General features: G+C 49.1%; 5 protein-coding genes and 1 long non-coding RNA gene across 21 annotated transcripts; 2 read left to right on the forward strand and 4 right to left on the reverse strand.

The window, feature by feature from the left end:
- Positions 1–6,790: 6,790 nt before the first annotated feature.
- Positions 6,791–10,744, forward strand: BRF2 (BRF2 RNA polymerase III transcription initiation factor subunit). Its single transcript, XM_038560103.1, has 4 exons — positions 6,791–7,041; positions 7,729–7,788; positions 8,258–8,579; positions 9,406–10,744. The coding sequence occupies exons 1-4, from the start codon at positions 6,888–6,890 to the stop codon at positions 10,133–10,135; spliced, it is 1,266 nt and encodes a 421-aa protein (XP_038416031.1). The 5' UTR covers positions 6,791–6,887; the 3' UTR covers positions 10,136–10,744.
- Positions 10,641–46,140, reverse strand: ADGRA2 (adhesion G protein-coupled receptor A2). 2 transcript variants are annotated; one of them, XM_038560101.1, is made up of 19 exons: positions 45,878–46,140; positions 32,717–32,788; positions 23,158–23,229; positions 22,814–22,885; positions 22,584–22,655; positions 22,165–22,328; positions 21,502–21,715; positions 20,792–20,956; positions 20,004–20,202; positions 19,073–19,222; positions 18,777–18,938; positions 17,745–17,969; positions 17,357–17,573; positions 16,596–16,804; positions 15,530–15,657; positions 15,071–15,194; positions 14,447–14,592; positions 13,842–13,931; positions 10,641–13,607 (listed from the first exon to the last, which is right to left on the reverse strand). In XM_038560101.1, the coding sequence occupies exons 1-19, from the start codon at positions 46,138–46,140 to the stop codon at positions 12,347–12,349; spliced, it is 4,005 nt and encodes a 1,334-aa protein (XP_038416029.1). In that variant the 3' UTR covers positions 10,641–12,346. The 2 variants fall into 2 exon arrangements, with proteins under 2 accessions (XP_038416029.1, XP_038416030.1); XM_038560102.1 differs by lacking the exon at positions 45,878–46,140 and adding an exon at positions 39,735–40,408.
- Positions 46,141–62,047: 15,907 nt separating this feature from the next.
- Positions 62,048–80,905, reverse strand: PLPBP (pyridoxal phosphate binding protein). 3 transcript variants are annotated; one of them, XM_038560114.1, is made up of 8 exons: positions 80,748–80,905; positions 78,490–78,597; positions 78,378–78,413; positions 77,482–77,557; positions 66,994–67,128; positions 65,107–65,249; positions 64,543–64,641; positions 62,092–63,412 (listed from the first exon to the last, which is right to left on the reverse strand). In XM_038560114.1, exons 1-8 carry the CDS (start codon positions 80,844–80,846, stop codon positions 63,281–63,283), a joined length of 828 nt encoding a protein of 275 aa, XP_038416042.1. In that variant the 5' UTR covers positions 80,847–80,905; the 3' UTR covers positions 62,092–63,280. The 3 variants fall into 3 exon arrangements, with proteins under 3 accessions (XP_038416043.1, XP_038416042.1, XP_038416041.1); XM_038560113.1 differs by lacking the exon at positions 80,748–80,905 and adding an exon at positions 80,277–80,412; XM_038560115.1 differs by lacking the exons at positions 66,994–67,128; positions 80,748–80,905 and adding an exon at positions 80,277–80,428 and having other exon boundaries at positions 62,048–63,412.
- On the forward strand, positions 79,803–85,920 carry LOC102151461 (proline-rich protein 2-like). 5 transcript variants are annotated; one of them, XR_005371464.1, is made up of 3 exons: positions 81,006–81,324; positions 81,551–81,707; positions 81,927–85,250. XR_005371464.1 is itself a non-coding variant. In XM_038560116.1 (2 exons), the coding sequence occupies exons 1-2, from the start codon at positions 80,827–80,829 to the stop codon at positions 81,566–81,568; spliced, it is 516 nt and encodes a 171-aa protein (XP_038416044.1). In that variant the 5' UTR covers positions 80,447–80,826; the 3' UTR covers positions 81,569–81,912. The 5 variants fall into 5 exon arrangements, 1 of the variants encoding a protein (XP_038416044.1); XR_005371465.1 differs by having other exon boundaries at positions 81,007–81,324; positions 81,551–82,092; positions 82,895–85,920; XR_005371463.1 differs by having other exon boundaries at positions 81,008–81,324; positions 81,551–82,419; positions 82,895–85,920.
- A 4-nt stretch (positions 85,921–85,924) lies between these two features.
- On the reverse strand, positions 85,925–102,836 carry ERLIN2 (ER lipid raft associated 2). 9 transcript variants are annotated; one of them, XM_038560108.1, is made up of 13 exons: positions 102,615–102,739; positions 101,757–101,881; positions 101,424–101,545; positions 100,080–100,161; positions 98,891–98,937; positions 96,741–96,802; positions 96,480–96,605; positions 92,588–92,661; positions 92,361–92,419; positions 91,722–91,813; positions 90,820–90,909; positions 89,049–89,128; positions 85,925–88,656 (listed from the first exon to the last, which is right to left on the reverse strand). In XM_038560108.1, exons 3-13 carry the CDS (start codon positions 101,528–101,530, stop codon positions 88,462–88,464), a joined length of 1,014 nt encoding a protein of 337 aa, XP_038416036.1. In that variant the 5' UTR covers positions 101,531–101,545; positions 101,757–101,881; positions 102,615–102,739; the 3' UTR covers positions 85,925–88,461. The 9 variants fall into 9 exon arrangements, with proteins under 9 accessions (XP_038416036.1, XP_038416037.1, XP_038416034.1 ...); XM_038560109.1 differs by lacking the exon at positions 102,615–102,739 and adding an exon at positions 102,452–102,470; XM_038560106.1 differs by lacking the exon at positions 102,615–102,739 and adding an exon at positions 102,026–102,445.
- A 26,983-nt stretch (positions 102,837–129,819) lies between these two features.
- On the reverse strand, positions 129,820–130,954 carry LOC119869590. Its single transcript, XR_005371077.1, has 3 exons — positions 130,529–130,954; positions 130,236–130,359; positions 129,820–129,976 (listed from the first exon to the last, which is right to left on the reverse strand). It is a non-coding gene; the product is annotated as an uncharacterized LOC119869590 (long non-coding RNA).
- Positions 130,955–131,540: the final 586 nt, after the last annotated feature.

Here is a 131,540-nt window from a genome sequence, read left to right on the forward strand (position 1 = left end):
CTGCTTCTCCTTCTGCCTCTGTCTGCACTCCCCCTGCTTGTGCTCTCTGTCAAATAAATAAATAAAATATTTTTTTAAAAAGAAGAAGAATGGATTTGAACTCCTCATCTGTCTGACTTGGAGATCTACACAGAGGTCAGCAAGTACGGCCAGTGTCCTGGTTTTGTACAGCCCACGAGGCAAGAATGATTTTTACTTTTCTTTTTAGCATCAAATGAATGAGTCTGGGGTTTTAATGTACAGAATGATGACCACCATCAACAACACCATACGGAATACTGGAATTTTTACATTTTAAAAAAGATTTTATTTATTTATTTGACAGCGAGAGAGAGTGAGTACAAGCAGGGGAAGGGGCAGAGGGAGAAGCAGACTCCCAATGTGGGGCTCGATCCCAGGACCCTGAGATCATGACCTGAGCCGAGGGCTGACATTTAACCAATGGAGCCACCCAGGCACCCCGAATTTTTACATTTGTTAGCAAAAAAGTCAAAATAACAATATTTTGTGACACATGAAAATCACATGAACTTCCAATGTTAGTGTCCACAACGTTTTACGTAAATATTGCCATGCTCACTCGTTTACATAATGGGCTATGGCTGTTTCCAAATTATAAAAGCAGACCTGAGGAGTTGTAACAGAGACCTTCTCATCTGCCAAAGCTAAATATTTGCTATCTGGCCCATTCCAGAAAAAGTTTGCTAACCCCTGGCCTAGGATCACTTCAGGGGTCAAGGAGATAATGTTCTGATTCTTTTGGAATCCTAGAGGATTGGAACAGGCAGAGAAAATGGTGTGACATTGATGGGGGAACAGAGGACTAGCTGAGGACAAAGCACAGTGACAAGTCCTTGAAACGGGGCGTGACATTCCTCTACAGACTCAACTGCCTGGATGTTCATACTTTGCTAAGGGCAGAAGGCAATCTTAAGCCGACCCCCCAGGATCCTGTAAGCCTACTTTAACATATAAAAATTCCTTTAGAAATTTCTCTTTATCTCTAAACCCCCAAGATTCATGTTGGCAATCATCCCCCAAGCACATGGCCCACCAATATCCATCTGAAGGGTCTCATTACTTAGGTTTCATTAGATGGTAATAAGTGACCTTTTCCCAACAATAGCTAAGCCCCCTCAAGGTCCTGGAAACCTTGCTTCCAAAATTCCTTAGAGAGTAGACTATCCTCAAACCCCTCCCAACTCCCAGGTATATAATCAGCCACCCCTCACAGGCCCAGGGCAGCTGCTCTTCCTGCCCATGGGTCCTGTGCCCAGGCTATTTATTTATTTATTTATTAAAATATGTTATTTATTTATAGAGACACAGACACAGAGAGAGGCAGAGACACAGGCAGAGGGAGAAGCAGGCTCCATCAGAGAGCCTGACGTGGACTCGATCCAGGGTCTCCAGGATCACGCCCTGGGCTGTGCCCAGGCTTTAATAAAACCACCATTTTGCACCACAGACATCTCAAGAATTCTTTCTTGGTCGTTGGCTCCGGATCTTACCTATAATTCCAAAACCTTATCAATGTGGTATGACTCAATTTCCCCTCCGGACAAGGCCAGCTGAGTCACAGCCTCTCTGAGGAGGGAAGTTCCAGGTAAGTGAGCTGACTGGAATTCCTGCTCCCAGCCTGGGCAGCGATGTGTGGCCTGTGAGCCCCTCCCTTAGAGTTACCCAATGCCTGGGTTCCTAGGAGTTCAAGAAACTGAACACATGACTCCTCAGCCCAGGAAAGGCAGAATGTGTGGCAGGGATGGAATAGACCATGCAAAAGGGGAAAGCCGATCTGAGCGAGGGCAGTTAGTGGGCACCGGGATTTAGGTCTTCCTGGCCCTATATATGCCAAGGCAGTCTCACCACGTGTGATAAAGGAGTATCGGCCAAAAAGCTGCGGAGATGAGAAGGAAATCTAGTCAGAAAGACTCCACGGCCTGAGCCTCGGCCTGGCTTTAGTGTGACAAGTAGAGCGTGTCCCCAGCACTCAGAGTGAAACTGGTTTAGAGTGACAATGTTTCTTTTCTTTTTTTTTTTTTTAAGATTTTATTTATTTATTCATAGACACAGAAAGAGGCAGAGAGAGGCAGAGACACAGGCAGAGGGAGAAGCAGGCTCCATGCAGGGAGCCCGACGTGGGACTTGATCCAGGGTCTCCAGGATCACACCCTGGGCTGAAGGCGGCGCTAAACCGCTGAACTACCAGGGGGCTTCAATCAACAGCCAGGAGGAGCTCGGTGGTGAGGCTGGATTGAGGATGGGAGGCAGCTCCAATCTCCCGGGTTACTTAATTTAAATTTGAATCAGCTTCCTTCTAGGAAATTTAGTCTATTTGTTGCTTCTGATGGGCCCACGCAGAGGGACAGGTATTCACAGAAGTTGACTGGCTTTTTCCTGAATGTCAGTCCTCACTGTAGGAAGTGCTCCCTGGACACAGGGACCAGAAAACCATATCCTTCCCACAGAGACTTGCAATCAGAGGGAGAGTCAGACAGGCAAACAACAAACTAGAATGCACACGTCTAACCCAGGGAGGACTGGTGAAAGCTTCCTTCTCATCCCACTTCGACCATAAAACTCTTCTTCCTCTTCCTCTCTGGAAAAAACTATGCCCTTGGGATGCCTGGGTGGCTCAGTGTTTGAGCATCTGCCTTTGGGTCAGGTCGTAATTCCGGGGTCTTGGGATGGAGTCCCTGATTGGGCTCCCCTCAGGGAGCCTGCTTCTCCCTCTGCCTATGTCTCTGATTCTGTGTCTCTCATAAATAAATAAGTAAAATCTGAAGAAACACACACACACACACACACAAAACAACTGTGGCCTTAAGGTCGGTATTTCACATCTGGACCATTGCTGGGGCAGCCTTTCCAACAGCCTCCCTTTCCAGGAGTTTTCTACTCAAATCCACCATATTCTGGGCACTCAGCATTCCAAAAGCCTGTGTGCCAGGCACCCTGCGGGCACCAATGATATAGAGACAAGAAACCTGACTCCAGTTTCACAGGCTGGGGATGGGGGAGGATGTAGCATGGGGCAAAGGGTTTTGAGGAGCATCTGGTAAACAGATCATCACTATCACTGAACGAAGGTAACTCTTAGGAGAGTCTGCAGCAGCAGGAAGGGCACCAAGGATGTGTCTGTGCTGATGTCCAGAGGAAGGCAAAGAAGTTTCTTAAACCAATTTCTTGCTGAGGAAGTGGAGAACCCCAGACTTACAAGTCTTTTTATTTTATTTTTGATTTAAGTACAATCTGCCTTCCAACATGGGGCCCCAACTCACAACCCCAAGATCAAAATTCACATACTCTACAGACTGAGCCAGCCAGGTGACTGGGCCAACCTGGTATTCCTCAACCTGCAAGTCTTAATAGAGTGTGCCATCTTCTGGCCTGGGTCCTGCCTACCTCCCAGTCTGTGTGTGTCTGAGGGCCAGGCTCTCTTATGATATCAGACACTTGTCACTGGAAAAGAGAACCACTCCTGTACCCCTTAGAGGTGCTGGTTGGAGGATCATAAAACCGCTCTTCTGGGCAGCCCGGGTGGCTCAGTGGTTTCGCACTGCCTTCAGCCCAGGGCATGATCCTAGAGACCCTGGATTGAGTCCCACGTCAGGCTCCCTGCATGGAGTCTGCTTCTCCCTTTGCCTCTCTCTCTCTCTCTCTCTCTCTGTGTGTCTCTCATGAATAAATAAATAAAATATTTAAAAAAACGCTCTTCTATTTGATGAGTAATGTTGGGGAAAGGTGAATTTTAAGGCTTCTCTCATGGGTAGAGGATTCTAATAAAAATCCCACTTTTTTAAAAAAGTTTTTTTTTTTTTTTTTTTTAATGATAGTCACAGAGAGAGAGAGAGAGAGAGGCAGAGACCCAGGCAGAGGGAGAAGCAGGCTCCATGCTCCGGGAGCCCGATGTGGGATTCGATCCTGGGTCTCCAGGATTGCGCCCTGGGCTAAAGGCAGGCGCCAAACCGCTGCGCCACCCAGGGATCCCTAAAAAGTTTTTTTTTAAAGATTTCATTTATTTATTCATGAGAGACACACACACTGAGGAGAGAGGCTTGCAGGCTCCAAGCAAGGAGCCTGAGTCTCCAGGATCACACTCCAGGCTGCAGGCGGCGCTAAACCACTGCGCCACCGGGGCTGCCCAAAATCCCACTTTAAAAAAAAATGCAGTTAGAGTCAAGATTTGCACAAAATTGGGGATGAGAGGAGTCTGATGCTGTTCTGTATAATGACGTGAAGAAGCACTCCCATTGCAATTATGTTGCTTTTGGAGACATATTTCCCCACCCCAATAAGGTCGTCAACTGTATGTATTGTCTAAAACTAATGAATCTTTCTAACAGGTGTGTGTGTGCACACACAAGCATGGGAGTGTGTCTCAGTATTTATCAGCTGGACAGCCAGAGCAAATACCTCACACTAGGGGGCAAGTCTAGAAGAGAGGGGACTTGGAACGCCAGGACCCACCCAAAGCTATTGTGCTGAAGCCCCTTTGTGGTGTGAGGCTAGAGTGACTAATTCAAATGTAAGGGAATAGACTGTTGGGGATTATTGCATCCCTTGGTTGAGGGAGGGGGTGAATGCTCCATCGAGATCAAGCACTGTGGTAATAGGTGGGACTTCTCTAAAAAGGAGAAGAGGTTCTATGCACTGAGAAGGCAATTTCTTGGGGATGGGGTGGTATGTTTAGGTCTGGATATCAAGGAAACTGGAAAAGAAGGGGCTGACAGCTTTTAAAGGGATTTTGGTTTGGTTTGTTTGTTTTTTTAATGCTTACCTCTTGAACCGTAAGGAGAGCCTTACGAAGTTTCCCATTTTACAAATATATTTTTCATTTCTATCACAGTCACATTAAGTTCCGCAACCCTTCAGCAGGGTGCACTCAGTCTCGTGGTGCTGGTGTGGGAAATGAGAAAATGGAAATCTGGCTGATCTGTGTTTGCACATCAACTAGACTAACAACTGTCAGTGGAACAGCATCTGGCCAGCCCACTGAGGTCCAAGATGCAGGAAATTCTGTTGTGTGGTAGTAAAGGAGAAGAGGTTTATGGTATACCTGTGAGCTGAGGGAAGGAACTTGTGAGCCAGGGGGGCTTCTGCCGAATGGACAATTCCTGTAAGGTACGGCATCTCCTTTTGAATTTATACTAAAGGTAAGTGACATATGAGGTAGAGCACGCTGATCCTTGGATTATAGATTAAATGCAATCTTTGCGTCAGAGATGCCCTTGTTCCCACTGTGGTCCAGAGAACTCATAGTCTCGTTAGGCATACAGGGAATCCCATGTACCTGACCACTGATTATAGCTTTTTCAAAAGAACCTATAGCCCTGTCTAATCAGATTCTTTACTTTTTGAGGCTCAAATCTTCTGAGGAATCTCCGGGTACATGGTCATTGTGTCACCTGTCTCTTCAGACTAATAAGCTTCATTTTTTATTTTGAAAATTTTTCAGTTCTAGAATGCAAAATTTACTAGTCTTCTAAGGAAGGCAGCTGTGACCCGTATCTTACTCCTCAAGGGAGTATCCCAATTTATGAAGGTCTAACAAAACATACTTACTTCTCAATTAATTCTGCATAGAGCTGTCCAATCATTTTCTGTTCTCAGTGGAAAATGCTGATCTTACCCTTCCAACCCCAATCCCCCGTATAAGGTTGAAATTGAGCCCATGACAGTTCTTAAAAACTGCTAATGCCAGGAGCCTACCTGAAATTCTCCACTGTCAGCCCGAGAAACAGACTCTCCACACAGATTTCGTGCACCTGCTGTGCTGACTCCCATCTGCCTTCTTGGAGTTTTAAGGAACAGACTTCTGGTGGTCCTTGCCATTTAACTCAACTTTCTTGTTTTTCAGACACAGCTGATTCTAAAACGTTCAAGCATTAAAAAATCTTTATTCTTGGCATGTCCTGGTGGCTCAGTGGTTGAGCGTCTGCCTTCAGCTCTAGGTGTGATCCTGGGATCAAGTCCTACAGGGAGTCTGCTTCTCCCTCTGCCTATGTCTCTGCCTCTCTCTGTGTGTCTGTCATGAATAAATAAATAAAATCTTTATTTGCTTAGAAAATACACTCTTCTGGTGACTTAATGTGTATTCAAACATAACATACATAATTTAAAATTTGTAAGCTTGGTTTGCATCACTGATTCTTTGACTTATACTATACCAACAAAGGAGCTTGGGAGCCAGACTCTTGGAATATCTGAAAACTCAGCTTTTAAAAACATCCAAGTCGGCTTGGAACCTCCAGTTTGCCCAAAGCCTCAGCACCTCATGTTCTTTCCCTCCCAATTCCCTCAGACATTCCTTGCCTTCTCTCTGAGAGCATGAGTTTGCCACTCTGAACTTTCTATAGTTGAGAAAAATAGACTGCAAAGAGGGGAAACAACATGTCTGGCACAATGTCCTCTCACTACAATATTCTTCCTTTTACGCATACTTTGTACTACGGTCCAAATCAACATTTGCTACCAAAGAGAAATAGATAATTTACGATTCCCCTAGAGTTTCAGAAAGGAGAGTTGTTTGGGAACGGCAACAATTTCTTGTCTGTGATGTGTGTCCCTGTAGGTAGAATTTCACCCACTCAACCCCCAGTCTGCTCCACTTCAATCGGACCACAGATACCACGGGACGCCAAGACGCGGTCCAGGCCAGGAACCTCTTTTTATAGCTCACGTTTCTACCCGAGCCGTCAGGGAAACGGACCGGAAGTGTGCGAGGCCTGCCGCCCGAACTACCTACGTATCCCGCGGTTGCTCTGGAGCCGGAAGAGGAAGGTGCACCGCGTAGAAGGCTTCCCTCCTAGTTCCGGTTTCTCCACCGTTGCTCTTGCAGGCGTGGGCCCGGGTGCCCGGGGGCTTCTGCGGCTCTGGGTTGTGAGATGCCGGGTGGAGGCCGCTGCCCCGACTGCGGGTCCGCTGAGCTCGTGGACGACTCGCACTACTCGCAGAGCCAGCTGGTGTGCTCAGACTGTGGCTGCGTGGTCACCGAGGGAGTCCTTACGACCACCTTCAGCGACGAAGGCAACCTCCGAGGTACCCAGGGCTGTGGGTGTGCGGGCCGCGGCGGTGGAGGGGCTGTCGTCAGATTCCGGCCTGCGGGAGGGCGGAGGCTGCCGTTCGTCTGCTTTTCTAGCACTTGGTGCGACATCTGCCATGTGTTAGGTATTATATATATTATATATACATGTACCTAATATATATATGTATTAGGTGTAACATGTATAAATGCTAGGTATAGTAAGCGTTGACCAAATGAAACAGAAACAAAGTACACTCGGTTTACCTAGTCTGGATATGACGGAAGGGTTATGGGTCAATTCTTTACAAATACAGACAAGACTATTATCCCGAAATAGTTTTTAGCACTAATTGGCAAAAACACCCCCCTTTTTTTTCTTTGTTTTCCGAGTGCCTGACCAGTTCAGCCCTCAAAATCATGACTCAGGAAAATTGCCCGGGATTGGATACACAGGAGGGAGGGCTGAGAATTTGGAGCACCTGAGGCCACTTTAGTGCCATGGTGACCTTCTCAGTCTCTGTATTTCTACTGCTTGTGGGCATAGAAGGCCAGATGGACTCTTAACGTGCAAAGTGGGGCACCTTCTGTGAGATAAGGAATGGAGCCTAATGATAGGAATTCTCCCCAGTTTTGTGTGGCGGGTGGCCAGGAGTTTGGTGAATAAAGGTTGAACAAGCTGTTTGTTGTCCGTTGCCTTACAGAAGTAACCTATTCCCGAAGCACAGGGGAAAACGAACAAGTCAGTCGCAGCCAGCAACGAGGTGAGAATCAACCTTTTATGATACAGAAAATTCTCTGGAAGGTCCAGCCCATCCTCTTGCTTTTCCTGTTTTCACTATTACTGTGTACAGTAGAGCCTAAAAGAATGGCAGTTGGAAATAAAGAATGGAGGTGGTTCTGAGAGAGTCTATGGTTCTGATTCTGTATACAGGTTGGGTGTGTCAGGGCTGTGTGACATGTAGACTCCAACATCCCAGATCACACTCCCGCGTGGCTCTGAATCAGACTGACCTCCAAAGAATGGTGGGTTGAAATGTAACTTCTTTGCACAGATTTCTTTGTGCCTTTAGAATGACCTCACCAAATGTCACTCTTGTCATTTTAGAAAGTTACATTATTTGTGCATCTGGTGTTGGAGGCAAGTTTAGCAGAAATTGCTAGGAGCTGCACAGTAGTGCCTTTGACTTTGACACCCCCCCTCCCCCCAACTCTTGCTGTGGGCTTTCTTAGGTCTCCGCAGAGTGAGAGACCTCTGTCGAGTTCTGCAGCTGCCATCAACCTTTGAGGACACAGCAGTTGCCTACTACCAGCAAGCGTACCGGCACTCTGGCATCCGTGCTGCCAGGCTGCAAAAGAAGGAAGTGTTGGTTGGCTGCTGTGTCTTAATTACCTGCCGACAGCATAACTGGCCCCTCACCATGGGAACCATCTGCGCCCTGCTGTATGCAGATTTGGAAGTGTTTTCTGGCACCTACATGCAGATAGTGAAGCTCCTGGGGCTGGATGTGCCATCCCTGTGCTTGGCGGACCTGGTGAAGACTTACTGTAGCAGGTAAGCTGCCCGCTGGCAAACTCTGGGACAGGCTGGCTCCTTAGAACCCAGTCCTTTGAGCTTTGCTGTCTCTTTTTCACCAAAGCCCATTTAAAGGAATTTGGGAGAAAAATGTAGTCTCCCTCTCTTGTGCCCAGTACTAATAAGGTTAATCCCATTTTACATTTCTAGACTGCTGTCATTTCCAAATCCCTTTGCCCTCACTGCAACCTAATGACATAAGCAAAGTAGGTGTCAGCCTTGGCAGAGGGCCACTGAGTTGTGGCTCTTGTGTTGTGCATAGCCCGCTTGGCTGTGTGCACCAGCCCTGCCTCAGCAGGATCATCTGTGAATGGAGGCAACAGGATGTTAGTCATGGGGCTGGAAGCAGAAACTAATGTCTTTTTTTTAAGTAGCTGTGGTGTTTTCTTTCTTCTGAAAAATACAGTATAAAGCAAAGGTTATCAGTGTTAAGTGGCTTTGGGTTTGCATGGTTACTTCTTAGCTGGATGAATATGGGCCAGTTTTTTTTAAACTATATGTATTTTTAGTGGGGTGTAGAGGAGATGACAGGAGAACATTTGTAAAGCGCTCAGAATGATGGCCGGTGGAGGTGCTGACAAACGTGAGCTTTCTTGTGCATTTTCCTGCCCTTCGCTGCACAAGTAGAAGACTCAGCCTGTCTTCTCTCTGCACCTCTATGAACTCCGTACCTGGCCAGCGAACTTGAGCATTCCAAGAGGAGAGAAGAGCTTGCCCACTGCGAGTGTACTCCTTTTCCTTGCTTTGGAAGAGCAGCCCTCTCCCCTGTAGGCATGGAGACCAGACTCTCATTTTCTTTTTTCAGCTTCAAACTGTTCCAAGCTTCCCCGTCTGTTCCAGCCAAATATGTGGAGGACAAAGAGAAGATGCTGTCGCGAACATTGCAGTTGGTGGAGCTGGCAGACGAGACATGGTTGGTGACCGGGCGGCACCCCTTGCCTGTCATCACCGCTGCTACCTTCCTGGCTTGGCAGTCACTGCAGCCTTCGGAGCGTCTGACCTGTTCACTTGCCCGATTTTGTAAATTGGCAAATGTGGACCTGCCCTGCCCTGCTTCCTCCCGCCTGCAGGAGCTGCTGGCTGTGCTGCTGCGGATGGCCGAGCAGCTGGCCTGGCTGCAGGTTCTGAGGCTTGACAAACGGTCTGTGGTGAAGCACATTGGTGACCTTCTCCAGCACCGGCACACGTTGGTTCGCAAGGCCTTTCGAGACGGAACAGCAGAGTTGGAAGCTGGGGAGAAGCAGCAGCAGGGTTGGGGCAAGAGCCCAGGGCAGGGAAAAGAGGAGGCAGCGACGAGTTCCTTAGATCGGCCCGAGGGCAAGAGACCAGCTAGTCCTGCCCTTCTTCTCCCACCTTGCATGTTGAAGCCCCCGAAGCGGATCTGTCCCCCACCCCCTATCTCCACAGTCACCGGAGATGAGGACATTTCTGATAGTGAAATAGAGCAGTATCTGCGTACTCCTCAGGAAGTTAGGGACTTTCAGAAAGCTCAGGCTGCAAGACAGGCTGCCATAGGGGTATCAAACCCTCCCTGATGTGCATCCAGGGGAGCACTCACACCATTCCTGCAGCAGCTTGACAATAGACCTATCACTTCTGGAGAAGTGAGTGTATGTGAGTCCTGAGATATTTATTTTTTCTTATTTAAAGTAACCATGGGACTCTGTGCAGTTAATTGGACCCTGGGTCCTGGAGTAGTAGCTGGGAGCAGTGCAGGGACAGTGGGTTTGGAGAGAATCCCATCTGTTGGTGCCAGGGAGGAAGGTGCAGATGTTCATACTACGAGGGATGGCTTTCCTCCTAGACAGGTTGGAGGGTGCCAGGCTTTCTCCTGGTTTGTATTGGATACACTGCTGCTCCAGGCCTGCCAGGCCCTTCCTGCTCATGTGGAGTGGTTGGTGTTTTGAAAGCTATCAGCCCTCAGAGGACAGGAATTGGGCGGCTCCTGGCCCTATGTCATTTGTAGATTGATGGGTTCTTGTGTATGGGGTTGGGGGTTTTAAAATCCTCTACCTCATAACAAAAGGACCATGGGTGGACTAAAGTTATATAGCTCAAAGGGCTTTGCAAAATTTTAATATATTAAAACAAGAGGCATCTGCTAAAAAACATTCTATTGTATAAAACCCGAGCTTTTAAAAACATGTTTTCTTTGGCACTTTTCATCCCCTCCCTCCCTTTTCCCCAGCGTATTGCAGAAAGCTCTCCAGTGCTAAGGCATGGGCAGGGTATGTAAACAGCAGCCAGCATATGTGGAAGAATAATACGAAGCTTTTTTTTTTTTTTTTTTTTTTTTGAGGGGGGGTCTAATATTGTCTGTGCAGCAAGCATAAATAACAGGATTCATCCCAAGGTGTGTGGGTTTTCTCCCCTCCCTTATGTCTTTCGCCTTGGTGATCAGATGGCGGCGACATGGACACTGGGAGGGGACCTGGACCAGGTCTGGTTTTCCCTGTTGCTCTTCACCAGGCTCGGCTTTCCCTCCACTTTTCATTGGGTCCTGTAGTAAAAGGCTGGTGGTTGCTTTGTAGGTGCTGGTGTTTAAAAGGAGTGAAGGCACAGCCCCCATGTGAGCTGCAGGGACCCTACCTGCTGCCTTGCGGGGGTGGGGTTGGGGTGGGGTTCAGCTTGGGCTTCTGTGAGGCAGGAACCTGGACTGATGTTTGGAAGGTTTGTCCCTAATACTGAGCTAGACGTCAGATTCTTGGAATGGTTCTTCCTTATGGCCTCCTGGAGGCAGGGAAGGGCCCTTCCTGGGTCCCTTGGTGTTGGAAGGCTGAGACTGGGGAGGTGGGTCTTGTAACTGAACAGGAAGTGCTTCTCCAGGACCACCTGCAGCCTTGTGATGGAGCCTCCCTTCAAAGCACTGTGTATAGGGCACCATTGCCTTCGCTCCAGATCTAAGCACTACTCTCCACTTGACTCAGATCTTTCCTGAGGTACTACCTCTAAAGCCCTGCGGTGTGGTTTGTGTACCACTCCTGTGGGACGCGCCTGTCCCTGACTGGGCACCCTTTCCACGTGCACCCCCCATTCCTTAGAACTCCAGCGCTGCCTTCCACACTGTTCCACCTTCTCTTGCATAGTTAATCTTAAAAGCAGCACCTATGGGTCCTGGTCACTTGGCTCATCTGCTAGGCTGGCCCCTAGTTGGCCAAAAGCTGGGTGGGGGAGAGGCCCTAGGATCTAGGCACAGATGGCCATGGGTGACTTTAGAGGAGGGCAGTGAGGAGAGAACAGGGTTCTCAAGCTCCCATCATCTGTGTGTTCCTGATAAGGCTGATGACCACCAGCCAGACAGGGCGGAGAGGTGGGGAGTACCTATGGAGGAGCCCACCTGGGGGATGTGCCATTGCCCGCCTCCCACGGGCCTCCCGTGGGCCTACAGGACCTTCCCCCACTACCCTGGACGGCACCGATACGACTGGCAAAACTAGCCTGGGCTGGGACGGAAATGTGTACTGCTTGCGGTCCTGGGGTGGTCCTGGGGTGGTCGCCACCCCAGAGTGACGCCTCTCTTGACAGCGGCGGGCCTTGGGCCTGTCTTCCTCCTCCCCCCAGCCCCCACCGCCGACTCCAGGACCGAAGCTGGTGTGCCAGGCGGGCGACAGCCCCCGGGGCCCCTCTACCTCCAACCTGCCGATGTACCGGTAGACGTCTCCGAAGGCCCCGGAGAAGCGCGGCGGACCGGGTCGCGGGGCCTGCGCGTCCCGCAGCGTCACCCGCCCCCGCCCCCGCCCCCCGCCCTAGACGGTGGTCTCGCTCTTCCAGAGCCCCGTCTTCATGCAGGCGCCCCCCGCCGCGTCCGCCCCGCTCACGTCGTCGTACTTGGCTCCCTTGGGCGCGCCGTTCAGACTGGCTGCGTTGAGGGGGTACGAGCGCCGCTTGCTGTCCCGCTCGGGTGCTCCGCCCCCGCCGCCCCTGAGGTTGTCGCGGCTGGCGCTGCGGCGCTGGCCCTGCCGGCTGGCCTCGGGGGGTGGCGCGGCGCTCGTGTCGCTGCCCTCGGACGGCGTGAGCATGGGCTCGCCCTCTAGCTGGAGGCCCGGGCTGTTGCGGCTGCTGCCCGGGTGGCTGTCGGACGGGCTGTTGTGCAGGCTGCCGCTCTCACTGGACGGCGGCTCGGGCGCCCCGGCTGCTGCCCCCCCGCGCAGCGCCCTGAGCCGGTTCTTGGCGCCGGCCTCCCCCGCGCGGTGCGCCTTGGCCCGACTCTTGTGCGCCCGGCGCCCGTGGTGCAAGTTGTTGGGGTGGCGGGGGGCAAGGCTGCCCCGGGAGCCCGTGGGCTCCGGCTCCCCCTCCCCGCGGGCCGCCGTCCCCCCCTCGCACACCTGACTCTGCGCCAGCTGCAGGTTGGTGAGCTTGCAGGGGCCCAGGGGCGGCGCGTGGCTGCTGCTGCCGCTCGGGGAGGACTTGAGGGACGGGGGTCCCTCTCCGAACACGGGGGAGCCGTCCTCTGGGGCGGCGGGCGCGGCCCGCGGGGAGGCGCGGGAGGCCGAGGCCTGGGGGCAGCAGGCGCGCCAGGAGGCCCTGACGTCCCGGCGCCTGGCACAGTGGTGGGTGAAGACGAAGAGTCCCAGGGCGGAGGCCGCCGCCCCGTACAGGCAGCTGCACACCACCCGGGGCAGCCAGCGCTGGGACACGGCCAGGGCCCCACAGGCCCACATGGCCAGATACAGGAAATGCGTGGTCACCAGCGCCCCCAGTTGGACTCCCGGAGAATAGAGGCCGTCACCATCCTCCGGGGGCCCGGGTGTCACCACCCCCGCGCTCCCAGTAGCCAGAAGGGAACCTGAGTCGTTCAGGAGGGGGCCGCTGCTCCTGAGCCTGCTGGAACCCCTCAGCTCCTCCCCTGGCTCCAGGGAGACCCTGCTGGTGCCCCCCTTTGGGCTCTGCACCAGTGGACTCCTTAGGCGCAGCCCTGCACACAGGAAATAGATCCAGGTGATCAGCAGAATCAAAGCCACGGGGATGTAGAAGGCTCCTAGGCTTGGGCGCCACACCAGCCAGCAGCTGAGGGGAGACACAGGCAGTGGGTGAAGGGTGGGAGGAGCACATCTGAGGTAGCTGGGTGGTGGGGGAGACAGGACATGGTGAGTGTAAAAGCAGAAACTGGCTTGGGCAGCATGCATGGGTTTGGGTGAGGTCCCTGGCTGGGTGGGCCTGGCAGGTGCCCCTAAGAGTGCAGTTGAAGGCATCCAGTGTCAGGGCGGGTGGGTTTGGGTGGGCAGGCAGGCAGCGGCTCACTAGGGGCTGTGATCCCGGTAGTTGTGGATGTTGACAGCAGCTGTGATGCCACAAATAATGAGTGGGATCCCTCCGGCAATCAGATAGAACCTGGAGAGGAGTGGGGTTCGGGGGTCAGGGAGTTGGGGAACTAAGGGAGTTGGAACCAGATGCTCAAAGACCTTGACTCCGGGTCTCTGTCCCATCCTCTTTCCCATTTAAATTCTGTCAGAAATTTTTGTCAGGAATGCAAGGCCCCTACAGGGCAGGCTCAGTAGGTTCCTAGGGGACTTGGCCACAACTGTCCTAGGGGACAGAGGCCAGAATTGCTCTCTCACCTGAAACGGTACAGAAGTCAGGGTACCACTCAGGTTCCCAGGATCCCTGCCCAAAGCCACTGGAGTCACTTCCTTCCCTGGGCTTGTCATCCCTGAAGAGCCCTAAGGATGGTTCCATGGCCTTGGGCAACCTGGAGCTACCTGGGGCCTTGCCTCTTCTCTCTTTGGATAGTTCTCTGCCAGGACCTTGGACCCGGCCTGCCTCCACCCTGGGAGAACAGATTTTGGTGTCCTACACCCGCCTCCGAGCCCTTCACCCTTGCAAAGCTGACAGTGAGAAGCACGTACCGGAGCATGGGTCGGGGTGCGGGCGGGGCAGAGTCCCCTTCTTGTGGAGGGGGTGCTCTCCAGGTGAGCTCCTTGTGGAGGACGCGGGCCTTCACACCCATCCAGAGCAGTGTGGACAAGGAAGAGTAGTGCAGAGTGATGCCCACCTGCGGGGTCAAGCCACGGGGTGGGGGATTGGGGGCGAGGGGGAGACCACGCTGCTACTAGAACTCCCTCAGGGCCTCAGTCTAAATATTTTCCCACTCCTCCTATGGACCCACCCCCAGGTCTAACCAGATCCCCCTCAAGGTTCTGGCCCTGCTGTCACCCTCTTCCTTCCACACCCTGCTTCTCTCCTGCTCTGGAGACTTCTCCCTACCCTGCCCTCGCTGTCTGGCTAGTACCTGACCTCTGCTCCATTGCAGACCCCCACTCTCCACTTTAATGGCCCATCTTTTGCTCTCTGTACTTCTTACCACCCCTACTCCCACGCCCCACCCCCAGCAGGGCTGGCCACAGCAGTGGAGATGGGGCCTTTTAGCATGAACCTCCCGTTTCCCCTTGCACCTCCTGACTCTGTACCCAGGTTTCCATCCCTCATCTTGGGGCGCCCCCCACCCTGCCCCAGCCCCTTCTCCTGCTTACTGCCTGGCAGACCATCTGGTAGTTGGTGAGCGTGATGCCTCCTGCAAAGACGGCAGAGGTCATGGCCATGTGGAAGCACAGGTTCAGCAGCATGTGCCAGCCCTTCCGGGACACGTGGATGGAGCTGCCCCAGAAACGGTCTTTAATTAATGGGCCACCCAACCCAAGGTCAGACCCACGGGGTCTCAAGGCCATTGGGCTAGCAGTTGGAGGCGGGGGTGGGGTAGGGTGGGAGACAGATATCTGTGTGCATGCACGTGTGTGGATGTGATTAGAGGGCCCAGGGCAGGACGGGCTTCGCCTCCAAAATGTGTTTTGCAGCCTTAGAACCTTCAAATAAAATGCTAGGCAAGAGACTGGGAAAGTCATGTGGACCCCTTGGGAAAGGAACCCTTGGCCAGGACTCAATGAGACCCACAGCCTTCCCTCCATGTCCTCCCTTCCTGCAGGAGCTCCCACCTGTGGTTGAGGATGTAGGTGATGATGGTGGAGAAGAGGCAGAGCAGCAGCAGGGCAGTGCAGGGGTACACCACTGGATGCAGCCCTGCCCCTGAGCCCCCCACCTCCCTGGGGAAGGCACTCAGCTCCTGGAAAGGGTAGGAAGAGGAAGTATTAGGAAGCCAGGGGGTAGGGGCCACTCCATGGAGTCCTGGCCAGTCCCCCAGACCATTTTTCCTCTTCCCAAGTCGGGTCAACTTTAGCCCCTAGTCCATCTGGGTAGGCAAAGACGTTGAGTGCTGCGACATCCGTTCTTAGAAAGTCAATCTTAGGTAGTGTTAATAATCCACCGCCATCGGCCACTTTCTCCCTCCTAGTCTCTTGCCCTTCTGGGAACACATCTGATTCTCAATGTAAAAATCAGAGATGAGGGCAGCCCCGGTGGCGCAGCGGTTTAGCGCCACCTGCAGCCTAGGGTGTAATCCTGGAGACCCAGGATTGAGTCCTACGTCAGGCTTCCTGTGTGGAGCCTGCTTCTCCCTCTGCCTGTGTCTCTGCCTCTCTCTCTGAATGGATAAATAAATAAATAAATCTTAAAAAAATAAAAAATAAAAATCAGATGAGGAAAGAAGGGGAGGTTTCTGTCTATAATCCAGTTGCCAGCCTGGTCAGGATCTGGGACAGTGGGGTGTAAAATGTGGTGAAGGAGCGGGAACTGGAGAGGAGTGAGTGAGGAGGGTGACCAGAAAGGAGAAATGTTCCTACATGTTTTTGTTTGTTTGTTTGTTTGTTTGTTTTTGCCACTTTAACAATCTGGGTCTCAGAGAGTGCAGGACGTGAGGGCCAGGCTGGATGGTTCCAGATCCATGTCTCTCGATGAGTGGAGGCAAGACTCCTCTGTCTCCTGAAAGATGAAACGTGTGGGGAAGACCAGAGGGACATTTCCCCATGAATCCTAGTTATGAGGCTTGTGAGGCTGCCACCTTTCTGTAGTTCTCGGCGGTGCCAGGTGGTCAGAACACCTGGGTCTTCCCCGCATCGCGCACACTTCCCGGTCCTCCCAACCTTCCGCCCGCCCTCCACTCACCATGAGCACCGCCACGTTGCCCAGCTGCTGGCACTGCAGGGAGCTGACATTGGGCTGGCTGGAGCGGAGCTGGCAGCCCTCGGAGCTCCACCTCCCGGGTCCCCCCGGGCCGTCCTGGCTCCACCAAGCTGCCATGGGTTCAGCCCCCTCAGCCCAATGCCGCAGTGAAATGGCCACCGGCTCGGTCAGGTTTCCCACGCCACAGCCACCTGCAGGGGAGAAGGGAGACCACCCAGGTAGAGCGGGGGCCTGGGGTGGCTGCACCCCTGGGGCAGGGCGTGTGCTGGGCTTCGGACCCAGCGGGATTCCTGCCTTCCAGGCTGTGGGTCTCCCCCAGGGAGGCTCAGGATGATCTGGGAGGTGGCCCATTCCAAATGCCAAATGAGTGGTGGCGTCAAGTACCCAAGAAGAGCCGATCTGGGGCTGGGGCCGGGAGGGCCGGGTGGGAAGGAAGGAGGGTAGAAGGTAATACTGGGAAGAGGAAGGTGAGGGAGGACTCGGAGTGTGTCTGTAACCTTTTTGAAATTCGACAAGTCCAGGATGTAAATCCCAATGTCCTCCAGAGCCTTGTCTCCAGCAATCCCTTCCTTTATGGGATGTCTCCGTCCCTTATCCCTGCCCCAAATGGCGAGGGGCCCTTTCCTCAGCCACCTCCCCCAGGGCGTGAGGGGCGCTGTGGGTGTGGGAAGGGCAGGTCGAAGGGGCGAAGGGGCACGGGGCAGACACTGGGGAGCGCTGCGCGCGGGACGTTGGGCCCTTACTGGTTCCCGCGAAGATGACAGGGGTGGCCACACCGCGCCGCTTGCTGGGCCCCGCGCCTCCGGGGCGGGAGGTGTTGCCGTGGCTGCGAAAGAGGCGGCCGTTTCGGAAGATGAGCAGTTGCAGGGTGCAGTCTGGGGGAACAGGGGGAGCCAGGGCAGCCGGAAGGGACGAGAACAGACTGGACGGCAGCTGGATGGAGGCCAGGGCCACGCTGTTCTGGGGGGGACATCGGAGTTCCTCAGAGACATCCGGGAACCCTTCGGACTCTGGGGCCTTCCAGTCCCCTCCTCCCGCCTCCCCTGAACCCCCTTTCTGGATCTGCTTCCACACACACCACTCACCCTCCCTAGGCACCTGCATCTGGCACATCCCTCCCCTGGTGCCCACCTTGATGTGGAAAGACGACAGAGAAATGCTGGGTCTCCCCGTGGTGCAGCGGAAGCGGAGCTGCTGATCAGCCAGGGGCTCTGGCTCCGGTGAGGGGTTCTGGCCAGGGCCCCCAGGCCGCACACCCGGCACTCCTGCCTCCCTTCTCTGGAAGGCTGTGCAGGTCAGCCCCACATAGCTGTGTGGCTTGATGAGGTAGGCCTCCAATGCCACGTTCCTTGAGTTCTGGGGATATGGAACCTGTCACCCTCCATCTGAGATATAGTGGCTCTCTCTTGGCCTCCTGCCTGACGCTGCCCAGTCCCTCTCTGCAGATTTGTCCCCCTACACACTCCTTACTGTCTTCTCAAGGCCTGGCAGTTTTACATCTGCCGCAGCGTCTCCCCAACCCCTGGCCATAGCACCTTCTCCTAAGACCCTTCATCCCACTCTCACCCTACCTCAGACCTTGCTCACCTCTGAACAGTACTAGTTCTGCTGCCCCAACCAAGCCTCAGAGCAGGGCCCACGTCCCACCTCCTTATACCTCCTCAAGTGACTAGCACAGTATCTTCCACGTTAAAGGTGCTCTGCTGTGGTGGTTCATTGGGTCACAACCCACCATTGGCAATGTCACCCTCTCCTTAGGGAACAGGAGTCTCCATTACTCCTCATTCCATCACAGCACTGTCATCCTGCTTCCAAACCTCCTCTTATTCCTTTGACTCCTTTTACCCTTCTTTCTGTTCACTTCCATTGGGCTAGCATTATAACTCGGTTTCCCACCATGAAGTCTTGAATAACTCGGCCCTGTCACCGGACCCTCCCTCTCCTTTGTGCTGTCCCTGACAACTTGGAATTGGATTCCACACAAGTGAGTCACACTCGGGGTTCTTGCTAGCTGAGCGCATGGCAGGTGCATACTTGGAGGACTTGCTGCCCAAAGACAGGAGTGTTTGCCTCCTGGCAGGCAAGGGCTGGCCCCAGTTGACTGTAAGGTCCCTCCCAGGGCTAGGCTCCCCAAGGAGCTCCCTCCCAGCTGATCCATATTACCACAGAGATGTGCTGGGCGTGGGGGCTGAGGGCAGCCCCCCCGATGCGCTCCAGAGCACCCACGATGCCACTGCAGGCCTTGTCCTCACGCTGGGCCAGCCACAGCAGGTGCTCGTCCACCAGCATCAGGTTGCTGGCCATGTCCACCATCACCTCCACCAGCTGGCAGGGGGCCAGGGGCAGGGAGTCACTGAGGGCAGGAGTGGGGTTTGGGGCCCAGGGACTGGGGCACAAGAGGCTTGAGCAAATGGTGGGGGTTGGTTTCCAGGGACCCCAGAGGCTGGGTTGAATCTCACCTCTTTGATCTGGTCGACATAACCCAAAAATTTCTGGATCATCTGAGCCACATAGACAACATCCATCATGTCTGAGAAGCTGGCAGCCTCTGCTGTGTACACTCGCAGCTGGTGGGCCAGGGTCAGTGCATTGGAGGCATTGATGGGCATCTGGGAGAATTGAAGGAAGAAAGGAGCTGGTCCATTTGGAGGCTCCCTCATCCCCGAGAGCCACCCCTAGGGGGCCCCCTGGTCTGTGCTGCTGCTGGGGCGACAGTGCCCTGGGAGAGGGGGCTGGCCCACAAGCTGGGTCTAATCAGGACAGAAGGCACATGTAAGGAATGAACTCAACAGGACTCCAGGCTGCCCACTTCTAACACCACTTCTAACGCCCTAAGGATAATGGGATGGCCTCACACAGTCCTCATTTGTGTGGCTCAGCGGTTGAGCATCTGCCTTTGGCTCAGGGCATGATCCTAGGGTTCAGGATCCAGTCCTACATCAGGCTCCTTGTGGGGGGCCTGCTTCTCCCTCTGCCTATGTCTCTGCCACTCTCTGTGTCTCTCATGAATAAATAAATAAAATCTTGAAAGAAAGAAAAGAAAGAAAGAAAAGAAAGAAAGAAAGAAAAGAAAGAAAGAAAGAAGAAAGAAAGAAAGAAAGAAAGAAAGAAAGAAAGAAAGAAAGAAAGAAAGAAAGAAAGAAAGGATGAATGCTTGGGGTGGCCCTGGGGGGAGGTATCTGAACACCCTAGAAGGAGAAAAGCTAGATGAGAAGAGCAAGAGGCCCTCGGGATGCACACCACCCCCCCAGAACAGAGGGGCAGCAGAGCCCGCAGCCCAGCCATGAGGGGGGGTCCTAGGCCCCATGGGGCAATCTGGCTTCTCCCCTTCCCACTCCCCAGACCAGAGCTGATGAGATGCCCCCTCCCCCCCTCCTCTCCTGGCCTCACCAGCACGAACGTGTAGAGCACCCGGGTGATATCATTGGTGTACAGACAGTGGGAGTAGTCCCCCGGCTCCCAGCGGCCAGCTCGGTCACACCGGCGGGAGGCTCGGGTGCCTGGGGCGCCCCCACTCAGGGGCACGGAGGTGAAGGGGTACTGTAGACAGGACTGGTATGCTGTGATGCCCGCCAGAGTTCGAGGCCACCTGGGGGCAGAGATGGGAGGCCTCTGACGCCCTAGGCTCTGCAGAGCAAGGGTCCCTCCTCTGCCCTTGGCCCTGTGATGCAGAGCCCCATGGGACCTCAGGGAGGGATTCAGAGACAGTGGCTCCCGAGCTCCACCTTCTTTCTAACTTCGTGTTTGTTCAGACCGGGAGCCTTGAGTAAGTCCCTTGCCCGCTCTGGGCCTGAGTGTTCCCAGCTGTACATGGGGAGGATGATCCCGGCCTTTCCTAACCAAGACGTCCACTGGGATATTAAAATCTGATACTCGTGGTGGGAGAGTTTTGTCAACTATTAATGCAAGGAAACAAGACAAACAAAATCCCACCCAAACTTTTTGTTCTGCACCGCACATATCAGATGGGGGGTTTATACGAAAAGATAAGGTCTCTGTAAATACAACTGCGGGACAGTGGGACGCGGGGCTGGGCGACAGAAGCGCTTTCTCCATCTCCTGCTTTCTCCGCAGGTGCGGAGCCCTGGGGCCGTTTGTTCCCGACGCCGGAGCTGGGGTGGGGGTGGGGGGTGGGACCCGGCGGTGATGCGCCCCTGGGGCGGCAGAGGGCGCCCTACCTGAAGTCCCCGCGATTGTTGGCGACTCGCTCAGCGGGGCAGTAGGAGGCGGAGGTCTCCAGCACCACGATCTCCACCTTCTTGCTGGCGTTGCCCTGGGCGGTGGACACGGAGCACTCCCACTCCCCTGACGCCCAGACGCCGATGTGAGACAGGGTCAGCTCGCTGCGGGGCGGGCGGCGGGGGGCTGCTGGGTGAGGCAGTCTGCACGGCCGGCCCCCCAGCGCCCCAGCGCCCCAGCGCGCCCACCCGCAGCCCCTGGCCTAGGGCCTGCGGGGCAGGAGCTTCAGGGCTTTCTTTAACTGAGCGAAGGACACAAGTACATTCTCCTTTCATATCCATTGGCCTTATGATACTGTTTGGCTGAGCTTCAATCTCCCCCTTCATCATGGAGCTAATAACACCTCCCTTGCAAGTCTATTGCAGAGATTCAGTCCCAGCACATAGGTGAGAGTCACTATATACATTGTAAAAGTGCTAAAGAAATGTCAGAATCAGTTTTTTCTTCCTATCTGGCATTGACTTTCTATCCCCTAGCCAGACCCTTTATGACTTAGTCCTGGGTTTCCAGAAACACACGTGCACGCTTACACAGAGGAGCATACCCTCAGGAACATGTCTGAGCCCGACTCATTTGGGGGGCAGATGATGGGTACCGTGGCCTCCCCCACCCCACGCCTCCGGCTGAGAAGAGGCAGCAGGGCCTGTACCTGGTGATGAACGTGCAGTCGTGGATGAGGCTCTCAGCCAGGAGGATGCCCGCTTGCTCGTCGCCCTCCAGGGGAGCTCGGTTGTGGTACCAGCGAATGCGGGTGTCATTGCCCAGGTAGCTGGCGGAGCACTGGAAGGGCAGGCGGTCGCCCTGGAACACCACTTGGCGTAGGGATGGGATGAGGTGGTGCGTGTGCAGCTCCAGGGCCCCTTCTGTGGGAGGAGACATGGGCAGTGAGGCCATCGTGCACCAGTGTGGAAGATGTCAGTAGGGGCACGGCCAGGCCCTGTCTGACTGGAGCCCCCTCTAGCTGGGTAAACAGGGCATAGGAGAAAGCCTCTGGAGAGGAGAGCACAAGAGAGGAACAGGTGGGTTTGGGACGAGCAAATAAAAGTGCTCCTTTCCATGGCACACTTATCACCCCAAGAAGGGGACCAGGTGAAAACATAAAGCAGTGGCCCCAAAGAAAGTGAGGAAATGCTGATGGCTGGAGAAGGACCCCCAGTGGGATCTGAGGAGGATGCCCTGGAGAACATGCCCACTACTCAATAACACAAGGCGGAGGGAGCCTTGAGCCAGCCGGGACCCTTCAGGAGCGCATCTGCACCAGGGGGTAGGCAGAGGAGCCCCTGGCAGGTGTGTGGGCTGAGGATGTGCTCACCGCAACGCAGCTGGGCCTCCTGGAGGCCACCCAGGGCCTGGGCATGCAGGGCAGCGGGGTAGGCACAGACCGTGTGCTCAGACAGCTGCAGGGAGCGATTCCGGGCCCAGGGCAGCAGCCAGCGCAGGTGGCAGTCGCATGTCAGGTATTCAGTACCCAGATCCCTGCAGAAATGGGGAGAGTAGGGCAGAGGGAGTGTGGGCTCCTGGGGGGTGGGGATGGAGCCCTGGGAGAGACTGAGGCTGGAAGGCCCGAGCACCGCCAGCCTGGCGAGAGTGGGAAGGCAATGGTGGTTTGGGCCACTGCCTGACTTGCCCACCGAGAAGGCCGGCCGCGGTGGTCATGATATTTATGTGTGTCCTCCCTGGGCAGAGAAAGGAAGCTGGGCTCTGGGTCCTTGGGTGGGAAGAGATACTCACACAACCTTAAGGGCTGGCAGCTCATCAAAGACCCCAGGTTGTAGACTGGAGAAGATGTTTCCAGATATGTTTCTGCAGGGGGCAGGGAACAGTGAGCCGGGATCTTAGGGTCTCCCTGGGCCAGAGGAGGGAGAGTGAGTGAAGGGGGAGGGCAGGGGTGTGCTATGAGGGTCTGCTGCTGCTCCTCCTTGGAGAAGAGCCTCCCCTCCCCGCTAACTGCCCCCACTCACAGTCGGAGAAGCCTGGGGAGGCCTTGGAAGGTGTCAGAGGTGAGACAGCCAATCCGGTTGTTGGAGAGATCTCTAGAGGGACACACACAGCCTCAGTAAGCGGGCCACATGGTAGCACATGGATCCACTCGGGCGGGTCACATGTGTGTGTGGCGGGGGCTTGTGTGGGGAGCAGGATGGGATGAACAAGGAGATGGGCCTCAAGTGCCTCCCCTGCCTGCCCCTCCCCCACAGTACGATGAGTGTCGGGACAAGAAGGGATGGTGGGGTGAGGGATCCAGGGGACCATCTCCAGGGATAGGGGGAGGGCTGGGAGGGCTGGGGGAGCAGGACATGCCACTCACAAGCGCTTCAGCTCCCCCAGGCCCAGGAAGGCCCCAGGCTGCACCGTGCTGATGACATTATTCCTCAGGTCCCTGTGGGAGGCAAGTGGGAGCCCTCACACCTCTCCCAGTCTGGGGGCCGCATGCTCCCCTGGGGTGGGGAAGCCTCATTTCGACCACAAGTGTTGGGAACTGGATTCTCCTCAGCCCTGGTGGGGAGGCTGGATGAAGGACTCCACCCCTCAGCTAGGTCTCCTTGCCCCTCCCGGCCTCGGCTACCATCAAGGGGTGCTGGTCAGAAAGATGTCAAGAAGAACACAGAGGCCAAGAGATGGGATGGGGGCCCCATGGATGAGGAAGCAGAACCCAGTAGAAATAAGGAGCAGAGCCAGCACTTGCCCCTGTTGCTCCCATCCGAGCTGCCAGGGAATCTCACAGGGGCTGCTGTGAGGACCACTTGATAATGGGTGTGAGAGTCTTTTGTAAATTGCTCTAGAAAGGTAAGATCTTCTGGAGCCCAGCAGTGGGGGAGGTATTTCCATAGCTGTTCTGTCCAGATTGATCTCTCCATGTGACAGGTGAGGAAGCAGGCCATGCAGCTGATGACCCCCCGGGTGCTGACCAGGGGCCCTGACACCAGGGCAGAACTATAACCCCTCCTGGGGACCCCTCATTCTTCAGATGAAAAAAGGCAACGCTGATGGGGAGGTATCCTAGGAGCCCATGATGCTGAAGCACGTACAAAGGAAATGCCATCTCTGGGCCCCGTTCCAGCTGGTTGACACAGAAGAAGATGATGCCCCCGCAGGGCTCCATGGGGTCAAGGGCCATCCACCAGAGGAGTGAAGGGCAAGTGAGTCATCAGGGCAGCTTCTGCACCAGGGTCTGGTTGCTCAAACTCATCCACGCAGCCACTGCAACCCTCTCTCCCTTTCATCCCCTCTCCCAAGGAGTGGCAAGGGGTGTAAGGACCCACTTGGGACCCACGGGTGCCTACCGGGCCCCATTGCAAAACCAGACTGGCAGCTCCCTGGGACCACTAAGGACCAAGGTATAGTGCTGGCCCACGGGCTACCCTCCCATCCTTTGCTTCCGGAGCACAGCTGTGGGGAGAGGTGCTAGACCACCACCTGGCCACTCACCCAACTACTCAATGACCACCTGAGTCTTTCCTGAGCACAACCAGCACGCTTGCAGCCCCGCAGAGCAGTTGACCAGGGCCTCACTGCTCAGCCAGCCTGCCTCCCCTCCTGGGGCCCCGGGCTGGGGGCTGCAGCCTTCCTGCATGCTCCCTTCACTCCAGCCAGCCCTCTGCTCCAACCCAAGCACCCAGGAGAGTATGAGGCAGAGGGCTGGGGTGGGGGGGATTCCTGGAATGACCAGCGTGTTGGAAGGAGGCTGTGCAGGAAGTAGGAGATGGACAGAAATATCTGGGGTCAACCTGTTTTCCAAGGCCCTGTGACCCACCAGCTCAGGCTGACACATGGGGGCACGTGGCTCTGCCGGCCATTAAAGTCTCAGAGACATCTCTGGATTACGGGCAGGAGGGGGTTAACTGGCCACTCCCTGCTCTGGGAGAGGAAATGGGTGTCCAGGATGGGGAGGTGCCATCCCACCAGGGGGCCTGTTTTCGCACAGCCAGTCCCAGCTGGGAACAAAAACACCCAGAGAGAGAGAAATGAAACACCCTCATACCAAGGACTTGGCCTCCAGAACCCCAAGTCTCTTGAGAAGGAGGGGAAAGCCACCAGAAGGGGACAGCTTCCTAGAGAAGGGAGGGCTTCCATACCCAGGCTGGTGGTGTCCCAGCAGGGAATGTGCAAGAACGCAGACCCTAGATGCCCATACAGCATGGAGACTGGAGATGGGTGGGGGAGCGGGGTGTGGGGGGTAGCCCCCTGTGTTGCCCTTCCTGCCAGCACCCCCCATTCAGTTCCCTGCTCTCACAGCACCCGGTCTGGTGCTGTTCAGCATGTGCCCCCTGGCCCCGGTTGGGGTCTGGCCATTCTCCGGGCTCTGCCTCCCACCCCCACGCGGGGGATGCGGGGGACGGGCAGAGGGAAACACATTCCTCATTGTGTCACTTCCCTTCATGGGCTGCCAAGGGGCTGAGGCCGCAGCCCCCCGCCCCTTCCCTCTCCGCTCACTGTGTTTATTCTCATTTCCTCCCCGGCCCCCCTTGAGAACCCCCACCCCGCCTGCCCCACTGATGCTCTGCAGATGGGAGCAAGGCGGCCACTTGGGCCCCAGCCCCTTCCTGCCCTGGATTTCCTGCAGCCCAGAGCCACGTGGGGGCCCTCTGAGAGGGGAGCTTCCACCGAACGTTGGCATTCCTTCCCCCTTGTCTCATGCCCACAGAATGGCATCAGGGGTGACCAAGGCAGCCCCTCAACCGACCAGACAGGCCAGTTCTGGGTCTTCTCCTGAGGGGCACAGGCCTGGGGCTGCTCATTGGGCTGAGCTTTGAGAGTGGAATGGGATCCTGGTCCCTAACATAGAGGAAGCAGGTCTGGGGCTGTACCCTTCCTAGCAGCAGGAGAAAATGTTATCATAGAACTTGGATTTTTTTTTTTTTTTTTTTTGGGCCAGCAAGGTCCCTATAGGTTGGTGTTCCTTGCTTAGCACATCCTTTTAAAAGTTTGATGACAGCTATGGACTCCTGCCTCAGAAAAGTACACTATACCCAACACTGTGTACATGATTTCAGGCGGCTTGTGGAACCCAGGTGATGAACCCCTGCCCTGGATTGTCTAATCTGATCCCTTCATTTCTTTCTTTCTTTCTTTCTAAAGATTTTTAAATATTTTAAGAAATTTCTACACCTAGTGTGGGGCTCGAACAACCCCAAGATCAAGAGTTTGACACTCCACCGACTGAGCCATTCAGGCACCCAAAATCCCTTCATTTCTTAGGTGAAATCATGAGGGTAAACAGATGTTTCTATGAAGTGGAATCTCTCATCTTCTCCCTGCTTCCATAGAGCCCAGGACTTGGAAGCTGGGAAAAGTGTGGTGTGTAGATGGAACTTTCCCTCCCCACCGTCCATTGTGCAACCCAGAGCGAGGCTACCCTGATTCAAGGCATACTCCTCTCCATGTATCTATGCCAGTATGGAGGAGAAGGACTCTATGGCAGAAGGTGTGTGGGGGTGGGGGGGTCCTGAGAGCAAATCATATTCTTCTTGGGAAAGCTGGAGCTCAGAAGCTGAGTGTAACATGAGTATGTGAGCATAAGCAATAAAAGAACAGATTAATAAAGCAGCCTTAATAAAAACTTAAAACTTCTGCTCTCTAAAGGACACCAAGAAAGTGAAAGGCAACCCAAGGGAATGAGAGAAAATATTTGCAAATCACATATCTAATAAGGGACTTCTATCTAGAATATACAAAGAACTCTTCCAACTCAGTAATAGACAAACCAGCTGAAAAGAATGGGCAAAGGATTTGCATAGACATTTCTTCACAAAGAGCAGATACAAATAACCAAATAATGCATGAAAAGATGGTGGGCACCATTGGCCATTAGGGAAATGCAAAGCAAAACCACAGTGAGATACCACCTCATACATGCTAAGATGGATAATAGAAAAACAGGCAATAGAAAGAGTTGATGAGGCTGTGGAAGACTGGAACCCTTACATATTACTGGTAGCAGTGTAAAGTGGTGCAGCCACTGTGAAAACCAGTTTGGCAAGGGACCCAGAGACTGCACTCCCATGTGCACGTCCAAGAGAAACGGGTGTACATCTGCACAAAAACCTGAACAGGAATGGTCACAGCCGCATTATTCATAAGAAGCCCCAAAGTGGAAACATCCCAAATGTCTGGCACCTGATAGTGCATTTATGCTATATTCTCACAACAGAGTATCATTCGGCCCTATTTTATGGAATGAGCTGCCAAAACATGTGACAATATGAATGAACCTTGAAAACATTTAAGCTAAGTGAAAGAAGCCCGATTATAAAAGATTCCATATATGATTCCATTTAGATGAAATGTCCAGAATAGGCAAATCTATAGAGGCAGAAGGATTAGTGGTTGCTTAGGGCTGGGGAGTAGGAGGGGGAGTGGGGAGTGGCTGCTAATGATGCACAGTTACTTTGGAGATGATGACAATGTTCTAAAATTAGATGCTGAAGGCCGCACAACTGTGTAAATACACTCTGAGCCTTCGGATGGCACACTTTAAGTGGGTGAACTTTACGGGATGTTAATTATATCTCACTAAAGCTGTTAAAGAGTGAGTGTGCAGGCCAGAGCATGCGTGTGTGGGGTGAGCGTGGACCTCGTTTGGAGAGGGTGGGGTGGCTCCCTCTGGCCCCCACAGACCTCCCTGCTTGTGGGTTTAGAAACCAAATTATAGGTTCGGAGGCCACAGAGCAGCTTTCCCTGGGCCCACCAGGACTTCCAGGGTTCTTTCGAAAGTGGGGGCTGGCTGAGAAGCGGGCCAGACTCCCTTGCAGGTACGGAGGGTGTGGGGGGAGCGGCAGGGGGAGGTCCTGGCCCAGGAAAACCGAGCTGGTCCCTCCCGGCGGCCCTCTGGTCTCTGATATCATCCAACAGGTATTTATTGAGCATGTACACTATGCCAGGCACTGGGGCTCCAAGGGCAGGCACGAGGGCTGTCCCCAAGCCCACGAGCCTCCCTCCCCAGGCCTGGGGGCTCCCAGCGCCAGCAGCCTCTCTTCTGCATTCCTCCCCAGTGGAGTGGGGATGGGAAGGGGAGGAGTGCGGCCAGGCGGCCTTGCTCGTGGCCCCGCCCACGGATTAATGGAAACCACCTGGCGGGTGAGAAGCACTCCACCCCCCCCACCCCGCACCCCCCCCCTTGCCATCATTCCCATGAGCATCTGCTTCTAATGAGTGCCCCAGCACCGCTGCATACCAGCCCCCGGGGCTCATTAATCTCATTAGGCAATGACAAATCATCCTGGGGCTGACCAGGCTCCCCTCACCAGGCCCTCTACTCCAGGCGTGCAAGCCTCCAGGGGCGTGTGTCCACACAGAGCCACTTGCTCACATGCACACCCACTCTCTCTCCCTCGGCCTCTCCTGGGGGCTGTCTGTCCTGCGGCCCACTTGGTCTGCAGTCTGGGGGCTTCTCACTGGGGCCCGGCACCCTCGGAGCCCCGGGGGAGGTCTTCTGGTGGCCGGCTCCCTGCTGGATGCCCGGGCAGTGGGGGATGTGGGCAGAGATGCCAGGGACCAGAGGGGCCGGGCCATCCGTGGGGAATTTCTGGGCACCCACGCACGCATGCACGTATCAGCCCCAGGACTGGCCGCTCAAGGCGGGGAGCGCTGGGCAAATCCATGCAATGAGGGGCTGCCGATAGCACATCTTGCAACTTCAAACTCTTCCAAGAAGAAGGGAACGGAACAAGCACTTACTGAAAAGCCTGTGCTGTCCCCATGACCTGTCTAGGGTTCCTTTTTCAGGGGAGAAACCCTGAGGCTTGGACAGGCACCCAGAAAGTAAATCACAGAGGCAGGATTCAATCCCAGGCCTCTCTTACTCCAGAGTGGAGTTCTGTGCCTTTCATCGCCCGCCCTGTCTCCACCCCAGAAGTCTTTCCCCTGGGTAGCAGACAGGGTCCTCCATCAGGAGGGCTGGTGGGATACAGAGGGGAGGGCTCAGACAGAGGGCCTCACACATCTGGAAAATTCTGTACACCTCTTGGGCTGGCCACGAACTGCTCCTCTGGCCCATTTCAGGTTTTCTTGTCCATCCTACTTGACTTATAGGATCCCACAAGGTGTGCCCTCCATCCCCACTCTCCCACTCGCCTCTCTGGGGCACCTGTTCTCCCCTGAGATCATTGCAGGCATATTCCCAAGTGGTACCCTCTGTCTCCTCCCCAACCCCAGCCTCGAGGCCCTGCCATGCATTACCAGGGACCAGGCTGATTTCCTCCCCCCATATGCTTATACTTGACCCATTTCCAAAGGCCAGAGGGGTGCTCAGCACAAGGAGGCAATGCTGGCATTCTTGTAGCCCAGATCTACCATTTCAGTCATTAGGGGAGGCCCCAACCCTCCCACGGGACTTGCCGCTCACAGACTGTGGGATGTTAAGCTGCCATAGCCTCAGCTGCCCAAGCCTGGATGTCTGAGCTTGACAGGACAGAGAGATCAGTGTTTCCTGGCACCAACTGCACGCCAGGCCACGGCGTCTCATTTGTGATGAATAGGCTCACAGTCTTGGGGTCATCTGGTCTACTGGTTCCCAACCCCAGATGAGCATGAGAAGCGTCTGCATACCTTGTAAAAAAATTCCCAGGCCCCTTCCGACTTGATGAATTAGCATCTCTGGGAGTGGGGCACAGGATCTCTCCCCATCCCTGGGATAGTGGGACAGTGGTTTTGATGACTAGTTTTGTGTGTCCACTTGGCCAGGCTATAGCACCTTGTAACTTAATCAAACACTAAGGGAGTTGTCTCTGTGAAGGTATTTTGTAGATGTGGTGGACATCTACAATCAGTTGACTTTGATAAATAAGGTTACGCTGGATAATATGGTGGGCCTCATCCCATCAGTTGAAGGGCTTAAGAACAAAAACAGGTTTCCCAGAGAAGAAATTCTGTCTTGAGACTAAAGCATCAACTGCTGCTTGACTTCCCAGTCTGCTGGCCTGCCCTACAGATTTTTGGATTTGCCAGACCCCACAATCATACAAACCATTTCCCTAAAAGAAATTTCTTTATAAAGAACAAATGTAAAATAATTCCTTTATATATTTATAGAAAGATACACACACAAACACACACATATGCATCTCCTATTGGTTCTCTTTCTCTGGAGAACCCTGACTGCTGCAGTAGTGATCAGCCAGGTTAGAGCTCCTGGGCTCCTCTAGCCCCTGCCCTGCCTTTCTATCTCTGGGAAGCATCTTTCTATCTCTGAACACAGCACACCCCTCTCCCAGAGGCCTCACCTCTTCTGGAAAGCTTGGCTGCATCCTTGGGCCCTCTGATTTTTTTTCCTTCTCAAGCGGCACTTACGGGTATCTCTCTCTCTCTCTCTCTCTCTCTCTCACACACACACACACCCAAGGATCACAGAATTTAAAATCCATAATATAGCTTACAAATCACCATGTCCCCCCTTTTTTATAGATGAGGAAACCAAGATCCCAGACCTGGCACCCACCCCAGCATCACGCTGACCTCATCTCCTACCACTTCCCATTAACAGGTGCTTCTTCTGTTCCTCAGACCCATCAGGCATACTGTGGACCCAAGGGTTCCTCCCTCCCGAAGGACTCAGACTCAGTCATCCTGTCAGGGAGGCCTTCCTTGACCTCACTGCATAAAACAGCAGCCTCCTCCTGCTGCATGGCTTTCTGTCCCCCCTCACCCTGCTTTGTTTTTCTTTGTAGACTTATCTCCTGATATATTATACATATCATATATGGGTCCTCTTGGTAGAGGGTAAGTTCCATGAGGGCAGGCACTCGGTCTGCTGTGTTCACTCCCAATGCCTAGAACACTGGCACACAAAGGGGGCTCAGCAAATAACTCTAGAATGAAGGCCTTGGATGCTTCTTAACAGAGCAGTGCTCATACTCAGGATTCTGAATTCAAATTTGTCTCCTGCCCCACACTCCTGCCACGCAATTCAGCTTTTAGCCATTATTTTTGGGCCACTCTCTCATTTTTCTCTGTTTCCCATGCTTTGAAAGCACCTGCCATGCAGTGACTCGGGTCCCCAGTGCTGGGGAGATTCAGTATGTTGACGTGAGTGAGAAGGAAAGGACCATCTTCTTTTCTTCATTAGCAAGTTTACCCTCATGAGACTAAAGGATGAGAAGCGGGGAGACCCCATGGGTCTGTAACTGATAAAGTGAGAGGGTAAAGATGGGAAGATGTCAGTGGGGCCACCAGAGGCACTGAGCAATCTCATTCATGGTAAGGAGAAGGGACACCAACTCTGGATGGTGACTGGCTCTGGTGAGGCAGGGCAAAGGGCCAGAGGCAGCTGCAGTTTGTCATCCTCCTAAAGATCCCCAGAAGGAGCATGTGGTTTCCTGCCCCTCAGCCCTCTGAGACCAAGCCTGGACTGAGTGCAGGGATCAGAGCTCAACTGCTTGTGGGAGATAAAAACTTTCCCGATCTGGTGGTACCCAAGGAGACTTTTTAACAGCAGCTTGGTGGTAGCCCCTTCTCCTCGCCTGGATCACCCTGTCTGTGAGCTGCAGAGCAGAGGGTTGAGGGACCTGGTCGTGGAGCTGTGTGCACGCACTACTGCCAACATCCTGAGGTCCCCTTCCACCCCAACATGCCCCAGATCAGAGAGAACATGCTCTGGCTTTCCACCTCAAACATGGGATTGCCCCTTCCATGCCACTAATCCAACCAGGCCATTGAGCTTTCTTCACAGTGCTGGGGAGTGTGTGAGAGAGGCTTTCCCTTCCCCTGTGAAGTGGGTGGTAACAGAGATGACCTCATAAGACTGTTGTCATGGCTGAAGACCTACACTCCAAGTCGTGGAGATACTGCATTCCAATTACCCTTGGATTTTCCAGTCTTCACTGGCTCAGTGAAGTCCCTCCTTTGGGCTTTATGGAAGCCCCAACCTACTGCACTCAAACACACATGACATTGTTGTGGTTCCACTAGACTATAATCTCTGGCTCTTTGAGAGCAGAGCTTCCACCTTATTCTTCTGTATCCTTCATCACACTGACCCAAACCTGTCAGGCAAAATGGCAGTAGAGGGGTAGGGGCTCTGTTGAAGAATTTGGGAATACTCTGCAGGATGGGAGCAGAGGTAGAAGACAGGGTAGGGGAGAAAGCAAGGATCATGCTCCAGGAGGGACAGAAGCCCAGGTCTCCTGTGGAGAAGACAGCACCCAAAGCTGTTGTACAGGCTGTGGTCTCTGGAGCAGGACCTCTGAAGGGAGAATGAGGGAGCGGCTGGTTCAATCCCCTCGCTTGGCAGGTTAAGTGACTTGCCCTCTCCTGAGTCAGGTCCCCAACTCCAGGGAAAAAGTCCCTTCTGGTCAGCAGAGCCCTTGCAGTCCTGAGCCCAACACCAGCCTGCTGGGCCTGTAGGGCAGCCCAAACCAGGGCAGTGCGGGTGGGGTGGGGGCCCTTTGGAGGTGATCCACTTTCCCCACCCTCAGCCCAGGGCACTAGCCTGTTGGGGCTTTGTTTGTTGATTTGTTTTGGGTGGGGGGGGGGGAGTAAAGAGGCCTCAATCACACTAAATCCTCCTCAGCCCTTTATGCTGGGCCCCCAGCTGGAGCGGGAGGTGGCATCTGGCCAGCTAAGGGGTTCAGCCCTCGCAGCTAATTGCTCATTAAAGAGCGTTAATGAACTTCCTGGAGCCCCATCCTTGCCTAGGTTTCCCTACTTCGCCGCTGTCACTGGTGAAGGAGCTGGTCCCTCTCTCCATACCCTCCACTCAGTGGGTCAGGTCTGGGCGGGGTTCCCATGGGTCTGACTCTGGGCCCCGCTTAGCTGGCAGGTTCTGGGGTTGAGGGGTCCCTCAGCACTTAGGGGTCCTCATCATGCCTGGACTGACTTCTTGCCCATGACGGCCATGCCCCACCTCTGCCCCGCTTCGCCGCGGCACTTACAGCTTCTCCAGCAGGGACAGTCCCAAGAAGGATCCGTTTCGGAGTCCAGTGATCTTGTTGTTGCTCAAGAGCCTGGAGGAACAGAGAGAACGCAGGCAGGAGAACGTGCTGTTACAAGCTAGAGAGTGTGGACGGAGAGGGGAGTGGTCTCCCCAGTACAACCATGTTGCTTTGCACCATAAATGGTGCCCCCTGACATTGTGTAAGGCAGTTAGCCCCACCTTCTGCTCCGGGTTATAGGGAAGAGCTAGGGAATGACTCAGGCAGACTGGTCAGCCCACTGAGCCCCAAAGCAGACATTTCACCCGCCCTGGGAGCCCCCCTCCCTACCGCCATGGCCTGGATCTGACTTAGGGCTCTGTATGCAAGTGGGCTGAACGGGTGTCAAGTGGCCATGACCCTTTACACCTTGGAACCACAGGCCTGAGCCACAGCGCTCCTGCCCTCCGGGGCCCTGTCTTTCTCAGGCCTCAGCTCCATATGCTGAGGAGAGTGGTGGGGAGAGTGGCCTGAATTGGGCCAGGGCTCTGGCAGGTGGAACCGGAGGCCCAGCAGGTGTGCAAGCAGGTGGGAGGAGCCGCCCTTCCTTCGGCCACGCTCTGGGAGCAGAGGACTTCACAGAAGGGGATTCGGGGCCCAGCCCTCGGAGACCCCCACTTCAGGGAGACAGAGTATCCTTGTCTCCCCAAGCCTGACTGCGGCCTCCACAGAAAATGGACAGGGCCCTGGGCCTGCTAGAAGCCTAGGCCGCAGCCTTTGCCTCTGCCCACTCGGAGGTTCTGTTTATTTATTTGTATTTAGACGGGGAGGAAAGAGGCCCCAAGCTACTGACTAAACCCACTCTGCCCACCCACTTAGCCTTTCTCTGCCAGACTCCCTCCCTGGGAGGGGGAAGTTCCAGACCAGCCAAAGGGCTCATCCTTTGAGTTAATTGCTTATTAAAACACTTTAATGAGCCTCTCAGCCCAAACTCTTGCCTGCTCTGGGCCAAGACAAAGGGTTTCACGTCTTTGCTCTTATTGGTGGACACTGGAAGCCCAGAGATCCGGGTCTGGAAACTTCTCTTGAGTGGGCAGCCTCTGGGATGGACAATAAAGGAAATCTCAGGTGGGGGATGGTGGGCGGTGGGGACAAGGCATGGGATCAGCTGTCCAGAGTTCTGCCCCCAAGCTTATAGGAAGTGGGTAGGTGAACATATCAAGACAGGTGGTGAGAGGACTCCAGACATCTAGTCCATCTTCAAGAGGCTCATGGAGAACAGACAATGGCCAGGATGGAGCAAGACTGGAAGGGGATTTCTTCCCTTCTCTGCTTTCCAGACAGACCCCTCCTACCTTTCTGGTCTCCACCCAACTGTCCCTTCAACGCTGACACTTCCTAGCAGGGCCTGAAGAGTGATTGTGTGAATGAGGCAGGGTGGGGGGGATGCTGGGTTTCCAAATGGTGCACTCTTCCCGCCCCCCTTCACACACACACACACACATACACAATCCTGACATTTCAAAAAGTTCACCACAGTTGTCATTATATGAATAATTAGAACTCACATGGCCCCTTTTATGCTCATTTTATGGATTAGGAAAATTTTAATTCACATTACCCATGGTGGTGGTAAATCATAATCTTGTCAGTTCTTAGGGCCTCTAATGGTTTCATTCAGGCCCTGGTGGGGCTTTGGTGACCCCCTCAGTGGTGATAGGCTCTTGATGGTATGACTCTTATTTTTATTTTTTGAAGATTTTATTTAAGAGAGAGACAGAATGAGTGGCGGGAGGGGCAGAGGGAGAAGGAGAGTCGTGGCTGAGCAGAGACCCTGATGTGGGGCTTGATCCCAGGACCCTGGGATCATGACCTGAGCCCAATGCAGACCCCCAACCAATGGAGTCACCGAGGTGCCCCTGATGGTGTGACTTTTAAATCAAAGCCCACAGGGGCACCTGGGTGGCTCTGTCAATTAAGCACTGCCTTCAGCTCAGGTCATGATCTTAGGATCCTGGGATTGAGCCCCACATAGGGCTCCCTGCTTAGTGGGGAGTCTGCTTCTCCCTCTCCCTCTGCCCCTCTTCCTACTCATTCTCTCTCTCTCAAATAAATAAAATCTTAAAAAAAATCAAAGCCTGCCTCATCTCATCTCTGCTTCATCCCCTTCATTTGCCACCAGAGTTTGTGGCTCAGAGGTTGCATTAAATGTCAGAGAGGGTGAGAGGACCTTTAAGTACCTTTAGTAATGTCAGAGAGGGGTCCTGAAGTGTTAGAAGAATGGTGGAGAAAGGGCTTGTATTTCAACCTTCTCCTCCCCCAATCCCCAAGGTCTTTCAGAGGGACTGACCCTCCCTGGGTTTATGGGGATGGGGATGCTGATGAGGCTGGGGGTACAGGGGAACAGGAGGTAGGAAAGGAGAGAGGGACAGGGCTGCAGGGTTATCGCAGCTCCATCCACAAAGTGGGGAGCCAGAGAACATTATTTCTCATTATTTGAGTGGAGATCTGTCAAAGGGAGGGAAAAAGTATCTTATGTCTTGAGAATATGTCTGAGGGTTGATTCTAGAGTGAGAAAATTGGCTTTCCAAATGAAAATCTTACACTATGAAAATACCTTCTAATAAATAATTATCTCAAAATTATCTGCAAAGGATTTTTGTTTAAAGATCATTGAAGTGAAAATAGAAAATTAAAAAGAAATCCTCTAATTCCCAACCCCTGAGATTAAAACCTGGGATCCTAATTTGAGAATCCTGTCCACACAGGTCTAGAGGGAGTGTTGGGGTACACCCCACATTCTTCAGACTCTTCAGCCTTTAACCCTTGGACACTGTTTGCATACCCCAAATTCTTAACCCAGAGCTCGTCGGTAGAGTACAACGTGAGCTACATAAGTAATTCAAATGTTCTAATAGCCACATTTAAAAAAATATTTTATTTATTTATTCATGAGAGACACAGAGACAGAGAGACAGAGAGACAGAAACACAGGCAAAGGGAGAAGCAGGCTCCATGCAGAGAGCCTGATGCGGGACTCCATCCCAGGTCTCCAGGATCAGGCTCTGGGCTGAAGGCAGCGCTAAACCGCTGAGCCACCCGGGCTGCCCTAAGTTAAAAAATTAATTCATCAGCATCCCCATCCCCACTGGGGGGGGGGTGGGGGGAAAATTAATTCTAATATGTATTTTAGTTAACCCAATGAATTAAAGTTATCACTTCAATATGTAATCAATATGCAAAATTATTGATGAGGTGTTTTTTTTTTTTTTTTTAAACTAAACTTTGGAATCTGTGTTCTAAACTGTTCCAGCTCATCTCAATTCAAACCGGCCACCTTGCAGGTGTTCAGGAGCTGCATATGGCTAGTGGCTTAAACCTTACCTAGTTTCCTTGTGGTTTGCACCTCCCCAGGAGGAAGTCTGGGGTGCTTGTGAGATAGGAGGCAACCAGGGTGTGTGTGTGTGTGTGTGTGTGTGTGTGGTGTGGGAGCAAAGGATTGGGGACCAGCCTCTGATGCAGGTGGAGATGAGCCTGTGGCCCAGAACAAGGAACAACTCATCTCTTGGTGTCCTATCCCCTCTGTCTGGCAGGTCCCTCTCCCTCTGAGGCAGCGGAGGAGTGAGGGGTCAGCTACAGCCCACGGTTCCAGCTGGACCAGCCCAGAAAGTCTTGCAATGAGATACTTTTCTGTGGCAGAAAACATGTCCCCGATTCCCCACTCTCCAGAAGCCATTCCCAAAAGCAGGGACGATGCCAGGCAAACGGTGTTTTGTCCTCCAACGGGTCCCCTTCTTGCCACATTGACAGTTCTTGGACAAACTTCAGGCAGATTATCTGTGTGATCCAAGTCCCCAAACACCCAGAATTGGATCTTTTGGCCTTTACAAGCTAGATGGGGCTGAGGAAATTTTGCTTTAGACCTAGGCTGTCCAGAGAATGGCTTCAACTGTGCCTATCGGTTCAGTGGTCCAGTTCTCGTCCAGGGGGTAGGGAAGGCAGTGATTTGGGATAGAAAGTGCTCGGCTCTGGCGTTGTTGGGAGCAGGTAGGAAGCTGGCAGCTACTGGTAAGAGACATACACAGCCTAGACGATTGGGAAGAAAAATGTTCCCACTGCACTAGGCTGTCTCATGGGATGGAAACAGGCACAGCAATCAAGTCGGGAAGGAGGGAGCCCTGGCCCCACGGTCCCGTCCAGCTTCGTAGACACAGTGCCAGCTTGGCCTCATCTTAACTGCCCTGCCACCCCTATGGGACAGCTACTTCCTCAGCCTGTACCAACCCCTCGCCCCTCAACAGCACAGGGAGGCTTCCAGGTGGATTTCCTTCCCAACCACACTGGCCCCGCCTCACAGACCTCTGGCTCACCCAACCCTGCATCTCCAGCCCCCCCGCCCCCCCCGCCAGTCTACCACTCCAACATCATCAAATTTTCACAGGAAGGGGGGCTGGTCCCTGGAGTCCCCTGTTCTCTTATCCTAGAGTCTGAAATCTGGCCAAGGAGAAGGGGCACACTGAGTCCATTCCAGAACTCTCTCCCAAGCTAGGGTCCTATTTTAGGGAAGAGAAGCAAGCAGAGTTACCACTAATGAGGCTGGAAGCCAAGGGAGCGAGTGGCTGGCGTCTACAGAGAGGCCCTGTGGCCTTTGGGCAGCCACAGGAACTCACCAGATCCCAGCCCCACATCAGAGATGACCCTGCAGGGGTCATGTGGCCACCACTCCGTGGGACATGGGGCCAATACATGCCTGAACCAAATTGTTCTCTCATGTGCTAGAAGAGTCATACATGTCAGCACCCCCCTACCCCACTGTAACACACTCAGGTACAAGGACCACATGTCTGGGCACTTGGGAATGTACGTTCTCCAGGGAGTCTGAGCCTGGAATTCAGACAGACATGTCTGGGCTCAGAAAGACCTGTCTCCAGCATCTGTTGCTGGCACCTTGGCGGTGTCTTAGGGAGACCATCAGTGAGGGGGTCCCAGGCCCACAGCCACTCTGAACCATCCAGTGCAACAGGACTCCCAGTGCCTCCTGCAGCCATAGTGCCCAAGGCCTCTGAGCATTCCTGGGCTCACAACGGTGTCTGCAACCTAAAAAAATAATCACTGCCTCTGAAATGAAATGCTATAAAATTGAAATTAACAAACACTTCACTAAATAACAACCGAGTGTCATAATACGTCGATTAGCCATGATTGTTATGTTTCATGAAGGATGTGGGTGCATTCCAGTGCACTTGATATGACAAGAGGGTCTCCAAAAGTGAAACTGCCTCCGGTCTACAGGCCCTGCCTTGACACAAATCCTCAGGCTGAAGGCTGCCGTCCTGTGGCTTCCCTTCCCTCCACAGTCTGCCTTTCTGTCCATTTATCCTGATTGCAGGGGACTTAACTGGTGGAGAGGACAGACTACACTCTGGAACCTCCCTGCCATCCCTTCCCTTGGCTGGGAGCCTGTCTACACGGCACCGGACACCTGCTTAAAAGGAGACCCAAGTAGGACCTTCCTTCCCCAGGCTGTTGGGGTTTGTGTCTAGATATGGCCTCAGACCTCAGCCTTGAGGCTGACCTGTCCAGGCAGGGCCTGAGGTCAAGGTCAGGAAAGAAAATAGTCTGTAGGGCAGCCCCGGTGGATCAACGGTTTAGCACCGCCTTCAGCCCAGGGCGTGATCCTGGGGTCCCAGGATCGAGTCCCACGTCTGGCTCCCTGTGTGGAGCCTGCTTCTCCCTCTGCCTGTGTCTCTGCCTCTCTCTCTCTCTCTCTCTCTCTCTGTGTGTGTGTCTCTCATGAATACATAAATAAAATCTTAAAAAAAAAAAGTAAGAAAATAGTCTGTCTTGCATAGGAATGCTCCTATGCATGGGGCCTTCTTGTTTTCTTTTCTCCAACCTGCCCTCTTTACAAGGGCACCGCATCTTGGTGGTGTGCAGGCAGGACCAAGAAATTGGGGCTGAAACAGGGAGGACAACCCGAGGGAATCTGCAGCCTGAGAAAAGGCGCTAGGGGGCTTTGTGGTAGCTGGGTGGTCAGTGGGCCTGGCTGGGGATCTGGGGCCCTGGCACCCTAGCCTGAGCACACAGAATCAAGCCTGCTGTAATCATTCACCCCAGGGACTCATTCAATCTTCAAGTCTACTCTCATGCCTATTGTGTGCTCAGCCCTGTGTAACACAATAGTACTACAAACATCGATGAGATGTGAGGTCTACGAGGTCTACGATCCTCCATTCATGGAAGGCGGAGGGACATGTGTCAGAGCGGAATGTTTGTGTGTGTGTGTCCACTGGATTCGAGGAAGCTGGGAAGTCACTCCCAATTCACCTTAAGTGCTTCTCCAAACATGGCCTAAACTCTCAGCCCAGGGGCAGACACGATTTTGGGCGGAGACAGTGATTTCTTTTTTTTTTTTTTTAATTTTTATTTATTTATGATAGTCACAGAGAGAGAGAGAGAGAGAGGCAGAGACACAGGCAGAGGGAGAAGCAGGCTCCATGCACCAGGAGCCCGACGTGGGACTCGATCCCGGGTCTCCAGGATCGCGCCCTGGGCCAAAGGCAGGTGCCAAACCGCTGCGCCACCCAGGGATCCCGAGAGAGTGATTTCTTTTCAAATACAAATAAAGCTGAAAGGATCAACTTGTTATCAGTCTTCTATACCCCAAGTATAAATTAGTCCCTTAGTCCTTCTACCCTAGAAGGTTTCCGAGCGAGCCCTGGGGCCCTGACCCTGTCCTGCTTTGTGCACCTGCATCCAGTCTCCGTGAGGAGACTGTCCGGCCCTGAGGTCAGACACCAGGGCTCTCACCTCCTGGCACCGGCACGGGCTGGACACAGAACAGACACTGGCCCAACTGATGGCCCGGTATCTGGGGGGGCAGAGCTCCAGGGAAGGTTGGGGTGGTCAAGGTTCATGCTGAACTCTGCTTTTCTGCAGTTTCCTCCTGCCTCCATTCCCTGCCCCCACCTCCCCGTGTGTCTGGGCAGAGCTGGGTCCTGACGGCTTGGATACAGCATCTCTCCCCCTCTGAGCTCACCTGGCTCCAGGGTACAGCCCTCCTGAGACCGTGCCCTTGGGGTGGTGTAGTCCTGAAGCTGTGCGAGTGCCATAGAGGGAGAGAAACACCAGGAGGGATGCTTTAGAGGCCACTTGCTCTGAGTCCATCTGACTTCCAGTACTCTGTGCAGTGATTTTGTACAGAGGCCACCTGAGTCCATAAGTGTTTGTTAGCTTCTCTACCCCCTTCCCTGGCTCACGTGTCCACTGGAGGAAGCAGATCACTGATCTCCCCTGCCCAGTCCCCAGGGATGAGGTCTCTGGTTGGTCACGATGGGAAGAGGCTGACCGGGACTGGAGTACAGGCTGGTCTGGCTGGGAGCTGTGATGGCAGGCAGGTCAGCCCCTCTCTGGAGGTTTCTTCTCGGTAAAGGAAGAATCTGGACTGAAGACTCCCACTCCTGGTATTTGATGGCTTTTCCCCTTTTGGATACCAGGTCTCCTGGGGCCTGAAGTCTGAAGTTTCGGCCTCACCACACAGTTCCCAGCAGGCCAAGAGCCCCCGGGGGGGTGGTGAGAAGGGGTGGGCAGCTCTCAGATTTTCCCTTCACTTTCCAGCTGGGAGACGTCTGGCCCCTCCAGTTCAGGCTGGAACTCCCTCCTCAGGCCTCTCTCCGCCCCATTCCCTGCTCCTCTGTGACAGATTGGCTCCCCTGCCCCTCACCTGGCCCCATCCATCTTGCACACCCCTTTGCTCTCCCCACTCCCAGGGCTGGGGAAGCTGGGTCCTGGGAGGTTGCCCGAGTTAGCTACACTCCACAGTTTCTCTGCTCCCCCCCACCCCCATTACCCAGTCCTAAAAGCAAAGGAATGTTCTGGAGTTTGGGAAGGATGGGGGCCCGACAGAGGAGGGAGGAAGGGGAGGAGGCAGCTTTGTCCTGTCAGTGTCTGAGCTCTAAATAGAACAGAGCGCTGGGCTGGGGGAATGAAAATAAACAGCCCCTCCGAGCAGCCCCTTCCTAGCAGTTACCGGACTTTCCTTCTAGTTCCTCAGCCCAGGGCCACTTCCCTCCTCTCCCCTCCTCTACTCTTCATAGGGTCCCAGGGAGGAGGAGTGGAGGGGGGGTTGGCCTCTATTTCAGGGTCACCAGGGAGTGAGGAGTCTGCCCTGGGCTGTGTGGTGCTGGGGAACTCACCTCCCATCTCTGGGCTTTGGTGAGGAGAGCTCCCTGAAGGAAGGACAAGGACTGACTGGAACTTTTTCTCTTTAGGAAAGGGTTCTTATCCCAATGATTCTCATGCGGCCTCAACTTGGAAACTCTCTCCCTTTAAAAACATGACCCCCCAATTTAAGGGTCAATTTATGGTCAGGTTCAAATTACACTGGTTTGCGTGTGCCTTGGGGGGAAATTCTCAGACTCACCCCCAGGGCTAGGGATTGCCCACTGCCAGCTCCCCATCAAGAAAGGGTGATTGATCCACAATAGTCAGTGGGAAGGGACCTCCGTGGGGATCAGGCGTGGCTGGGTTCATGCACATGTTCTGAAAAATTCAGGCCAAATTACCCATTCTGGGTCCTGGAACCACTGGATGTTGAATTATAGGGGTTGTCTTTGGAGTTCAGTGTGGTGGCCACTCCAGTCTCTTTGGCGCAGTGAGGACTCAACCAGTAAACCCCAGAGGACTCTGTTCTCTGCCCAGTGCTTGCCCTGAGATGGGACTTCAGACCCTGACATCCTGCACCTGAGGGAGACCTCAGGGCAAGAGTCCCCCAGGGCTCTGGGAAGGGGCTGGCTGCCTCTAGCCTCTCCTGCAGGTAGTTGGGAAGTCAGAGGGGAACATGGATTTCTTCTGGGCCCCTCCTTTCAGACAGGTGGGGTCAAGAGCGCTCAGGGCGTGCCTGCATCTAAGACCCACCCTGCACCCGGATGGGAAGGTAGTGTGCAGGCGTCTCCAGGCTTTCTCCCACCTTCTGTCCCCAGCCTCTTGCTTCTTTTCTTTCCTTCTTTCTCTCGGCTCTCTCCCCCCTCCCCCTCCTCTCCCTCACAAAAGCTCTCTGTACACAGCCACTTCCTCTGGCTGCTGTCTCTGAGCCCAGACCTTATGAGAACCATATGGGGGAAAGAGGGTGGAAGAGAGGGGGTGGGGAAGCTGGCAAGGACCCGCCCCTGCAGCCAGCATCTTTCCACTCCCCTCGGGCTATGTGTGAGGCAGCTGGCATACTTTGCCCCGAACTCCCCTAACTGGATCCTGGCAGCTGGGGTGAGGGGCATTGAGGGGAGGGACCGGTTCAGGGCTGGAGCTTCAGAGGGAGATCTGTGTTCAAGAATGACTTTGCTGAGGCTGGAGTGAGCACCAGGGCTGCGAAGGGGCCTCCCCTTCCCCTTTCCTTCCCTCTTTCTCTAAAGACCACCAAGCCCCCAGCAAAAGGATCTGCCCGTCCTTAGGCGCATCTGAATGGCAAATGCTCCGTCTCCCCTTTGTGGGTCGCTGATGTGGTGGGCAACACCCTGCCCCAGAAAGGGGAGGCAAAGTGGACAAGGGATTCTGGGAGAATCCAGGGTCACCTGATCCTTGCCTGCCCCCTCCCCACCCAGCCTTGGAATGTTCCCAGGTCAAAAGGGCCTTGGTTCTGCTGGGAAGGAACTGGGTTTTTAAAGGCAGCTTTTGTGTCCATTGGGTCCCAAGTCCAGCCAGGTGAATGGCGAATTCCTTCCCTGAGAGGAATGTGAGAGAATCCAAGCAGTCACCCAGGCGTCAGGGAGCTGTGACTGTCAGGACACCAGGCCCTCCCATTCTGGCCTCAGTTTGCTCAGCTGTAAGACTGAGATGCAGAGGCTGCCTTTGCTGCTCTGTAAGGGCCTTTTCAGTGCAGCCAGTCCAGGAATTTATGACGCTGGCTGGAATCCTCTGAGGGGCTGCTCAGATGTCCCTGAAGGTCCTTGTAGGAGATTTCCTTCTGAAGTTATCTGTCCTTTCCTAGAATTCCTTACTACCCTCCTCCCCCTCACTCTCAGAGCTGAGAAAGAGAAGGCAGGTCCACTAGCTGCTGCCCAGGGATGGGTGGGGGGTTCACATGGGTCCTCATCCCCCTCTCATAGCCAGGCTCTCCCTGAAGTTAGCCACCCCCCATGAGACCTTTCCCCACCACGGGAGAGCCATAAAGGCTCCTGCTCTGGACAGGAGCACTGGTGTCAGGACTGTGCTGAGGGGTGGGACAAATGGATCAGGAAGGAAGCCAAGAGTTCTGCTTTCCTGGAAAACTGCAAATGAAAATTCATTAGAAGAGGGGAAAGCAAAGGGTGGGAGAGGGAGAACAGAGTCTACAAAAACAGAAGGCAGGAGTTAAGATAGTAGGGTGGAGGTGGAAGGGTTTTCAGTGAGGTCAACGGGACTCAGGACTATTCACAGAATTGCCTTGGAACTGCCTGGAAGCTTTCTCTGACCAGAGATAGGAGGCTTCTTGCAGAAGGGCACCTTTTCTTTTTTTTTTTTTTTTTTAATTTTTTTTTTTTAATTTATTTATGATAGGCACACAGTGAGAGAGAGAGAGGCAGAGACACAGGCAGAGGGAGAAGCAGGCTCCATGCACCGGGAGCCCGACGTGGGATTCGATCCCGGGTCTCCAGGATCGCGCCCTGGGCCAAAGGCAGGCGCCAAACCGCTGCGCCACCCAGGGATCCCCACCTTTTCTTTGCCTGAATAGTCCCAGCACTGGCAGCTATCAGGCTTCCTATAGGTGGAATCCTGGGTCCCCTGAGGACCCAAGCGAGTAGGGTACAGGTGTGAAGGGGATTGGGACCTGGTGGCCCATTGTGGAGGTAAATAGGGGAGGAGGAGGGAGATAAGGCCATGGTGCAAAAATCTATCCAAGAGAGTCCTGTTGCTTGCACCAAGTGACAGGCAAAAAGATGGAAGGGGAAATCTATGTGGAAACAAAAAGAGTAAGGAGGAAGAGTTTGAGAGGGTGTGGAGAAGGTTTTCAAGCTCTGAGCCTCCTGTTTTGCTACTAGGATGAAGCCCCTTCCCGCACTTCTCTTCCTTCTTCCCTCAAGAGGCATGCTGGGTAAGGATGGCTGGGCTGGAGGAGCTGGGGGTAGGGGGGTGGGAAGAGAACCCCTGCCCAGCAATCAGGATCAGGTTTAGGTGGAGCCCCGAGGGAGAGCCTAAGAAATATGTCTGTGGCTGGGATTCAGCCACAGTCCAGGCTCACGGGCCAGCGGGCTCTTGGGGGCTTCTAGGGCCTGCCCTGTGGTCACTGTGGTGATGTCCAGCCAGGCCCAGAGATGTTCCTTTGGAAGGTATCTTAAGCCAGCTAGGTCAGTGGCCTGGGACAATGAAGGGGCCCTTCCTCTGGGAGTGGCTTGGGATGGGAAGGTAAGCTAGCAGTCATGTTTGCTGCCACCCTGTCACAATATATTCTCACCAAGAGCTGGCTGCGCTCACTCCTTGGAGTGGCGTCGATGGGAATTAGCTATGGCTGGAAAGCATTAGTTACCAAATCATTCTAAGATGTACTGCAAAACCACCTTTTAATGTTTCCCCCTCTTTTCTGCCTTCAGTTCGTTAGGATTCCCTAATCCCAACAAGCAGGCATACAGAGAGACAGTGTCCCACATCTGTGTGTGAGTATAGCCACAAGATGGAGTAACACACACACACACACACACACACACCCCTTTCTTGAACTGAGTTATCATTGCCCAGGGGGGGGCTCGCACAGACACCGGCCCAACCATTCCACACAGCAAGCATATTTCTCCTCCAGATCTGAGTGGGCTGGGGAATGCCCGGGCCTGTCTAGACCCTTCAACACCAGTGGACAATCAAAGAGACCAGGAATGAGCAGCCCCAGCTGCCTTCCCAGGCCATGGCCATATCCCAGAACCGCTGGGGAGACGTGGGAGAGAGCAGACACATTGCCTCCACCTCCTAATGCACGCGCGCGCGTGCGCACACATACACACACACACACACACACACACACACACACACACACACACACCAGCTGGGGAAAATGCAGGCCAGGCGGCCAACGTCAGAGGCTGACCAGTCGTGTCCTGTCAGGAAGCCGGCAGCCTCTGAACTCACCCAACCAGAGGCATTACTGTATTGTTCTGGACACAATCAGGATAGACTGGGAGCCAGCCCCAGCTCTGGGCAAGGGGCGGTGGGGAAACGGTTGCCACCGGGGGCAGGAAGACAGGAAAGGGGAAGCGCTTGCAGGTTGGGTCCCGGGCGGCAGGGCAGGGGCTGCCGCCGGCTCGGACCCTGCACCCCACGGCGCGTGGGGCTGCGAGCACGTGGCCGGAGCAGGAGGCGCGGCGGGCGGAGGTCCCTAACTGGCCTCCACCGTGGGGGCTTGGCGTCGCGTGGCCGAGGGAAGGCTGGGGGCGGGGGCCAGCCTGAGGAAGGACAGGGGATGCCAGGTTCTTTCTTCGCAGTCTTGGAGCGGAGAAGTCAATCGATTAACAGCCAAAGCTAGTGTCACCCCCAGGGAAGGCAAAGAAGAGGGCGGGGTGCAGGACCCCGGGCGCACAGCTCACTTCACAGAAGTGCGCGGAGGGACAGAGGCCCGAGAGGGACCGGGACGCCGGGGTCTCGCTCAGGCCGGGGGCGCCGCAATCCCAAGGGCAGATTTCCCAAGACCCCAGTGCCCCGCCGGCCCGTGGAGACCGGCTGGAACCGGGGCTGGCAGGCGACGGAGGTGGGGGGGGGGTGCGGGTGGGGCGCCCCCCACTGGAGGAGCCAAGCCCGCGGGGTGAACCTGGGGGACCCCTCCAGGCCGCCCACGGACGCGTCGGCGGGCGTCGGTCTTGCCTGAGCCTTCCCCCGGCCCAACCCCCTCGGCTCCCCGAAGTCTTTACCCCAGCCCAGGCTGCAGAGTCCAGGGGCGTGGGCGCCCCGCCAGCGCGCATTCCCTCCACCTGTGCAGGTGAGTGGGCGCCCGCGGTGCCTCTGTGCGGTGCGGCCGCCCCCAGGCCCCTTCCTCCCCGGCACCCCGGGACCCCTCGTCCCTCCCGCACCTCTCCAAGCCTCCCTACCGGCGCCTGGACTCGGGCCCGCCCTCGAGTCTCTGCGGTGGCCGCAGCGGCCCCGTCCCCCTTCTCCCGCCCCTCCCGTCTGGTCTCCCTCCGTCCCCTCGTCGGGGCTCGGGCCGCGCCGGCCGAGGGCGGTACTCACAGGGTGACGGTTCCGTTCGGCAGAAGGCCGGGCTCGGGGGGCTCCGGGAGGTCCCCGCCGCCGCACACCACCCTCCTGCGCGCGGGGTTGGGGGCGCCGCCGCTCAGCCCCTTGGGCCGCTCCCCCGAGCATTTGCAGCTGCGAATGGGGACGGGGCAGCCGGGCGCGCCCCGGGTCTCGGGCGCCAGGAACAGCAGCCACGGCAGCAGCGGCAGCAGCAGGCGCGCGGGCGCCCCCCGCATCCTGCGTCCCGCGGCGCCCATCAGCCCATCGCCCCGCGGGGACCCGCGGCGCCGGGGCCCGTCTGCGCGGCGGCCGGAGGGACCCGGGCGGGCGGGCGGGAGGCGTGCTCAGCGGGGCCCCGGGGCGTCCGAGGGCGGGGCGGGGGGCCCTGGGCGGAGGCGAGCCCCGGGGTCCCCGCCGCCGCGCCCCGGGGGCATGTCCGGCGAGCGCCCCGGCGGGGAGGACGCGGGCGCGGCTGTCAGCGCGGCGCTGGCGGCCCCCGGCGGCGCGGCCCGAGGCTCCGCGCGGTGCTCCCGGGCCGCCGGGGGCCGGGCCCCTCCGCGTCGCCTGCTCGCTCCGCGCCGGGCTGGGACCTAGCGGATCGCGCCGGGCTCCTGCTGCCGCCGCCGCCGCTCCGTGCCATGGATGGAGGCAGCTCGGCGCGGCGCCGCTCCCGCCGCCGCCTGCCCCCGCCCGCCCTCCCGGAGGGCGCCCTCCCCTCGCCGGCTCGCCCGTCCGCGAGGCCCTAGCGCCTCCCGATGCGCAGCCAGGCCGGGCCCTCCTCGGAGCAGAGCGCCCCGGAGCCTGCCCCGAACCCGAACCCCGACTCCTTCGCCCTCCCGCGCGCCTTCCCCGGGCCCGGACTCTTCCGCTCCACCACCCGCCTGGGCCTCGAAGCCCACCACCATCGCTTTCCGCAAAACCCTTCCTCGCTCTTGCTGGTCCAGCCCAACCCCATGTTCTGGGTCTTTCATTGACCTGCGGGTTTGGCCAGAGGTGTTTGGTGCTCCCTGTGTGGGGCTGAGACTGAACTTTGTTCGCCGCCCCGGCCCGCTCCCCCTCCCGCAGCCCTGCTCGGCCACTGCAGGATCCAACCCGAAGACTTAGGAAGGCTCAGCCGCCCCTCTGTTGCCAGTGCTGCCAGTGACCTCACCCAGCGGGGGAGGGGGGGCCTGTCACTAGGCCACGGAGGGGTCAAAGGCCAAGGTAACAGGCTAGATCTGGCTTTCTACATTTTCCATATCCGTGTGTGTGTGTGTGTGTGTGTGTGTGTGTGTGTGTTTGGAAGGCAGTGGGAATGAGGAAAATGGGAAGAGGAAAAGCAGGGATCAGTGCTGCCAGGGTGTGGAAAGAGCACTGCCCTGTAGGTTAGTAGAGTTTCATTCTAGACAGCTCTATTTGACTTGGACACAGCCTCTAACATCCTGGAGCATCTAATCTCTGGGGTCATAAGGGGGGGCTTCTAGATTATGAATGTCAGTTATGGCATTTGAGTGAACGAGAGGTGGCACTCAGTTTCCATAGGCAGAGGGCTGGTGGCTTCGAATATTGTCTGGGGATGGATCCTGAGGGTCCTAGAGGGACTGTGATGCAAGCTGGGAATGGGGCCTAATAGACCCTTTGCTGCTGAGGGGCAGGCCACCTGGGTTGGGGGATCCCAGAGCAGAACTCCTGTGTCTCATCTATCACTGTATCACCAAAGAAGGTCTCTAACTGCCACCTCCTTTCTGTGGTCTAGGCCCTACTGGTGTGTGCGGCATCTTTTCCAGCACCCTAGCCTTTGGCTGGAGTCTCCCACCCCCCTTTGCTGAGAAGCACCTTCTCTCCCTGCCCCGCCAGAGACAGACACTGGGCCCAGACACGGGCTTCTTCACTTTCCCTCTCTGGCTCCTCCAGTCTTTCCCAGCTGTAGGCTCTGGTTCCTTCAACTTCCAAAGATAAATAAATAGTGATTGCAAATGGAGTAAGAGAGAAGGGGAATGGACTCCCCAGCAGGAGCCCTCCACAGGCGGCAGGCAGGCTGAGACTGCATTCCTTTGGAAGGGTCGAGATGGAGCCAGGGCCACAGGCAGGGTCTGCCATTCAACTCTCCTATTCTCAGGCAAGGTGAACTTTTCAGAGGAGGAGAGGCCTCTGGCCTAGATCACACACACAGCTTTTTGGTCAATTATTTTTGCTACATGAAGACGCTCAAAAGTCTGGAAAGGAATTGCACTGGGACTCGTATTCTGTGAGGCTGTACAGAGGTCAAATGACATTTAATGAGGCAAAGCTTCCCCACAGGTGGGAATGAGGTGCTGCATGGAGACATTTATAAAACTCTCTCTTTTCCTGTTTGTCATCACGTTTGTCTTTTATACCCACCCAGAGAGGTGAATGGGACAGGAGCTACCTTCCCACTTTGCCATTGTGGATGAGGAAACTGAGTCATGAGCAGTCAAGAGCCAGGGGTGGGAATTTACCCTCTGATTACTTTTCAAGTGCTCTTTCCTCTGAGCCACTCAAAGCTTTTCCCACAGAAGCTTCCCAGTTTAACTGTCATCAGAAGCACAGGGTGGGATGGATGAGTGGCCTACAAGAAGATCTTTTTGTTTCGAAGTTTGTTTGAGACAGAAGAGGAACTCAAACTTAGTCCCAATCTCAAGAAATCTGGCTAGGGAGTTTTGCCAATTACATACACCCTCTTGGTGTGATAAGCTGTTTAATGGACTAAGGATAAGGTATCAAGATCACAGAGAGGAGGCTGAACTGATCCTGCTGAAGCAAGAGAGAAGTTTTAATCCAATTCAGGGCAGAAGTGCAAACCACCTGACTACTAACCCATAATTATTCCCTTAAGGGTCTGGGGCTCCCCCCCCCCAAAGTAAGCTTGTCTTTGCTAGGTTTTAGCTGCTAGCAAACCTTTCTCTGCCCCCAGCTTCCAGGCTGATCCAGTCCTCCTTGTGAAGGATGAATTGGAGCCTTTAACCTCATGGCAGACCAGTCTTCCCATTGGAAGCTGGGGTAATGGTCAGTGTCCCCTCCCTCCGAGACTGGAGCAGAGCAGAGGCTACGGCAGGAGGACCTGCACACGGGAGCTATCTCCTGAGTGCTTATTGTATGCCAGGCATTTGTTGACTACATTTCACAAGAATTAGCTCATTGAGTCCTCCCAGCAGGATAAGGATGGCTGTTTTATCAGACAGGAAACTGAGGTGTGAAGAGGCGCCTTAGTAGTCCACGGGTTCAGGCTAATAAGTAGTAGGACCAGGATTTGAACTCAGGCACTCTGGGCTCCAGGGTCCAAATTTTTAACCACCAGGCTCTGTAATTTGCTGAGAGGAGAAGATCTCTCAACAGTTCCCCCCAAATTTTACTTCTAGAGGTTTTCTCATTTTGATTCCCTGGGCCCTTCTGAGCTAAAGCTCTAGAGATGTCCACTCACAAAGCATAGCTGGGCAGGACCCCCATCCTGATTCTAACAGAATCAAGGAAGGCAGAAACTTTCCAAAAGAGCCTTGATACTCAGCTAGAAGAAAGGAAAGGGTGACTAAAGATTGTAACATGTGTGGACTCTGAACCAGCAAGAGCTGGCTAGCTAGCTAGCTCCCCCAGCTGTCTGGGGGCCCCATCCTGGGTGTTCACCTTTAAACTTAGGTTTTCTAACACCCTCTGGGTCTTCTTGCCTTTCAGAGGCAGGATCCTAACACAGACCCTAGACAATAGTACAGGAGATAATGGTCCATAATTAGGTCAATAATGCAAATAGGACATTTCTCCAGGGCTCCATGAGCTTAGACACTGTGGAGGCACAGAACCTGTGACACCTCCCCCCCAATTCTCCTTCTCCCACCTCCATCCCAGGATGACTGTGCTGGGAAGTCCTCCGGGCTCTCTGTCTCCTACCTTCCTCTGGGGACGGTGCTGAGGCTGCCTGTCCTGCTGGAACATTCACACTGGGTATTCATGGAGAGAAATGCTCCACTCAAGCAGAAGAGACAATAAGGACTGTGAGAAGCTACCCAGGTAAATCTTTGGGCCTGGGAGGCCTTCCTTTTGGTGATCAGATATGATCCTGTGTTAGGCACCTGTGTATAATTTAGGCAATCTCGCAGGAAGTGGTCATGATCTCTGTGTCTATTAAAATTGGAGTCACCCTTAAAGTGAAATCTACTCACACTCCCCCAGATGCTGGGCTGCCTCCTGAACTGAGTATTGTGGCCAAGGGCATGGACTCTGCAGCTGCATTCAAATCCTGGCTCTCTAGTTTATGGATCACATGACTTTGGGCAAATCACTTAATATACCAAAGTCTCAGTTTTCTCATCTGCACTTACTTCAGAGAATTGTACTGATGTCAATTGTATATAAATGATGCCTGTGTAGTATAGCACAAGAATACATTTGGCCTTTGTCCTGGTTCCTGACCCAGAGGTCCTCAAACCCTTGGTGTTTCCTGAGTGATAGGACTGTCTTTTTTTTTTTTTTTTCAAGATTTTATTTATTTATTCATGAAGGACACAGAGAGGCAGAGACATAGGCAGAGGGAGAAGCAGGTTCCCTGCGGGGAGCCTGATGCGGGGCTTGATTCCAGGACCCCGGATCATGCCCTGAGCCAAAGGCAGATACTCAACCACTGAGCCACCCAGGTGTCCCTAGGAGTTTTTTTTTTTTTTTTTTTTGTTAATAATCATAAGGGGCGTCTTTGATTGCACCTGACTTTATGCTAATGTTGAGGGTGAGACTCTTAGGTAGCCTGGAAATGGGGCTGGTCACCAGAAAGACCTAGTGATGAGAGGATTAGAACTTTCAGCCCCACTGGCTTCTGGGAAATGGACAGGGATGCTAGAGATTGAGGTCTCTGAAACGTCCAATGGTGAGATTTAGAGTGCTTTCAGGTTGAACATGACAAGGTGCTGGGAGGCCCACATACCTGAACAGGGCATGGAAGCTCCTTCTCCTCTCCCCATACCTGGTCCTATGCATCTCTTCCATTTGGCTGTTCCAGAGTTGAATCCTTACAAATAAACCCTCTAACGTAAGTACAGTGCTTTCCTGAGTCCTGTAAACCATACTAGCAAGTTATTGAAACTAAAGAAGAGATCATGGGAGGCTCTGATTTACAGCCAGTGAGTCAGAAGTATCGGTGGCCCCAAGACTTGCAACTGGCATCTGAATTGGGAGGACTGAGCCCTTAACTTGTGGGGTTTGCTCTACCTCTGAGTGGAATTAAATTATAGGACACTCAGTGGAGAATTAATCGGTGTCAGAGAACACTCCAGCCTGGCACACGCAAGTGCTCCGTAAATGTTAGCTAACCTCCTCACTGGAGGCTTGCTGCTGTTTTTCTTATTGGCACTGTTGAAAAAGGAACAACAGATCAAAAATGGAGTCACTTGTGCTAAGCCCCACATCAGCAAACCAAGACTTAATACCTAGCCTAATTTTAGTTTCAGCCCTCCCAGAAATCTGACCTTTAACCAGCCAATCTGGAATTACCTTGTCAGCACCAGTGAGGTAATGCCTGATAGACCCCAGCCTTTTCCCAAAGAAAGGAGACCTTGCCGGAACCAATCCACTCTTTGCTAGGAACTTCCTTTTCCCACCCCCTTCTGCCTGGAAAAGCCTTCAGTTTTGTTCAGCTTCAAGCAGCTCTGTTCTGCTCACTAGATGGGATGTTGCCTGGTTCATGAATCAGTGAATAAAGCCAACTAGATCAGCAAATTTAGTCAGTTGAATATCATTTTTTTTCCCCACAGTACCTACTTAATTGTGTCCTCTCTTATGGCTCAGTGTTTACGTATTTGACTCTTCCTTTAGCATGTAAGGTCCCAGAGGAGGGAATTCTTATCTTGATCTTTCACATTTCTGGCCTGTTTTAGTGCCCAACAAATAGAAGAGACATTTATTTAATTTTTTCAACAAAGTGCTACAGAAGTCTCAGTCATTCATTTAAGCAACATTTATGGAGCATCTACCATGTGCCAGATACTGTTTCTGGTTATGAAGATACAGCGATAAACCAAAAGAAAGTCCATGGTTTCATGACACTACTGTTACAGCAGTGGGAGAGAGAGAGAGAGAGAGAGAACATAAATAAACAAATATGCCTCTTCTAATAGGTGGGGATAATAAGATCAATGAAGCAAAATGAAGCTGCTTAAGGAAATAAAGTGTAATGAGGAAGACCTCTATGACAAGGGTGATCTTCCAGCAGAGTTCAGAAGGGAGCAGGTCACATGGCTCTGGGGGGACAGAACATTCCATGCAGAGGAAAGAGCAGTGGCAGCAAGGTGGGAGAGCACTCTTGGTTCTCAATCAAGGAAGTTGGGGACTCATGTGGTTGGGGCAGAGTGAGAGGTGTGGTCACTCTGCCCTTTGACCTCATGTGCCCATCACCTAGGGTACTGAAGACCCAGGTAAAGGCATTTAGTTTGATTCAAAATAGGAAGAAAAGACCAGATGGTTTGAGAAAGAGGCATTATCTCACCTGAATTAGACTTTTAAACCTCCTGTCTATCTGGCACATGAAGGATGACAAGTCTGGCACAGGAGGCCAGTTAGGACACCCGTCCAGGGGAGATGCCATGGCACCTTGGACAAAGGGGGTGGGGAAGGAGGCAGAAAGTGGTTGGGTCCTGGGTGTGGGTGGAATGTGAGTCCAGGATTCCCTGACATACTGAAAGTGAGCTGTGAGAAAAACTTGTCAAAAATGACTCTTAGTAGGGACATCTGGATGGCTCAGTGGTTGAGCGTCTGCCTTTGGCTCAGGTCGTGATCCCAGGGTCCTGGGATCGAGTCCTGCATCGGGCTCCCTGCAGGGAGCCTGCTACCTGTGTCTCTGCCTCTCTCTCTCTGTATCTCTCATGAATAAATAAATAAAATATTTTTTAAATGACCCCCTAGTACAGCATAACTTATAAAACTGTCCACTGTGTTATACACTTGAAACTAATATAGCATTGCGTGTCAACTATATTTCAATTAAAGAAAGAAAAAGATTGGCCCTCTAGGTATTTGGCTTCAGCTGTGAGAAGAATGGAGTTGCCATTTACTAAGCTGGAGAAGACCCAGGAAGGATAAAACCTGGGGAGAAAATAAAGAGTTTGGCCCATCACTGTGAGCTTCAGTGCTGGGTATAAAATGGTTTGAAAAAAAAAAAAAGAGCCATGATTGCTGCCCTCAGGGAGCTGATAGTCTAGTAAGAGAGGTTGTGGTTGAACAAAGAAGGGCACAAATGACTCTATGATTACAAATTGTGAGGTGGGTGATATGTGTGAAAGGAAGGGGCCATTAGAATAATGGGGGACAGAGAGCCCATAGTTTCCTCGGGGGACCAGGAAAGGCCTCTCCGAGGACGCAGTGGCTAAGCTAACCTAGAAAGATAAACAGGCATCAGCCAGGCAGAGAGGGAGACCAGGGAAAAGCTTGGAGCCTTAGACAGAGGACAGACCTGTATTGTTAGAGGGAGTGAAGCAGGGCTGGTGGTGGAGGGGTAAGGGGTCTCGGGTCTCCTCCTACCACCCTATTCCTCTCCCTGGTGGGCCCTGAGGCGCCTCTGCAGGCTCGTAGTCTCCTCAGAGCCCAGGACACAGAGTGTATCTCTCTTGCCCAAGTCTCACCAATGGATCAGGACTCAGGAAGCCTCTCAAGTCACAGCCTTATCAGGTCCAGAAGGAGGGCCTGTTCTGGTGGGCCAAGGTAGCCAAGCCCATCAGGGCCTGGTTTCCATCTGGTTTCATGGCTCCTTAGGGGCCTGTGACCTGTTTCTTCTAGGCCTCCCTGAGGAACAGCTCCATCCATTGCCTTTCCTCCCTAGAGGCAGACGAGAGGAGGAGGCCAGGCACAGGGTGTTGCCCTCTCCCTGAGCCCTGCTGGGGTCGGACTATCCCAGAAGGAGGACAAGCAACACTGGCCAGAAGAGTGTGAGCAAGTGTGTAGGGGGGTGGGGTGGGATGGGTGGAGGTGACTGTGAAGGGGAGAGCGGGTGGCAGAAGGCCAACACTTTTATGACTGTGTGTAGACGTGTGGCTTCCAGGGTGTAGAGAGAGAAGTGGAGAGGAGGAGAACAAGAGTGACATTTATCGAGGTGCTAAGGTACTGAGGGTGCTGCTGTGTGCAGACAGCTGACCCTAGAACATGGTTGGAACTCCACAGACCCAGTTCTCTGTGGGGTATTTTACAGTAAATCTAGTTTCTCTTTCTTAGGACTTTCTTTTTTAAAAGATTTCATTTATTAGAGAGAGAGAGTAAGCAAGAGAGAGAGAGAAAGAACATGAGCTGGGGTGGGGGGTGCAGAGGGAGAAGGAGAAGCAGACTCTCCACTGAGCAGGGAGCCTGATTTGGGGGCTTGATCCTGGGACTCCAGGGTCATGACCTGAGCCGAAGGCAGATGCCCAACTGATTGAGCCCCCAGGTTTCCCTTCTTACAACTTTCTTAATAACTTTTTCTTTCTTCTAACTTACTTTTATTATAAGAATATAGTATATAGGGACGCCTGGGTGGCTCAGTGGTTGAGCATTTGTCTTTGGCTCAGGGCATGATCCTGGGGTCCTGGGATGGAGTCCTGCATCGGGCTCTCTGCAGGGAGCCTGCTTCTTCCTCTGCCTGTTTCTCTGCTTCTCTCTCTGTGTCTTTCATGAGTAAATAAATAAAAATCTTTAATAAAAAAAGAATATAGTATATAATACATATAACTGTGTTCATTGACTGTTCATGTTTCAGTGAGGTTTCTGGTCAACAGTAGGCTAGTAGTGGTTAAGTGTTTGGGGGATCCAAAGTTGTACTCAGATTTTCAACTGTGCAGAGGGGTTGGTCCCATGTTCTAACCCCCCATGTTCTTCAAGGATCAACTGTATTTCATTTCATCCTAACCACTGCCCCATATGCAGCTGCTATCCTCTCTCACAGATGAGGACATTGGAACTCAGGTTAAGTGACATGCGGGTGTGCTTGTGTGTGTGTATGTGTGTGGGTGTCTATGCACATGTGTGTTGGGGCAGAGAGGGCTCAGCTGACCTCACTCTTTCTGTGCTATGACAGGATCACTCAGTGGAGCAGTTGGGTGGGGGCCTGGCTCTCCCAACACCCCTCGTACTCCACCTGCTACCTTGCACGTGATGGGCAAGTGTGGGTAGGTGTGAACCTCTGGTTTCCCAGGGCTGAGGCTCACACATCTGTGCCCCTCTCACCCCAGAGGAGACTTGACACAGTACTGAAGAAAACAGAAGAGGAGCAAAAAGCTACTTAGTGGCTTTTCATGTTATTCTGGGAAGGAGGAGAGGTCCAGACAAGCCTGGAGTGTTTGGGGTCCACTCATCCAGGGGGACTGGGCCAGCTGGGCGCTGGCAAGACTGAAGACAGGGATCTCCCTTTGCTGGGCATGTGGCAGGGAGCCCAGGTTGAGGCAGACCTCAAATTTTGTCTAGAGCTAAGCTGGCTTCCAACCCTCACCACTATTTATAAAAATTGTTTTTATCAATGTAGGACACACATATGGTTAGAAATGAAACAGCATGGGGTCGCCTGGCTGGCTCAGCGGTTGAGTGTCTGCCTTCGGCTCAGGTCGTGATCCCCGGGTCCTGGGATGGAGCCCCAAGTCGGGCTCCCCACAGAGAGCCTGCTTCTCCCTCTGCCTGTGTCTCTGCCTCTCTCCCCGTGTCTCTCATGAATAAATAAATAAAATCTTTGAAAAAGGAATGAAATAGCATGGAAGTGCCTGAAATGAAAAACAACATTCTCCCCCTGAACCAGCTGTCCAGAGGCAGCTTTCACCTGGTTTGCTTTTAGTTCTATGCTCTTTGTCATTCAGTGCAATCACTGCAGGAGTCTTATACTGGTCTGAGCTTCCGTGTCTGAGGGTGGGATTTGTAGGTGCAGATTTGGGAAGCGTGCCCCCTCCAACTCCCCACCAGGGGGGCATCCTTCAGGGGCGTGGCTCTCCATAGATCTTCAAACCGGAGTCTTTGGGTCTCCGTTGCCCTCTCCCAACACCACGGTCTGTCCCCCGAGGGCACTCTGGCCCACTAGGGGTGTGTGGAAAACCCCTCCTGTCTCCGAGAGCCTTGTTAACACACAGCTGAGGCTGATCTGCAGCCTGGCCCATTAGACTTGTAATTTGTGTGAACCCCAATTCCCTGAAGCAGCTGTCCTCTGGATGCCTAGCTGGCCGTGGGGGGTTTCTGGGCTGGCCCTTTGGCCTTTGTCTCTCTTATCTCCTTTTTACTTCTCTACTTCTTTCCCTTTCTCTCTCTTTTCTTTCTCCTCTCATCCCCTGTCTGCTTTATGTACCCTAACCAACCTCCCCCTTCCCAACCTCCCTGGAAGGTCAAGGTCAGACTTGGTGCAGGACAGGACGTTGGGCTCTATTACCTAAGCCCTGGCTGGCCGCCTTTGGACCCGGCAGGCCCGTGGTCGTGGAGAGGGAGGTTGGGAGAAATGTAGGAAGAGGAGCCCCCTCCCTGGACCTCCCTCGTGGGGACAGCACTCAGGGGTTTGGGTGTGTCATCAGCCTCTCAGGACACAGGGTATGAGAGCCAGAGTGGCTAGTTTTGGTTTCACTCTGGGCTGATTTGGCTGTTTTTATGCCCCAGTCCCTAGCGAGATCTTTAGTTTAAAGCTGCGGGGACAGGCAGGGAAGGCCTGGGCGTCCAGATCCGGGCAGCGTGTGAAGGGGAAGCTGGGCCTTTCCACCTCGCCGTGCGCTTGCTGAGATGCCTGGAAAGAGAGCTCGTCGTCGTGGGCACTCAGAGATTTGCTGCCTCCTGGACGGTCACCCTTCCTCCTAGGCCTTAGAGGATCATGTTTCATTTAAGAAGGAAGGCAAGTTTTCCCGACAGTCCTTATCTGCTGGGTCCATCAGAGCTCCACCCCGTTTCTCCATGGAGATCTGAGCAGAATGCAAAGCCCAACCAGGCTGGGTCCAGCGCTGGGGCTCTAGAGTTTTCTGAGATTTCAGGATGTGCCAGGTTCTGTGTGCATGGAGCTCTACCTGCTTTGTCACATTACAAGAGGATCTGTGTCCTCGATTTTTAAGTAATTTCTACATGCGTCGTGGGGCTGGGACTCGTGACCCTGAGACCGAGTCCTGGGCTCTCTTCGACTAAGCCAGCTGGGGGCACCCCGCTTTATCATGTTTCAACTTGGCGGCAACACCAGGAGGCCAACGCTCTTAATATGCCCCCTACTTACAGATGAGGAAACTGAGGCACCGAGATGCTTAAGTCTTGGCCCAAGGTGATCTGACTGGTGAGGAACAGAAGTGGGGAGTCAAACCGGGGCAGACTGGTACCAGAGGCTTGGAGCAAGCCTCCTGGCCGTGTGTGTGTGTGTGTGTGTGTGTGTGTGTGTCCACTGTAGCAGCTCCCCACCCCAATGTGGACCATCCACTTTTACTCCTGCAGCTCCTCTCCCTGGGAGCATGTTCCTAAGCTGACGGCATAAAGTCCTTTTGATGCCTGGGCTCCTCGAAGTGGACACAGTGAGAGCCCTGTTCCTCTATCCCCCCACCCCCCAGTCTGGGCCTCAGTTCAGAGCTCCCAGGGCACAGTGAGGCTCCAGAGTGGGGCCCGGCCCTCATAGGTGAGCAGAGCCCGCTGGGGACAGCCGACACCATGGGGTGCACACTGGCCCTGGAACAGGGCCCTGGACCCGTTGCACAGACCCATGCCCAGAAGAGGAGTGGGGCGGTGGGGGGGCTCCCAGACCTGGATCTGGAAGAGAGCCATCCCTGGGCAGAGGGGCTGCCCTCTCCACTCCGAGTGGGCCCCCAAAGTCTCTGCACCCTCGGCACAAGGATCCTGCTCCTGATGGGGCAAGTAGGACAGCAAGGCAGGGACTCCTAGAGATCTTGGCTTTGAGGTCCATCCTGTCCCTGGTGTTTGGTGAGGGGAAGGTGATGAGAGGGATTAGAGGGCAAGGTAGGTAGACATAGGATATGGGGGGAGGGGGAGGGAGAGAGGGAGATGGCTGGGCTCCCCCCACCCCCAGAGGCCCCAGATGGAGGGACACCCTCGCCCTCTGTCCACAGAGGAGTTGCCAGCAGGAGGCAGGAAGGCTGGGCTGTCCCTGCGTGGAGGTGTCCGTGGGGAGCCCTGGGGATCAGCAGCAGCTCCTCCAGCCTGAGGCCCAGCTGGTAATCCCCTCCCCAGAGGCCGGCCGACCCAGCTGAGGAGAGCTGTTGGCAGAGGCTGCCTCTGCACATCCTGGCTTTATCTTCCCCACACATTGAAACCATCAGGCCTGGCCCTGCGACTGCAGCCTGCCTGGCTCTGTCAGCTAGAGACACTGTGCTTTCATCCAAACCCGGCCTACTCTCCTCCAGGTCCCCACTCGGAAGGGAGGGGTGCGGTGAGCACAGCTCACGCCCCCCCCCCACCCCCAGCCAATTTCAGAGCTTCCTAACTCTTGTTCCCTATTTTGTTCTCCTCTCTGAAATGTTTATGAGGCCACCTTCCAGGCTGGGCCCTGGCTCCTCGAAGGGGAATTTTGGTGGAAGCTGCAGAGAGCGGGAGTTCTGGCCACCCCCACCCCCAAGCCGAGCTACTCCCTGAAAGCGGTGAGCTCTCTTCGGTGCCGGTGCCGGTGCCGCATGTTCTGGGGAAGCCAAATCAGAGGCAAACCCTGAAATTCCTCTTGCTCACGGCCAATAAAAACCTTGCTTCAGTGCCGGCTTCCTCTGCTGAAATCAGATATCCTAGTAATAAACAAGTCGGAAAGGCAGGGGAAAGCTCTTGCTTCTTTCTTCTGATTAGTTTTTCTTTCTTTAAAAAAAAAAAAAAAGTTTCTCCTCTTAACGGGACGCCTGCCCCAGAAACTTGAGCCCAGAACTGGGTCCTCTCTGGCTCTGCACCCACCCCCCACCCCCTAGTCCTCACCCTCTGGGTTCCCGAAGACCAGGGTGGGGCCGGCCTTCCCCAACGCCAGGCAGCTCAGCTCAAAGGCAGGTCAAAGGGTCTTGAGGAGAAGGGTCTTTGCCGCCTGGGGACCGGGCTGCCAGCTGCAGGGAGAGCTGGGTCTTCAGCCTTCAGCAGCTGCTGGGGAGCAGTCAGCAATGGGACAGTGAGGCAGGACACGGGACCACTGTTTTCCCCTAAAACAGTCCTTCTGAGTCCCTTGGGGTGCAACCCCAAGGCCTTTGTAAAAAGCCGGGCACTGTGGGTTTCGGGTGTTGAGTGCACAGGTGAGAAAACCAGACAAATCACATCTCTGCTGCTAGGGGGGCTTGTGGTACAGAGGACTGGGGAGCTTGGCTTCCTGGCACTGTCCTTGTCGCCCCGGGGTAAGTGCGTCTCCCCACTTGGCCCCACAGTGGAGTGCCTTTCCCTGCCCTCCCTGGTTTTTAAGTGATTTTGCTGTCAGAGATGCTTTTCTGTTTGTTTTTCCTTCTGACACTATCTCTCTGGAGAGTTTCTGGTCAAGAGAATTATGTCGAGGCTGCAGATTGCAAGAGAATTGCGCCTAATGGGGAACAGACAGACAAGACACCTTTCAAGTCCAGCCAAGTTATCCCCCCCTCTCCCAACTTCTCATCTTCCCTTCTTGGCTTCAAAGTTGGCCCTAGTTTGTGCTAGTTTCTTTGGGACAGCTGGTGGGTAAGGTCACACATTGATTTTATTTTGGAGATTGGCAGCTGGGTCAGGCTTTGCTCTGGAGCTGGAGCGCAGGGGAACTGGGCTGGGGCATGGGTGAGGCAGGCGCTGGCAGGGAGCCCGGGGAGCACCCCCCACCCCAGCCCAGCTTGGAGAAGGCCCTCAGGCCCTCAAGAGGTGGCTTCTGCTCCTTTGTGAGCTCAGAAAACTGCTTTTAAATACAAGAAAGGTGCCAAAAGACCCTTCCCCTTTGTCCCTAGCATATTCCATTTCAGCTTATCTGTGCTGGACTTTCAGGGAAAAGAGTGTTCGTTCTGGGGTCCCTTGGACACCTGAAGGGATGTTAGGGGAGGAGCTGAAGATCAGGGACCCCCAACTCTGTGGATAGCCACCCACCCACCCCCGCAGCCACCACACATGCGTGGTGATGCAGACCGTGTGTAAAGGGAACACTTTCTTTACCTAGGTGCCTCTTGAGGGGAGAGGGCAGATTAGCGAAGCTTCTTGGTGGACAGTTTGGATTCTTTTGCCCTCAGTCATCAGGCTGACGTAATAGCATTCAACTGATTTCATGGTAAAGACGGTCGCAGGTCCCAGAGCAGATCGGTTCCAATTGCACCGCTGTCAAGGCCACCTTATCAAGGCCTTCAGGAATTGGCGGGCGAGTCCTTCCCATCCAGAGCTTTGGTGGAAAGCACAGAGCCACTTCTTTTCAAAAGGACAGAGGTGTCTTGGGTGTTAAGGATGTCCTGTGTGACCTCATTTCTCCTGTGTAGCAGTGGGGAACAGAATCCTCTGCCAGCCTGGCTCTGGGGCGGGGGGGTGGGGGGGGTGGGGGGGTGGGAGGTGGTGGGGGGAAGGGCACAACTCTGCATGATCTGGGCTTCACAGCTCAGCCCATGGGGTAGTTTGAATCTGGGGGAGGGATGAGTGTGTTAGGGAACCAGGATGACAGGAGGAGAGGCTAATCCACCCAGGCTGGGTTTAATTCTCTCCTCCCTGCTCATCCCCACTGCTTGTGGTTTCAGAGTTTGTTCTGCATTAAAGATGTGTCAGTTCTCAACAATTACAATAGACTAAAAACATACAGTTCTTTTACGGTAATACGTTTCTCTTAACTTAAACCTATAAATCTAAGAATATGCCACCTACCAATTATTACAATCCCGAGACAACAGAACATACCAGTGTGGTGCAGTGAAGCTCTGGACTAGGAGTCAAGAGCCTTGAGTTTATTTCTCGCTCTGCCATGAACCCACTCTGACCTCAGAAAAGGAGCACAGAACCTTCTCTGGGACTCAGTGCCCTGTCTACAAAGGGACACCACCATGTTGCCAAAATCACCCTACCAATTTTTGTGGGGGCAAAATGAGACAACATAAGGGAGAGTGCTTAATGGGCTGGTAACGTTTAAAAAAGGCAGGGAAGGGGCAGTGTATATTTTTAGTAATTAAGAGATGCAACAGTTGGAATCTATGAGGAAATCTGCAAGGACAAAGCGTTGCCGGATCACTGGGAGCCTTTGAGCATCTGACCCTTCTAAGGGTGACAGGCTGGCACCGGGCAGGCAAGGGCCCAGGCTGCGATGGGAGGGGCCCAGAGAATGCTAGGCCACATGGTGGGTCTGCCCGAGAAAGCCGCTCCTGTGACTCAGGGAACTTGGTGTGGATGCTATCACATCTGATGAAAACGTGGGAGTATTCGGACCTGCTGCCTCTCCCATATAACAAATCAAAGTCATAATTTTGCTCGCTTTTCTCTCTGCCAAAGGCCCATACCCGCTGTGGGTATACTGGACAGACCTACTTTGGTTTCCTTTCCTTATCTGGGTTTGATTCACCCTCCCCTGGCTTGCCTCCTTCATTGTTTCCAATCTCTAGGCACAATCCAGAGAGTTCTTTATTAAAAAGCTTAGACCAGGGCAGCCCTGTGGCGCAGCGGTTTAGCGCCCCCTGCAGCCCGGGGTGTGATCCTGGAGACCGAGGATCGAGTCCCACGTCAGGCTTTCTGCATGGAGCCTGCTTCTCCCTCTGCCTCTCTGCCTCTCTCTGAATAAATAAATAAATCTTAAGAAAAAAAAAGCTAACAATCTTTAAAAGAAAAAAAAAAGCTTAGACCAGTTCACCTCTCCCAAAGTGTTCTGCAGCCACCCTCGGACCCCTGGTCCAGTTAGCAGAGAAATGAGGTATCTGGGGGAACCTAGTGTCTTTGCAAGATGCAATCCTATCACTTGGAAAAATCGTGTTCTCTTTGGCCTCCTTTCCTGCCCATTGAAGGACTGAGACTCAGGGTGAGGGACCCCTCCCAGGAAATCTGGCCCCACAGGCTAACCAATGTCGCCACCTAGGGGCCGTTTAAAAGAGGTTCTTGCAGCAAGAGGGAACCTTCCTTTTAATTGCTGAAATATGGACATTTCATTTTCTTGCCTTTAGAAGTTCAGAATTCCTCTCTCATCCACGGTGTGCCTTTGGCTACAGCTATGACCCAAGGGAAGTCTTCCTCTAAAGCTCGGGTGGCACGGTGTCAAGTGACGGGCACAGCTGCTACGTGTTGGCTCCAATGCCCTGTTCCTGTTAGACTCACTCATTACACCAGGTCTTAGAAAATAAATCTTTTAATTGCTTTATAATTGGCACAGATGGTATAATTCAAATTCACATTTTTATTTAATATACTCTGGAACATCATGTTAGAGTTCTGACTGAAACTAATCATAATGGTTTTAAGTTTTACAAAATTACATTCAGCAGCAGCAGCAGGTTCTGAAAGTTGTTTCATGAAATTAAAGACTGGGGCTTAAATAAATAAGGAAAAAGACATCTAGGAACTAAACAGACTGAAGTCATCTGTTATGAATCTGAGGATTGTGCTTTCTGGTTTTTGAATATCTTGCTACTTTATTAACAATCAAGAAGTTACAAAATTTTGGCTTATCAATGTAGCAGGGGAGGGGAGGTTATAGATGTGCCTGGGGAATGGTCGCAGGGACGGGAACCTTAAAGCCAGGCCTTGTCGAAACTGCAAACCTGAACTAGCCTTGAAGCAATCTCTGGGGAGCTAGGAGATTCACTGGTCTTTGATGAGAAATCACCATTAAAAGGATTATGGTGAAGAAATCACAGCCTTGACTTCCTGTCACTGAGAAAAAGCTCAGAGCCCTGTCTCTTCAGGAGGATGTGAGAAAGGCCCAAGCCCATTTATGTCACCCCTGTGATTTTCAGGATCAACACCACAAGGTGGCCAATGCCATAAACTCTTATCCGCAATGATTTGGGTTTGGAGGGGTACCTGTACAGTCATTCCAGAGTAGAGACAATATTTACTGGCGGGGAGGGGTGGGGGGTGGTGGAACTGGGGCCAGCAATCACTTCGCTCCACAGCAACAAAGACAATTACTCAGGAGGGGTTTGTAGGAGAAAATTTTCTATTAAGGGAGATGACAAATGCGAATCCCTCTCACTTTGGTGATTATAGGCATCAGTGGCCACATTTTAATCTGGGAAAGGCATTCATGGGTTGGTTGGTGTTCCTGGGCAGGATTCAAAACTGAACTCGATGCCTGGCTACTGATTTGGTATCTGTCCTGTGGAAATGTCAGGATTTCTCAAATCCAATCCAAAACTGCTATCTGCAGTGAGCTTGTTACACCAGATCCTAAGTACAGATGGTTCCTGTCAATACACACAGTCATCAGCATGCTCTCTCCAGGTTACAAGGAGAGTGTTGCTGTGCTGTAACACAGGGGACATCAAAATGGAATTCCAGGTGAGTGCATAGTTAGTCTTCCTGGACCAGCCCACGGGATGGGAGCCACAGCTGTTTGTGCTGGGCTCAGTGTGCCTGCGCCACTTCCACTGGGGTCTTCAGGTCTGCAGCGGACTTGTCTAAGGGAGGTTTCTTGGAGTAATCTCGTTCTCCAAAAATGGTGCTTCCTACTCGGACATTCGTAGATCCTACTTCAATCTGTGGGGAAGAAGAGAAAGCATCAAGGCCTGAGTTTAAAATAATGCAGCCAACGCTGAACCTGTGCCTCTCATTCTTCCATGAAAAACGATAACGGAGCAGAAGAGGGTCACGGGGCAGTGGTTAACCTTGGTGTCATCCTACGTCTTGGGTGTGTTTGAGAAATAAGCATTTCCTTGGCTGTCACCGTGATTAGGGAATATGAATGCCATTTAGTTGGGGCCAGGGATGTTAGATGTCACACTGCATCTTACAGCCCACACCCCTTTCTAATGTTCCAGGGTTAGGCAGTTGAAAAAACCTTCTCTTGATTGTTTGAGCACAGGATCTAATTCCATTTTACTTATAAACACAAAGTATTTTTGCACTGTTCTCATATATGTGATTTCCCAAGAGTGCAACTACTGGATACACAGAGTGAAGTTTATACTTTCTTTTAGCACTTATCAAGTTATTTACTAGTCCTGAAAAACATATATTTGAGGTGCCAAAGCAGCACGCCTTTATCAGTATATAGTTATAGCCATTGCACTCATAGTGAAGCTACCCATAAGATTAACTTCAGACTTCGTCATTATGACACTCACATATCCATGCCCAAACATTACACAGTGCATTGCCTTTTCAAAAAATTATAGTTAAGGGCCGCCTCGCTGGCCTAGTGGATAGAGCATGTGACTCTTGATCTTGGGGTCATGAGGTCAAGCTCCATGGTGGGTGTAAAGATTACTTAAAAATAGATAAACTTAAAAAATATTATAGTTTAACCCCCCCTTTCTTTTTAGGTAATCTCTACACCCACCATGGGGCTTGACGTCCCGACCCTGAGATCGAGAATCACATGCTCTACTGAGCAGGCCAGCCAGGCACCCCTTCTTATTTCTTTAGAATCCACTTATGGAATGATACTGAGTTTTAAAAAGTTATGTGTCAGGCTATAATTTCCACACATTTCATTTCAGAAAAGCAGGGGGTGGGGGATGTTGGAACAGTTGACAGCCACTGCTATTGGGGGCCCTATTGCTATGATGAGGTGTTTCAAAGGTTTTTTTTTGGTAAAACCTACTTTCTGCTGTGGCCTTTGGGACCCTCCCCTTGAGGCAAATAAAGGCACCTGGGAGGACACTTACTGCATGCTGGAAGTCCATGGACATGCCCATGCTCAGCTCCACCTGCTCAGGAGGGACACTCAGCTTTTTACACAGCTCCTCTCGGAGGGAGAGTAACACCTGACAGACAAGCATGACATTTATTTTATTCCTGCCTTCTCTAAGGATCTTTAAAGTGGCTGAATCTGAACATCTCTGCTGAAGGTTACTGATTCCTCATTGGTTTCAAGGCCTGCCAAAGTTTCCAGAAGTTATCCAAAGAGTTTTTGAGTACATGGTTCTACTTAAAAAAAAAAAAAAAAAAAATCAAAAAATGATCAGCTGATGGAAATGAAGAAAAGAACTCATTTTCTCTGAAGACTGTGTTTTAACCAGGTTCAAGTGGGGCTGAGAAAGGTCTGTAGGGTTCTGGAAATCTATTTTCTCCTTTCCTTACGAGAAGAGTTCAGAAGAGGGTTATAACCCCAGACAGGCAATATCTGGGGTGTCTCTGAAGCTTATTACAACAGCCAGTCCTGCAAAAGCATTTCGCTAAGATGCTTCCTTAGTGCATGAGCAATCCCTCCCATCCTCGGACCCCAGTACCTGGAAGTCTGGATTTGGTCCTTGACTGAGATCATGTCCAAAGCTTCCTATGGTCATCAGCCCCACAAATTCTAGGCTGGGGCACTTGGCATTTATATGTTCCACCATGGATACTGTCTCTGAAGGCAGAAGGCCATGTTTACCTTCACAAAAAGGAACAGAAGACACTTGTACCAAACTGTTTGACCTGGCCAGAGGAAGGCTTCACTTTCATCCCATCTTGATAACAGAGGAGGTGACTTTCGGGCAAGAGATACGTTTTTGGAAAAAAACATATCAAGTCCTACAGAGTAACTTTATTTTTGAAGTCTTTGTCTATGTTGCTTCCCTTCTGGTCAGGTTCTAAGTAATGATCATCTGAATCTCAGTGATCTGAGCTGAGAACAGCTGAAGCAGAGGGAAAAGAAAAAAGCATTGCTTTTTCTTGGGACCCCAAGAAGACTCATGTAGCCAAAATGCCAGATTCACTGGAGGATTCTTTTCCTAGCTCTGATTTCATTAATTTATTACAACTGTAAATGTTTTATTTTATTTTTTATTTTTTAAGATTTCATTTATTTATTCATCAGAGACATAGAGAGAGAGAGAGGCAGAGACACAGGCAGAGGGAGAAACAGGCTCTATGCAGGGAGCCTGATGTGGGTCTCGATCCTGGCACGCCAGGATCACACCCTGGGCTGAAGGTAGGCGCTAAACTGCTGAGCCACCCAGGGATCCCCACTGTAAATGTTTTAAAATGAAGCATATATCACACAGTTTTCACTATGCATTTGCAAAATGAATTGGAACTTGCTAATTAATAACTGGAGGAGGAATCTGCAGCAAATGATGTTATTGTTATGCAGTTATAAGGAATATTTATATTCTCTTTCCCTCATTTTTCAAATGGAGAGGCTATGAACATCCACTTTAATCTTTAATTATAGTAGATTACAGCTAATTATCAAGAAATGATGTCACAGACTTGACCTGGAGCCAATTTCAGATGTACCTATGCTGACAACATTATAATCTAGGTGCATGTAGAAACAATGATAATTGTTAAAATTTACAGAACACTTATATGTCAGGCACATGTGCCAAGTCCTAACAGCTTTTCACTTAATACAATAACCACGAGGTAAGTACTCTCTCCATTCTAAAGATGAGGAAACTGAGGCACAGGGAGGCTCAGTACCTTGTCCAAAGTCACACCACTAGAAACTGCACAACTGGGATTTGAACCCAGGAAGCCTGGCCTGAGGGCCTATCTGGAAAACAGTGTACACCATGTTCCTTCATGTTACAGTATGGTGAATACTGGTGCTCGGCTGGTCGCAAGCGAATGACTGACCTGTAAATACTCTTAACAAGTGCTAGCAAGTAAGCTGTGCAGGGTTCTCTGCCAACAGCTCTACCCACATTACCACTTTCAATCCTCCTGACACCCTCTAATGTAGGCACTGTTATGACTATCACTGTCTGCCAAGGAAACTGAGGTAGAGAGAGGTTAGGTAACTTGCCCAAGGTTACAATGCTGGAAAGTGCTGGAGCTCAAACCCAAGGTCTGATTTCAACACCTGAGTATTACATGTGTAACTCTGCCATCTCTTTTAGGAGTGATGGACTTTTGGGAATTTTCAGATCTAAGTCACAGTCCCCTTCCTGGCTCGTCCTATTCTGGGCCACCAAAAAATTAAGAATTAAGAAACCACGATATATGAAAGAATCATATGTGGACTGGCTTAGATGTCACTGTGCCATCTAGATTCTACAGGAAACAGTTTTCTTAAAGGCCTGTGATTTCCTTCTAGAACCTTAGCTATCACATACTCAGGCTTGTCATTCTTTCTGACCTTCAACCATCCTACGGGAAGAAAAATCTACAGTTCAGGTCTGCTCACTTACTCTGCTCTCCACTGGTGTTAACCTGGACCATAACCTTTAACCTTTCGGGAGAACCTTTTTTCTGCCACGAACTGTTCACTTTGTCTGCCAACTTCACAGAATCCACTGTTTCCAGCATGAAGAGATTGGGGACGGCTGTAATGAAAAAGAGGCAAGGTAATTCTTCACTCACCCTACTAGCAGCAAGAAATACACAACCAGTCTTTGACTTGGTGGCTGGGAGAACAATTTCCCAGAAAAAGAACAAGACAGTAAGTCTCAGTCCTGCTGAGACTTATGTGACAGTTTCACTAGATGTCAGTTCCAATGTGGGCCCGCTGCTGTCTCATCAGAAAGGACCAACTGGGGAGACAGAGGCTGACATATTGCAACCAGGCGGCACACGCACCCCCGGGCTTCAAAAGGCTGGTAATTGTGGAGATTCCTAAGAACATGCTTGATGGGACCAAATCTCAGTTCACACTGTGAGAGCCGGGGCAAGTGACAAAAAAGGAAGGATAACAGTGGAGGCCAAAGTGCTTCCCTGGCATGATAACGTCATGTTCTGAAACCGTGGAATGGGGATGCTCTTATTCAATAAGGACATTGGAATGACCCAAACACTGACAGCTATGGGAGCCGCTGATGTCAGCGAAACCATCTCCTTTTCCAAAGATGCATGTGACATGAAGTGTGTCTTGCTTGAGATACATGATAATGAAGACAGAAGCGGCAACATCAGCAGCCTGCTCTGATCACTGAGATGCCCCAGGCAATTTGCTAACCCCTGTACATATATTATTGCTTTTTTTAAAAAAAGATTTTATTTATTTATTCATAGACACAGAGAGAGAGGCAGAGACACAGGGAGAGGGAGAAGCAGGCTTCACGCAGGGAGCCCGATGCAGGACTCGATCCCAGGTCTCCAGGATCACACCCCAGGCTGCAGGCGGTGCCAAACCGCTGCGCCACCAGAGCTGCCCTATATTATTGCTTTTTAATCTTTACCATGGTTCATGAAGCACTATTTTTACCTCCATCTTACCAATGGGGAAACTGAGACTCAGGAAGGCTAAAGTTTATTCAAGTTTACAAAACTAACAGATATTAGAGCTGTGATTTAAACAATGGTAAACTGATTCCATATTTTTAAAAAGATTTTATTTATTTATTTTTGGGGGGGGGTTGGAGGGAGAGGGAAAGCAGACTTCCCATTGAGCAGGGAGTCTGACCCAGGGGCTTCATCCCAGGATCCTGAGATCATGACCTGAGCTGTTTAAATAATTGAGCCACCCACGTGTTCCATGACTCAAATTCCTAATGCTGAATTTGAGCTCAGACTACTTCACTTTAAAAAAAAAAAATGTATTTAAAAGAGACAAGAGTAGATGTGCTTGGTGTAAAAAAAAAAAAAAAAAAAAAAGCAACATGCGATAAAAACTCAAAGCTCTGACCCTAGAAACTCCCACTATTACTGTTGGGATGAGGATTTTTCCAGATGTATTTTAGTGTATTTCCACCCAATCAAATACACACACATCCCAGATATATAATTTCCTGGTAATTTTTGAAATAACATACAAATTGGATCATACTAAATTTTTTTCCCCTAAATATCTTATTAAGATCTTAGATCTACATTCAACGTGGGGCTTGAACTTTTATAACCCTGAGATCAAGAGTCGTGTGCTCCTACCGACTGAGCCAGCCCTGCTCACAGTAAATGTTTTACGGGTTGCTTGCTTCCAGTTAGCAATACATGTTGGAAATTTTTTTTTTTTACATCAATACCATAAATCCACTGGTACTTCAACAACTGCAACATTCCACAGAATAGATGATCACAATTTACTTACCATTGTTCTTATTAATAGACATTTTTTCTTTTTTACTACAAAACCAAAGCTTAGACACAGATCTCTGTGCACATATACAAGTTGCTATAGGACAGCAAGAACTGAAATGATTATAGAGGAAGTACAATTAAAACTGTGTTAGATACTAGAAATCCAAAAACGCCCTATCACTTTAGAATCTTCCTGGCAAAATGTGGAGTGCTCATTTACTCATGCTCTCAAAACACTGGATATTAGCAGCCTTTTAATTTTTTGCAAACCTGTTTGGTGAAAAGTAGAATTTATTATTATATTTTGCATTTCTTTTATTAAAGGTAAGCATTTTTCATTTGATTACTGGCTGTATATTTTATCCTTATAAATGGCCTATTCTTAGTTTTTCCCTAGGTTTTTCTTACAGATTAAAAAAATACATATGGTTCTTTATGCATTATGGACATTCTTCCCCTTTTAAAAAGTATTAACTACCAATCTATGTTTCTCTTTTGCTATGACTTATAGAAAGCTTTAATTTTTATAAGCAAATGTGCTAATTGTTTCTTTTATGGCTTCCAGATTTTATTTTATTTAGAAAGGCCTTTCATCAGTCTGAAAAAATAAACATATTTTTCTATATTTTCTTCTAATACTTTTATAGTTTTGATATTCAAGTTAATATTCTTTAATTTAGCTAGAATTTACACTGAGGAAGGGATTCTAATTTAATTATTTCTTTAATAAAAAGCTGATTGTCTTGTTGCCATTTATTAAGTATATATAGGCTTCCTACTTCCCCCATATCTGATATGAAACAGCCTTTATTTTATTTCATTTAAAAAATATTTTATCTATTTATTCATGGGAGACACACAGAGAGAGGCAGAGATGTAGGCAGAGGGAGAAGCAGGTTTCATGAAGGGAGCACAATAGGGGACTTGATCCCGGGACTCCATGATCACGCCCTGAGCCAAAGGCAGATGCTCAACCATTGAGCCACCCAGGTGTCCCTTGAAACAGCTTTTAATAATAATATAGTAGACTTCTGCTTCCCAACAAATTCAGGGGTCAGATTTACCCTACCTGAACAACCAAATGGACAAAATACATGAAACCATGGTTTACAAGAAATGGGTATGGAAGACAGTGACCTCTGAGGGATGAGAAACAAATAGAGTGAGCCCAGTTGCCCCAGGTTACTGCCTAGAGTTTTTAGAATGTGGCGCAGGGAAGGGGAGCACAGGAAGAGCGTGGACCCTGAGTTGAGGACATGACTGAGAATCTGGAAAGTAGCTAGAGTTCACAGAGCAGAATTTAGGAGAAGAGACAGCTGCACACAGAGAGATCACTGGTGATTTGTGAAGGGCTCCCCTCCAGAACGCAGCTGGGTATGGATCAGCACGTGCATGTGAGGAAATCAGCCATGGCTGAGTATAGAAATATTTGAAAGGATTAGGAGAAACAGTGCCGGGGATCCCTGGGTGGCTCAGCAGTTTAGTGCCTGCCTTTGGCCCAGGGTGTGATCCTGGAGTCCCAGGATCGAGTCCCTGTAATGGAGCCTGCTTCTTCTCCCTCTGCCTGTGTCTCTGCCTCTCTCTCTCTCTCTGTGTCTCTCATGAATAAATAAAATCTTAAAAAAAAAAAAAGAAAAGAAAAAAAGAAGAAACAGTGCCTGATGTTCATGGAGGGCATGGACTAGTGCTGATTTCCACCAGACAGGCTGGAATGCTCAAGATTCATGGGGTACTGGGGGTAGAGTATACAGAGGGTCTTGTCTCAGTAATGGGGAACTATTAACCCTAGACTGAGCTCTGCTGCAGTCACACCAACTAATCTTAAAAGCAAGACCTAAAAAGATCACACTGTTCCCAATAACTGTGTTCCAAACAAAGCTCAAAAATGTTGAGGAATAGGAATTGAAATGGAATATGAAATGGAATATGAAATGGGAATATGAAAATGACCAGCTCCCAACAAGAAAATTCACAATGTTTGGCTGTCCAAAAAAAAAAAAAAAAAAAAAAGATCAGGCAAAGAAGCAGGAAAATACGATACATAATGATGGTTAAACTACTCCAGACTGTCAAAAATAATAGAATCAGTAGATAGCACATTAAAAGTTATAACTATCCATATATTAAAAATTATTAAAAATTATAGAGAGAAATAGAGGATATAAAAAAAAGACTCAAACTAAACTTCTAAGTATGAAAACTATAACATAATAGGAGATGAAAAATCCACTGATGGGATTAATGGCAAATTAGATAATGCTAAAGAAAAGCTTAGTTACCTTGAAGAAATTACCCAAAGTTAAACACAGAGAGGGGAAAATAAATCATAAAAATTAAAAGAGCATCAGTGGGCTGTGGAATCATCTCAAGCAGATTAAATACATAACTGGAGTCCCCAAAGGAGAAGAGAAGGTGGGGGGCAGAAAATATATGTGAAGAAACAATAGTTGAAAAAATTCTAAACTTGATTAGAACTGCAAATACCAGATCCAAGAAGCTCAATGAACCCCAAGTACAAGAAACGTGGAAAAAATTATGCCAAGGCACATCATAATCAAATCACTCAAAACCAGTGATAATGAGAAAAATCTTAAGTAGCAAGAGAAAAAAAAACCCCATGATATATGCAGAGAAACAAAGATAGGATGACAGCATATTTCTCACTGGAAACAGTGTTAAGTGAAGACAGTGGAGCAATATTTTTAAAGTACTGAAAGACAAAACTGTCAAGGTAGAATTCTATAGTCAGTAAAAATATCTCTAAAAAATAAGGTGAAAGTGCAAAAAAAGTTCAATGAAAAAGAATGAAGTTGCATCTCCCTCTTCCTTAGGCTATACATAAAAATTAACTCAGACCCAAAGGTGAGATTTAATACTCTAAAACTCTTACAAAAAACAGGAGTAAATATTTGTGACCTTGGGGACATCTGGCTGGTTCAGTCAGTAGAGCATCTGACTCTTGATCTCAAGGTTGTGAGTTCAAGCCCCACACTGGGCACAGAGATTACTTAAAAAAAATTCTTTGTGACCTTGGATTTCTTAGCTATAGCACCAAAAGCATATGCCACAAAAGAATGAAGAGATAAATTGGAGTACATTAAAATGAAAAATTCCTGAGCTACAAATGATACCATGGAGAAAGTAAACAGATAACCCACAGAATGGGAGAAAATATTTGCAAATCATATACGTCATAAAGGACTGGTACCTAGGCTATATAGAGAACTTTTACAATTAAACAATAAAAAGGCTCAATTAAAAGCACACACAAAGGATTTGAATAGACATTTCTCCAAAGATGTACAAATGGCCAATAAACACATGAAAAGATGCTCAACTTCATTTGTCATTAGGGAAATGCAAATCAAACCACAATTTCACATATTTTTATTACTCCACTTTATCTTCTTTGCTGACTTATTAGCTCTAACTCCATTGTGTCATTTTTTTTTCATTGTGTCATTTTATTGGTTGCTTTATTCTATTTAATTTTTTAGTAAGCTCTATGCCCAATATAGGCCTTGAACTCATGACCCTAAGATCAAGTTGTATGCTCTACTGACTGAGCCAGCCAGGTTAGCTTATCGGTTGCTTTATTTTTTTATTTTTTTAATTTTATTTTATTGGTTGCTTTAAAGCTGAACTCATACACAGTCTACTTAAAATGGTGTCATTCTTCTTCATATGTAGCTTAAGAACCTTATAATAGCATACTTCTGTTTCTTACTTTCCATTTTGTATGCCATTGTTTCAATGCATTTTACTTTTTCATATGCTATAAATCCTATAATACATCATTATTATTTTTGTTTATAAAACATATTATACTAATAAAACAAGAGAGAACAATTAGTGAAACTAAAACTAGTTCTTTGAAAAGACTGATAAAATTGATAAACCTTCAGCCAGATGGATTAGGGAAAAAAGAGAAGAAGCAAATTATCAACATCAGGAATGAGTTGACATCACTACAGATTCTACAGATATTAAAAGGATAATAAAGGGATATTACAAACAACTGAATGCTCATAAATTCATTGCTTTAGATGAATTGGGCAAACTCCTGCAAAACATAAAGTAACAAAGCTCACCCAAGAAAAAACAGATTATGTAAATAATCTATCAATAAAATTTAAATTATAGTTAAAAACCTTCCTACAAAGCAATTCCAGGCCTCAGTGGTAAATTCTACCATGCAGTTAAGGAAGAGAATACCAATTCCACATAAATTCTTTCAAAAGGCTGAAGAGTTGGGAATACTTTCCAGTTCATTCTATGAGGCCAGCATTATTCTGTTATCAAACCTAAAAAAAAGATATTACAAGAAAGTGAAAGACCAATGTCCCTTATGAATGTAGATGCAAACATTCTAAGCAAAACTTGACAAATCAAATGCAACATTATAGTAAAAGGATACTACTGCCTGACCAAATGAGTTTATTCATAGGCAAGGTTTAACATTTGAAACTCAATAAATATAATTCAACATGTTAATAAACTGAAAAAGAAAAACTGTAGGATTATTTTAATGTATACAGCAAAAGCATTTGACTAAATCTAACACTGATTCTTGATTTATCAAACTAGGTCGATCCTCAGCAAACTAGTACAGAAGGGAAATTCCTCCTTCTGATAAAAGACACCAATAAAAACATGCATGCACACTCTTAGCAATTCTATTCAATACTGTATTGGAGGTATTAGCTAGTATAATAAGGCAAGAAAAAGAAATAAAAGGCATCCAGATTGGAAAGGAAGAAGTGAATTGTTCACAGGTAACATAATTGTCTATGTAGAAAATTATATGAAATCTGCAAAAAAAAAAACAAAAACCCTTTAAACTACTGGAATAAGTAGAACTTAAAAAACTAACAAGAAACTACTAGAATAAGTAGAACTACTAGCATGAGTTTAATAAAGTTGCAGGATAGATGAATATACAAAATATACAAAAAACAAAAATCAACTATTATATATTAGTAACAATCAGAAATTGAATTAACAGCTCAATAATAGTATCAGCAGATAGCATCAACATAAGAAAAAGTTAGATATAAATCAGACAAAAGATGAGGAAATCCTGCACAAAGAAAACTGCAAAATATTACTGTGAGAAATTAAAGAAGACCTAAATAAATACTAAACTATACCTTATTAATGCGTTGGGAGATTCAGTATTTTTACTATGCCAATGTTCTCCAAATTGATCTATAGATTCAATACAATTCTAATCAAATACCTAGCAGGATTTTTGTTTTGTTTTGGTAGAAACTGATAAATTGGTTTATATGGAAATGCAGAGGATCTAGAATAGCCAAAAAGACTTTGAAAAAGAAGAAAAAAGTTGGGGACTAACACTATTGATTTTTTTTTTAAAGATTTAATTTATTTATTCATGAGAGAGACACACACAGAGAGAGACAGAGATACAGGCAGAAGGAGAAGCAGGCTCCACGCAAGCAGCCCGATGCAGGACTCGATCCCGGGTCTCCAGGACCACTCCCTGGGCTAAAGGCGGCACTAAACCGCTGAGCCACCTGGGCTGCCCCAACACTACTGATTTTTAAGAATTATTATAAAGCTCCAGTAAATCAAAATAGCATGCTACTAGTATAAAAGATAAACAGAACAGTGGATCAAGTAAATAGTCTTGAAATAAACCCATGGATAACTGATTTTGATAAAGGTACAGAGGAATGCAATGGAGAAAGGACAGACTGTCCAACAAGTAGTATTGGAACAATGAGATATTAAAGAATAAAAACAACTTAGAATCATACCTTGAACCATATACTAAAATTAACTCAGAGTGAATAATATATGCCTAATATAAGACCAAACACTATATAAAGTTGCTAGGAGAAAATCTGTGTCACTTGAACCATAGGGAAATATGTTTTATTTTTTTATTTTTATTTTTTTTAAATTTTTTATTTATTTATGATAGTCACAGAGAGAGAAAGAGAGGCAGAGACACAGGCAGAGAGAAGCAGGCTCCATGCACCGGGAGCCCGACGTGGGAATCGATCCTGGGTCTCCAGGATCGTGCCCTAGGCCAAAGGCAGGCGCCAAACTGCTGCGCCACCCAGGGATCCCCGGGAAATATGTTTTAGACACAACATAGAAAGCATAGTCTATGAAAATCTAAATTGATAATTGGACTGCATCAAATTAAAAACTTCTGCTCTTCAAAAGCCACTGTTAAGAAAATGAAAAGACAAGCAATAGAGTGGCAGATATTGCAAAGCATGTATCTGATAAAGAACTAGTATCCAGAATATATAAAGAATTCTCTCTGAAAGGTAAAAAAATCCAATTAGAAAATGGGCAAAAGACTTTGATAGAGGCTTTACTGAAGAAGGTGAACAGATGCAAACACGTGAAAAGATGTTCCACATCATTAGTCATTAGGGAAATGCAAGGGCAGCAGCACATACCTACTAGAATGGCTAAAATTAAAAGATTGACCGTGTTAAGTGTGGACAAGGATGTGGAGAAACTTGAACACTGCTGGTGGGAATGTACAATGGCACAACCACTTTAGAGGACAGTCTGGCAGTTTCTTCAAAAGTTAAACATACATGATGGGTATAGAGCTTCAGTTCTGAGAGAGGAAGAGTTATAGAAGATATAGTAGTGATGGTTGCAAACAATGTGAATGTACTTAATGCCACTGAACTGTATACTTAAAAATAGTGAAGATGCTAAACTTTGTGTTATGTATATTTTATCAGAATTATAAAAAATGTTAAACATATATTTATCATGTGACTCAACCATTCTACTCCTAGGTATTTATTCCAAGAGGTAAGAAAGAGTCCAGAAGTGCCTGGATGTCTCAGTCGGCTAGCTCAGGTCATGATCTCACAGTCGTGAGATCAAGCCTTGCACCAGGCTCCAAGATCAATGTGGAGTCTGCTTGTCCCTCTCCCTCTGTTCTCCTGGCTTCTCCCACCCCAGCACGCATGCTCTCTCTCAAATTAATAAATTAATAAAAATCTTAAAAGAAAAAGTCCACATAAAGATGTTCATGACAATTTTTCCCCCTCACCTCCATAACAATTTTGTCATAGCCCCAAATTAGAAGCAACTCAAATGTCCATCAACAGGTGAGTGGGTAAACAAAAAGGAATGAACTACTGATACATAAATCAATATTATGAACCTTAAAATAATTATGCTGAGTGGAAGAAGTCAGACTGATAAAAGTACATATTTTATGATTCCATTTATATAAAACTCTTAAGGTAAACTAATCTATTTTTCCCCCCTATTTTAAAAAGATTTTGTTTATTTATTTGAGAGAGCGAGAGAGCAGGAGCAGGGGGAGAGGCAGGGGAGACATGAGGAGAGGCAGAAGCAGACTCCCTGCTAAGCAGGGAACCCAATATGAGGCTCGATCCCAGGACCCTGGTATCATGACCTGAGCTGAAGGCAGATGCTCAACTGACAGAGCCACTCAGGTGCCCCACAAGGTAAACTAATCTACAGTGATAGAAAGCAAGTTAAGTAGTGCTGAAGGAGGGATAGGGTGGCGGAGGGGAAGCAGGAAGGAGGGGTTACAAAGAGTATAAGGAAACTTTTGGGGGTGATGAATGTGTTTACTACTTTGCTGTGATGGTTTCACAAGTACAACCATATGTTGAAACTAATCAAATTGTGCACTTTAAGTATATATAATTTACGTTAGGTCAATTATACTTCAAAAAAGCTGCCTATAGGGGATCCCTGGGTGGCGCAGCAGTTTAGCGCCTGCCTTTGGCCCAGGGCGCGATCCTGGAGACCCGGGATCGAATCCCACGTCGGGCTCCCGGTGCATGGAGCCTGCTTCTCCCTCTGCCTGTGTCTCTGCCTCTCTCTCTCTGTGACTATCATTAAAAAAAAAAAAAAAAAAAAAAAAAAGCTGCCTATAAAAAACCAGGTTATTTTAATTTTGCACGTTGAGAGAAATAAGTATTTGGTTCCTCAAACAGACTTCCACGTGCCATTGTCATACAGTTAAGTCTTTCTGTAGTTAATATTTAATTTTACTTTGCTGTATTATATTTCACTGTATATTGTATTTTATTATGTACTGTTTTTGTTTTATTGTATATTATATTTTATTTACTATAGCCTTACATTTATTCATTTTTAAAAAACATTTATTTATTTATTTATTTATTTGAAAGAGTACTAGCAAGTGGAGTAGCAGAGGGAGAGGGAGAAGCAGACTCTCTACTGAACAGGGAGCCCAACATGGGGCTCGATCCCAGGACCTTAGATCATGACCTGAGCTGAAGGCAGATGCTTCTGAGGCACCCAGGCACTCCTATAGCTTTACATTTAAAGGGAAAAGGACAAAAATGTCTCCCTGGCCAACTGAAAAATCTTATGAGCTACAATTCCTTATAATTCATTTGAAAGACTATCATATGATACCTAGCATCTTCAAGTAGGGTAGGTTTCCAAGTATAAACAACCCAGTCAATGGTGAATTCATTCTGTTGTTGGTATGAGGCTTTTACTTTATACTAAGAATTAAAATTTATTTTCCCCCAAAACTCCAGAACACAAAAGGTGAATTAGGACTATTCTAAAACCTGTTCTCTTTTCCATAGAAAGTAGTATAAGTAATATAATGATAAAGAGATTTTGTCTTCATATTTAGAAATTTATCTTACCCATCAATTTGTTGACATTTTGTTTCTGTAGGTGTCCAATGAAGTGCCATTTGATCTCGGGACACGAAGACAGAATCTGAAGAGAAAAAGGTAACCATGTTTGACTTAGAATTTATGAAGGCCTTGCTGGCTCAAATACCTTACACACACCCTTCTGACTGTTCATGTCTATGCAGAAACCACTACCACCATCTTTAGCCAGGCTCTTAAGTGAGAAAAACCTATGGCTTCTACTCTGTTTCTCTTCCTTGTTCCCATCACTTCTCTCCATCTTTTAGATATCATCCATTAAAGATGAACTGATTATGGGGCATCTAGCTGGCTCAACTGGTAAAGCACATGACTCTCGATTTCAGGGTCGTGAGTTCAAGCCACACACTGGGTGTGGAGCCCACTTTAAAAAAAAAAAGAAAAAAAGGATGAACTGATTAAAGCGTTCAAATCTCAAAAGGATCCAGGATTACAGCAAGCTCCTAAATCACCACAACCAAAAAGCTGCAAAGGAGAAAACTACAGTCTTAGTTTTTTGTTTTTTTTTTAAGATTTTTAAAATTTTATTTATTTATTCATGACAGAGAGAGAGAGAGAGGCAGAGACACAGGCAGAAGGAGAAGCAGGCTCTATGTAGGGAGCTCGACGTGGGACTCGATCCCAGGTCTCTAGGATCGCACCCCGGGCTGAAGGCGGTGCTAAATCACTGGGCCACCAGGGCTGCCCGTCTTAGTTTTAATAGAGAAAGAAAATCTAGCTGTGCAATATTTGGAGTTCAAGGTGAATGTGGACATTTCTACCGCCAGTTCACCCTGCTGTAAAACTCAACCACCAAAGTGGGTGTGACTTTCAACTGAAGGCCTAAGATTAAGTACAAACTCAAAAGAATTCAGATATCCACTTACTTTAGGATTTGATGCTTTTTCTAGCAGTTCTTGAACCTAAAGGGTAAAAACAGAAGGAATCAGAAGTCTGGCCATCATGACTTTTCCAAAGGCAGACTGGAAAAAGGCTTACATAGTTCTCCCCAAAAGTGCGCTGGCCATGACAGTAGGCTTCAATCACCATTTCCACAGGTTTGGTTTTGCTGACTGCTACTAGCCGGGGCTGGATGGCTGGAAGATCCTGCCAAGAGGGAAAGAGCCAAATGAGTGAACATTTAGGAATATTATTCCAGTAAGTTCTATAAGATGGATCTCATAGACTCAATCAGCACAGGTCTTCACTTGACATTGGGTAAGCTCCATTATTCCAATATTGGAGAGAAACCAGTATCAAATAATGTTGATCGGATGCCTTTCAAATGCATAGCATCCAAATTTAATGTGTTAGCTACTTTAATATCTAATCTCTCTCAGGTAGGTAAGTAAAAGCAGTATTTCCTTAAAATGTGGTCTTTGACCAACTGCATCAGCATCATCTGGGTACCACTCCAGACCTACTGAATCTGAATATCTGGTGTTGGGAGTCTGAAAATCTGCTTTTTAAACAAACTCTCCAGATGATGCTCTTGCATACCATGGTTGGAGGTTTAAGAAGCACTTCATGAAGGGAAGGCACTACTCTCTGACTAGAGGGGATGCCACTTCTTGCTTCCAAAACCCCAAGGTTACGTTTTGGAAACCTATTCTGGTCCTGGCATAGTGATTAATATTGCCCCCCACTCTCAAAAGTGGTCTGTGTAGGGCAGCTATGTAATTTACTGTTCATTCTAATCAAGAACGAGTAGCAGAACTGAGGCAGGGACATCAAAAACTCTGGACTCAGAATTAGACCAATATGATGACCCCCCCCCCCCGGGGTTTACAACAATTACATAAAAAGCAGAGCTTCTCTGCATTCTGCTTCAACCTAATCCATACAGAGGCATTAAGAAATCCACCTATCCTCATGCAGCTCGGTTTTCATGTATGCCATCACCCTCTGCTATTTTTACAGAACCACTGTATTTTCTTTTCTTTTTTTCCAAAGATCTCTTTTATTGCCTGTGTATAAAATGAAGCAGAGACTCATTTTTTTGAGAGGGCAGCAATGATACACTCATGGTGATTCCGTAGACATGAATGAAGGACACCAGACACAGTGGGTCCTTCCTTCATGTGGATTACTTTACTGCTTAGAAAGACCCACAAGTAAACAGGCTTAAAACAGGCATAACTTCATGTCTCTGAACACCACATGGAAGAAACCCTGAATGCCCTTTTCTTATATGATTGTAGTGGCTAATTTTATGAGAATCACTGTATTTTCAAAGGCCCTGAGGACTCAGAGCTATTAGCAAGACGTTTCCTCTTCCTTCTCAGGGATGCATTACCAGCCTTTATGAGACCATGTCATACCACCGTGTTGATGAATTGATGATTTCCAGAGAAAACTGAACAGGCAACCCATCTGCCTGAGGAGCTTTGCTGGGAGAACCTCCCTGAGTGATGTTTGTCAGGGAAATCCCTAGCTTCTCTTGGAGAATCCCTGAGAATCATAGAACATTAAGGCCAGCAGTGAGCTTAAAGCAATCGGAGCTTATTTTACTGCCTACGGCAGATGAGACAACTCAGGGCCAGAGTCGTTAAGTGACTTAATTCAAGATAACATCTAGTTCGTAGCCAAGCAAAGACTCTACTAATAAAGGTGTTCCGCTCCAGGAAAGCATTCTGAGTTCTGACATTCCGAGTTTGACCTTTTTGTTCAGTTGTGTCTCACTCCACACCATCGAGCTTAAACCTACAGTGTGAGGAGTAAACACTGGCCCTCGGTCTAATGAAATTTCAAGAGGAGATAAGGGGAGGAAAAGCGTTCCTGCAAACCGCTTGGGATGGGATGTCAGCTCGCCCCTGCGAGGGAGCACTGCCAAACGTGCCCGTGCAGCGCCGTCTCCAGAGCGCGGCCAATCCACCTCCGCTTTCCGCCACGAGCATCCGCTAGCTGTCAGGCGCTGCCCACACGTGATCCCGGGAGACCTGGCCTCCTGCAGGTGTCCCCGTGGTGGATGGGGCACAGGGCCGCGCGGCGGCCGTCTGCTAAGGCTGCGGAGCCCGCCACGCGAGGGACGGGCAACGGTCGCGATGCCGGGGGCCGGTCACTTCCTCGGGTAGTGGATACTTTCAGCTCCAACCGAGCCAACCTCCAGAAAGCCCTGGCTAGCCTTCTGGGGGCTCCGCCACCTGCGCCGCCGTCCCCGCGGGAGACCCGCTCTGCGTCACCGTGACGACCCACTCCTACGCAGGGGCCTCCCTCCTCAAAGCGGCCGCCCAGCGTCCCCGCGCCTCCATTCTCACCCGCGGCCGCCGCGCCACCGCCTGCTGCACGCGCTCGTTCACTGCCCGCAGTGCGAACCCGACTCCCAGCTCCGCCGACATGCTGCCAGCTCTCCACATCCCCCGGGACCCACCCGCGCGGGGACCCCCGCACCCCCAGGCCGAGACCGCCTTCCGGTCCCGCCCCGCGCACGTCTCGTGGGGCCCAATCGCCGTTCACCAGCCAGTCGGCTCACCCAATCGACAGCGGGCAACGCGGGGGCGGGACGGGGCGGCAGGCCCCGCCCCGCGGCGGCGGCCATTTTGGGGAGGACGCGGGGGCCTGGGGCGTGGAGGCCCGCCTGCCGTGGTTCCCGTGCCCCCCGCGCGCCCCCCGATGGGAGCCTTCCGCGTCCAGCTGCCGGAGCCGCCCCCACCGCCGCCCCCGCGGGAGCTTCCTCCGAAAGGCCGCGGCCTATTCGGGGGTCCTCGTCTCTACAGACGTCCCGCAGGTGGGCCCGTCGGCCCCGGCGGTCAGAGCCGGGAACCGAGACGTCCGCGCGGGGACCGGGACTCGAAGCCGCTAGGGCGGGAGACACGGCTCTTAGTGGAGGAACCGGTATGAGAGAAAAGAACGCTGTTTCTCAGGAAGGCGGCGTGGTTCAAATGTGTGGTCATTGATCCCTGTGGCCCCGGAGTCCGGGGCTGCCCAGGTCGCGGTCCGCGCCGGAACACAAGGCATCCCCGACAGGGGCATAAAAAGTAAAACATTTCAATGGGTACCTTTAACCCAGTATCTCCAAAGTAAGGTCTACTTAATGAGTCTTTTTTTTTTTTTTTTTAAGGATTTTATTTTTGAGTAATCTCCACACCCAAGTGGGGCTTGAGCTTAACGGCCGAGGTCGGGCGTCGCCAGCTCTACCCGTGGAGTCCGCCGGCCCCGGGAGACCGTTTCGTGGTACTTGCTCACAGCCGCCTCGGTTCGGGACCGCGTCTCCAGAGGTCAGCGCCGCCTGCGGCCCCGCCGCCTCATCCCGGAGCTCACGCAGAGTTGGAGCCTGTCAGTTTAAGCATGTCAGGTTCACCCAGTCCTTCCTCTGTACATCTCTTCACACGATCCTGGTCACTCTAATCCCCTTTGCTCCTCCCACCACTGACTTGCCGCCCAGCACCTTTCAACTCGGGTATAAACTGACAGGCTACTTCACGTTTTTTTCTTAGAGAGCTGAGCAAGTGGGACACGCGGGGTGTTGCAGAGGGAGAGAACCTTTACCAGGCTCCATGCCCAGCACAGAGCCTGACGCAAGGCTCCACCCCAGGACCCTGAGATCAAGCATGACCGGAGCCAAAATCAAGACTTGGATGCTTAACTGACTGAGCCACACAGGTGCCCCTGTGTTTTTAAGAAAACATCTTAAAAACTATAGATACCTCATCAGATCTAAAAGATGTACCCACAATCTAGGAGATACGTTATTATGACAACAGCAGGGGTCTTCATTTAATAGATTTAATAGGTCAGTTGTCTTCTTTGACTTCTAAGGTCAACCTCCTTTCATTCCCCATATTCTAAGTGTGTGTGGCTCCCAAGAAGGCATCAGAAGAGTGACTTAAAATTTCAAGTTAGTAAGGATAGTGGTGCCAAGATTGGGCACCGGTGGCATAGAATTGACACACACTGAATCTTGGATTCCTCACTAAACTGTGATCTAGGGTAAGTTACTGAAGTTCTCAATTTTTCATTTATAAAATGGAGTCCTTCCCTTCTGAGGTGCAGTGGTGATCAATCAAGACAGCATGTGCGACACACTTAGCAGAGCGCTACCCCAAAGCAAGTGCAAAGTTTCAATCAATGTTAGTTCCTCCACCCTGCTAATCTATTCAGTCTACGTATCTACATAGAGGCGTTTCTCTGTAAAGGTAACTTGGGGAGAGACCAGCATGAGTAAGACAGGCTTTCTTTTTAATGGTGGATTCGTTTCTAAGATGCTTTTCTATAACCTTAAGAAAATGAAGTAAAGATAAAAAGATCAAGGTGACCCTAGTCTCATTTCACATTTTCCAGTGTCTTTCCCTCTCAGCTATGCTTTTGAATGAATCGGATTCCACTTTTTTCTTAGTTTTTTAGTAATCTTCTCTTCCACACTCTGGGACATCATCTAATTTAACACTTCATTCTTTCCTACTAGTCCTTGAAAAATGAAGGTCCACAATCGCTTCATCACCTGTACTATCTTCAAATTGCTCCAACAGTTTGCAAGGGCAAAGAGGGAAAGAGATTAAAAAGCCAAATACCCAGAAGAACAGATTTTATAAAGAATTTTATAAAAAAAATTATACTTTCACCATAAATGTCATCAAGCGTTTAAAACATTCACCTGTCATCTGAGGCCATGAATTATGAGAAAAACATTCATGGATTTAAAAACTGCTTCCTTCTGAGTTTACTGTGATTCTTTTGGGGGATTAAAAAAAGATAAATAGAAAATTATAGTTGCCTGATTACTTGGCTCTAAAGAGAAGCATAGAGATAATGCTCATGTCCCAGTTTAAATGAATTGAGGTAGAGAAGCCATGACAACAATCGCTCAGCAAACATACTGTCACATTTGCTTTTGGTTTTTTTTTTTTTTTTCACATTTGGCTTTTGAAATGTGAATACAGATTCTGGAATCAGAGACCTGGGGAAGACCTTTAGAGATCATTTGATCTTTCATATAGAAAGAATGACATTTAAACCATCCCAAACAACATAGAATCTCCCCAATTTCTGAAGACTATCAGAGAAGAAAATGTTATCCATGCTAATCCCTGGATTTATTTTCTATTTGCACACAACTACTGATTTCAAATTTTAGCCAATCTTAGGTGAAATTTTAAAAAATACTCTATTTTGCAAACTAATTTCCTCTTCATTGGTCTCAGAGGAGCTTGAGAAGACCTAGCCAACTCTTATGCAACTTTTATAAATGTAAAGTCATTAAATTCCCCTTCTGCCTTTTATGGGGCCAACCTATGGGCTTTATTTTTTTACTTTTTAAATTTTGGTTTTAACATGTTTTGCTAGCCTCCTCTTAAAATTTTTTCCCCCCAAATCGGAGCCCAGAACTGGGAATTCCTTTTTAAGAGGGCCACCACACCTGCTTATTTGTACATATGACATTTCCGTAGATGTATGCATTCTCCATACATATTGGCTGCCTTCCAATATTGTTCCCTTTTCCCTCTCTGCGCTGTGCAATATGAAATCTTATCATCACATTTCTTTGACTTTCTACTTAGTGGTACCCACTTAAATAACTGTGTGCTTTCTAGGCTGTTTCCCCAAATGACTGAAAACATACATGCCAGGCCCACTGCTAACCCCCTCACATGAAGGATTTCATTTAATCTATTCAACCCATTTTATAGATGAAGAAACTGAAGTTCAGAGAGGTTAAGTAATTTAAGACCATATACATAGGAGGCCACCTGGGTAGCTCAGTTGAGCCCCTGCCTTTGGCCTAAGGCGTGATCCTGGGGTCCTGGAATCAAGTCCCACATCGAGCTCCCTGCATGGAGCCTGCCTCTGTGTGTCTCTCATGAATAAATAATCTTAAAAAAAAAAAAAAAAAAAAAAGACCATATACATAGGAAGTGGTAGAGCTGGGATCTGTATCATGGCAGTTTAACCCCAGGAACTACATTCTTAGCTATTCAATTCTAAGTTCATATTATTTGTGTAGTGGCTTTCAAACCAATAGAGGAAGTTTGAGACACCATTAAAAATCTGAGAAAGGGACACCTGGGTGGTCTAGTGGTTGAGGATCTACCTTTGGCTCAGGTCATGATCCTGGGGTTTTGGGATTGAGTAACGCATCAGGCTTCCTGTGGGGAGCCTGCTTCTCCCTCCGCCTATGTCTCTGCCTCTCTGTTGTCTCTCATGAATAAGTAAGTAAAATCTTAAAAACAAAAACCCCCACAAAATCCGAGAAAGCTGGGCTAGGGTTACAACATTTGGCAGATAAATTAATACAGGATATTCAGTTAAATGTGTGGGTCATATGAAAACATAATTTTTCAGTATGTCTCATGCAGTATCTGAGACATACTAATGCTAAAAGTTGTTTCTATGAAATTCAGATTGAACCAAGCATCATGTATTTTATTTGGCAGCCTTACACTGGCCAGCTTACCAGAGCAGAGATGGACTTTTTTACTTATTTGATATAAAAATGAGTTTTGGGTCAACTGAAAGGATCTCTACCCTAGAGGGTAATTGCAGAAGTGAATGGATTCTTTAAAATAATCAATTTCCATAACACCTATCAAGAATCATGCCATGTTTACAAATTAGTAATTTATTGTTTCTACATTGATAATGGGGATATTCATCAGAATATATTTTTAGGGTCATCTTGTACTTAACTCACTGCAGAGGGATGTTTTATTTCTTTTTATCACCTATCCTAATATTAGCTATTGCTGAATTTCTCTTTAATAAAAAAGTAGATGCAAAGACTTTATTTAGCAAGACTGAAAATAAAACTAAGATATAAATTCTCACCTTTAGTATTGTCTAAAACAATTCCTGCAGCTATCAACGCACCCAAGGTAATTAGTCCAGCATATGAGAGTGATTAATAAAACATTTTGCATTTACGAAGGGGGTCAATTAAACTCTCGAGGCTTTGAAAGTAGAGTTAGTCTGACTAGTCAATCACCAGCTTACACAAAAACAGAAATAAAAAGAAATGGAAATACAAACAGAAACTGATTGGCTATTACCTCTTTTCTAAGGAAGCAATAGAGACAGTGGCTCAAACCCTACTGAATAGAACTAAAGAAGTAGCAGTTAAGTTCACAGACACAGAGCAGCCACTAGCCAACACACAGGTTTATTCTCAACTGAGGATTGAGGTTTATCTTCAAACTTAAATTGATCAGATCGCTAGTAAATACTTGATCTCACTTTCACAACTTACTCTCTGTAAATGGCAAAGTTATCAGTGCTGAAAGATACACAGGCTCATAGAAATTACAACAGACTATTTAGAAAACAACTTTTTTTTTGGGTCAACACATTGCCAAAATTCTTTAAATTATTTTTTTCCCTCCTTCAACTTGATATGACCACAGATTCCTTCAAATTTATTTTAGGCTTATAAAAATTATTAACAAACTTTGGCTTCCTTGCAAATATTCTGTCCTTATATTAAAAAAGTGATTAAAAACAGTACTGAGTATGAACCATTTCTGTAAAGTTTAATGAGAAACATTCAACCAAGGTGACTTTTCCTTGAAAAAAATCCTACAAAAACTGAATTTTATAAACAGTTACTTATTTTGATAGAAGTTCCATTTACAAATAGCAGCCATGACTTTATTGCCTACAAAAGTGTAGGCTGTCACATTTTACATGTTTAGAATTCAAATGTTTTAAGATCAGATTTTCTAGTAAGTGCTGAAGACACAAAGTCACACAGACTGGTTAGTTGTCCCATGCTAAGGAAACTGCTGACTTCCATGATTTTACTATTCAGGCAGATACAGATAACCAGTGAATTTAAACTCAGGGATACTACAACATATTTTTTGTTCAAAGAGGAAGCAACATTAGCATTGATGGGGGCAGGGGCAGCAGGATTTAATTTTATTGAGGCTCTTGTGGTTAAAGTGTATCTAGTGCAAGGGACAAGCTATCAGAGGATGTTAGTATTAGGCTTTCAAGTGAATAACCTGAGCAAACGTGCTTTACAGAAGCTGAGATATCCTTACTTTTTATTCAATTGAAGTAGTATTTTCTGAGGCCTAGGCAACAAGGCTCAGAGGAGAGGGAGCAAACAAATATGTAAATTGGGGATGCTGGACATCATGTGTCATGTTGCTCCTAACAAGTGATTAATGGCATTGAGACGCGAGGAGGGGGGAGTGTATCTTAATAATAGATACCCTATGTTGGCCTTGGGGGACTGTCTTCTGCAAGCACTTCTGAGCATGTTAAAATCCATCATTCCTATGAACAGTTGGTTGCTTGCACTAAGTGTGACCAGGACCAGTGGTTTGAGAATTCTAAGTCTCAGATATTTGAACAGAGAAGGGCAACAGTTGAACGAAGAGAAGTTAACATTTTGTTTTTACTTAAGCAGGTTGAATGCTCCCCAAACTCTTGACAGTCCTGGTGCTACTTGGGAGCAAGCTGGGCCGAATTCTGGGGCCACTCAATAAACCAGAAGTCTGGGCATGGGACCAAAAATGAGGTGGGGGATCTGTGCCAGAAAGTATCATTCATAGTATCACTGAGGGAAAAGGGGTACAGTGGTAGGTTTTTGTTGGTGGTGATGGTGTGTGTGGCGGGGGGCAGCTAATAGCAAGGCCAAATCCTAGGCCACAGTTTGTCATGGAGAATACCAATATGCTTGCAAGTTAAATGGAGATAACCCAACAATGTGGTACACAACTCACAATCTACATAAGCTGGACACCACTATCCCAGTCACTCCAATTTCAGGATATAAGAAAACCTTTCTCTCATGTTTCTCCTCCTCCATCCCAAACCTCCCAGAGTGACGTAAATTTTCCTAATTAGAAATGGGAAAAAAGAAAAACCTAAAACATTGGAACAGATTTTGATGCAGCCCTTCTAACCCAGGAACCTGGGCATGAACTCTTGACGTGTACCCTCACAGCTGTCTCTGGAGATTTGGCATTCAATCTGACGCCTGTGTGGCTGTTGGTGCCCTAGATTTTTAAAAAATGTGCTATTTAGTGGGCTCCCTTTTTATCACTGTCAGACCATCAGCATAAGCTCTGAGCATTAAGACTAGGAGATCTTTCAGGTGACCTTCCTCTGCTCCCAAAGGAGCTCTTCAACATAGAATCTCCACAATAAGATGCTAGATCTCAAGGAACATAATGTAGTTTGCCAAGCAGGTATCACGGTGTCTGAGAGATGGAAGATCTCACTTCAGCAGCTAGTAAGACACTTGGGTTATTTGTTCCTATCTTCCTAATGCTGAGTGGAATCAACGAACAGATTCAAGAGGGGGGAAACCCCCCCCAAAACCCCAAATCACAGAACAAGTGAAAAGTTTTAAGAGTTATGTGGTGGTGCCCAAACCCTGACACAGGAATGTAGTCAAAAACCACCGCTCTTTGAGCCCTGGGGCAAGGAGGGTAGCGTGTAGAAAAGCTTGCAAAACCTAGCACCAGTCCTTCCTTATGAGGACTCGACAAAGCGCGCTTCTGAAGTAACTCACATATGCAGACAAAAATACCAGCAAAGCCAAACGTTCTCTGCAGCTGTTCTCCCCAGCTCTGCTGGCAGACTCACAAGTACACAGTTGCTCAGTTGCTGAGTCTCACCCACAGGCATCTCCTACCTTAGAGGCGGGGGTGAGAAAATTGGACCGCAATTTCCCAAATCAGGGAAAGGAAATCACCCCAAGGCCACGCCCTCTCCTCCCACTCTGTAATGATCAAATCCCTACTTAAGCCAGCTTCAAAGGGCTAAAATTAGTGTCTGGAAGTCAAAGGTCAAACCCACCAATCTTAACAGAAATCATCTAACCTGCTTACCTGAATAAGACCCCAAATCATCAATCCCTGCCCTCCCTTCCCAGGAAGGGGAATAGATTTAAATCCATTTCTTCTTTTTTCACCACAGAATGTGGAAGAGAGTCAAAGCAGGTAGTGTGGGAGGGAGGAGCATCCTGGTTCATCATTTAAAAAATAAAGATCTTTTTAAATGTCATCCGAGGCTGTATACAAAAAACTTTCAATTCTCCTCAGGGTCTGCATCCAAGGACTCATCATCCAAAATCAGCTTGTCTGCTAGCCCCTCAAACTGCTTGCCCAGACTGCCTGCAGAGTCCACGAACATGTTCGGGATGTCTTTGCCAAAGTAAATCTTGCTGTTGGAAGCAATGGCTCTGTACTTCATCAGCTGCAGATATTCAGGGGTCAGCTTCAGCTGTAAGAAACAAAGGAGAGAAGACTAGGTGGAGCCAGATTCCAGAAAACTCTGGGTGGTACCCTTCGCTTTTCACAAGGAGAGGAGCTCTGTCAAAGAAAGGTGCCCTCTCTACTCTTTCTGGCCTCTCTGTTCTATTAGTGACAGGGTACTAATGGGTTTGCGAGGTTATAGCTGCCAGTTTTCAGAGTTTCTGTGTTTCACACAATTAAACTTCTGTCGAGGCCTGGCTAAGGGAAGGGGCAATACCTGTCCTGCTCAGCACACGGCCATCACTTCTGGCCAGGAGGGGCTTCGGTGGTGGTGGTGGCCGTGGGACATCGGGAGCTCTCAAACAACATTAGCCCCACACCTAACATACCTCCTCTTTACCAGGCAGTACTGGGCTTTACCTTGTTGGCTTCGGCGAGCTTCATGGCAGTGTAGCACTCCGCATCAGCCTTTGCCTTCTCCCGGGCCAGAAAGGCAGCATCTGAGGGCAAGAATGCAGTGAGTGCAGCACAGAGGTCTCGGGACCACTGGGCCCTGGGGACTCCCCCCAATTGCTTGTGCGACCTTGGGGAGGTGCTCTTTTTCCTCTGTGCTTTGGTTCTCTCTTCTGTGAAATGGGGAAAGAGGCATCTGCCCTCTTTCACAAGTCGTTATGAAAATCAACCACGACAAAGGGGTGCTTGGATGGCATCTCCCTGTGGTGGGGGCTGACTACAAGCACGTCTGTTGCCGTGCCCAGCAGCATCTTTGGTGGCAGTCTTGAGAAAACACTGCCGCCAAGAGACACTTCCTGTTTCCACATGCTTACTCCTCTTCCCCTCCCCGTCTGGGAGGACAGGGGTGCAGCCTGGTCCTCACATGCATTTTCAGAGCTCTCCACATCATCCCTCTAGTGCTGCAGGGCAGAAGCGCAAGGAGCCCACAGGTGGCTCCACCTACAACTGAATGCCACCAACAGAAAACAGCTCGGTCCCTCTCCAACTTCATTGCCCTTTTGTCCCCCATCAGTCATTTCAAAAAGTTTCTAGGTAACAGTGCTTAAGCTGGCACGATGCTGAATAAGAGATATACACACCATGGTCCAGACTGACACCCGTCTGGATGAAGAGCTATTTCAACTTCGACTATGCATGCAATACACTTCCTTAATCTGCGGAGACTAGCTTTTCTGTCAGGCTGAAGCAAAATGTTTGCTACTTGCTCACTTGCCTTGGGAATGAGGCCAGCCTCCTGTGAGTAGTATTTGTAGCAAAGAGCCTGGGAAGAGCCGCCAGCCGTGGGTGGGTTCTGGCTGCACACTCTCAGCATGACCCTGGGCGGAAAGAGTGTGCAGCCTGGCTGGGGTGTTGACTGCATGCGGCCCATTCAAGTGGCCTTAGCACCTGCTTGCAGGTTTTTATAAGAAATACAACGTGTTGTTCTGCTAAGAGCTCCCAACTGAAGAGCCACTGACCTGTAAACTAACTCCTGACTGGCCCCTCACTGGGCCCCCACAGACCTTGAGAGTCCCCGTAGTGAGTACAAGTGGACAGAGCAGTGCTCTGGGCTCTGAGGTCCCAGTTTGAGTCCTAGAATTTGCCTGATTTAAGGCACCACATGAAGGAGAAGGTGAGTGGCAGGAATGAGCTGAGGGCTTAGGGGCAGGGAAGTGAAAGTGAATAATACACAGAAAAGCCAGCAAAGATGACACTTGTCTCCAGCTCCAGTGTTGCTGGTGTTAAAAAGATGTTTCTTTCACACCTGCCTGGGTAACCACTGCAGGGGATGCTGAGTGCAGATTCAGGCCACAGCTGTGGTGTTTACAGACTTGCAAAGGGGCTAGGGAAGGCACAGGGGCCTCACCTCTTCCTTTGCTTCCAACGCCCTGAGACCCTTGCCAGACAGCAAGGGACTGAGACGATTTCTTTTCCTTGGGCCTAACACGAGCAAGTTTGGCCACACTCAGTGGACATCTGCTGGGCGAGTGAATGTCCTCTGAAGTGGAAAACTGATTGCCAGCCTAGCCCTTATTCCCCCCAAACTCAACTCAAAGCACAGAGAAAAAGTGATTTTCTAAAGAAATCATCACATCTTAGAACAAAGATGAAAGAGTGAAGGAAAAGGTTCTCCCACCACCTTGCCACAAAGGTAGGGTGTAAGGAAAACTCCGGCATTCACTTCACCCGTGCTCACCTTCAATTTCAGAAATCTTCTTCTCGGTCTCCTTCTCCATCACCTTCTGCCCATAGGTGATTTCTGCGACCTGGGCCACTTTTTCTGCCTCTACAGTAATGAAGTTGAGAGAAGGCTCAGAGCACTGGTATTTCAAAAGCTGGACTGAGTTCCACCTTTCCTGAGTCCCTGATGCAGGGCGGTGGGGAAGCTCAGAGGGAGAACGTCAGAGGGGAACTGCGGCGGGCACACGTGGGCTGTGCCAGTGTGCACGGTACCATGACACCAGCACAAGACAGTGAACGGGGAGACCTGGGCCCTCTGGCAAAAGTGGGGAGCAAGCCCTAACCTCCCTCCTAAGTCACAAGAGTATTTCTCCCCAAGGGATAGTCTAAAGATAAGAGTTTCTTCCTGCCATGTCACCTTGGGAAGCAGTAGTAGTTAATAATCTAGTGTAGTGGTTATGAACCAAGTTCTGGACAGAGTCCCTGGGTTTGATCCCTGTTTCTACCACTTACTTGCCATGTGACATTGTGCACCTTATTTAACCCTCTGGTCTTCGGTTCAATAAAATGAGGTTAACGATAGTAACTACCTTACCTCATGGCTGGGAGAAGTGAGGTACTTCATATTTACATGTGTTTAGAAAAAAGTACATGACTCGTGGTAAGTGCTCAATAGGTGCTGGCCATTATTACTATCCATTAAGAATTAACACGAAAATTTCCGTTCATTTCAGAGATAATGGGGAGACTCAAAACTCACTGCCCCTGGCCATGATCTGATGACTTCAGCTTTGTTTCTGGGTGTATGAATGCCCCTCTTGTACCTGGCAAGGGTTTGGAGGACCTGGCAGTTTCCGGCCACCACACCCCCGCCCCCAACCTTTGCCCTGAAAGGAGGTCACAGAACCACATTCAGACCGATGAGGGCCTTCTTCCGCTCCGTCTCAGCCTCCTTCTCCACCACCTTCTGTTTCTGGGCTGCAATGAGAAGTTTCGTCTTCTCACTTTCCCTGAAGGGAAAAAAAGTATGCAGCTGTGAGGCTGCCATGGAAGAAGCTTCCCAGGACCTTCACTGTCCCCCGGAGAAGCCAAACTTTGCTGCAGAGAGGCAAACTGTGAGTTCTTACTCTCTCCTGGAAGGCTGTTGAATGTCCCAAGTAAAAGCAGATCTGTTGCAGACAGTAACATGGCTCTTTCTGCTCCAAAGTAACTCATTTGTGGGAAATAAAGCATAATTTACCTTGGTAAAATGCACCTGCCTGCTCACTTAACCACCCTTCCCTCCCATCTTCTTTGGCATGAGCCATAAAGCACAAACAATGCCCCCTGGCCCTTTTAAAAGCATCACTGCTTGAAAGGGCTTCTCCTGTGGCTCTCAATCACCGCTATGGAGTCCAGGTGATTGTCCCAACACACTCGCTCCATCTGACAGAGCAATGGGCTGTAACGAAGACTCAAGAAGGGGAATAAACACCTGGTACAGCTTTGGTTCACATTGGGATGGGATGGGGTGTGGGGGAGAGTGGGGGGCATAGCTTGGGTGGAGGCAATACTCACATCAACTCATAGTTTCTGCGGATCGCCTCAGGAATATTGGGTTTTGTCACCCGCACAGCCTGGAGAAGGATAAAAATAGCACTGGATGGGAAGGTGAGGGTGGTAAGGGACATAAGCAGTTCCCACTTGCCCTTGGTTTTCCTGCAAAGAAAGGACATCCCTTGCGGGGGGTGGATGGGTACAGAATCCATCTTCCGCAGGAGGTTCTCCATTGTGGCAATGCTTACTTGGATGACAAGCCCGGGGGCCATGGAGGTCAGGTCCTGCTGTAGAGCCAGCTTGAGGTTTTCATCAATCTGATCTGGAATCAAGACAGACAGAAAAGGTTGTTGTTACACTTTTTAGGCAGGATGGAGGAAAGTATGGGGGTAGAGTACAAACTAAAATACATGCTCAAGAATGCACCTGACAGGCAAAAGGTCTTTCCGAGGCTGCGTGCTTATTAGAACCCAGAAATCTAAAGATTCCCTGCACATCTTTCAAAACAACACACCTCTACATTAGCTGGATGTGAGAGTAACCTTTTCTTGTGGCCTCTAGACGAAATCACTGAGGTTGCTGAAAATATCAACCTTGCCCAAAGGAAACCGAGCTTTAAAAAGAGAAAGAACAAACAATTCTTGCACATTTCTTGAGTCAGGCCTTTCCCTAGACAACAGCAGCTAAAGAGAAGGCAGGCACCCCATTTCGAGAGGAAGGTGGAGTGGCTATGGTAGGTACTTTGAAGAGACCCAAACACAAGAAATGCAGTCATTTTAGAAGTTTCTAAAAGAAAAACAGATGCTGACGTCAACAAAAGCCCCAAGGAAGACTATTTCCATTAAGAACTCCCTCAAATAACACAGGAGGAAAATGAAAATTTATGGTTCTGGAAACGAGCCTGAGTCTTCTGATGTGTCGTTTGCTTTGGCCCTGATTGCTCTGTCTGGAATGCACGTGGGAGTCGTTTCATAGGCAAGTGTAGGAAGAGTTCTGACTGGTGCCCACCCCCCTCACCCCTGCCCGCTGTGATCCTGCAGCACCAGAGCTTCCCTCTCAGCTGGAACGTTCTCTTTCTGACCCCCTGCCTGCCAGGTCCTCGGTAAGATCCTTGGCGACACTGAGAAGACTCCACAAAACCAGGCTGGGACATTCGACTGAATCACCTCCTTCACTGTCAGCTGCCACCTGCTTTAAGTGGCTTTTTGGTCATTTGTGCCCAAACAGGAACCTCTGAGGAACCGCAAGTGGAACTCTCGCCTTTAATAGATGCCCAGACCAGACTGAGGCCCACGGAAGTTCAGCGATGTGCTCAAGCTAGTTCGTAGCCAAATAATACACTGTTTAATTACTATGCTTTAATTTTTAGGGCTTAAAACAACACTATCCTCGACTGTTATCTCAGTAAGCAAGGGATTTTAACGTTCTCATGCACTGGATATCCTCTCACAAGCCTCTTAGCACAAGGGAGAAATGGCCCCACAAGATAGCACCTCAGACCTGATACATGTTTAACAATTTGACAGCTGTAAATAAACATTACATTTCAGATTTTCTATTTTAAAGGGAATACCAACCAAACTTTGAGACATTCTGTACCTTCCCTAAGTTAATAAAAAATAGTCATTTATTAGACCAAATTACATCTGAGTTAAAGCAGCCGGATGCCTGTGGTCCTGGGCTCATAACTTTCTAGGAAAATCTGGAAGAAATATTTTGCTAGGTGCTTTATTACCAAAGTAATATTGGTAATAAATTGTTTGTTTATACATTACAGTTACATAGATAAATCCAGATTAGGTTATATTACACAAAAAGGTTGATGCAGGTCAACTTCTGAACAAGAACTATGTAATGCTTTTTATAAAATGGGCAAGCGGATGCATCCATGTAAGCACTAATGAGAATCACACAGTAATGTGGGAAGTCAGGGCTGTGAGTCCTGAGAGGGGAGAACTAGTGGAAAACCTCCCATATTCCAGGAATCGGATTAGAGACGTGAATTCCTCCTTTATAGACACAGATTCTAAGCAAGACAGTGTTTGCTTGCAAAACTTAGAGAAAAAAAAATTCAAAGCAAATACATTTTTTCCAGCATCTTTGTACAAGAAGCTTCACTAAGCTACTGAATTTCTCAGGCAGTAAGAAGTTTCTTTTTTTTTGTTAGCTTTTTTAAAGCTTTTTTTTTTTTTTTTTTTTTTTTTAAAGATTTTATTTATTTGTTCATCAGAGATACAGAGAGAGAGGCAGAGACACAGCAGAGGGAGAAGCAGGCTCCCTACAGGGAGCCTGATGTGGGAGTTGATCCTTCCTGGGATCACTCCCTGAGTCAAAGGCAGATGCTCAACCACTGAGCCACCCAGGTGCCCCTTAAAAATTTTTTTTAAGTTATCTTCATATCCAACATGGGGCTCAAATTCATGATTCTGAGATCAAGAGCTGCATGCTTCACCAACTGAGCTGGCCAGGTACCCCGACAGGAAGAAGTTTTCTAATGCAAAACAATCTCATAGTTTCATTTTTTCTTCATGGAAATTAGAGTCCTTTGTCTTTTGTTGTTTCAAATGCTTTAAAATATTCATTTAAAAGTTCTAAAACAAAAAAAAAAAAAAAAAAAAAAAAAAAAAAAAGTTCTAAAACAATGGCTAGAGAAAACTAATGCTATTTTATAAAATGCTATCAGTTTGAGGTTAAAAAAAAAAATAGCAAATTGGGGCACCTGGGTGGCTCAGCAGTTGAGTCTCTGCCTTGGGCTCAGGATGTGATCCTGGGATCCAGGATTGGGTCCCCGCATTGGGCTCCCTGCGTGGAGCCTGCTTCTCCCTCTGCTTGTGTCTCTGCCTCTCTCTGTGTGTCTCTCATGAATAAATATATATATATATATATATATATATATTTTTTTTTTTTTTTTTTTTTTAAGATTTTGCCTTTTTACACAGGCAGAGGGAGAAGCAGGCTCCATGCAGGGAACCCAACGTGGGACTTGATCACAGGTCTCCAGGATCACAACCTGGGCCAAAGGTGGCACTAAACCACTGAGCCACCAGGGCTGCCCCTGAATAAATAAATTTTAAAAAAATAGCAAATTAATGAAATTTTTCTTAAAAACACGTTGAATCCAACCCTGTACAGTGAATTTAGACTCACTTTCTATTGCAGAAAAATTAAAAGTGATTCTGACGATTTCTCAAATTGGAAACACAGTGCAACAGGCTAATGGAGATCGCTGGCAGCACTGGGGTTCCTCGTCCTGTCTACTCTGTGAAATGTTCTATCAGGGTCCTTTTGAATGAAGATCCTGGGAAAAGTCACTGTCCTGTCCTAATATCAAGAATAGTTGTAGTACCGTTTACTTTTAGCACTGGCCACTAGAAAACTTCTGGCAGCAAGCGCCAAAATACATAAACACTAAAAACCACCGAAGATCTGTAACAATACTGAACTGTTTCTTTGCTTGCTGCTAAAGTCAGGCTATGTTGACTCTGACTGGCAAAAAGGTCAAAAAGTGTCTACTTAAAACATATGGATTCTCTTAAGTGTTTTCCTATTCATCTCTACCTGTATAGGCTTAAAGAAACTAGGAACTTTAAGAAGTTATGGTCCCTGTCCCACTTCTAGAATTAAATGTGAAGCCTACCATCCTCCTCACCTTTCCTGAGTGCCCTTCATTCAGTGTGGCGTACGGAGAAGCACTCTGAAGCAAGAGCCAGGGGAGGCAGGTTCTAGCCTCATTCCTGCTACCAACTAGCTTTGCAATGTTCTCTGTGGGCTTCAGTCCCCTTATCTGAAGATGAGGCTGTTGGGCTGGATAATCTCTAAGGTTCTTCTAGAACAGACCCTGTCTTCATTACAGAAGGCTGTTTCAGGGACAGTAGGAACACCCTGCCTTCCAGTCCTCTGATTTGGGCCAGGAGTTCCCTAGTCCACCGTGATCCCCATGCCCAAAGCTCACCTGCTTTCACAACCTTGTGCCACTGTCATCAACATTTTCTAGGAATTCTGCATGTAACCTGTTCCCGAGCACCAGGTTCTCTGACATTTCCTGTACCCCTGAACCCATCCTCCCCTAGCATGGCTCAGAAGCAGGCTGTGGGGGAAACAGCTGCTGAGGCCTGCTGCGGCCACCAGAGGCCTTCTTACCAAAGAGCTCAATGTAGACCTCCTGAAGCGTGTGCACACTGCAGAACTGGTTCAGTTCATGGTGGATCTTGTTGAAGATGAGGGCCTTGTCGTAGTCAGCAGTATAGTTCTTCACTATGTCATACACTGTGAGGGAAGGAGGGATTGCGGAGTAAGAAAAGGCAGGACTCTCTTGCTCAGACCCAGCAGCTCTCTCTGCCCGGGGTGGGGGACATGCTAGGCAAAGTAAGCTGAAGGTGAAGGTCAACTGGAAAAACGTACCTGCATTGGGGACCAAGAAGTTCACCACTTCAATTCGGTCAAAGTAGATCATTACACCACCACTGTTGGGGGAAGAATGAACAAAGAGGTCACCAGTAGGCTCTGGAATATAGTGCAGTCTCTGGGTGATGGCATAAGGTGTGTGACTTGGCAGCAAAGGAGCAGCAGAGTTCATGGGAGGCCAGAAGCCAGGATGGATCTCCAAGTAGGAATCTTCTGAGCTTAGAGAAAGAACACAATCTCCCAGAAAACCACACCTCCTGGAGTGCCTGGGTGGCTCAGTCAGTTAACTGTCTGCCTTGGGCTCCAGCCAGAGTCCTGAGCCCTGAGCCCTGCATCAGGCTTCCTGCTCAGCGGGGAGTCTGCTTCTTCCTCTTAGTCTGCCCCTTCCTCCTGCTCATACTCACTCTTGTGCATTCTGTCTCAAATAAGTAAAAAATTAAAATCTTAAAAAGAAAAAAAAAACCACACTTCCTTAAAATATCTCCATGAGGAGAAAAGTGAAACTTCTGGGGTGCCACTAAGAAAAGAATAGTTCGTATCTTTGGAATCTGCAATGCCTTTTGATTAAAGCAATCAATTGAAGGGAAAAGTCAAGGAATTCTCAGAGCTTAGAAGGCCACAGTGGAATTTTATGGTCACCATTTCTCACTTTGTCTTCACCATGACTTTGTTTCAGCACTTCCCCTTCCCTGCAAATATTCATTATAAATAATTTTAAGCAGACAGAAATATTGAAAAAATAGTACAACTACTGTCCATACACAAACACCTATATTGAGCAATTAACAATTTTACCTTACAGATCTGCATTTTCATGCTGAATATTTCAAAGTTCCAGTCATGATACTCTTCCCCCTTAAAATATCAGTAAGCAACACTCACCAAGGAATAATGACATTCTCCTATGTAGTCTAACTCTGTTCCCAAACCTAAGAAAATTAGCAGTAATTCCTTAACAGCGTCTAATACCCAGTCCTTATTCCAGTCTCCCCAATTTTCCTGTTATGGGCTGAATTGTGTGCCCTTCAAAAATCAACTTGCTGAAATTCTAAATAAAACCCCCATGTGACTGTATTGAGATAGGGCCTTAAGGTAGTAATTAAGGCTCCATGAAGCCATAGGTGGGGCCCTAACCTGATCGGCCTGGTAAAGGCAAAGAGGCAGACACCAGAGATTTTCTCTCTGTGTGCATGGAGGAAAGGGCACATGAGGACACGGCATAGTGGCCATCTGCAAGCGAGGAAAAGAGGCTTCACTAGAAACCAACTTTGCTGGCACCTTGGACTCTGAGTTTCCACTCAGTCTGTGGCACTCTCTTATGGCCACCCGAGCTGACAGTCCCCCTGTGTCTTTCATAGATGGTGTTCTTGAACCAGGTTCTAATTAAGGCTCATCATTGCTTTGTTAATGTCTTTCATGTCTCCTTTACAACCCAAAGCTCCTCCTTGTGATGCAATCAGGCCATTTGTCCTGTGTGATGCCCTAATCCTGGATTTGCCCTCCTTGAATGTTTCCCTGTGGTGGTGTTTGTTACTCTATTCCTTTTTTCTTTTCTTAAAGATTTTATTTATTTATTCATAAGAGACACACAGAGAGAAGCAGAGACATAGGCAGAGGGAGAAGCAGGCTCCCTGTGAGGAGTCTGATGCAGGACTTGATCCCAGGACCCCAGGATCATGCCCTGAGCTAAGGGTAGATGCTCAACCACTGAGCCACCCAGGTATCCCTCTTACTTTATTCCAATTTAGATCTTTACCTTCCAATCAGACTACCAGACTGGTGTTCTGCTTGGATTTCCAGACCCCCCAAGGTCACCCTCCACCTTTACGACATTCTCCATAGCTGGTTATGCTAAACGTACCTTCTTCTATCAAGTCATTTATCTGCTAAAAGCTTCTGGTGGATCTTCACTTGTCACAGAAAAAGCCCAAACTTACCACAGCATTCAAGGCCCTCCCAAACCTGTCTACCTTCTGTGATTTTCCCTACTGCACTGCACTGCCTAGTCACACTGGCACCTAGCGAGCCAGAAGGCAGGGAACTTGGTGGAACCACCCAGAAGGAATGCTTCTCTTCACGGTCTATAACTGTAGCCAGATGGCCCTCCCGCTAATGCAGGCTTGACTGCTTCACTCCAGGCACCTTACCTAGTTCCGCATGGCACGTTCTTCACCTCATCTGTCTGCAGTGTGGTCTAGAAATAGAAGAGACATAAAAGGATGTAAGATGGGCAGTGCTGAGCAAAGTAGCTTAGTTTTGGAATCCCAAATGGCCTGGTCCTTGAGGTTAACTGGGTTGAGCTTTGCCCTTGTTAAACATGAACACTCAGCCTAATCTTTATTTACACAGAGTGTGAGGCCCAGACGAACAAAGGTACGCAAGCCCAGCCTCACTGTAAGTGAATCATCACACGAAAAAGCTGAGTAAAAATGGTTTAATGAAAACAACCCTGGATTAGGAGTCTTAAGACCCATCTTTACCTCTGCTGTCTTCTTTACTAGTCTCAAAACAAGAGGATTCTGTATTTAACCTGGCTCAACCCCTTCTCAGAATTACTGTTAGACTCCTGAGATCCTGGGCATAAATGCACTCTGAAAACCATCAAGCACAGGAAATGGCAGAAGAAATGAACAGAGAATGCTGATGAGGTGCTCCAGGATATTTTCCTGGGTCAGTTTAAAAGTCATTTTCTAAATCTCCTTAACCCTTGTAGCTGGACATACTTCAAAGATGGCTAGTTTAACTTAGCCAGGCTTTAGATCTATCATAACTAATCCTACTTTTCCTTCAAATGTCATTTCCCTTCACCAAGTCCAACTTTCCTTTCCCCTAACCCTCCAAATTATGTTTACATCTATGAAGTTCAAACAAGAACCAGCAAAATTACTGTGTTTCATTTCCATTTATCTTGGTAGCCTGTGATTTAAACACACAGACACACACATCCTACTTCTCCTTCTATACATTCAGAACTGATTCTTCTCTGGCTCTACCTTGAAGTGAAAAAATAATTCCCAGCTGGGAGTGATGGGCCAATGCAATGACCCCATTCAGCTATTTCAACAGTCAAATAAAGCTCTAGAGTATGTGGTTCATGGAGCCTCATTCTTTATATATATATATATACACACACACACACACATATATATGTATATATACATAAACATATATATATATCATATATATCTACAGGACATAGATCCTATCAAGGAATCCTGTATATATGATTCCTTGAAAAGGCATTATACTCATGTAATGGGAAATAATTCCAAATCATGTGTTGGTAAACACCCCAAACCTGCAGTGGCTCAAACACACCCTACACACTGAGTTTACCTGCACAGACTTATATGAGGTGATGAAAGGAAGCATGAGATGGAAACCTGGGCCGCTGGTAGAAGTCAGGAGGGCTCCACCTCTGCAGAGGAGGAAGAGAGAAACAGTTTAGCAAGAGGTATTGATCACAGCAATACTATTTGCACTGACTTTCTCTATAGTCCCATACATGTTTCATACAGTGACACGTGCCTGAGCCATGTCCACAGACCCCTTCCTCTCAGCTCAACCCTCATATTATAGGAAGCCTGATAGTAAAACATAAAACCATTATTCATGCTTTTGCAGCAGGAAAATAGGCACATGGGCTAGGCGGAATGAAGACAGCAGGATCCCCGGCAATCCTTAACAGATGAGAAGTTTCACTTGGTCATATCCATTGCGGCAATCCATGGGGGCGGTTAAGTCCAGTAATACAATTATCCAATCAACTGCAGTAATGTTGGAGTCCAGGGGCACGAACAAGCAAAAGAATAATTTTCAGAATGCTTTAAAAAACATATATGTACTTTTTTTTGGGCAGAATTACCTTTATAACCAAGTTATGTGTAAAGGGTAACAAAATTAAAGCCTTTTTGGGGGACATATGAGCAGAATGTGGGGAGAAATAAAGCAGAGAGTGGAGCCCAATGAGGCTTCCAGAACTTGCTACTGGCAGTCCAGGAATAGGCATCTTGGGCATATATAAGGAGGAATTCATAAAGACTTAAAGCAAAAGACTTGGTCATGGAGGTTACTGGAAGGAAAGCAACCCAAGATTTAGAAGTGCTTCTTTGCTTTGTATTATGAAGAAAATACACTATTTTTTTTTTTTTTTCAAAAAAGAGAGTAACAAAATAGACAGTAACACAACTGGGTTCCTTTCTTGTAAGAACTACTATCCTAGGGCTTGCCTTGACAGATATATGTCAATCTGCAGGATTCTTCTTTTTTCTTGAAATGTTAATTTTAATGAGTGGGTACAAACTAGCGGAGCAGGCCAGCTCCTCAAGTGGCCATCATGAACTGGTGCTCACTGGAGGTAACTTTGTGGCACCAGGATGCCTGCAAGGGATATAGGGGAAAACAATGTTTCAGGGATGATCTGCAAGCACTGGTTTCCTTCAGATTTTGTCTCTAAATCTCTATACACATTTATGGTTCGCCATCCATGGCATCAATGTAAGATTAAGTTTTATAAATGTATATGAGTGTGGGTGTACACCTGTTTCCATGGTCACTGACACAACAGCTCAATCTAAAAGACTCCTCTACTCAATATTCACAGATGTCCAATAGAATCGGCCAGTGACTAGGAAAGTCATTTAACAGGAAGTTGCAAGCTTCTTCCTGTCTCTTCCTTACCTGTAATACACCCCAATATGTCCCTCTTCTATCTTGTGCACAGCTGAGAAGAGAGATGCACAAAAGAAACTGGTAGCCACAGCCACAACTGCTCCCAACTGAGCCATCAGCGAACCTGTATCCTGGGGAAAAAGACGCAGGAAAATGTGTGTGGCCCGACATGCACGAGAAAAGCCGTGACAGGAAGAGCCCCTCACTAAGCTGAGCTTCCTGCAAGTGGCTCAGACCCAGCCTGTTGAAGCCTGAACACAAGGCTACGCCAACAACCCGCCTCATGCTTGCTCTCAGGCAACGTTCCCACTCCTTCCTTCACTGTGGGATTATATTCCCTACCTCCTTGAGGAGGCAGTGGCCCCAGAGACAGCCGGGCCCGAGAGAGAAGCAGAGCCAACTGGGCAGCGTTCAGAACACAGCCTTCTCTTCCTGGGAACACGAATGTGCTGTCACTGGAGACACTCCTACTAGTAAAAGGGAAGAGAGGCAGCTGCAGTAGGTTGCCCAAATTACAGAGGATGTCAAGTGACAGGCAGTTGTGGCTGTGTAATGCTGGTCAGAGCCTGCCGTCCTAATTGCCTGCCACTCCAAAGGAAACCATTATTTACTCCTTTCAGATGCTGGGGCGACAGAGGCAGCATGTGAGCAGAGTTGCACGGTGGGGTTCTCTGGCCTTCCGTCCACCTTCCCAGTTATTCCTTCGGCCCTAAGCGGCAGGGGAGGGCTCTGAATACACCCTCCCGTACACTTGACTGGCACTTTGCACCCGACGGGTCCCCAAGCGCAGGGTTAGAGCAGAAGAGGGCTCCCCAGGGTGGGAAGACCGGGGTCCCGGGTCCCAGGGAGTGCCAGCGCCAGGAGGACAGACAGCTGGCGTCCAGGCTCATTTCCCGGGCCCTGAAGGATCTGGAAAAACGATGGCAACGGAAGAAGCTCCCAGTCAGGCGGCCCGGGGGCCCCCGCGCGGGGCGTGGACCCCGCCTCCCGGGGCTAACAGGACTCGGGCTCGGACATCTGCAAGGCGCTGCTTTTACCGTGACCGACTCCAGCTACCGATCTGCAGCTGCGTCCTGTCTGCAAGTGCCCCCCTCCCCTCCCCTCCCCTCCCCTCCCCTCCCCGCCCCTTCCCTGCCCTCCCCCGACAGGGGGTCGCGCGTCCCAAGCGCTCGGGGCTCGCGGGGAAGGGACGGAACAGACAGGGATGGCTTTCTTGGTCCTGAGGGAGGGGGGTGGCTGGGCCCGGGGCCCGGGAGGACCGCTGAGAAGCTCCGGCCGGGAGCCGCAACTAGGCCCAGCGCGCACGCTAAGGGGCGGGGGCCGCGTACCAGGCTGTCCCTCCAGGCGCTCCGTACTCGTCCGAACCCCAGGGCAACCGTAGAAACCGCCACGCCCTCCACACGCTACTTCCTTCCGGGCCCGTCGCTCTGATGACGCCATTAGTTCACGCGAGAAGAGCCCCCACCCTTAGCGCGCCAGCCCCGCCCCCGCGCTCCGACCTGTCGGAGTCCGCGCATGGGCACCAGGCGGCGCCCGCGGCTGGGTCCGGCGGGTCAGGACCTGGGTTTAGGCTTCGCGGGTGGGGACGGTGCGCAGCGCCTGGAGGGTGACGCGGCGGAGAACGCTAGTGGCCGCGGTGCTGAGTGACTGAGGGTGTCGCTTTCCGAAGTTCCAGCTTCGGAATTTGCTCCGGATCTCCCCGCCCCCCGCGCCCCGCGTGTGTTGTTTTTCGGAGCGGGTACAGCGAGCTGCAGCCCTTCTCGCCCTCTGCTCGCGCTTTTCTACGGCGCGGCGGAACCTAGCACATCTTTTAGTGCGTGCATTAGCACCGTGACCTCGTTCATCAACAAACAGTCCCTATTTGGGATTGCCCTTTATGCTTTTTTTTTTTTTTTTTTTTTTTTTTTTAGGATCCTTGGCCTTTGAGGTCCTCACGGCACTATTTCAACAGCTGAAGAAGGAATTATTCGAGTTTTAGCAGAATCTTGAGCTCAGTGAGGCGCGAGGGTGACAGTGGATGAAAGCCTCCTTGGCGCTTCTTAACCATCGGGAGCTTAACTGCCTTTGTAACACCGGCCAGCTTAGCTTACGCCGCCCCCCCCCCCCTTACAGGACTGTAAGCTCCCTGAGGGCAGGGGCTGCGTCTGCACTTCCCGTGCTCAGTAAGTGCACACTGGAGGCACCGTGGCATCAGGAGCAGGATCCTGACCTCGAGTGTCCTGGTCTGAGGGCTTCACATTGTCCGCAGCCTTGGCTGTTCAGCAGCAGCGCGCTGGGGCCTTTCTAATTCAGCTGCTGAAGTTATTTTTGTTTGCAGGAGAGAACGTCCACTTAATTGCAGCCCTCAGTAAATGAAAAGCTTTTACACAGAGAAGATGGCAAGATGGTGGTGGTAGACAGATTCAGGACACAGGCAAAGGAAAGCATAGGTTTTCCAGGCGTATCTGCTTGGAATTCACCCTGGGTTTGCTCTGGATGAGTCTGTGCTGGGATGCCTTGGCATTGAATGGTGAAGCCCACACGTGGCTGCCTGGTGCTGCTGCCTGGGCACTCGGTGTGCCCACCTCTGTCAGTGAGGGCTCTTGTCTTAGCCTGTGGCTACAAATCCCCCCTCCTCCCAGCTGGCCAATCTCCTGATCCATCCTTTCGGCACCTAAGGGCTTTTTGTCTACGGGCTCAGTGATATAATTCAGCTGGTCGCACTTAATACGTTTATTTAATAGTTGAGTGAATGAGTCAGAAAAATGGAAATATTGAGGTTTATCAGCCCAAGCGATGGGCCTTCATGTGCAGCATAAAGGATCTGAATTAGTTGTAATTTAAGAATTTCCTGACTGTTCAACTTTGGCATGAACTGTGAGTGGAAGTTGTGGGATTCTGTTCTCAAGAAGCTTTTTGCCAGGCCTGAGCTATTTAACTGTGGCATTGCCTAGAGGCTGGGGATGAACTTCAGTAGATGGTCTAGCATTTCTGAAAATCATTTTCTTAAGGCCCCCTGTGATTTTTCTGACAATATCCAGCATTATCAAGCAGCAGGTAAGCCTGTGATGATTTAACAAAAGTGTTTAAAAACCCATTTTTAAAAAACAACTTGTGGTAAAAGAGTTGCGGTTAAGTGTAGATACTCCACAGTCAGATTGCTGAATTTGAATCCTACCCCTTCACTCCACTCCACGCCTCCTGTTAGCTGTGTGACCTTGGAAAATGAATTAATCTATCTGTGCTCCAATTTCTTTATCTATAAAATGGGGGCAATAATAGTATAAACCTTCTAGGACTGTTGTAAGCAATAAATGGCTGATCAAGGAAAGCACTTACACAATGAGATAACACTTCACACCTATCAGAATGGCTAGACTCAAAAAGACAAGAAATAACAGGTGCTGGCCAGGATGTGGTGAAAAGGGAACCCTCATGTGCTGTTGTTAGGAATGTAAATTGGTATGACCACAGTGGAAAGCAATATGGAGGTTTCTCAAAAAATTAAAAGTAGAAATACCATATGATCCAGTAATTCCATTACTGGATATTTATCCAAAGAAAATGAAAACACTAATTTGAAAAGATACATGCACCACTATGTTTATTACAGCATTATTTACGATAGCCACGATGTGGAAGCAGCCCAAGTGTCCATCCCTAGATGAATGGTAGTGGCGTATGTGGGGTATATATACACAAACGTTATTCAGCCATAAAACAGAATGAAGTTTTGCCACTTGTAACAACATGGATGGACCTAGTGGGTATTATGGTAAGTGAAATAAGTCAGACAGAAAAAGACAAATGCCATATGATTTCACTTATATGTGGAATCTAAAAAACAACAAATGAACAAACAAGCAAAACACCAGGCTCTTAAATACAGAGAACAAACTGGTACTTTCCAGAAAGGAAGTAGGTGGGTGGATAGGTGAAATAGGCAAAAGGGATTAAGAGGCACAAACTTCCAGTTATAAAATAATTAAGTCATGAAGATGAAAAGTACAGCATAGGGAATATGGACAATAATATTGTAATTATGTTGTTTGGTGACAGATGGTGACTACACTTATCATAGTGAGCACTGAGTCATGTACAGAATTGTTAGATCACTGTGTTGTGGACATGAGACTAATATGACATTGTATATCACCTATACTTCAAGAAAAAAAGCATACACAATGTTTGGCACATTTTAAGTCTTCAATAATGTTAGCTGTTGCTGCTTTAAATAGCAAATTCCTGTAACATGTTCTTGTCTGTTTGTGGATTTGGATTATTAATGTGACAGAAGGTGAGAGAAGGATAAGCTTAAAGTTATGTGGTATTGAGTAATAACCAAATGAAGGCTTATCAAAAGGAGAGATAAGGGACTCTGAAATTCTACTTCAACAGATATTTATTTACAATACAAATTTCGAAGCATTATCTAGTGCTTTCCACGTACCAGGCCCTATGCCATTCTCATTTTATATGATCTTGAGGTCAGCCCTTTGAGATCAACTCCATGTTAGAGGAGGAAGTTAAAGCTTGGAGAAGTCAAGGGATTGCCCAAGACCACAAAACTTGTATATTGCAAAGCAGAATCCATGTGATCCCAAGTCTATTTCTTTCTTATAGTAAATGAATGGGAAAATAATGATTCAACTTAAAACACACACACACATACGCGTACACACACACACACACACACACACAGAGTTAGCACATTTATCTCACATGTAACCTTTTAGGAATGTAGACCAGTGGTGAGAAATTGCAAAACTTTAAATCGGACCAGTTTATTTTGCAGTTGTGGGTTGGAGCAGGATAAAACGTAGTCTCACCCCAACCACCCACATCTTGCTCTCTCTGGATAGCTGTTTGTTTGGTCCTCTTACTAAGCTTGTTGGTGAGAGAGCCACTCCAAAGAGAGAAGAGACTCCCTTTTTGCACAGTTAGAGCAAAATTATTAATAACCAGGTTGGCCAAAGGAACCAGGCAACTCTTAGAATCTTGGGCTTCATCTGTAGTGCAAGATTGGACGTTGCTGGAAAAAGTTTTTGATTTTTCTTCTTTATGCGCTAAAACAGGAAATAGAGGTCTTCTTTCAGGACATTGGATCCCAGTAAGATTTTGGTGAGCTTGGGAGAAGAGAAGTGAAGAATTATGTCCCTAATAATCATGAAGGGGGTTACTTACAACATTCCCCCTCTTATTTTCAGTTGCAAAAACCAGGATTGGTTCCTTTTAAGAACAAAAGGATATTTACCCGGGGCTGATAATATTTTCTTCAAAGGAGTTTGGTAAAGGGATCAAAGGGGATTCATGAAAAAAAAAATGGAGTTGGAAGTCGGTTGGAAGTCACCTAAAGATCATTTTGTGATGATATGTTTTTACAGCTTTATTGAGGTATAATTGGCCCACAATAAAGTGTATATAGAGTGTATAACTTGATAAGTTTTGACATATGTATACACCTGTGAAACCATTACCACAATCCAGATAATGAACACATGCATCATGCCCCCACATTTCCTCATCTCCTTGACAATCTCCCCCTCCTACCCCCTCCATGATCCTGCAACCCCAATTTTCAAGCAACAGCTGATCTTGTCACTATAGATTAGTTTGCATTTTGTACAATCTTATACAAAAGGAATCATACAGTATGGACTCATTTTGCAGGGGAGGGTATGTCTGGCTTCTTTTTATTTTTTAAAAGATTTTATTTATATATTAGAGAGCAAAAGAGTGTAAGCATGTGAGAGAGAGCACAAGTGGTAGAGAGTGCTGAGCAGGGAGCCTGATACAGGGCTTGATCCTAGGACCCTGGGATCATGACCTGAGCCAAAGGCAGCTGCTTAACCAACTGAGCCAGCCAGGCATCCCTTATTTTACTTTATTATTTTTTTGGCCAGAATAATTATCTAGAGATTCGTCCAGTCATTTCCTTTTACTGTATGTCAACAATTCATTCCCTTGTACTGTTATGTAGTACTCCATGGGCCAGCTATACAACAATTTGTTTACCCATTTATCTGTTGATGGATATATGCATCGCTGCCTGTGACTTTAATACAATCCATTTATGTCACTCATGAAAGAACAGAAGGCAAAGAGGAAGAAATATCCAGGGCAAGGACTTGGTCAAGGTCCACAGTGCATCTGTGGAGTGAGAGAAAGCAGCCTGCTACTCTGGGAAATGTCCAAGAGGCCTGGTGATTTAGGGTGTGTAGCTTAGCCTCTTTTGCCTGGGATGACCATCATTTTGACATCTCTGAATCCATAATAACATTAGGAATTTTGAAAAAAAAGATCATATGCATTCTTGTCTGCATGTATTTATCTATATATATCTTTGTTTCATTGATAGATTCCTTTTTGCAGTAGACAAAGAGGTACCTTATATACTTGGTATGTGAATCTCAGAGGATAAGGGAATCCGCTTTCCTACCTAGGCCCCTCTTTTTCCACTTGGATTCCTAATCTCATCCCTCCTCTCTCCTTGGGGACTGAGGGTTTTCCATGATCTCCTCACTCCACCATCTCTTTGGATGTGGGATGAAGATAAACTAATTGTGTTGCAAACTGAAGTCCTAGTTCCCCTTGGACGTGTTCCTTCCATGAAAGACGTCACCATGCACTCAACCATGCAAGCTAGATGCTCAGCCTATCTTCATCTGCCCTGTTCACTTAGTTACAAAGTTCTTTTTTTAAGTCATTAAAATATTTTTTATTATGTATAATAAACTATACTAAAGAAGAAATCCAAAAGAAAAGAGAAATTTCTTTACATACAATGTCCATTTTAAACAGTTGATGTTTGTTACCAAACATTCCATTTCCCCCATCCTTTTAATAACATGATTTTCTTTTTCTTTTCTTTTTTAATCCTCAAAATACATTTTTCTTAGTCATTAGGTGTGAGTACAGAATACTTATTAATTAACCTCACAGTAGAGAAGCCTTAGACACACCTTTCAGTGATAGAAGTTAATACCACCAGTAACGGGACAAATTAGCATATGGTGCCTAACAGTAGGATGCCATGCAAAGAATATTTGACAGATATTACTGCTAAAAGATTGTAAATTAGTCACAAAGTTCTAATTGTTCCTTGGCACTGCACCCTCCTCTCTGTACATTTTCCTGGTTCTAGGCTTTATCGTTTCTCACGGATGGATTATTGTAAGAATCTGCTGTTAATGATTTCCCTACTCTACCATGTAGCTTACCCTTAAATCAGTGCTTCTTCCACACTGCACTCCATATGATCTTTGTGTACCTTTTCTACTTACAAACCTGATCATAGGGCACCTGAGTGGTTCAGTAAGTTAAGCATCTGCCTTCGGCTCAGGTCATGACCCCAGGGTCCTGGGACGGAGCCCTGCATCAGGCTCCCTGCTCAGCGGGGAGTCTGTTTCTCCCTCTGCTTCTCTCCACCCCCCTCAGCTTATGCTCTTTTTCAAATAAATAAATAAAATATAAAAAAACCCTAAAACCTGATCATATCGAGAAAAAGCTTCCCATGTCTTAGCTAGCATGTGTGATCTTCAATGAGCTAATCCCCTACCCACACCTCCAGCTTTTTATGATCTTATTCCCTTGTTTTTTTTGTGTATTTTACTAGACCAACTCTTACTCATCCTTCAAGACCCTTCTAAATGCTGTTGCTTTGTGGTTTCACAAATGCACCCTGTGCATTCTTCTCCTACAGGACACCCTTCAATATGCTGAAGTATTCTGGTTAGGTCAGTATGTGTCACAAGAATGTAAGTATATGCCACAAGAATGTAAGCCTCTGGAAGGCAGGGGATTCTTTTTATTCATGTTTGTGTCTCCCACACCCCGCCCAGAGGGTCTAACCTAATTCCTTAGTACATAAGCAGCACTCAGTGAGTGCTTGTTGAACAAAATAATAAACACCCCATGACCCTTTGGGACATAAACGGGTGATTTCAGTTACGTGAACTCATCTGAACCTCATAATAGTCCACGAGGATAGTATGACTATAACCCCATTTTACAAACAAGGATGTGCAGGCTAGATGGGGAAGTCACTTCCTCATGTGATTACCGATTCTGTACTCCTCCCTCCCCCACATTTGTGAATTTGGAAAATGTCAACATATCAGGACAGAAATTTAGTTCAGTAAACTTTTATTAAACACCTACTAACTGTGAGCTAGTGTTGAAAGCATGGAAGAGTGAGAGAGGCCACCTGTGCCTGCTAAGGTCCAATGAAAGGTTTCTCAACCCTGCTGCTATTAACATTTTAGGCTAGATGGTTCTTTGGGGTTCTTTTGTGGCGGGAGGGCTATCCTGTGCATTGTTGAATGTTCAGCAGCAACTCTGGCGTCTATCCCTGGATGCTACTAACAACTGTCTTTCTCCCCTGTTCCCAGCTATGACAGCCAGGTATGTCCCCAGACATTGGCAAAGGTCCCCTGGGATGGTGGTGGTGGTGGTGTGACAAAATTACCCCTAGCCAAGAGCCAGCTGATAGCAAGACTCAGAAACGGGATCTGAGAATGAAAGCAAACTTTTCCAAGCATTCCAAGCATGACAGATGTTGTCGGGATGTAGTTCTGTGTAGGTTAAGAGGGTCTGGGGAGTGGGATGTGAAGGGAGAGGCTCTGAGTGTGGACTCAGGGAAGCAGAACCCAGGAGTCAAGGATGGGGGGCAGGTATTGCTGATGGGGTCCTAGAGAACCTATGAGGATAAAACCCCCTGGCTGTGGGCTGGGAGAGGTGGAAACATTTGTGTATATGTTGGAAATGTAGATCTCAGCTAACTTACTGAACCGAATTCCAGAGAGGGAAGGAAGATCTACCTTGGGGAGAGGCTGGGCTGTAAATCCTAGAGGGGAGGACTTTAATGCCCCTTAGAAATCAGGCCTGAAACACCCGTAATGTTTGTCAGTCCACATTTTAGTGGTTCTTAAGTAAGTGTGCAGGGTGTGGGGGATGAAATATGGCAGGTATTTGATTTAAAAAGCCTGTACAGATTTAATGTCCTGATAAAATGTATTAAATCTTTTAAGGTTTTAATGAATCTAGTATGTGTTTCATAAATCAAGAACTCTGCTAAGCCGTCTCCTAGTTTAATAAGAGTAAACTAGGAAATTGCTCTGAGCAGAAGCAAAATACATTTATATCACATTGAAAAGTAATAGAGTTTTAAGCTGAGGGGGTCTTTCTGGGCCTTTTAAGCTGTTTGCTTATTACATTGCTCCAACTCCTTCAAATATTAAACCCCAGGCAAACACGTGTTTAACCGTATCAAGATGTGAACTAGCACAAAGGTAAAGATTATTTGTAAGAGGGCAGAAAACAAAGCCAGAGTTTCCTTACCCTGAGACCTCGGAGAGAGTTATTTCTGCACTGAAACCAGGCTTTGTGTATCTGGGTTCAAGGTGATTGGTTAAAAATCATTTTTAACTGTTATTAAACCTGTTTTCCTAAATTCCCTCACTCCTCCAGCCTCACCTCCTCAACACATTTGGAGGATTGAAGTGGTAAAGGTGTAAGATACTTCTAGAATTTTACAGCTCACTGGGAGTGGCTTGTTAAGGCTGCTGGTCAGACTGTCCAGAGCAAGCATGCAGAAGCGTCTTCCCCTTGTCTTAAACCCAAGGGCTATAGTGTTTGCCTTTGTTCCTCTGCCTTCCTTTTTGTGGTGAACTCCCCCAGTCCCATTGCTCAAGCTCCTGCAGGGGTGGGGAGGAGGCTCATAGGGGTGCAGGTGGAACAGATGGGTCTCTGTGAGTAGGCTGGAGATCGAAGCTTCCTTTGTGGACGGGGCAGTTTCTGGGTGAGACGGTGGTTCAGGGCATTTTGGGTTGGGGGTAGGGTTGGAGGAACTAAGTTGGAGCTTGGGTTGGGGGGGGGGCACTGGGACATTCCTGTGCACAAAAGCTGGCAGGGCTTGGGAGCTCTGCAGGGGAGGGAGCCGGCCCCATAAAGCTCAGTGTGGAGAAGCCTGTCCAACCTCATTAGCTGTCACGGGCGACAATACTGATCTGGCAATAAAGGCGATTCCAAACCTGTTGGTCATTAATCACCCGCCTGACAGTTGCGAATGGAAGTGGAAAAACCTCATCCCCCTCTACACTTTCCCTCCTCCCCTGGCCCAGCTCCGGGGTTTCGAGTTACTTCCCGGTATATATGGGGTTCGCTGCTGGGGGCTGGTTTCTTCCCCCCTAGGCTTTTCAAGGGACTCTTCCAGTGTGGAGAGGCCACCGGTTGGCCAGAGCCTGGCAGATGGAGGAGGAGCGAGGAGGAGAAAGGAGGTGGCCTCGGAGGTCGGCCCTGGGCTGTGACCCCTCTGGGATCCAGGGTTGGGTCTTGGCAAGCCTGCGGAGCTGGGGAAGCTTGTCGTCAGCACTCTAGCCTCGTCTTTCCACACCCTCCCCCTTGTTCCCTGGCACTCCCGTCCCCCCCTCCTTCAGCCACTAAGTGCCAACATATTTCCCAGTATGTTTCCCTTCCCCCTTCCTGCCCCCCACACTCTGTTCCCAAAAAAGCAGGTCCTGTGCTCAGGACAAGCTTTCATCTCAGTCCTTTACCTCCTACCCTGAATGTAAGCCCGTGTCCCTCCCAGGAGGCCCGGGTACTGTCAGCTTCATCCCTAACAGTGGCAGGTGGTGAATAGTGACTTGCTCGGTGATAGCGCTACTTGGCGCGCAGAGGTGCAGTCAGTGGGTGGGTGGGAGGACCGGCCCAGGCTGCACTGGTGCCCCTGAAGGTGGCTGCTGGGAAGTGCACCTCGGTTGCTGGTTTGGGTTTTGTAGGTAAAGGGAGGGAAAGGGGGAGAAAAAGTGATGTGCGTCTACAGACCAGACCAGCTGAGGACTTATATAGCCGTGAAGTTCCTGGCATGCTCTTTGATGCCCTTGAGCCAGGCTGCCTTTTAGAGTGAGGAGGTGTAACTTCTCAATTTCGGGGGTTGTGGGGGCAAGAGGGGTGTGAAGAATTAGCCAAGAATTTCTGAACTGGTAGCCTGAATATAATTGGTAAACTTCTTGGCTCTTGGAGTGGGCAGGCACAAGACAGAGTAAACGGAATTCTAACCACCTGGAAGGGGGAGAGAGTGCCTCAGTGGCCTAAAATAGTCCTCTAGTTTCCCCAGACTTTTCTGATTCCTGTGGGTACCGACTGACCCTGGCTGTGCCCACATTTGTTGGTGCTGCCTGTTCCATCCAGGCAGGGGCCAGAATCAACTGTCCAGAGTGCCGATCCATCCAGACAACTTCGACAAAGACAAATTCCTATGACAAACCAATTGAAACAACATGGAAAAAAAGGACAGCCACGATAATAGTTTTTAGGCCTATTTTCCAATTTCCTTTATACACTTTTCTCTTTTAATCTCTGTTTTTCCCCCTAATAGGATAGCTGTTCTTACCTCCAGCTACACATTAGAATCACCAGAGGAGCTTTTGCAAAATAGTAATGACTAGGCCACATTCCCTGATACTCCAATAAAATGTGGGGTCGGGCCTTCATGTGGAGTTATTGATAAAAGCTCTTCAGGTGATTCAAGTCTCAGCTGGGCTGAGAACCACTGGTGTAATATCTTTAAGCTCATCATATTCATACCCCAGTACCTTTGCTTCTGAGGTTTTCCGTGCCTGGAATGCCCTCCCCCTTTCTCTCTGACTGATGGCCAACCAATGGGAGCCATATGTATCAGGCACCACTACTGAACAGTGCTGGTGTCATTCAAAAGAGAGAAGCAGCAAACCATGTCCTTAATAATACACATGCATACATAGTGTTTCTTTTTAAAGACAAAACAGTCCTATGCAAAATATATGTGCTATAGGATCTCAGAAGAGAGAGAAGTCAAGGAGGGCTAGAATCATTAAGGAAGATTGTATGGAGGAAGGGGACTGGGGCTGAACATTGATAGGGTGGGTAGGGTGTAGGGAAGGGACAGCAGGGTAGGGGACTTTAGGCAGAGGGTGTGAGCAAGCGAATATTCCGGAGGCTGGAATGATCTAGACAGGTGCTGGGGAAAAGGACAAGGTTTGCTTGATCAGATGGAAGGCTTGGCCTCCTTCCACCTGTACCTACCCCTGCCACCACTCCTGCAGCAGGACGGTGAATCCCATGTGGCCAAGTATCCTTGTGTACTGTTCAACTGCTTTCATGTGTGTATGTCTCCTTCTAACCATCAGATCTGTCAGCAGCTAGAAGGCAGGGACTATACTTCATCAAAGTTGGGACCTGTCATTCAATTCAGTTTAAATCAATTCAACTCAGTTTGATTCACTATATATTTGACGAGTGCCAGCTATGTGCTTTTGCGATTCAACTAAATAGGTAAAGACACTGGCCCTCCTGAGCCTGGATGCTAGCAGGGGCATACAAGCAACAATAAATACAATAAATAATATATAGATACATTATATAGTATAGTGAAAAATGGTAAATACCACAGAGAAAAGAATAAAAGGAACAGGATAAGGGGATCAGGAATGAGTGTTTGTGAGTGAGTATGCATGTGTGCCTAGGTGTGGAGTTATCACATGGAAGGTATTAAATAGAAGGTTAGACTAGGTCTCTCTGAGAAGGTGAGAATTGATCAAGAGCTTGAAGGAAATGAAGGAGTTGGCCACATGGACATGTAGGAGAGAGAAGTTTTCCAGATAGAGGGGACAGCTTAGAGCAAAGCCCCTAAGGGGAGGGGCGCCTGGGTGGCTCAGCGGTTGAGCATCTGCCTTTGGCTCAGGTTGTGATCCCCGGGTCCTGGGATCTAGTCCTGCATCTGGCTTCCCTCAGGGAGCCTGCTTCTCCCTCTGCCCATGTCTCTCATGAATAAATAAAATCTAAAAAAAAAAAAAAAAACCCTAAGTGGAAGTCTGCCTAATGTGCCATAAACAATGGTGGGGGGGGGGGGCAGCCCCGGTGGCCCAGTGGTTTAGCGCTGCCTTTGGCCCAGGGTGTGATCCTGGAGACCTGGGATCTAGTCCTGCCTCAGGCTCCCTGCATGGAGCCTGCTTCTCCCTCTGCCTGTGTCTCTGCCTGCCTCTCTCTCTCTCTGTGTCTGTCATGAATAAATAAATAAAAAATTTTAAAAAATGGTGGGGAGGCCATGTGGTAGAAGGGGAGCTGGGAAGGGGGCTGGCTCATGTGGGGTCTCAGAAGCCATGCTATTGACTTTGGCTTCCACTCCAGGTGAGATGGGAGCCCTTTCAGGGTTTCAAGCTGTTGAGTGACATGACCTGACTCTTGTGCTGCTGTGTTGAGGACAGAGGATGAGAGTTGGAGTGGGCTGGAAGGCAAGGATGGAAGCAAATAGACCTACTGTGGGATTGATTGTGCCCCACACAAGGCTACACGCAAGTAACTTGGTGAAAGAAGACCATCAAAGTATTCACAGGCAAAAGCTGCACATTATTCTTGTATGCTCATTAAGAGCTTTATTAGAAGATGCATGTTATTTAGATTTTTGACCTGACCGTCCAGCTTATTCACCAGGCTTGGCTTCAAAAGGCATTTTTCTCACCTAATCAATACATAAAGATTTGTCATTGTCATTGAAGAATGTGACGGGCTTTGGAGATGGTTTTCAAAGAATGCCAAATTATGTAGAGCAAGGTAAGGTATTAGAATAAGTGTATATCATTCCAAAGTAACTGTTTCGAATGGGACAGTATTTATTTTGATATCGAATTCCTGCTATGTTCCTTAGAAAATTCTATTACTTTATAGTGTTTCTCCCGTATTTCCTCGACAAGTGAGCAGAGGCTTGGCGCTGAGCACACAGTATGCTTAGTAAGTACGTTGTGGATGGAATTAAGCCCCGGGCATGCTGGTTTGTGCTAATTTGCATGGCAGTATTAGAAATTCCGTTTGGATTTCCAGATCCAACTAATTTTAAGGGGGCAAACTACCTTTTTTTTCCGCAAGAGAAATAAGACCTGCATATTTAAGAGAGGTCCTTTCCCTTCCCCCCCTGAAAAGCCAAGGTGACCACTTTCCTGTGATTTTCTTACAGGTCCGTTTAAGTGAATGAGCAGCTTGGAGGGTAATCAGTTTGTCACCCAGTAAGCGACACTGTTAAGTGGCCTCTGTGAGCGTTAGTCACTGGGAGAGCATACGGAAGAAATAGAAACTGCCATCTTTGCCATCATGCTGCCCCCAATCTGTGGAGAAAAACAGGAACCCCCAAAACAATAGGACACATGCAAAGACATGCTGGTGGGTGATTAGAGGAAAGGAGACTCTTTATTACCCTGTTTGTGTATCATTTTAAACTTTTGAATTTATTATAATATCCATTATACAGCCCTCATAAGAATTCTCTGACTGAAATACAACCATAAACTATGACAGCTGGAAGGGGCTTTAGGGAATAAAGTGAGCCCTTTAATCCAATCCCCTCCCTCTACCGGGAGGAAACTGAGGCACAGATGTGTGAAGTGCTTTGCCTTGTGTGGCAGCTGAGAGGGGCAAGAAGTGGAACCCAGGTCCCCTGGATCGCCCCTCAGCTCCCCCTCGGTTTCTAACTGTCAGAGTGGGGTTGGGTTATAGGATCCAGGTAAAGGGAGCATTTAATGAAGGTGGGGGAACAGCCTAACTTGTTAGGCTTGGTGTGGGTGGTGGGGGGTGGTGTGGAGTGGGGCAGAAAAAGCAGCTAGTGGGAGGATCCCTACAGTTTGTGCTTCCAAGAGGAGAGGCCCCAGGCAGGGAAGATGTGGTGGCTCATGGAAAGGCTTTGGAAGGTTGGGTCACAGCAGGGGCACCCGTAGGCACAGAGTCATGAGAGGAAACATTAGCTTTTAATTATTATTTTCTGAGGCTGACCCTACCACAGCTAGGATGGCAGGACCTGGGCGATCCGGGAGGTCAGGAATGCCTGACAGAATGAAGGTCAGCAGCAGGCTGTAATTACCTAGGGCCTCTCTGATGAACAGACCTCAGCATGGAGCATTTCAGTACTGGCTGCTGGGCTGGAGCAAAGACTCTAGACCTGGGACACCCACGGAAGAAAGTTGCCTGCTCCTGCCTGCGACTCAAGCCTTTCAGCCTATAGTGAGGGCCAGCAGGGGTGAGGCTCGCAGAGCCATCTGAGCCTTCCTGTTGGAGCAAGGCCTGAAACTGGTTGTCCAGCTGTCCTGCCCTGTCCTGGCTTCAAACGGAGAAGAGCAACAAAAGCAACAGGACCCACACTGATGGTTCCCCCAGGTGTTCTTGCCGTGTTCAGAGGGCCATAGGGTGTGAGGCAAGTTAGGGTGGATATGGTGGTCCTGGTCTTCTTCCAGGCTGGGAGGCCCAGCGGACACTGCTTGCCATGGCAGTACAGTGGACCAATGTCAAGGGCTTCCAGGCCTATCAGTCCCTGGGTTGGGCCTGCTACCGTGTATGGCTTCCTGACCAGGGCATTTAGAGTTTATCAGCTTTTATCAAACTTTCACATACATGCAGATATCTGGGGATCTTGTTCAAATGCAGATCAAGAGCCGTAGGTCAGGCATGGGCCTGATGTTCTGCATCTCTAACAGACTCCAAGGCCACAGAGTGGTGATGTTGGTGATTTTAGGGCCCCACTTCCAAGAATAAGGCTTTACAGGGGAGGTAATGGCAATTCAAATTTTCAAAGCCCTCATTTGGATAATGGCTTTGCTAGTTCTTTCTACCTTTTTCTGCCTTTTCTAGACTTTTCGAGCCCCCAACTCTGAACTGACCTCTCCTCTGAATGCTGGAGGCATTCACCCACTTTCTGTTGCTCATTTGGCCCTTAGCATCCACCATCCAGGCTGTTCTTGTGTGTCCATTTGCCATTTCCCCAACTGGAGTGCTGGCTGCCTGGGTTTCACCTCCTTCTCTGTCCCCAAGAGGCCAAGCCACAGTCTGTGACTATAGCCAGACTCCTGTGTTGATCTGCCCTATTGGAGCTGACATATCCTTTCCTGTGCCCTTGGTCACCTTGCTCAGTTGGCCCACAGAACTCTCGCTGGGCCAGTCTCTCTGTCCCTATTGCTGGGGACTCTTGTTCTAGAACAATAAGATGGATTCCGTTCCTCTCCTAAGAGAGTGTTGAGTTCCGGAATGGGGGTAACAGTTCTCTCTTGGCAAAGGAGAAGCCGCCCAGTCAGGCGGGCCAAGGGACCATTGATCTGAGTCCAGTGAAAAAGTGGCTTCTCGGGAGCCCTGGATCCAGGCCCACTTCTAGACAACTTCTTCTTTCAACTCTCTTTCATGTGTTTTCACTTCACAAACATGCCAGTTCCCAGCTGCCCCTGAGAGACAGCAGTGATGGTGGTGGGTGGTGGTGGGGAGACCACAGCAGTAGTCAGATGTGCTAGTGGGGTGGGGAGGATATAGTGGGAGCTGCCACCGTATCCCGAGACTTTCCTGCTGGGGACTGAGGTCATATTGCAGGTCTGTGGATACAGTCCTATGGACTCACTCCACCTGACTGGTGGGATCACATAGTTACACGTATTAAAACAGAGATGTCCATGTAGGGCAAATTCACACACCAACATCTTATCCCTTTCTTCTGCCCTTTATCTCTCTCTCTCTCTCTCTCTTACACACACACACACACACACATACACACACACACAAATACTTAACCAATTAAATCTGTTGAGCGCTATTTGCAGATGATGGTGTGGAATTGTGCTGGACTTGTGTCCGGCCTCATTAAATGTCAGCATTAACAATACGGCGCTTGGCAATCAAGGCTGCTCTGTGGCTGTTAGTCATTAATCACCATCTGACAGTCCTGAATTGGAAACGAGGAGCCTGTTCACATGTGCTTGGTGTACCTAGTTACCCTCTTGGTAATCAGTCTCGGAAAAGTTTTCTTTGACTCCCTGCCTGCAAGGGCCTCTGTCCTGGCAAGGGGGCAGGGGGTCATTAGGCTCTGCTTGCCCTCTCCTCCTCCTCCTCACTGGGAAAAGAGGTTGAGGTCCTAAGAAAACAGGGGGGTGGGGAAGGAGCATATTGTTTTTGGCCTACTCCTTCCCTTTTAGGCCTGTTTTATGTAGCCTTGTTTTTATATTCTGGCCCAATAGCCAGGAAAATTCTTTTTCTCCCTTAAGAAATCCTGAAAGACAGCAGGGAGGTCGGTTATGTTCCAAAAGCTGGTGGGGTAAGTTTGCAAATGCATCTTTTCCAAGCTGCTCAGGTGTGGACCTCTGTCTGCTAGATGGGGGTGCTTGGCTAATTTTGGGGATTGCTTCCAGCGATGTGGGTCTGAATTTCTGCAGGTCTTCTGGGTCCCTTTGCAGAATTGAGAGCAAGGCCTAGTTTCTCCTTGGGGTCCATTCTTAGTGCCTATTAGTTTATTTGCTTATTCAAGAAATATCTGTTGAGTGCCTGCTACATGCCAGGCACAGACCGGACACTGTGGGCACAGCAGTAAACATGGGGCAAGTTCCCTCCCTCGTGGTGGTAGCTTTTCATGGGTGAGACAGGGATCAAATAGTGAATTGGTACTGTGGCAGGGTTGCTCTTTGAAGGGAAGTCCTTTGGCCCTGCATTCGGGCTGCCAGGTTCTCCCTGGGGGTACCAACGCTGGAGCTGCCATTCCTGGGAAAATGTTCATGTTCCAAAACTTTACTGACCTGGCTCCTTCCCGCCCCTTGATAGTCTGATGTCCTATTCCTGTCAGCCCTGCTCTGTCTGCTGAGGTATGGGCTGTTCCTAAACAGGTTTAATGAACACCCATGTCTTAAGAGGGGTGTCTTTTCCCTCTACTCCATTCACAGCTCATTTTTAAGATCTTTTTTTTCAGGACCTTGTTCCTTAACTTCAAGAAATGAGTCATAATTGGGGGGAATTCCAGCCACCATGGCAAGTTGGCAGATAAAGGAGGTCACTGGCTGCCCATACCCCAGTGGGTGTCCTCTGTCTGCCTCTAGGGTTTGCCACTATAGCCAAGGCCCTCAGAGTGACCCCTGTGCCCCCAGGATCACCTCTCCTGTTGTGGGCATGGGGAGACCAATGAGAGAAGGGAAGACTTCTGGAGCATCTGGTCAGTGGGCCATTGGTAAAGAGTGTACATCTTTTTTCTCTTTCCTGATTGTTCTTTTGTCCTCCTTCCTTCTTTGCATTTTATCTCCCAGGTCTCTTCTCTCATCAAACTAGTGACTTCAGCTGGAAGATGCTGACATATGCTTAACCTCTTTAGCTCTTTTCCAATGAAAAGAGCTGGAATTTGGCAAGTATTTATTGTCTGCCTTGTGCCTGGCACTGTCCTAGGCACACAGGGGCCATAAGTCTATGTAAAAGACTCTTCTTGCCTTTAAGGAACTTAATGGTGCAGTGAGGGGTGATGAGGGGTCCTCACATTCAGAAGGACTATCAGAGAGATAAAATAAGGAGCTCAAGGGATTTGGAGTAAGGGGAACTGCAACTGATTGGGGTAAAAATGAGACCAGTGACTTTGTGAGAGGGAATAGGCTTTTTAGGAGGAAGGAACAACAACTGAATGCAAGAGCTGGATGTTTAGAAAACAGTGAGTTTTCATGTTTGGCTCCTGGGAAGCTTCCGGCAGGGGTGGGTGGGAAGGTGTTGGAGCTATTCTGTGGAGGCCTTGCTTCCTAGGCTAAAGGCTTGGCCTCGATTACATAGTGGTGAGCCAATGAAGGCCTATGAGTTTCCAAGAGTAAGAAATGCATTCTCCTGTATTTCATTAAAATATTATCTTTCTGGAAGAGACAAAGCTGGGTCTCCCTCAAGCTTCACTCTTGGGCAAGAATCTTGTAATTATACATTAATTTGTGTCATCGTTAGTTCAATTTCTGTCTCCATCAGCAGCTAACTACACCACAGCTCCAGGAGCTAGAGAACCTCAAAACTTGGCCCAAGAGCATCCCTGAAACTCAAGGGAGAGGTCGTGTCAGGCCCAGACCGGTCTGCAGTCTCCCTCTCGTTTGCCAAGATGGTGGTTGGTGCCCTGGGTGGTGAGGTGACTGAGCAGTCTCCCTCCGCACCCCTTGCTTGCCTTCTCCTGCCAGCTCCTCCCCCTTCTGGTTCTTCCAGGGCTTGGGCTGAGTTACTGAGCTGTTGTCCTTCCACGGAAGCACAGCTAACTACAAGGGGAAATACCTCCATGGCAGGAGCATTCAGCTAATGTTCAGGTGTGGATTTCCCCAGCTGAGACACTCTTCCTTCTTTACCTGGCTGATCCTGCTCAACTTTCAGATCTCAGCTTCACGGTCACGTTCCCAAAGATGCTCTCTCTGACCTTAGTTCTAATCAAGTGTTCTTTGTTAGACCCTCTCAGGATGCACCATAAAACAGTCTGCTTTTCCTTCATTGCTACTTCCACAATTTATATCCTACGTTGATTTTAGTTTTTTCTTTTTTTTTTTAAGATTTTATTTATTTATTCATAGAGACACACACACACAGAGGAGAGAGAGAGAGAGAGAGAAAGAGAGAGAGAGGCAGAGACACAGGCAGAAGGATAAGCAGGCTCCATGCAGGGAGCCCGACATGGGACTCGATCCAGGGTCTCCAGGATCACGCCCTGGGCTGCAGGCGACACTAAACCGCTGCGCCACCCGGGCTGCCCAGTTTTTTCTTCTTACTAGTCTGTAAGCTTCATGAAGGCAGGGGCTGTGTGTCTCTGCTCATTATTGTATGCCCAGAGTTGAGCCCAGTGCCTGGCAGGTAGAAGAAACTCAGTAATGGGTACTGAATGAATGTACTTGATGGTGTTGGGTCCATGTGGGGGCTGGAGCAACTGGCCACTGACTGGGCCATTGGTAAAAGGTAGGATTGGGCATTTACTCAGTGGTCTGGGGGTGGGTAAACTATGGGATTTTTTTTTTTTTTTTACTCTCTTTTTCAGAAGAAAAACGTGGGGTGAGGACAGTAGGTATGGCTTAGTATTCTTGACAGCCCTCTCTCATGGCCTGGGCCCAAGGACTCTGCTTCACAAGAGATTGTGGGTGATGGTATTGGTTATAGGGACCCTGCTTCTCCTCTGATGGAGTCCCCAGAACTTGGAGTCTGGCTTGAAAAAGAAATCTGTGGGATACTCCAAAAAGAAATAGCGTGTTCCTGACCCCAACTACCTGTCGCTGGTCTTTTCCTGAAGGATTCTGATCTTGGAAAGTCTAAAGAAGCTTTGGGCACCATTCTTTCATCCTGAGCATGGGTGAGCTGTAATCTGCTGGGGGAAATAGGAACGCAGAAGAGGAAGGGAAGAATAGAGACTAAAGCAGCGCCTGTTTGAAGTGAGCAGCAGAGGAGAAAAGTCAGTATTGGGATGGCTGGGAGAACACCCTTCTTTCCTTCTTTCCCCTCTTTCAGAGTGCTCTCCCCACCAAGCGAGGTTAAGGGTTGTGAGTGAGAGCTGGGAGAGGCAGAGTGGAGGGCAAAGCCCTCAAGACTCGGGGGTGGGAGCTCTATATCCTACTGGTGGTTCTCAAGCAGGGCTGAGACCACCCCCAGGAGCATTTGGAGTTGTAGGGGATAGTTTGGGTTGCCTCCAAGATTGGGGGTTGCTACAAACAAGTAGTGTCTTGAGACCAAGGATGTTAAATCTTCTGCCCTACACCAGAGGGTCCTACCCAATAACGAATTGTCTTGCTCCAAATCCCAACCATGCCCCTCTGAGACACATGGCAAGATAAGCGTGGAAAGACAAGGACTTGAAGGCCTTATCTCTCTGGGGCCATAGAGTCCATGGAGAAAAGGTAGACAGGCCTGCCTGCCCATGGAGCATGTGACATGGAACTCAAGGAACGCTCAGGGCACTGTCCTGTCTGGTCCCTCCCAGCCCTCCCTTTGTGGCCCTCAAACCTGCAAAGCTGTCCAGTGGGCCCTGTTTGCTCAAGCCAGGCCTCACTCAGCTGTGATGGTTAACTTTTTCCATATGCTGGGACTGCTCCTGCGTCAGAAAATGAGGGAGGATGGGGGAGAGATGTGCCGCCAGAGTGGTTGCGGGTGGAGGCGAGGGGTGGCAGCAGGAATGTCCGAGGGTTAGTGGGAGAGGTTTTTTGGGGGGCGTCCCTGCGAGGGGGAAGTGCAGGGGGAAGTCAACAGCAACACGTTCTAGCCTGTTGGGAGGACGGCTGTTGGCACCAGGAGAAATCCATCCAGCGGAGCCAACCCTCATTAATCATCCGGGCGGCTGAACTGCCAGCTCCTTTCAAGATCTTTCAAGAAGGGTTTTCACCCAAAATAGAGTTGAAAATGTGCTGGGCCCTACTCAGAATCTCATCAGTCTGGGCATTATGGGAAGTGTCAGGCAGGCTGTGACAGACAAGGCCTACTCTGTTCAAGGGGTCCTGACTCCCACGGCCTGTCATATCAAGCGCCTGATCAAATTTGACAGCTTCATTTGTACCTACAGAATAGATAAAAGGGGCTGTTCATTGAAACAAATGGAGGGGAAGGGGTGGGGGAGGGAAGGGAGGTGAGAGGGAGTGTGTGTGCGTGTGTGTATTGGGGGGAGGAATGGCCCTGGGGGTGGGACGGAGGGGAGGGTGATGCTAGAGCAAGGGGTGCAAAGTAGGATGCTCTCCAAGAACATTTGCTCCAATACTGCCAGAGAAGGGAGATGGGGGGGGGTGGTCAGGGAAGACAGGTGAGTGTCAGGAGGGGGATGGGTGTGAAGGCCCCACCTACCACTGGCACCCTCAGAAGGCTCCCGACCCTTTCTGTGCTCTGGTCCCTGATGCTGTATCTGGAGCCAGGCAGGTGGACCCTGGGGGGCAGGAGAGCCCAAGGAGGGTGGCTATGACTGGAAGAGCCCAGCCAGCGTATGGGATGCATGTTTCAGTTCCAGCTCTTGAGCTGAGTTGTGCAGAGCCTACCTGCCCTCTGATGTGGCCCCTTCACTGGGCTTCACTGTGCTCTGTGTGCCTGAGGCTGCTGCCCTGCTTTGACGGGGTTGGTGGGTGCCACACCTGTGCTGGTGGCACCCCCCCCTCAATCACTGACTCCCTAAAGCTCTCCTTGCCTTTGTGCTCCCTGCCCGTGGAAGCCGGTTGGCATGAGCTGGAGGGACGTCCTCTAACACATTCTGGCTTTGGGCTTTCTCAGGCCGCCCCACTGGCCTCAGAGACCTCTCCCCTTCTTCCTTTGGGGGCCCAAGGGGAACGAATGAATCCTTCCAGTGCCTGGGGTCCTCTGAACAGCTGGCAGTTTTTGTGAGTCTCCTTCACGTGTTAATGTCATGCCTTATTTCACATTATGAGTCTGTGTTTGTATGGCTTTCCCTACTAGACTGTAAACACTTTGATACAAGGGGCCATGTCTTATCCAGCTACCCTTTGATAGCAGTTAGCACAGGAAGTAGGCTCTCAGGATATTTCCACAAGTACAAGTGCACTGCAAAGTTCAGCTGTAACCATCAGGAGGTGAGCCTGGGATCAGAAGATTTAAAGTTCTTCTCTGACCTTTAGAGGAGAGGATCTGAAGTTGGAAAGGCTCTGGCTATCCTGCCCTCACCCATCTATGCCTTTGGGAGATTTAGAGAAAGTCCCCCCTCACTGATACAGCTGGGCCAGGTGTCATGGGTGGCCACAGGGACCTCACTTGCTTCCTGGGCCAGATGTTCTCATGCAGGGCACCAGTCTCACAAGAGAACATGGAGGCTCCTTGTGGCTGGAGTATAGGTTTTGGGAATCAGATAGACTTGGTAGGGACCTCGCTTCTACTGCTTACTGGCTCTGTGACCTTGGGAAAAATGTGTTCAATGATAGACTCAACCACAGAGAATTGCTGCCAGGAGTTAATGACATCGTGTGTGGAAAGTGCTTAGCACAGTGCTGGGCACACAGTGAGCACTCCATCAGTGTTCAAGAGGGAAGAGGGCCGTGTCTGGTCCCTGTTGCCCAGAGCTTTTTCATTTCAGCTGAGAGCACATACTGTGGATGGCACTTGTTTGTCAGTGACCATTGACCGTTATCACTTTCAATCAATCCTTACCTTTTTGTGAGTTTCACAGATGAAAGCATTCCTAGAGTCCAGTCCAGGGAGGTCCCTACCCTTCTTGTAAGGAGGCCTTGTTAATATGCTGCCTCTATACTCAACAAGGTGGTTCTTTGCAAGCTGCCTGATGGAGATCTCAGGACTACAAAGTATGCAGAAGGTCGCAAGTCTCTGACCTTCAAGGTCCTCAGAGCTCTGAGATGTCCATCCTAACTGTAGTGAGGCCATGCTTGTCTGGCTAGGGCATTCCATCCCCGGAGGCACTGTTTTCTGTAATTTCAAATGTCAACTTTCTCCAGGTGAATAGAGCTCAGTGGGTTTGGCAGGAGTTTGTTGAAGCCTGAGGAAGCAGGGTGAAGGTAGCTGGAGGGATGGAGAGGAGAACTCAGTCTTATTTATGTGTGGCTGTCGGCAGACATGTGTGCTTTCATCTCACCACAGACTCAGCTTCCCCTGGTGTAAACTGAAATGTGGAAGGCGGGATGGAAGTTGGTCAGAGTACCCAGGCATGAGGGAGGGTCAGCAGCCTCCTGTGCTGGCAGTTGGGAGGAGCCTGGTGATCAGTTCTAGTTAGAGGAGTGTGAACAGATGACCAGGAGTGACACATGGCATTATGGCCTAAAACGTGTAATTTTTGAGGATTCTTTGGCTCTTCCCCCTCTGTGACTGAAGATGTTCCTTTGTTAGTGGGTCTGATCAATTATACGCAACCCCGTGATGCTTTCTGATGTGTCATCTTAGTTAGACCAACCTGGTTATCTAACAAAATACATATCTAGGTGCTTCCGTGAAGGAGTCTTGCAGATACGATTGCAGTTCCCATCAAAAGGGAGGCTGTCTGGGGGTGGACCTGACCTAATCAGGTAAGCCCTTTAAAAGATAGGTTAGGCTTTCCCTGAATTTAGAGATTTCAAAGGGCTCATGCCAGTGGTTTCAGGCTTGGATCTTCCCTGCCTGCCCTAGAGACGTACAACTTGCTTGGTTAGCCACCACAGTTGTGTATACCAATGCCTGGCAATAAATGCCTTCCTCTATTACTGGTTCTGCTTCTCTGCTCAAACCTGACTGATACAGAGATCCTTGTCAATGGTGGCAGTGCAGTATAAATGAGAAGCAAGTCTTTGTTGTGGTAAGCCCTGAGGATTTGGGGTTCATTTGTTACCACAGTGTAATCTGGCCTATAATGACCACCTACAACAGCATTAATAGAGCTCTTGGTCCATTGTATGTTTTAGCTTGCACATCTGCTCCTTGAGGCCAGGCCAGGCCCATGGCTCTCCCATCTTTTTAGTTCCCAGAGAAGACCATGGAACCTAATATGCAGTGGGCGCTCTACAGAGTAGAATACATTACAATGTTTATTTAGTGAGTCAAAGCCACTGCACTGAGCAGCATCTCAGTTCCTGGGAAGGAGAGGCAGGACCAAGGTAGTTGGCACTACATCTAGCACAGTTCCAATCCATGAAGGGACACTGGTCAGAATGTTTTGATGGGACAGATCCCCATAGTCTATCCACCTGTAGCTTCTAGACTCCCTTTGTTTTTTTTTGTTTTGTTTTTTTTTAATTTTTATTTATTCATGATAGGCACACAGTGAGAGAGAGAGAGGCAGAGACACAGGCAGAGGGAGAAGCAGGCTCCATGCACCGGGAGCCCGACGTGGGATTTGATCCCGGATCTCCAGGATCGCGCCCTGGGCCAAAGGCAGGCGCCAAACCGCTGCGCCACCCAGGGATCCCTCTAGACTCCCTTTGAAATAAAGTCTGAAGCTATTGGCTTAGTACAAAGAGTTTTATAATCAGAAATGTGTTAGAATCCTGGTTCTACAGCTCTTTGACTATGAGACTTTCAGCAATTTACTTAATCTCTCCAAATCTTGTTTTTTCTCAGCAAAAGGAACTAGAGGTTTGTTGTAAGTATTAAATGCCCTGTACATATCATTATATTTAACTGTGCTATGGTGCACTCACAATGATGCTTCCTGAGAAACCCTGGGTGGGCCTGGTCTATTGCTTCTGCACATTTGTTTAGTAGTCCTTATATTTGAAATTATCAAAGTAAAAAGGAAGAGCATGATCACACTATTTCTCTATGGATTGGGTATAAACCTACCTGTATGTAACTCGCACTACACATGTGCACACATTTATATGTATGCATACCCAAAAGAGCGACTGGGACATAGGGAATGTGCATTGACATCTTCCAAATTACTGTTTGCATTCTAAAATCTGGCTCTAATTTAAACTTGGGACAGATCATTTTATCTTATGGTCCAAAGAGCTGTAGAGATACCCACTGCCCACTCAGAGCAAAGGTTCCTCTACCCCTCTGTGGTTTGATTTTTATCTACTTTTCACTTCTCTTGCCAATTCCATCTGCCAAAAGCAATTGGCTGTACATTACAAAAAACATGTGATTCTTTTCATAGACCTTGGTTTAACCACATGAGATTCTCCACATTATTTTAATTTTAAATAATGATTTCTGACCCACTTAAGCACTCAGGCAACCTTTGAAATATGTGCATCACCTGAAACTCAGCATCTCATCAAATTAAAAAAATATTTTCATAACTTATTTTGTTGGAGTCACTTCTCTGGGTGAAAAGCTCATATTACAATATTTTTTCTTCTGTACACTCCACCTGAGCCCCCATCATGGAGGTAAAGTCACTAAGTTTCTTTCATTGTCCTGATAGGAACTTTAGAATTGTATTTGGAGGCACCTGGATGGCTTAGTCGGTAAGGTCGTGATCCTGGGGTCCTGAGATCGAGCCCCACATTGGGGCTCTCTTGTGCTCTCTCTCTGTCAAATAAATAAAATCTTAAAAAAAAAAAAAAAAGAATTCTATTTGACTAGAGACTAGTGACTGAGAAACTCACAGAATATTCCAGTTAGAAAGGGCTTCAGGATTACAGGGCCTGACAGCTTCATTTCAGAAATGGAAAAATAGACTCAAATTAAGTGACTTGCTCAAAGTCACACACAGTAATAAGTTTCAGAGCTAGAAGAAAATCTCAGTTTTCTAACTCCCATTTCTATGCTCTTTCTACCAGATATGTAATGACTAGATTTTCTGGGTTTTCCTGGACAGTCCTAAAGTTCACCGGAGTCTACTTGTACCATTTGTATTATAAAGTTTATAAAATACAATCACTTCATTTTCTCTCAGCCAATACGTTCGACTTTTTCTCTTCTTCTTCTTCTTTTTTTTTTTTTTTTTAAGATTTTATTTATTTATTTGAGGAGAGGAGAGGAGAGGGAGTGAGAGAGAGAAGGTGGAGGAGCAGATGGGAGAGGCAGGCTCTGTTCTTAGCTCAGGGCTCAATCCTACGACCCTGAGATCATGACCTGAGCCAAAATCAAGAGTCAGATGCTTAACTGACTGAATGAGCTACCCAGGCGCCCCTCAACTTCTTTAAGAGAAAGTGCTCCCAGTTCATCTATGATCCAAATCCACTGACAGCTTTTCCTGTTTTAGGAAGTGTTAATAATGCTGGTGATATACCACCACCCTGGGAAAACTTGGAAAGGCACTTCATTTAGCAAGAAGTACACACCATTTCCATACGTGGAATGCTCTGTGGAAGGTGCAAGCCCACTAGGAAGAAAGCAGGTAGAAGGAAATCCAGAGGTGCTGTATACAGTGTTAATGAAGCCTGTTCCTCGGTCTGCTTTAGAAATGGAAATTATGGGCTCAGGGGCTCAAGTTCCAGCTCCCTTATCCCTGTGGAACCAAGGCCTCATCATCCATCTTTCAGCCTTCAAAAAAGGATGGGCCTCCAAGGAATTGGGGAGCCTCCCAACAGGTGGGGGCAAGGTCACCCACATCAGTCCCCAGGGTCTCCCCCTCTGGCCCCTGCAACCTGCCTGTCTAATCTTCACAATTAGCACCGTATTATATCCTGTCCTCTTCTCCACTGTCTGCCCAGGACGATTCAGCAGTTTATTAGATCAGCATAAATGCAGTTATATGCAGTGCTCTCTGTCTCATGGGGGTGTCTTGTCCCTCCAACTAAATCAGACAAGAATTTGGTCTTGAGTTTTCTCCTGTGTCTCACGGCATCCAGCACCATGCTGGGCATATCACCGGAACTCTGCAAATTGTGTTTCCCTAGATGAATGGCCGCCTTGAAGTATAAATCCCCAAATAGTGGGGCCCTCCTTTCAAGCTGGCATTTCTCTATTTTTGTCCTTAGATACATCAGTTGTCAAAACATTAAACATGCAGGTGGAAAGAAGTAGTAGATATCACTCTTGGTCCCTCTACCTCTTTTGGAAAGTTGAAATCAGCCACTGGGCTCTATCAATTTCCCATCACGCCCCCCAGCTTCGCTGCCACCACCCCCTCCCCCCTGCCCCGGGCACCTGGACCTGGACCTGGACCTGGGCAGAGGGGTGTCTGTGTGGGGTGTGTGTGTGTTGCGGGAGGGGGTGGTTTTTGCTTCAGTTCTCTGTTTTGGGCCTGGCCCCACCACTCCCTTCTGCAGCCTCCCCCTCCTCTAGGTGCCTCTCCTGTCCTCAGACCCAGTGGCCTGACAGCTGGTTTGGGGCTGGCCTGGGGGAGAAAATGCGGGCCTGCCGAGTGTTACAATGGGATAGGCTTTGTCCAGGGGCCAGGGTGCGTCTCCACTGACCTTGGATGGGAGTGACTGGGGACAACTGAGGGGAGGCAGCTTCCTTCCTTCTCCTGGCTGCAGGGTTTTAATGTCTCCTTTGTTGGTCTGGGCCCCCGGAGACTGCCCTGAAGGGAGAGACTTGAGGCTGGTCCCTCCCTCCCGGACAAAATGGTGCATGCTTTTCCTGTTTAAACAGGGCGCAGTTGTGAAGTGCCCTGACTCTGCACACACCAAGGCCCGGCAACGGCTGCAATAAATCAATAGGAAAATAGAAGCTGCCAGTTAGACTAAACAAGTGCATTTGCAAAGACGGCTAGCCCTCATTAATCACTCTGACAGTCCTAAAAACACATTTCCCCTTTAATGACTGTATTTGGATAATCAGTGCTTTTTCCTCCTCAGTCAGAGTTTGAGTAACAGACAGCTGGTGTTATTACAGCCATTGGGGAGGGAGGGCTGGGATTAGGGTCTGCGGAGAGCCATCCACTGGAGGTCTCCTCCAACCGGGTTGGCTGCAAAGCTGTTGTTATACAATAATGAGGGGGAGCTTTGTGCTGCCATTGATGGCTCCCGGGCAGCCATGTGCAAGTTCCCCCCAAACCTTGACACCCACCTGCATTATGTGACTACAAAAGCTTCATGTTGGGTTTTACGAGCTTTGGCAGATTTAACCACCCCCCCACCCCCTGGCTGGGGAGGCAGGAGTTTCTCTGGCAGCGAGGTAAGAAGATGGGTCGATGTGATTTGGCTTTGTTTCCTTTAGGTGACTTTGGCTTTCGGGAGAGAAAGTTTAAAACCCAGCACATTCCTCTTTATAAATGATGTAACACATTAATGCACAGCACATTATGAAAATGGTAATTCAAACCCATAGTGCTCCAAATTAAACCATACATTATCGGATGCACTCAACCATCTATTTTGCAAAAAGACAGGATGAATGAAATCAAATCAAACAGAACCGGAGAGCAGCTTTCCCTACAGAATGATTAATAAAGTGTAGAGCCTCAGGATTATTGCAAGACGAATTCCACCGTAACCCAGACGTACATCAGGAGTTAGCTCCTATATTGAGAGACACGTCATAGTATGCTGGGGAGGGCAAGGCGATGATGGACGCCCCATGCCTCCCACTTGGGCTACGGATTTCTCAGGAGGTGAGCTGGTGGGGATGACTGGCAAGTTAAAAATCTAACACCACGCAATTTCTGTTTGTGTCAAACCTGTATCTGAGGGTGAGCCTCTCCTCTCCCTCTCCTCCCTTCCTCCCACTGCTGCCCACGAGGCCACAAAAATAACCAGGCAAGAGGTGTGAAAATCTGACCTGGAGCCAGGAACGTCCAGTGTCTCAAGTTCCAGCTCTGTGCTTCCACCCTTCCTGGTGCCTTGGGAACACAGGCCCCATTTCTGGCGCCTGGGAGAGATTAGAAGGAAGAAGGGGAGGAGGGCTAGGAGGAGAAGGAGGTGGAGAAAGAGAAGGTGGAGGTGATTCTCAAAGAAAAGAGTTGCTGGATGAATTAATTATGCAAATAAGCAGTTGGTTGGGAGCATTATCTCTATTAAAACAGCAACTTTGTTTAATGAGAATTTAGCTATTGAAAGTAACCAACTCCCCACCAGCTAATTAAAACAGCCACATTTCTTAGGAACTGGCACCCATTTATGCTGAGGAGGGCTCACATCTCACGGTAAGAACTGGGACACTCCAGGCTACAGTGCTTGCCCTTTGATGTCACAATGGTTGTTGAGGGCACCCCGGTCCAACTAGGCAAATGGCATCCTTCCTAGTCTGCAAAGGCCACCAGTATATTTTCTGGGGAAACTCAATAGTCAGAGAGGTCTAAGCTCATGGGGAGCCATGCAGCTCTACAAACGTGACTTTTGCTCTACAGAGAGTTCACTATGGAAGACAGTGAATCTATTCTTTTCTCTATCCCAACAAGAAATGAACCCTGGAGTCCTTAGCTAGGAAGGTCTGAAGATGGTAGTTTTTAACAAAGAGAAAAGTTTAAGTCTTCCTGCAGAGGGAGCAATTGCCATCAGTTTCAGCAGGCATCAAAAAAAAAAAAAAAAAAAAAAAAAAAGGCATCTGACGAAAGGGAACTTGAGAGGAAGGGAATGTGACCAACAGCAAACCACACAACAGCGAGAAAAAACAAAGCAAGTCGCAACATTTCAGGTCTTTTAAAGATTCTAGCCGATTTGAACTTTGAGAAATCGGCTAATGATGATTCCCCAGAAACACCCTGAGCTGGTCCCAGGGCGACTTCTCCAGCCCATTCTCCCCGACTCCCCCTCTGGCCCCCACGAGCCCAAAGACACCCGCAGCTCAGGCCCCTTCCCCTGGGACACAGGTAAGTTCTTGTGGTGGCAGAAGCAGCCTGACGTTCTCTGGCCTAGTAAGGAAGGAATTTTGGTCGGAGACCAAGAGAGGCAAAACTTCAAAAAACCCTAATCCACCTCCCCACTCCCCCAGAAAACATCCAACGTTGAGGTTTCGTCCGGTCCCGAGGGCGCGTCCTGCGATTCTCTGGCCTCCAGCCGCGCGCGGTGTGCGTGGGCGCTTGGCCCCTCCCACGCCGCCTTCTGCGCTCACCTGGCTCCACCGACCTTTCAGACGCACCCGGTT

Source organism: Canis lupus, chromosome 16, assembly GCF_011100685.1.
Source record: "Canis lupus familiaris isolate Mischka breed German Shepherd chromosome 16, alternate assembly UU_Cfam_GSD_1.0, whole genome shotgun sequence".
Classification (NCBI taxonomy): Eukaryota; Metazoa; Chordata; class Mammalia; order Carnivora; family Canidae; genus Canis; species Canis lupus.

Excerpts from the sequence above, each read along its gene's own strand:
- BRF2 (XM_038560103.1), top strand. The coding sequence starts at position 6,888 with ATGCCGGGTGGAGGCCGCTGCCCCGACTGCGGGTCCGCTGAGCTCGTG. Across the intron at positions 7,042-7,728 it reads CGACGAAGGCAACCTCCGAG|AAGTAACCTATTCCCGAAGC; the intron begins GTACCCAGGGCT and ends GTTGCCTTACAG. Across the intron at positions 8,580-9,405 it reads GTGAAGACTTACTGTAGCAG|CTTCAAACTGTTCCAAGCTT; the intron begins GTAAGCTGCCCG and ends TTCTTTTTTCAG.
- ADGRA2 (XM_038560101.1), bottom strand. The coding sequence starts at position 46,140 with ATGGGCGCCGCGGGACGCAGGATGCGGGGGGCGCCCGCGCGCCTGCTG. Across the intron at positions 23,230-32,716 it reads CTGTCCCTGCTGGAGAAGCT|GGACCTGAGGAATAATGTCA; the intron begins GTAAGTGCCGCG and ends TGCCTCCCACAG. Across the intron at positions 14,593-15,070 it reads ACCAGATGGTCTGCCAGGCA|GTGGGCATCACTCTGCACTA; the intron begins GTAAGCAGGAGA and ends TTGACCCCGCAG.
- PLPBP (XM_038560113.1), bottom strand. The coding sequence starts at position 80,387 with ATGCTCGTGGCGGAAAGCGGAGGTGGATTGGCCGCGCTCTGGAGACGG. Across the intron at positions 77,558-78,377 it reads AAAAAGCATCAAATCCTAAA|ATTCTGTCTTCGTGTCCCGA; the intron begins GTAAGTGGATAT and ends TTTTCTCTTCAG. Across the intron at positions 67,129-77,481 it reads AAATGTCAACAAATTGATGG|CCGTCCCCAATCTCTTCATG; the intron begins GTAAGATAAATT and ends TTTTCATTACAG.
- LOC102151461 (XM_038560116.1), top strand. The coding sequence starts at position 80,827 with ATGCTGCCAGCTCTCCACATCCCCCGGGACCCACCCGCGCGGGGACCC.
- ERLIN2 (XM_038560104.1), bottom strand. The coding sequence starts at position 102,058 with ATGCTGCCTCTGTCGCCCCAGCATCTGAAAGGA. Across the intron at positions 96,606-96,740 it reads CTTCTTGGTCCCCAATGCAG|TGTATGACATAGTGAAGAAC; the intron begins GTACGTTTTTCC and ends CTTCCCTCACAG. Across the intron at positions 88,657-89,048 it reads AGCTCGCCGAAGCCAACAAG|CTGAAGCTGACCCCTGAATA; the intron begins GTAAAGCCCAGT and ends TGTTTCTTACAG.